At 44.7% G+C, this 139,049-nt stretch overlaps 1 protein-coding gene across 1 annotated transcript; it reads right to left on the bottom strand.

The window, feature by feature from the left end:
* Positions 1-692: 692 nt before the first annotated feature.
* LOC137405117 (pneumococcal serine-rich repeat protein-like) lies at positions 693-94,507 on the bottom strand. Its single transcript, XM_068091341.1, has 42 exons — positions 94,081-94,507; positions 92,377-92,544; positions 90,838-91,536; positions 88,483-89,037; positions 84,208-84,666; positions 83,896-84,042; positions 82,881-83,010; positions 81,297-81,542; positions 77,745-77,894; positions 77,423-77,606; positions 77,204-77,257; positions 76,704-76,725; positions 76,289-76,486; positions 74,132-74,326; positions 71,636-72,046; positions 69,637-69,766; positions 68,562-69,114; positions 51,013-51,166; positions 50,372-50,566; positions 47,615-47,782; positions 46,938-47,182; positions 45,740-45,971; positions 45,072-45,478; positions 44,472-44,828; positions 43,823-44,225; positions 43,458-43,582; positions 43,287-43,366; positions 42,456-42,594; positions 41,948-42,110; positions 40,820-41,062; positions 39,308-40,342; positions 38,540-38,662; positions 37,844-38,086; positions 35,564-36,430; positions 34,799-35,134; positions 32,399-32,638; positions 21,912-22,678; positions 19,895-20,062; positions 15,455-15,622; positions 1,579-1,705; positions 1,007-1,249; positions 693-766 (listed from the first exon to the last, which is right to left on the bottom strand). The coding sequence occupies exons 1-42, from the start codon at positions 94,505-94,507 to the stop codon at positions 693-695; spliced, it is 12,030 nt and encodes a 4,009-aa protein (XP_067947442.1).
* Positions 94,508-139,049: the final 44,542 nt, after the last annotated feature.

Here is a 139,049-nt window from a genome sequence, read left to right on the forward strand (position 1 = left end):
GACTTTCAAAAAGCTTTTGACCTTGTCAATCACAATATTCTTATTTAAAAACTTGCAAACATAAGACTAGCTGGTAAACTTTTGGACACCATCAAATCATATCTGACTGGATGGCACTAATGTGGGAAAATACACATTATCTGCCCAAATATTTTTCTTATAGCTACTGGCGTTCCGCGAGGTTAAATTCTTGCACCGACACTATTTCAAATTTATATAAATGATTTACTATAACTACCACTTCACAGCTAGCCTGTCTTGACAAACTGTTGTTTTTACAGAGTTGTTCCCCAGCGAGCGGAGCGAGCAAAACAACAGCTTGTCCCAATACGCACTGCATCTGATGCATAAGCTGCGCTGAAAGGGAGTTGTTCTCTCCTGAGTCTCCTTAACATTTGTTAAGGAAAGTGTAGACAACTTTTACTAGGATTTTGTTAGACATTTTAGGAATCTCATCAAGAAGACTTGCATGAGTCGTTTCATTTTTTGTTTAAAAATTTAATTATTGTGCATACGAAATATAACACAGCCCTCCATAACTGCAGCGTAAGATATGCCATACAGTATATCACAATTGAGATTAAAAAGTAAACAATATGTGCCACTAAATTTTAATTAAAATAATTACAAACATTGCAACACTTGTAGAAAAACTGTAAAAATGTATCAGTTATTCCTTCTTCTGCTTATTACTATACATAGTCTATCACTTTTGAAGTCATGGTCTTATTCTCCAGTACTGTAGGGTGAGTAGCGATAGAGAGTGCTGCAAAAGAATTGAAACTGTTTTAAATACATACAAATCTTACTTGTTGGTAGAAAGTACAGCTGAATGATTGGCAACTCGACACTTGAACCGACACTTTCGCCATCAAAGGCTTCGGTTAAATTCAGCTGAAGTAACAGAAGAGTGAAATATCTACTTATTTAATTTAGATCAGTTGCTATTTGTAATCACAAGTAACAATGGATAACTACAAAAGTAATTTAACTTTTTAATGCTTACCAACAAATGAATGAGAAGCTTGTTTGTTGCGCAAGCAAACTCTCCATACAACCAGGGTGAGTAGTAATAGGGTGAACACTACAGAAGTGCAGAAGAGGACTAGTTTCAGGAAATAAGGTAATCTTGTTTTCGGTGCCGTCAAATCAACCTGAGGGGCTTGTGATTCAGTAGGTTGTAGCTCAAGAGTTTGTGATACAGTAGTAGGCGGTTGGTTGCTCGCTTGACAGTCTGCTCTCCAATAACCTGCAAGGAACCCATCACATAATACAACTGATATTCACTTAGATTATCAAACATCCAACCACAAGAATAGCTCAAGTTTTAGAAATTGGTAATCTAATAATATTGCAGATGAGTCTGGAAAGTCAATTGAAGGTTGCAGAAACAGAAAATTCATAAACTAAAGCATACAAAATGATAGATATTCATGTAGTATGCTCACCATTACCAATACAACTATATCAAACAGAAAAACATAAAAAGCAAAGCTTTTAATAAGAATAGCTAGTCATGTTGAACATTTTGTAACAAATTTGCTAATTTTTCATTCGAATCATATGCAAATTACTTACTTGGACAGAAAGAGATGCACCTTTCTTCATCTAGAGATTCTACTATCACAGCATTGCAGATGCCACTACAGCTCACATACAAGAACATGCCTGGCTCGTAAACACAGCCTGGAATGCTGCCTTTCTGCTGACAAAAAGCATCAGTGTACTCACTAAGTGGTCCATTGCACAGTAAAGTTGAGGTTGACTCTGATACTATAGTGGCACTATTAATACCCAAAATACGATGAGGAGGATAACTGCTGCCGCCTTCATTGTGTGACCTTGAGCCAATGCTGCAGTAGATCCAAAGTGTTTATAGAGAAACTTCTATGGGAAATCCAAAGGCAGTTTTATTTTTTCCATAGAGTTCACATTAGCTAGCCATCTGATTGGTTCCTTTATTGAATTAATCCCTTTAGTAGGCCTATTCATAGAATTCTTCAGCATAATTTTAGACTAAAATTGATACCTGGTATATAAATATTAAACACTAGTGATATTATGCACACTAACACATTTGTACATGTGACTTTTTTCGATGTACTCTCAGGACACACATGTAGACTAAACACATTAGCCAAAACCCACAACTGTTTTTTCACAAAAAGTCGGTTTACAGATCAACAGATCAGCACATCTCATTACTAAGTTTCTAAGGCTACAGGTGATGCGTGTGTAGTAAGACTTTCACTTGATACAGTTAGGCAGGTGTAGGCAGAATTGTACAAAGCATCACATGATGCTGCATAATACTTACATATAAGCCAACATGTACAAGTGTTTTTATGTACATATGTAAGTACTTTTATAGATTTATGTATATCACTGCATGCAGTACACTTATGAGTATAATTATGCATATACATTATATGTATACATAATGTATATACATGCGTAAGTGTATATGCATCTCAGGTGATAACTTAAGAATTGATAAGTTATTACCTGAGAAGTCTGATGAGACTGATGAAATATTGGTAGTGAGTTGGCTAACAGCTAAATGCTTTTTATATTATTATCTATATACAGTATATGTTTCTCAAAGTATGTCGTCCGTGTGTCGTATGTCACATGTCTGTCTGCATTCCGGCTATAGCTATTATTGAAATAACTGCAGCTGGACAACAATGCTGACACAATGTCATAGAGTACCGTCATTAGAAGCCTAGCAGCTTACTGCAATTTTCCATTGGCAATGGCTAATAGCTTGAAAGTTACAGTTGCTTGACAAAGTTTTAAAACCTTTGCAGTTGTTTTCAATTTTCTCTTAATTTATTTCAACTACACCAAACACTTCTCCCATGATATGTAGTTTGAAAGTAAGAATAGTAAATGTCATTATATGTTAAATACAAATCAATTTTCTGTCCAGACTTTTTTATTACTCGGGCAATGCCGGGTAGCAAAGCTCGAAAACATTATATGGACTATATAGAAAACATTTTCTCATCCCAATTAATCATGCATACATAAGTACGTATATATACACTTCAAGTGATAACTTGAGAATTCTCGAGTTATTACCTGATGAGCCTGATGAGAATAGATCTACTGCAAAACCTGTATTTGAACGCCACCTTTATTCGAAGGCTACCTCTATTTGAATGCCCCTATAGAAAAAGGGCTGAAAAATAGAGCGCAAACCCATCTTTGAAGGCCGCCTATATTCAAAGGTTGACTTGCAACAAAATTCACATTACAGCTATTTAGTATCAAAAATTCACCATGTCTTACACTGTTGTGTTGTACAGTGGTGTGCATAAACTTGGAATCACATTGTTTTGTTCACTCTATATCGAATGGATCTTCCATTTGCTTTCTATTTTCCCCGCCAATTATGATGCCATGCTAGATATTATATATCAATCTGATCAGCAGAAGATGTGCTTTCAAACAATGCATTGATTGATTTAACACAATCATTTCTGAGTGATTTATATTAATCCTTGGCATCAAATCATCATTCCTGAAGAGCTCAGAAAGTTGGTAAACAGCATGCCTCGACGGTATCAGATGGTGATCAAGAACAAGGGCTGGCCAATAAAATACTAATGCTCAGCTCAAGACACCTTACCAGTCCTTCTGAAGACCAACAATAACCCAACGGCCCTTTTCAGGGCCACCAATTTGTATAAAAGAGTTTGTTTGTATCCTAGTTTATCAATTTTCACTAACAACATTCATAGCCTGCAATAAGTCTGCCTTTTGGTAGATCCACCCCCAGCGATAAAAATCTGAGAATATTTTCGAATATTTGGCATCATCTTGTTCTTCAGAATTTTCCCTTTCAAATGATATATATATTGATGGGGTTGAGGCACTTAACTCCAAAGAATTTCTTAGACAACAGCATATAAACATACATATTCGAAGATTTAACTGGTGATTCCAAGTTTATGCACACCGCTGTAAGTGCAAAATATGTGGGAATGTGATTACAAGTTCTCAAAAGATCAAAAACGAACAGTTAATCGCAGCCAAACGAGACCGCCACAGTTTGGATTCTCTTTCCAAAACGGCTCAAATGGGACGTAGTTGTTACAAGATGGTTTTTGTTTACACTTTCATACAATCTCATTCGCCAAACTATTTTTACAAATATACTTCACGCATTCAATAAAACCATGTCTATTGTTCTTACGCGTCTATAATTTTATCGTCATTGTAATGCTGGCACTTTTAGCACTGATATTTTATAACTTACCGTAAAACTTTGTTTAATCTTTCAACCTTAGCTCGAAGGAGTACATATCATTGTCTGATAATCATGACGAGCCTGTTGGTCAACTTTGATAATCAAAAAGGGCTGCAGAAATTAGTTGCGAAGTATTGGGTCACATGATCAGATTACGACTTGACGATTAGATCAAGCCGAAACAAAACTGTAAAGGAGCAAGCATCTATACTTGATACGTGGTCTTCGGTAAAACCCGAAGTGTTTGTCATACATTAGCGCTAAGATAAGTTTTATATTGAGCATATTATTGGCCTTTCAATTCACGTGAGAGCATCAGGTGACAAGACAATAACCAAATGTAATGACTACGTCAGAGAAATAAACAGATTCCAATCTACGGCGGCTTATTGTTTTTGAGCTTTGAAGAGCTTGTAATCACATTTCCACATATTTGACACCTACAACACAACAGAGTAAGACATAGTGAATCTTTTGATACCAAATAACTGTAATGTGAATTTTGTTGCAAGTCAACCTTTACGTGGCACTTTGACATTCATCGCGCTATATAGTAATCAAAGGTACTTAACTAGGTACCTTTGATCAAACTGTACTAAAAGACCAGCCGATTTCGATGGATTTGAGTTTTGTGGCCAAATATTAACTGCCCTGATCACGCATCTAACACGTGAATAAACACAACTGGATCATGCTTACTACTCGATTGAGCCTACTACATTGAGGCCTTCATGATCCTACTGCGTGGTTGCATGTTAAACTTACTCAGATCCTCAGAGCACTACGAGGATGTACCTATAAACTTTGACAGACACATCGAACAGGTACGAATCCGAAGATGCTAATCGTCAAATCGTTAAAGGGAAACAAACTGACCAATGCTCTAGACAGCTCTGAGAATAACAAGATTTATAGTTTTAGGTTGTACGGCCCGATTAAGACTGGACCGGAATGTCTCCAGCAAGCGCGAGCCAATACGGAATTACCAATGAAAATGATGTTCAACTATGTATTCGACGCAAATGAGCTCGTTCTAGCGAATGATGAGGTCTGTAGCAATAGCGATGTATCATTTGATTTTCAACTGTAAACAATCACAATCAATTCAATTCAAAACAAACAATTCAACAATCACCATTATATTTTGTAATATATGTCTAGTATCATATTTTTTGTATTATACATGTAATTGCATGTTAGATGTTATTTTATCGCTCGTTAGTCATTCAATGAGATTTAACTTTCCAAAATCTTGAGAAGCTAGTTAAAAAATTGAATAGGACCCTTTTATTGAATGTCATCTTTAATTACACGTCATCATAAAATATGGTCGGAAAAATAGAACGCCCCATGGCGTTCATAAAAAGTTTTACGACATATCTATTTGAAACAAATTCATAGTGAATTTACTAACAGCTAAATGCTTTATTGGTTTTATAATATTTTTATATTATTATAGTAGATATATATCTATATATATATACTGTACACTTGTATGAAAAACCTTCCTCACCATGGTTAATCCAAGTGGGTGTTGATGACTACTTAAGCTCGGGTCTCCTACCACAGACTTGGGAATCTGAGTATTCTCCTCAAGATCTTAGCTGTTCCCAGTAATGTGCTTTTCTGCAGCTGAATTGCATTGATCTTTGCTGGAGTTTGGGCCACATTTAATATGCAGGTATTATTGCACCCCATGCTCCAATTACTACTGGAATTACAGTTGTTTTTATATTCAAGCAATTTTCAATCTTCTACCTGGGTGGAATTATTCTCCACTTTTTCTAGAACTTTGTAGTCATTGGGTACTGGGTTTTTTATATATATTATATCGGCACTCTTGTTCTCTTTGTCCACCATTACATATCTAACAGGTGTGTCCAGACATTCTTGTAAGTCTGGATATATATTTACGTCGTACATAATTATGCATACGCGTACAATACTTAAATTTCTAAAGAAACCTTCAAGTTTTAAGGGTATATACAAAAAATGTACATGTATGTGTGTACTATGTATGCTGTTGGTACAAAATAGACCTTCATCTATGCCACATGTGCCAAACTCACGGGCCCCCCTCATTACAAGGTGGGCCACATCCGGCCCACCTTGTAATCATATTTTTTTGGCCGGCAAGATAATTTTACAGTGTTGTTATTCCTGGCCCATCGTGGTCCATCAATATAGAGCACTGATAACATAATACTATGCAGAACTACAGATCCCATAATGCAATGCTTTAGCTGCCTGGTTGCGTACTTATCGCATCAATTTAAATTGAAGTTTGTTTCAGAGTGATATTCCTGTCTGTTTTTTTCCATATTTCTGTTCCAAAACATTTAGTTTTAGTGTGTTCAATAAATGTTTATCCTGTTTGGCCCGCGATCTACAATGTCTTTTGAATTTATTCGTCTTGTACAATTGAGTGAAATCTCTGATCTATGCTATGAGCAGAGCTAGGAATGCAATCTCAATAGAGTTTTAACGCAATATCTCTATCTTTGGCAAGAATCCAATTATAGGAAGTCGCCTCACTTGTTGCCTAATATAACATACTAATTGACAATGAACCATAATACAGTCATACTTCGACGGATGAGCTTAATTCGTTCTGAGACTGAGCTCATAGGTCAATTTACTCGCATCTTGGTGCAATTTATTTATATATAGAACAATTAAATATATATTGATTGGTTTCCTTACTCTAAAAATGCTAATAAAACACTCAAAACAAGATATTGTAACAGAAAAAACATGTTGGTTAATGTTGTAGCTTACCACATGCTTTCAAAAAGCAACAAGTAAAAATAATGCAAGGAAATGTGATTAATTAAAATGTAAAATTAAATACATACAATAGCAGCTAACGCTAGCATTTGCCAGGAAAGGAGAGATGAGTTATCCTTCATTACACTAGTTGACTTTGATAAATTTGGATTTTATCAAAGTCTTAAAAAATAAACTTAGAAGCAAACCAAAAAGCAAACTTTCATTTTTAACTTTACGTAATTAAAATTTCTTCGGCGTTCATAGTTTTAAGTTTCTCGCTAGTTAGCTAATTTTCTTTGTTTCGCTTTCACGACCAGCCGGTCGTTTTAAGAGAAACCTATCTAAGGACGTTTGCTTTTGTCGCCCTTTCAACATGTTGCGATTAGGACGAACACAGGTGTCATTACAAAGAGTTAATGCTCGACCACTAACCAACTTGTCCGAATGTCTATTTTTTATAGTCTTGATAGATGGCGCCGGCCTTTTCACATAGCATCATTTGAGTTACGCTGTGACCGGCCAATTGTATGTCTTTTATCCAAAGCCTAAGCAGTCTCTCCATCAGCGGTCGTGAAGATCGCTGTGCCGTTTAGAAACTATGGTTAGTCCATTTGCAAACTAAATGTCCTGAATATAATCCTTCTGTTTAATAATTGTGGATGTATTTCTGTCATATTGCTGAGCTAGCTCGATCACGCATACACATTTTGCATATTTTTCAATAATTTTCCGTTTAATATCAATTGTAATCATTCGCTTTATCGTTGCATTATCTTTTATTTTACTGGCAAACTTTTGGTCTACGCACAGTACTTTTAATTCACATAATTCTGCACTGAAAATCACGCACAAAAAACATAGTACAAAAGTATAACCTGAACAGATGAAAATTACAGAGTGATGCTGTTGTCATAAAACACCTCTGGCATACTTGGCAACTGACTCGCCTGCTCGTATCTCAAACATGGCTCGTATGTTAGTGCTAAAACTTGCTTAAAAGCGGGCTCATATTTCAAGTTTCTCGTACGTTGAGGCACTCGTAAGTTGAAGTATTACTGTAACAAATGCTGTGGAATATTCACGAACAGGTGGAAATCCACAACCCAATCCAAGTAAACGCTGGGAATTACAGTAAACAATTGATTCTTTTATATCAATTTGCTACATGTATAATCAATTGGCTGAGTTATTATAAATTCTTTGTTGTATTGCTAGCCTTCATTGATTTTGTATTGATATAAATATCAACAAACCCATAGTTACATTAAATAGTGGCAAAATAATGGAACCTTCCAGAGTTTGTAGGAAATCATGCATTCCTATTAGTTAATGAACCACAAAATTTTTTCATAGCCAGAGTGACTATTAGACATTTCTGATTTTGATTGGATGGTTACATTGTAAAGCTCCAGAATGAACCTGTAATAATTTTACAAAGTTGATTGTTTTAATAATACCCTACGATTGAAAATGTTTGCCAGAAACATTGATCATCCTTTAAAACACGTACCGCAGTTTTGATATAGTAATTAATGATAGTAATTTGATATGGCGTTCTATTTTTCAACCCTTCCCTTAGAGTGGTGCTTTAATAGAGGTGGTTTTCAACTAAAGGGTGGCATTGTATTTTTCGGACAACTCTTCAGAATGCTGAGAAGATAAATTTAACCCTTTCATGGGTGAACCAAATGTCACCTATATTTTGTACTCTCCCTCGGGCGGTGTGACATTAACCCTTTTCAACCTACATTTTAACTAGTAAAAGATCTATTAAAAACATGCATTGAGAAGCCAAGAAATGTCTCTACCAGTTGATAGCTATTGCTTGCAACTAACCTGCAATGCTATTATAGTCTGTGTCCCGCTTTGCAATTATTAGAGCTTTTAGTTTTTTTATTTTATTCTAATTTAAAAGACATGTTTCTATTTTATATCAATATTTACTAAGGTTGCATAAAAGGCTCATTGCACTCATTGATATGTTTGCTACAGTTTGCAGCCAAAACTAGCTTTGAGTGTGCAATAGAAAAGGAGTCATGAGCGTCGATCCATTGTAAGATCAGATTACCGCAATGATGCTATCAAAAGATATGCTATAAATCTGCATATTTATAATCTTTATTGCAATAATTTATCAAATGCCAGAAAAACATAATCATAAACCACTGACATAAATGAACCATTTTTATATTATATGCAGAAACAAAATTTACTGTTGTTGAAACAAAAATATTAGCATCGTTTGCTCGACCAGTTGCCTTCCGATTGTGACTTTCAATGGATTGAACATCTTCTGGTTGTTTCATACCCTCCACAATGTCTTCTGACCTCAACTCTTTTTCCGCACTGTTGAACTAGTCAATATTACCATTCAAACAATTTTTTAGCAGAGCATGACTTTTAAGCGTTGAACCTCGAACAAATACATGTAATGATAAACTTTTAGCAGCATGCGGGCGAAGCCACCTTTTAGCCTAAAACTAGTCGTTCATCTACTATCGTAAATGTAAAATGTTTTTTATACTCTTTTGAAGTATTTTGAAATATTAAGATTAAAAAACTACTATTAGCCTAATACAGTTAATAATTATTTCCATGCTGTTTCTTTGAAAGTTTTAATGAAAAAAAACCAAAAGCTTTGGAGTTGAACAATGAGAGAATTAATTGTTGTTGATGTAAACGATTCATTATTGATACAATTTTGTAGCCATTTTTTCACTGATTACTTGCTAATATGGGCTCATAAAGATCAAATAATGTCAAATTGGCGGCCAAATGGAGGTGGCTTTCAATGAAAGACTGGCGTTCTATTTTTCAACCCTCCTCCCGTAGAAAAGGGTTAACAAATAATAGTGATTTAATAGAGGTAGCATTCAATTAGAGGTTTTATGATAGTTTCTTTAGTAGAAATATTTATAGAAGTCATCAGCAAAACTTTAGACTAAAATTGGAACCTAGTGTCTAAATATCAAGCTCTGGTAATATTATACACACTAACACACTTACACATGTGATTTTTTTTCTAATATACTTCCAGGAGTATAAACTGAAACATTGGCAAAAATCTGCAATTGCTATTTTACAAAAGTCGGTTTACAGATCAACAGATCAGCACATCTTATTACTAAGTTCCTAAGGCTACAGTTAAAGAGCCTGTCATAAGATTTAATTTGACACAACTAGTCAAGTACAAGCAAAAGTGCGCAAAGCATCACATGATGCCATACTATTCACATATTCATGTATATATACTTTTATGTACATGAATATGTACATAGAAGCACATGACATGATATTATGCAAGTACTAATATAGATATGCTAGTTGAACACCCAGCATTGCAACGGTAATGAAAAAGATTTTGCATAGAAAATTTATTTATAATCAACATATACAACATTTACCAATCTAACTTTTAAATGAAGGTACTGTGTTTATTTCTGTGTGTACTGTGTTAATTTCTGAGCAATTCATACTGCACCGGCTGCAGTGGCTACTATAGATTTTTATTTATTGCGATAGTCTTGTTGGCCATGTGAGTTTTAGAATTTGTTTCACATATGTTTTATGTATGCTGCCCTGAGCAAGCAAAATCTATCTTGATCTTTGTAAATGGTTCAGCACAAATTATCAGCCTGGTATCAGTATTAGCAGTATTTAGTTGTTTTATCTGATTTTTTATGGTGAGATATCCAACGATCTTTGCCAGAAAATTTTTTGTGAAATTATCAAATCAAAGGAGTTATTTCACTTAGGGCGTTCTCATTGCCTAAATTGAGAATTTAATAAGCTGGCACTAGGAGATCAAAACCCCTATCACGGCAAATAGAGCGCTTTAATTGCTTAATTGGACTGGATTCTCATTGTTAGTTTGCCACAAGGCCATTTGCTATGACTGGACTATCAAAGGATTACGAGTTTCAATCTGATATTAATCCACAATTAGTCAACAAAAGGATAAATGTTGCAATTCCTATTACTCATCCAGCCAACACAGGGATTAAAGCCTTGTAAAACTTACATATAAGCACAAAAAATTAATTTTGAAAAAATTGTCAGATAGGACGTGTTGCTTGCTTAGGGCAGTATGTATTTTGCTTTTATATAATAGGAGAAACAACTGGTCACATAGGTTGACTGTGTAAAGCCTGGTTCCCATTAACGACGCAAAGCACCGGCGACAGCATCACAGGCTATTAGCGGTGAAATGGGAACGTACGCGCCGGGTACCGCTGTGGAACGCCCGTAGTTGTTGGCGGCAACGCAACTGTTTACCGCTGCTCAAACTTCGCAAAAGGCCACAGGTAAAATCTTCCCGAAATGCACTGTACGAGTAAAAGTCACCCTTATAGGAATGGCATGGCGAGCAAACATTTTATTTGATTACGAAATTATGTTTACGATATTATTAATGATGTGGCTTATATGTGGACAGATACCACTGAGCCTAGCGTCGCAAGCGTGTTGCTGAGCATTTTACCGACGGAGTCTCGCAATGGATATGGGAACCAGGCATTAGACTGGCTTTAGTTGCTCTATAAACAACCCCTGGACCAGTAAAATGCTTGTTTCATAAACGGTCCCTGGACAACATCCAGGTAACCCACAATATGGACACACAATTTTTTTCTGGTATACATGTAGCTTCACGCGTAGTGCTAGCCTCAGTGTTAAGCGTAGTGCTAGCTGCAGTGTTGAGAGTGGTGCTAGCTGCAGTATTGAGCGTAGTACTAGCTGCAGTGTTTAGCGTAGTTCTAGCTGCAGTGTTGAGCGTAGTACTAGCTGCGGTGTTTAGCGTAGTTCTAGCTGCAGTGTTGAGCGTAGTACTAGCTGCGGTGTTGAGCGTAGTGCTAGCTGCAGTATTGAGTGTGGTGCTAACTGTAGTGTTGAGCATAGTGCTAGCGGCAGTGTTGAGCGTAGTTTTAGATGCAGTGTTGAGCGTAGTACTAGCTGCGGTGTTGAGAGTAGTGCTAGCTGCGGTGTTGAGCGTATAGCTAGCTGCAGTGTTGAGAGTAGTGCTAGCTGCAGTGTTGAGCGTAGTGCTAGCTGCAGTGTTGAGTGTAGTGCTAGTTGCAGTATTGCGAGTAGTGCTAGCTGCAGTGTTGAGCGTAGTGTTAGCTGCAGTCTTTAGTGTAGTGCTAGCTGTAGTGTTGAGCGTAGTGCTAGCCACAGTGTTGAGCGTAGTACTAGCTGCAGTGTTGAGCATAGTGCTAGCTGCAATGTTGAGATTAGTGCTAGCTGCAGTTTTGAGTGTAGTGCTAGCTGTAGTGTTGAGCATAGTGCTAGTTGTAGTGTTGAGCGTAGTGCTAGCTGCAGTGGTGAGCGTAATGCTAGCTGCAGTGTTGAGAGTAGTGCTAGCTGCAGTATTGAGCGTAGTGCTAGCTGCAGTGGTGAGCGTAGTGCTAGCTGCAGTGTTGAGAGTAGTGCTAGCTGCAGTATTGAGCGTAGTGCTAGCTGCAGTGTTGAGATTAGTGCTAGCTGCAGTATTGAGTGTAGTGCTAGCTGCAGTGTTGAGCGTAGTGCTGGCTGCAGTATCGAGTGTAGTGCTAGCTGTAGTGTTGAGCATAATGCTAGCTGCAGTGTTGAGCGTAGTACTAGCTGCAGTGTTGAGCGTAGTACTAGCTGCGGTGTTTAGCGTAGTTCTAGCTGCAGTGTTGAGCGTAGTACTAGCTGCGGTGTTGAGCGTAGTGCTAGCTGCAGTATTGAGTGTGGTGCTAACTGTAGTGTTGAGCATAGTGCTAGCGGCAGTGTTGAGCGTAGTTTTAGATGCAGTGTTGAGCGTAGTACTAGCTGCGGTGTTGAGAGTAGTGCTAGCTGCGGTGTTGAGCGTATAGCTAGCTGCAGTGTTGAGAGTAGTGCTAGCTGCAGTGTTGAGCGTAGTGCTAGCTGCAGTGTTGAGTGTAGTGCTAGTTGCAGTATTGCGAGTAGTGCTAGCTGCAGTGTTGAGCGTAGTGTTAGCTGCAGTCTTTAGTGTAGTGCTAGCTGTAGTGTTGAGCGTAGTGCTAGCTGCAGTGTTGAGCGTAGTACTAGCTGCAGTGTTGAGCATAGTGCTAGCTGCAATGTTGAGATTAGTGCTAGCTGCAGTTTTGAGTGTAGTGCTAGCTGTAGTGTTGAGCATAGTGCTAGTTGTAGTGTTGAGCGTAGTGCTAGCTGCAGTGGTGAGCGTAATGCTAGCTGCAGTGTTGAGAGTAGTGCTAGCTGCAGTATTGAGCGTAGTGCTAGCTGCAGTGGTGAGCGTAGTGCTAGCTGCAGTGTTGAGAGTAGTGCTAGCTGCAGTATTGAGCGTAGTGCTAGCTGCAGTGTTGAGATTAGTGCTAGCTGCAGTATTGAGTGTAGTGCTAGCTGCAGTGTTGAGCGTAGTGCTGGCTGCAGTATCGAGTGTAGTGCTAGCTGTAGTGTTGAGCATAATGCTAGCTGCAGTGTTGAGCGTAGTACTAGCTGCAGTGTTGAGCATAATGCTACCTGCAGTGTTGAGCCTAGTTCTAGCTGCAGTGTTGAGCGTCGTGCTAGCTGCAGTGTTGAGAGTAGTGCTAGCTGCAGTATTGAGCGTAGTGCTAGCTGCCGTATTGAGAGTAGTGCTAGCTGCAGTGTTGAGCGTAGTGCTAGCTGCAGTGTTGAGCGTAATTCTAGCTGCAGTGTTGAGCGTCGTGCTAGCTGCAGTGTTGAGAGTAGTGCTAACTAGAGCATTGAGTGTAGTGCTAGCTGCGGTGTTGAGTGTAGTGCTAGCTGCAGTGTTGAGAGTAGTGCTAACTAGAGTATTGAGTGTAGTGCTAGCTGCGGTGTTGAGTGTAGTGCTAGCTGCAGTGTTGAGCGCAGTGCTAGCTGCAGTGTTGAGCGTAGTGCTAGCTGCAGTGTTGAGAGTAGTGCTAGCTGCAGTGTTGAGAGTAGTGCTAACTAGAGTATTGAGTGTAGTGCTAGCTGCGGTGTTGAGTGTAGTGCTAGCTGGAGTGTTGAGCGCAGTGCTAGCTGCAGTGTTGAGCGTAGTGCTAGCTGCAGTGTTGAGCGTAGTGCTAGCTGCAGTGTTGAGCATAGTGCTTGCTGCAGTGTTGAGCTTAGTGCTAGCTGCAGTGTTGAGCATAGTGCTAGCTGCAGTGTTGAGCGTATTGCTAGCTGCAGTGGTGAGCGTAGTGCTAGCTGCAGTGTTGAGAGTAGTGCTAGCTGCAGTATTGAGCGTAGTGCTAGCTGCAGTGTTGAGAGTAGTGTTAGCTGCAGTGTTGAGCGTAGTGCTACCTGCAGTGTTGAGCCTAGTTCTAGCTGCAGTGTTGAGCGTCGTGCTAGCTGCAGTGTTGAGAGTAGTGCTAGCTGCAGTATTGAGCGTAGTGCTAGCTGCCGTATTGAGAGTAGTGCTAGCTGCAGTGTTGAGCGTAGTGCTAGCTGCAGTGTTGAGCGTAATTCTAACTGCAGTGTTGAGCGTCGTGCTAGCTGCAGTGTTGAGAGTAGTGCTAGCTGCAGTGTTGAGAGTAGTGCTAACTAGAGTATTGAGTGTAGTGCTAGCTGCGATGTTGAGTGTAGTGCTAGCTGCAGTGTTGAGCGCAGTGCTAGCTGCAGTGTTGAGAGTAGTGCTAGCTGCAGTGTTGAGAGTAGTGCTAACTAGAGTATTGAGTGTAGTGCTAGCTGCGATGTTGAGTGTAATGCTAGCTGCAGTGTTGAGCGCAGTGCTAGCTGCAGTGTTGAGCGTAGTGCTAGCTGCAGTGTTGAGCGTAGTGCTAGCTGCAGTGTTGAGCCTAGTGCTAGCTGCAGTGTTGAGCGTAGTACTAGCTGCGGGGTTGAGAGTAGTGCTAGCTGCCGTGTTGAGAGTAGTACTAGCTGCAGTGTTTAGCGTAGTGCTAGCTGCAGTGTTGAGCATAGTGCTAGCTGCAGTGTTGAGCTTAGTGCTAGCTGCAGTGTTGAGCATAGTGCTAGCTGCAGTGTTGAGCGTAGTGCTAGCTGCAGTGTTGAGCGTAGTGCTAGTTGCAATGTTAAGCCAAGTGCTAGCTGCAGTGTGGACCATAGTGCTAGCTGCAATGTTGAGCGTAGTACTAGCTGTAGTGTTGAGCATAGTGCTAGCTACAGTGTTGAGCGTAGTGCTAGCTGCAGTATCGAGTGTAGTGCTAGCTGTAGTGTTAAACGTAGTGCTAGCTGCAGTGTTGAGAGTAGTGCTAACTGCAGTGTTGAGTCTAGTGTCAGCTGCAGTGTTGAGCATAGTACTAGCTGCAGTGTTGAGAGTAGTGCTTGCTGAAGTGTTGAACGTAGTGCTAGCTGCAGTGTTGAGCGTAGTGCTTGCTGCAGTATTGAGCGGAGTGCTAGCTGCAGTGTTGAGCGTAGTGTTAGCTGCAGTGGTGAGCGAAGTGCTAGCTGCAGTGTTGAGAGTAGTGCTAGCTGCAGTATTGAGCGTAGTGCTAGCTGCAGTGTTGAGAGTAGTGCTAGCTGCAGTGTTGAGCGTAGTGCTACCTGCAGTGTTGAGCCTAGTTCTTGCTGCAGTGTTGAGCGTCGTGCTAGCTGCAGTGTTGAGAGTAGTGCTAGCTGCAGTGTTGAGCGTAATGCTAGCTGCAGTGTTGAGCGTAATTCCAGCTTCAGTGTTGAGCGTCGTGCTAGCTGCAGCGTTGAGAGTAGTGCAAGCTGCAGTGTTGAGAGTAGTGCTAGCTGGAGTATTGAGCGTAGTGCTAGCTGCGGTGTTGAGTGTAGTGCTAGCTGCAGTGTTGAGCGCAGTGCTAGCTGCAGTGTTGAGCATAGTGCTAGCTGCAGTGTTGAGCGTAGTGCTAGCTGCATTGTTGAGCCTAGTGCTAGCTGCAGTGTTGAGCGTAGTACTAGCTGCCGGGTTGAGAGTAGTGCTAGCTGCCGTGTTGAGAGTAGTACTAGCTGCAGTGTTTAGCGTAGTGCCAGCTGCAGTGTTGAGCATAGGGCTAGCTGCAGTGTTGAGCTTAGTGCTAGCTGCAGTGTTGAGCATAGTGCTAGCTGCAGTGTTGAGCGTAGTGCTAGCCGCAGTGTTGAGCGTAGTGCTAGCTGCAGTGTTGAGCGTAGTGCTAGCTGCAGTGTTAAGCCTAGTGCTAGCTGCGGTGTTGACCATAGTGCTAGCTGCAATGTTGAGCGTAGTACTAGCTGCAGTGTTGAGAGTAGTGCTAGCTGCAGTAATGAGCGTAGTGCTATCTGCAGTGTTGAGCGTAGTGCTAGCTGCAGTGTTGAGCATAGTGCTAGCTGCAGTGGTGAGCGTGGTGCAAGCTGCAGTGTTGAGCATAATGCTAGCTGCCGTGTTAAGCCTAGTGCTAACTGCAGTGTTGAGCATAGTGCTAGCTGGAATGTTGAGTGTAGTACTAGCTGCAGTGTTGAGAGTAGTGCTAGCTGCAGTATTGAGCGTAGTGCTAGCTGCAGTGATGAGCGTAGTGCTAGCTGCAATGTTGAGCCTAGTGCTGGCTGCAGTGTTGAGCGTAGTGCTTGCTGCAGTCGTGAGCGTAGTTCTAGCTGCAGTGTTGAGCGTAGTATTAGCTGCAGTATTGAGCGTAGTACTAGCTGCAGTGTTGAGAGTAGGGCTAGCTGCAGTATTGAGCGTAGTGCTAGCTGCAGTGTTGAGCGTAGTGCTAGCTGCAGTGTTAAGCGTAGTGCTAGCTGCAGTGTTGAGTATAGTGCTAGCTGCAAGGTTGAGCGTAGTACTAGCTGCAGTGTTAAGAGTAGTGCTAGCTGCAGTGTTGAGCGTAGTGCTAGCTGCAGTGTTGAGGGTAGTGCTACCTGCAGAATTGCGAGTAGTGCTAGCTGCAGTGTTGAGCGTAGTGCTAGCTGCAGTCTTTAGTGTAGTGCTAGCTGTAGTGTTGAGCATCATGCTAGCTGCAGTGTTGAGCGTAGTACTAGCTGCAGTGTTGAGCATAGTGCTAGCTGCAGTGTTGATATTAGTGCTAGCTGCAGTATTGAGTGTAGTGCTAGCTGTAGTGTTGAGCATAGTGCTAGCTGCAGTGTTGAGCGTAGTGCTGGCTGCAGTATCGAGTGTAGTGCTAGCTGTAGTGTTGAGCATAGTGCTAGCTGTAGTGTTGAGCGTAGTGCTAGCTGCAGCGTTGAGCGTAGTGCTAGGTGCAGAGGTGAGCGTAGTGATAGCTGCAGTATTGAGCGTAGTACTAGCTCCAATGTTGAGCGTAGTGCTAGCTGCAGAGTTGAGCGTAGGGGTTGCTGCAGTGTTGAGTGTAGTGCTAACTGTAGTGTTGAGCGTAGTGCAAGCTGCAGTGTTGAGCGTAGTGCTAGCTGCAGTGTTGAGCGTAGTGCTAGCTGCAGTGTTGAGCGTAGTGCTAGCTGCAGTCTTTAGTGTAGTACTAGCTGTAGTGTTGAGCGTAGTGCTAACTGTAGTGTTGAGCGTAGTGCTAGCTGCAGTGTTGAGTGTAGTGCTTGCTGTAGTGTTGAGCAAAGTGCTAGCTGCAGTGTTGAGCGTAGTGCTAGCTGCAGTATCGAGTGTAGTGCTAGCTGTAGTGTTGAGCATAGTGCTAGCTGTTGTGTTGAGCGTAGTGCTAGCTGCAGTGTTGAGCGCAGTGCTAGCTGCAGCGTTGAGCGTAGTGCTAACTGCAGTGTTGAGCGTAGTACTAGCTGCAGTGTTTAGCGTAGTTCTAGCTGCAGTGTTGAGCGTAGTACTAGCTGCGGTGTTGAACGTAGTGCTAGCTGCAGTATTGAGTGTGGTGCTAACTGTAGTGTTGAGCATAGTGCTAGCGGCAGTGTTGAGCGTAGTTTTAGATGCAGTGTTGAGCGTAGTACTAGCTGCGGTGTTGAGAGTAGTGCTAGCTGCGGTGTTGAGCGTATTGCTAGCTGCCGTGTTGAGAGTAGTGCTAGCTGCAGTGTTGAGCGTAGTGCTAGCTGCAGTGTTGTGTGTAGTGCTAGTTGCAGTATTGCGAGTAGTGCTAGCTGCAGTGTTGAGCGTAGTGTTAGCTGCAGTCTTTAGTGTAGTGCTAGCTGTAGTGTTGAGCGTAGTGCTAGCTGCAGTGTTGAGCGTAGTACTAGCTGCAGTGTTGAGCATAGTGCTAGCTGCAATGTTGAGATTAGTGCTAGCTGCAGTTTTGAGTGTAGTGCTAGCTGTAGTGTTGAGCATAGTGCTAGTTGTAGTGTTGAGCGTAGTGCTAGCTGCAGTGGTGAGCGTAATGCTAGCTGCAGTGTTGAGAGTAGTGCTAGCTGCAGTATTGAGCGTAGTGCTAGCTGCAGTGGTGAGCGTAGTGCTAGCTGCAGTGTTGAGAGTAGTGCTAGCTGCAGTATTGAGCGTAGTGCTAGCTGCAGTGTTGAGATTAGTGCTAGCTGCAGTATTGAGTGTAGTGCTAGCTGCAGTGTTGAGCGTAGTGCTGGCTGCAGTATCGAGTGTAGTGCTAGCTGTAGTGTTGAGCATAATGCTAGCTGCAGTGTTGAGCGTAGTACTAGCTGCAGTGTTGAGCATAATGCTACCTGCAGTGTTGAGCCTAGTTCTAGCTGCAGTGTTGAGCGTCGTGCTAGCTGCAGTGTTGCGAGTAGTGCTAGCTGCAGTATTGAGCGTAGTGCTAGCTGCCGTATTGAGAGTAGTGCTAGCTGCAGTCTTGAGCGTAGTGCTAGCTGCAGTGTTGAGCGTAATTCTAGCTGCAGTGTTGAGCGTCGTGCTAGCTGCAGTGTTGAGAGTAGTGCTAACTAGAGTATTGAGTGTAGTGCTAGCTGCGGTGTTGAGTGTAGTGCTACCTGCAGTGTTGAGAGTAGTGCTAACTAGAGTATTGAGTGTAGTGCTAGCTGCGGTGTTGAGTGTAGTGCTAGCTGCAGTGTTGAGCGCAGTGCTAGCTGCAGTGTTGAGCGTAGTGCTAGCTGCAGTGTTGAGAGTAGTGCTAGCTGAGGTGTTGAGAGTAGTGCTAACTAGAGTATTGAGTGTAGTGCTAGCTGCGGTGTTGAGTGTAGTGCTAGCTGCAGTGTTGAGCGCAGTGCTAGCTGCAGTGTTGAGCGTAGTGCTAGCTGAGGTGTTGAGCGTAGTGCTAGCTGCAGCGTTGAGCATAGTGCTAGCTGCAGTGTTGAGCTTAGTGCTAGCTGCAGTGTTGAGCATAGTGCTAGCTGCAGTGTTGAGCGTAGTGCTAGCTGCGGTGTTGAGCGTAGTGCTAGTTGCAGTGTTAAGCCTAGTGCTAGCTGCAGTGTGGACCATAGTGCTAGCTGCAATGTTGAGCGTAGTACTAGCCTCAGTGTTGAGAGTAGTGCTAGCTGCAGTATTGAGCGTAGTGCTAGCTGCAGTGTTGAGCGTAGTACTAGCTGCCGGGTTGAGAGTAGTGCTAGCTGCCGTGTTGAGAGTAGTACTAGCTGCAGTGTTTAGCGTAGTGCTAGCTGCAGTGTTGAGCATAGTGCTAGCTGCAGTGTTGAGCTTAGTGGTAGCTGCAGTGTTGAGCACAGTGCTAGCTGCAGTGTTGAGCGTAGTGCTAGCTGCAGTGCTGAGCGTAGTGCTAGTTGCAGTGTTAAGCCTAGCGCTAGCTGCAGTGTGGACCATAGTGCTAGCTGCAATGTTGAGCGTAGTACTAGCTGTAGTGTTGAGCATAGTGCTAGCTACAGTGTTGAGCGTAGTGCTAGCTGCAGTATCGAGTGTAGTGCTAGCTGCAGTGTTAAACGTAGTGCTAGCTGCAGTGTTGAGAGTAGTGCTAACTGCAGTGTTGAGTCTAGTGTCAGCTGCAGTGTTGAGCATAGTACTAGCTGTAGTGTTGAAAGTAGTGCTTGCTGAAGTGTTGAGCGTAGTGCTAGCTGCAGTGATGAGCGTAGTGCTTGCTGCAGTATTGAGCGTAGTGCTAGCTGCAGTGTTAAGCGTAGTGTTAGCTGCAGTGGTGAGCGAAGTGCTAGCTGCAGTGTTGAGAGTAGTGCTAGATGCAGTATTGAGCGTAGTGCTAGCTGCAGTGTTGAGAGTAGTGCTAGCTGCAGTGTTGAGCGTAGTGCTACCTGCAGTGTTGAGCCTAGTTCTTGCTGCAGTGTTGAGCGTTGTGCTAGCTGCAGTGTTGAGAGTAGTGCTAGCTGCAGTATTGAGCGTAATGCTAGCTGCAGTGTTGAGCGTAATTCCAGCTTCAGTGTTGAGCGTCGTGCTAGCTGCAGTGTTGAGAGTAGTGCAAGCTGCAGTGTTGAGAGTAGTCCTAGCTGGAGTATTGAGCGTAGTGCTAGCTGCGGTGTTGAGTGTAGTGCTAGCTGCAGTGTTGAGCGCAGTGCTAGCTGCAGTGTTGAGCGCAGTGCTAGCTGCAGTGTTGAGCGTAGTGCTAGCTGCAGTGTTGAGCCTAGTGCTAGCTGCAGTGTTGAGCGTAGTACTAGCTGCCGGGTTGAGAGTAGTGCTAGCTGCCGTGTTGAGAGTAGTAGTAGCTGCAGTGTTTAGCGTAGTGCCAGCTGCAGTGTTGAGCATAGGGCTAGCTGCAGTGTTGAGCTTAGTGCAAGCTGCAGTGTTGAGCATAGTGCTAGCTGCAGTGTTGAGCGTAGTGCTAGCCGCAGTGTTGAGCGTAGTGCTAGCTGCAGTGTTGAGCGTAGTGCTAGCTGCAGTGTTAAGCCTAGTGCTAGCTGCGGTGTTGACCATAGTGCTAGCTGCAATGTTGAGCGTAGTGCTAGCCGCAGTGTTGAGCGTAGTGCTAGCTGCAGTGTTGAGCGTAGTGCTAGCTGCAGTGTTAAGCCTAGTGCTAGCTGCGGTGTTGACCATAGTGCTAGCTGCAATGTTGAGCGTAGTATTAGCTGCAGTATTGAGCGTAGTACTAGCTGCAGTGTTGAGTGTAGTGCTAGGTGCAGTATTGAGCGTAGTGTTAGCTGCAGTGTTGAGCGTAGTGCTAGCTGCAGTGTTAAGCGGAGTGCTAGCTGCAGTGCTGAGCATAGTGCTAGCTGCAATGTTGAGCGTAGTACTAGCTGCAGTGTTGAGAGTAGTGCTAGCTGCAGTGTTGAGCGTAGTGCTAGCTGCAGTGTTGAGTGTAGTGCTAGCTGCAGTATTGCGAGTAGTGCTAGCTGCAGTGTTGAGCGTAGTGTTAGCTGCAGTCTTTAGTGTAGTGCTAGCTGTAGTGTTGAGCGTAGTGCTAGCTGCAGTGTTGAGCGTAGTACTAGCTGCAGTGTTGAGCATAGTGCTAGCTGCAATGTTGAGATTAGTGCTAGCTGCAGTATTGAGTGTAGTGCTAGCTGTAGTGTTGAGCATGGTGCTAGTTGCAGTGTTGAGCGTAGTGCTAGCTGCAGTGGTGAGCGTAGTGCTAGCTGCAGTGTTGAGAGTAGTGCTAGCTGCAGTATTGAGCGTAGTGCTAGCTGCAGTGTTGGGAGTAGTGTTAGCTGCAGTGTTGAGCGTAGTGCTACCTGCAGTGTTGAGCCTAGTTCTAGCTGCAGTGTTGAGCGTCGTGCTAGCTGCAGTGTTGAGAGTAGTGCTAGCTGCAGTATTGAGCGTAGTGCAAGCTGCCGTATTGAGAGTAGTGCTAGCTGCAGTGTTGAGCGGAGTGCTAGCTGCAATGTTGAGCGTAATTCTAACTGCAGTGTTGAGCGTCGTGCTAGCTGCAGTGTTGAGAGTAGTGCTAGCTGCAGTGTTGAGAGTAGTGCTAACTAGAGTATTGAGTGTAGTGCTAGCTGCGATGTTGAGTGTAGTGCTAGCTGCAGTGTTGAGCGCAGTGCTAGCTGCAGTGTTGAGCGTAGTGCTAGCTGCAGTGTTGAGCGTAGTGCTAGCTGCAGTGTTGAGACTAGGGCTAGCTGCAGTGTTGAGCGTAGTACTAGCTGCGGGGTTGAGAGTAGTGCTAGCTGCCGTGTTGAGAGTAGTACTAGCTGCAGTGTTTAGCGTAGTGCTAGCTGCAGTGTTGAGCATAGTGCTAGCTGCAGTAATGAGCTTAGTGCTAGCTGCAGTGTTGAGCATAGTGTTAGCTGCGGTGTTGACCGTAGTGCTAGCTGCAGTGTAGAGCGTAGTGCTAGTTGCAGTGTTAAGCCTAGTGCTAGCTGCAGTGTGGACCATAGTGCTAACTGCAATGTTGAGCGTAGTACTAGCTGTAGTGTTGAGCATAGTGCTAGCTACAGTGTTAAGCGTAGTGCTAGCTGCAGTATCGAGTGTAGTGCTAGCTGTAGTGTTAAACGTAGTGCTAGCTGCAGTGTTGAGAGTAGTGCTAACTGCAGTGTTGAGTCTAGTGTCAGCTGCAGTGTTGAGCATAGTACTAGCTGCAGTGTTGAGAGTAGTGCTTGCTGAAGTGTTGAACGTAGTGCTAGCTGCAGTGTTTAGCGTAGTGCTAGCTGCGGTGTTGACCATAGTGCTAGCTGCAATGTTGAGCGTAGTGCTAGCCGCAGTGTTGAGCGTAGTGCTAGCTGCAGTGTTGAGCGTAGTGCTAGCTGCAGTGTTAAGCCAAGTGCTAACTGCAGTGTTGAGCATAGTGCTAGCTGGAATGTTGAGTGTAGTACTAGCTGCAGTGTTGAGAGTAGTGCTAGCTGCAGTATTGAGCGTAGTGCTAGCTGCAGTGATGAGCGTAGTGCTAGCTGCAATGTTGAGCCTAGTGCTGGCTGCAGTGTTGAGCGTAGTCCTTGCTGCAGTCGTGAGCGTAGTTCTAGCTGCAGTGTTGTGCGGAGTATTAGCTGCAGTATTGAGCGTAGTACTAGCTGCAGTGTTGAGAGTAGTGCTAGCTGCAGTATTGAGCGTAGTGCTAGCTGCAGTGATGAGCGTAGTGCTAGCTGCAATGTTGAGCCTAGTGCTGGCTGCAGTGTTGAGCGTAGTGGTAGCTGCAGTCGTGAGCGTAGTTCTAGCTGCAGTGTTGAGCGTAGTATTAGCTGCAGTATTGAGCGTAGTACTAGCTGCAGTGTTGAGTGTAGTGCTAGGTGCAGTATTGAGCGTAGTGTTAGCTGCAGTGTTGAGCGTAGTGCTAGCTGCAGTGTTAAGCGGAGTGCTAGCTGCAGTGTTGAGAGTAGTGCTAGCTGCAGTGTTGAGCGTAGTGCTAGCTGCAGTGTTGAGTGTAGTGCTAGCTGCAGTATTGCGAGTAGTGCTAGCTGCAGTGTTGAGCGTAGTGTTAGCTGCAGTCTTTAGTGTAGTGCTAGCTGTAGTGTTGAGCGTAGTGCTAGCTGCAGTGTTGAGCGTAGTACTAGCTGCAGTGTTGAGCATAGTGCTAGCTGCAATGTTGAGATTAGTGCTAGCTGCAGTATTGAGTGTAGTGCTAGCTGTAGTGTTGAGCATAGTGCTAGTTGCAGTGTTGAGCGTAGTGCTAGCTGCAGTGGTGAGCGTAGTGCTAGCTGCAGTGTTGAGAAGGGTGCTAGCTGCAGTATTGAGCGTAGTGCTAGCTGCAGTGTTGGGAGTAGTGTTAGCTGCAGTGTTGAGCGTAGTGCTACCTGCAGTGTTGAGCCTAGTTCTAGCTGCAGTGTTGAGCGTCGTGCTAGCTGCAGTGTTGAGAGTAGTGCTAGCTGCAGTATTGAGCGTAGTGCAAGCTGCCGTATTGAGAGTAGTGCTAGCTGCAGTGTTGAGCGTAGTGCTAGCTGCAATGTTGAGCGTAATTCTAACTGCAGTGTTGAGCGTCGTGCTAGCTGCAGTGTTGAGAGTAGTGCTAGCTGCAGTGTTGAGAGTAGTGCTAACTAGAGTATTGAGTGTAGTGCTAGCTGCGATGTTGAGTGTAGTGCTAGCTGCAGTGTTGAGCGAAGTGCTAGCTGCAGTGTTGAGCGTAGTGCTAGCTGCAGTGTTGAGCGTAGTGCTAGCTGCAGTGTTGAGACTAGTGCTAGCTGCAGTGTTGAGCGTAGTACTAGCTGCGGGGTTGAGAGTAGTGCTAGCTGCCCTGTTGAGAGTAGTACTAGCTGCAGTGTTTAGCGTAGTGCTAGCTGCAGTGTTGAGCATAGTGCTAGCTGCAGTGTTGAGCTTAGTGCTAGCTGCAGTGTTGAGCATAGTGTTAGCTGCAGTGTTGAGCGTAGTGCTAGCTGCAGTGTAGAGCGTAGTGCTAGTTGCAGTGTTAAGCCTAGTGCTAGCTGCAGTGTGGACCATAGTGCTAACTGCAATGTTGAGCGTAGTACTAGCTGTAGTGTTGAGCATAGTGCTAGCTACAGTGTTAAGCGTAGTGCTAGCTGCAGTATCGAGTGTAGTGCTAGCTGTAGTGTTAAACGTAGTGCTAGCTGCAGTGTTGAGAGTAGTGCTAACTGCAGTGTTGAGTCTAGTGTCAGCTGCAGTGTTGAGCATAGTACTAGCTGCAGTGTTGAGAGTAGTGGTTGCTGAAGTGTTGAACGTAGTGCTAGCTGCAGTGTTGAGCGTAGTGCTTGCTGCAGTATTGAGTGTAGTGCTAGCTGCAGTGTTGAGCGTAGTGTTAGCTGCAGTGGTGAGCGAAGTGCTAGCTGCAGTGTTGAGAGTAGTGCTAGCTGCAGTATTGAGCGTAGTGCTAGCTGCAGTGTTGAGAGTAGTGCTCGCTGCAGTGTTGAGCGTAGTGCTACCTGCAGTGTTGAGCCTAGTTCTTGCTGCGGTGTTGAGCGTCGTGCTAGCTGCAGTGTTGAGAGTAGTGCTAGCTGCAGTGTTGAGCGTAATGCTAGCTGCAGTGTTGAGCGTAATTCCAGCTTCAGTGTTGAGCGTCGTGCTAGCTGCAGTGTTGAGAATAGTGCAAGCTGCAGTGTTGAGAGTAGTGCTAGCTGGAGTATTGAGCGTAGTGCTAGCTGCGGTGTTGAGTGTAGTGCTAGCTGCAGTGTTGAGCGCAGTGCTAGCTGCAGTGTTGAGCATAGTGCTAGCTGCAGTGTTGAGCGTAGTGCTAGCTGCATTGTTGAGCCTAGTGCTAGCTGCAGGGTTGAGCATAGTACTAGCTGCCGGGTTGAGAGTAGTGCTAGCTGCCGTGTTGAGAGTAGTACTAGCTGCAGTGTTTAGCGTAGTGCCAGCTGCAGTGTTGAGCATAGGGCTAGCTGCAGTGTTGAGCTTAGTGCTAGCTGCAGTGTTGAGCATAGTGCTAGCTGCAGTGTTGAGCGTAGTGCTAGCCGCAGTGTTGAGCGTAGTGCTAGCTGCAGTGTTGAGCATAGTGCTAGCTGCAGTGTTAAGCCTAGTGCTAGCTGCGGTGTTGACCATAGTGCTAGCTGCAATGTTGAGCGTAGTACTAGCTGCAGTGTTGAGAGTAGTGCTAGCTGCAGTAATGAGCGTATTGCTAGCTGCAGTGTTGAGCGTAGTTTTAGATGCAGTGTTGAGCGTAGTACTAGCTGCGGTGTTGAGAGTAGTGCTAGCTGCGGTGTTGAGCGTATTGCTAGCTGCAGTGTTGAGAGTAGTGCTAGCTGCAGTGTTGAGCGTAGTGCTAGCTGCAGTGTTGAGTGTAGTGCTAGCTGCAGTATTGCGAGTAGTGCTAGCTGCAGTGTTGAGCGTAGTGTTAGCTGCAGTCTTTAGTGTAGTGCTAGCTGTAGTGTTGAGCGTAGTGCTAGCTGCAGTGTTGAGCGTAGTACTAGCTGCAGTGTTTAGAGTAGTGCTAGCTGCAGTATTGAGCGTAGTGCTAGCTGCAGTGATGAGCGTAGTGCTAGTTGCAATGTTGAGCCTAGTGCTGGCTGCAGTGTTGAGCGTAGTGGTAGCTGCAGTCGTGAGCGTAGTTCTAGCTGCAGTGTTGAGCGTAGTATTAGCTGCAGTATTGAGCGTAGTACTAGCTGCAGTGTTGAGTGTAGTGCTAGCTGCAGTATTGAGCGTAGTGCTAGCTGCAGTGATGAGCGTAGTGCTAGCTGCAATGTTGAGCCTAGTGCTGGCTGCAGTGTTGAGCGTAGTGGTAGCTGCAGTCGTGAGCGTAGTTCTAGCTGCAGTGTTGAGCGTAGTATTAGCTGCAGTATTGAGCGTAGTACTAGCTGCAGTGTTGAGTGTAGTGCTAGGTGCAGTATTGAGCGTAGTGTTAGCTGCAGTGTTGAGCGTAGTGCTAGCTGCAGTGTTAAGCGGAGTGCTAGCTGCAGTGTTGAGAGTAGTGCTAGCTGCAGTGTTGAGCGTAGTGCTAGCTGCAGTGTTGAGTGTAGTGCTAGCTGCAGTATTGCGAGTAGTGCTAGCTGCAGTGTTGAGCGTAGTGTTAGCTGCAGTCTTTAGTGTAGTGCTAGCTGTAGTGTTGAGCGTAGTGCTAGCTGCAGTGTTGAGCGTAGTACTAGCTGCAGTGTTGAGCATAGTGCTAGCTGCAATGTTGAGATTAGTGCTAGCTGCAGTATTGAGTGTAGTGCTAGCTGTAGTGTTGAGCATAGTGCTAGTTGCAGTGTTGAGCGTAGTGCTAGCTGCAGTGGTGAGCGTAGTGCTAGCTGCAGTGTTGAGAAGGGTGCTAGCTGCAGTATTGAGCGTAGTGCTAGCTGCAGTGTTGGGAGTAGTGTTAGCTGCAGTGTTGAGCGTAGTGCTACCTGCAGTGTTGAGCCTAGTTCTAGCTGCAGTGTTGAGCGTCGTGCTAGCTGCAGTGTTGAGAGTAGTGCTAGCTGCAGTATTGAGCGTAGTGCAAGCTGCCGTATTGAGAGTAGTGCTAGCTGCAGTGTTGAGCGTAGTGCTAGCTGCAATGTTGAGCGTAATTCTAACTGCAGTGTTGAGCGTCGTGCTAGCTGCAGTGTTGAGAGTAGTGCTAGCTGCAGTGTTGAGAGTAGTGCTAACTAGAGTATTGAGTGTAGTGCTAGCTGCGATGTTGAGTGTAGTGCTAGCTGCAGTGTTGAGCGAAGTGCTAGCTGCAGTGTTGAGCGTAGTGCTAGCTGCAGTGTTGAGCGTAGTGCTAGCTGCAGTGTTGAGACTAGTGCTAGCTGCAGTGTTGAGCGTAGTACTAGCTGCGGGGTTGAGAGTAGTGCTAGCTGCCCTGTTGAGAGTAGTACTAGCTGCAGTGTTTAGCGTAGTGCTAGCTGCAGTGTTGAGCATAGTGCTAGCTGCAGTGTTGAGCTTAGTGCTAGCTGCAGTGTTGAGCATAGTGTTAGCTGCAGTGTTGAGCGTAGTGCTAGCTGCAGTGTAGAGCGTAGTGCTAGTTGCAGTGTTAAGCCTAGTGCTAGCTGCAGTGTGGACCATAGTGCTAACTGCAATGTTGAGCGTAGTACTAGCTGTAGTGTTGAGCATAGTGCTAGCTACAGTGTTAAGCGTAGTGCTAGCTGCAGTATCGAGTGTAGTGCTAGCTGTAGTGTTAAACGTAGTGCTAGCTGCAGTGTTGAGAGTAGTGCTAACTGCAGTGTTGAGTCTAGTGTCAGCTGCAGTGTTGAGCATAGTACTAGCTGCAGTGTTGAGAGTAGTGGTTGCTGAAGTGTTGAACGTAGTGCTAGCTGCAGTGTTGAGCGTAGTGCTTGCTGCAGTATTGAGTGTAGTGCTAGCTGCAGTGTTGAGCGTAGTGTTAGCTGCAGTGGTGAGCGAAGTGCTAGCTGCAGTGTTGAGAGTAGTGCTAGCTGCAGTATTGAGCGTAGTGCTAGCTGCAGTGTTGAGAGTAGTGCTCGCTGCATTGTTGAGCGTAGTGCTACCTGCAGTGTTGAGCCTAGTTCTTGCTGCAGTGTTGAGCGTCGTGCTAGCTGCAGTGTTGAGAGTAGTGCTAGCTGCAGTGTTGAGCGTAATGCTAGCTGCAGTGTTGAGCGTAATTCCAGCTTCAGTGTTGAGCGTCGTGCTAGCTGCAGTGTTGAGAATAGTGCAAGCTGCAGTGTTGAGAGTAGTGCTAGCTGGAGTATTGAGCGTAGTGCTAGCTGCGGTGTTGAGTGTAGTGCTAGCTGCAGTGTTGAGCGCAGTGCTAGCTGCAGTGTTGAGCATAGTGCTAGCTGCAGTGTTGAGCGTAGTGCTAGCTGCATTGTTGAGCCTAGTGCTAGCTGCAGGGTTGAGCATAGTACTAGCTGCCGGGTTGAGAGTAGTGCTAGCTGCCGTGTTGAGAGTAGTACTAGCTGCAGTGTTTAGCGTAGTGCCAGCTGCAGTGTTGAGCATAGGGCTAGCTGCAGTGTTGAGCTTAGTGCTAGCTGCAGTGTTGAGCATAGTGCTAGCTGCAGTGTTGAGCGTAGTGCTAGCCGCAGTGTTGAGCGTAGTGCTAGCTGCAGTGTTGAGCATAGTGCTAGCTGCAGTGTTAAGCCTAGTGCTAGCTGCGGTGTTGACCATAGTGCTAGCTGCAATGTTGAGCGTAGTACTAGCTGCAGTGTTGAGAGTAGTGCTAGCTGCAGTAATGAGCGTATTGCTAGCTGCAGTGTTGAGCGTAGTTTTAGATGCAGTGTTGAGCGTAGTACTAGCTGCGGTGTTGAGAGTAGTGCTAGCTGCGGTGTTGAGCGTATTGCTAGCTGCAGTGTTGAGAGTAGTGCTAGCTGCAGTGTTGAGCGTAGTGCTAGCTGCAGTGTTGAGTGTAGTGCTAGCTGCAGTATTGCGAGTAGTGCTAGCTGCAGTGTTGAGCGTAGTGTTAGCTGCAGTCTTTAGTGTAGTGCTAGCTGTAGTGTTGAGCGTAGTGCTAGCTGCAGTGTTGAGCGTAGTACTAGCTGCAGTGTTTAGAGTAGTGCTAGCTGCAGTATTGAGCGTAGTGCTAGCTGCAGTGATGAGCGTAGTGCTAGTTGCAATGTTGAGCCTAGTGCTGGCTGCAGTGTTGAGCGTAGTCCTTGCTGCAGTCGTGAGCGTAGTTCTAGCTGCAGTGTTGTGCGGAGTATTAGCTGCAGTATTGAGCGTAGTACTAGCTGCAGTGTTGAGAGTAGTGCTAGCTGCAGTATTGAGCGTAGTCCTAGCTGCTGTGATGAGCGTAGTGCTAGCTGCAATGTTGAGCCTAGTGCTGGCTGCAGTGTTGAGCGTAGTGCTAGCTGCAGTCGTGAGCGTAGTTCTCGCTGCAGTGTTGAGCGTAGTATTAGCTGCAGTATTGAGCGTAGTACTAGCTGCAGTGTTGAGAGTAGTGCTAGGTGCAGTATTGAGCGTAGTGCTAGCTGCAGTGTTGAGCGTAGTGCTAGCTGCAGTGTTAAGCGTAGTGCTAGCTGCAGTGCTGAGCATAGTGCTAGCTGCAATGTTGAGCGTAGTACTAGCTGCAGTGTTGAGAGTAGTGCTAGCTGCAGTGTTGAGCGTAGTGCTAGCTGCAGTGTTGAGTGTAGTGCTAGCTGCAGTATTGCGAGTAGTGCTAGCTGCAGTGTTGAGCGTAGTGTTAGCTGCAGTCTTTAGTGTAGTGCTAGCTGTAGTGTTGAGCGTAGTGCTAGCTGCAGTGTTGAGCGTAGTACTAGCTGCAGTGTTGAGCATAGTGCTAGCTGCAATGTTGAGATTAGTGCTAGCTGCAGTTTTGAGTGTAGTGCTAGCTGTAGTGTTGAGCATAGTTCTAGTTGTAGTGTTGAGCGTTGTGCTAGCTGCAGTGGTGAGCGTAGTGCTAGCTGCAGTGTTGAGAGTAGTGCTAGCTGCAGTATTGAGCGTAGTGCTAGCTGCAGTGTTGAGCGTAGTGCTAGCTGCAGTGTTGAGAGTAGTGCTAGCTGCAGTATTGAGCGTAGTGCTAGCTGCAGTGTTGAGATTAGTGCTAGCTGCAGTATTGAGTGTAGTGCTAGCTGCAGTGTTGAGCGTAGTGCTGGCTGCAGTATCGAGTGTAGTGCTAGCTGTAGTGTTGAGCATAATGCTAGCTGCAGTGTTGAGCGTAGTACTAGCTGCAGTGTTGAGCATAATGCTACCTGCAGTGTTGAGCCTAGTTCTTGCTGCAGTGTTAAGCGTCGTGCTAGCTGCAGTGTTGAGAGTAGTGCTAGCTGCAGTATTGAGCGTAGTGCTAGCTGCCGTATTGAGAGTAGTGCTAGCTGCAGTGTTGAGCGTAGTGCTCGCTGCAGTGTTGAGCGTAATTCTAGCTGCAGTGTTGAGCGTCGTGCTAGCTGCAGTGTTGAGAGTAGTGCTAACTAGAGTATTGAGTGTAGTGCTAGCTGCGGTGTTGAGTGTAGTGCTAGCTGCAGTGTTGAGAGTAGTGCTAACTAGAGTATTGAGTGTAGTGCTAGCTGCGGTGTTGAGTGTAGTGCTAGCTGCAGTGTTGAGCGCAGTGCTAGCTGCAGTGTTGAGCGTAGTGCTAGCTGCAGTGTTGAGAGTAGTGCTAGCTGCAGTGTTGAGAGTAGTGCTAACTAGAGTATTGAGTGTAGTGCTAGCTGCCGTGTTGAGTGTAGTGCTAGCTGCAGTGTTGAGCGCAGTGCTAGCTGCAGTGTTGAGCGTAGTGCTAGCTGCAGTGTTGAGCGTAGTGATAGCTGCAGTGTTGAGCACAGTGCTAGCTGCAGTGTTGAGCTTAGTGCTAGCTGCAGTGTTGAGCATAGTGCTAGCTGCAGTGTTGAGCGTAGTGCTAGCTGCAGTGTTGAGCGTAGTGCTAGTTGCAGTGTTAAGCCTAGTGCTAGCTGCAGTGTGGACCATAGTGCTAGCTGCAATGTTGAGCGTAGTACTAGCCTCAGTGTTGAGAGTAGTGCTAGCTGCAGTATTAAGCGTAGTGCTAGCTGCAGTGTTGAGCGTAGTACTAGCTGCCGGGTTGAGAGTAATGCTAGCTGCCGTGTTGAGAGTAGTACTAGCTGCAGTGTTTAGCGTAGTGCTAGCTGCAGTGTTGAGCATAGTGCTAGCTGCAGTGTTGAGCTTAGTGCTAGCTGCAGTGTTGAGCACAGTGCTAGCTGCAGTGTTGAGCGTAGTGCTAGCTGCAGTGCTGAGCGTAATGCTAGTTGAAGTGTTAAGCCTAGTGCTAGCTGCAGTGTGGACCATAGTGCTAGCTGCAATGTTGAGCGTAGTACTAGCTGTAGTGTTGAGCATAGTGCTAGCTACAGTGTTGAGCGTAGTGCTAGCTGCAGTATCGAGTGTAGTGCTAGCAGCAGTGTTAAACGTAGTGCTAGCTGCAGTGTTGAGAGTAGTGCTAGCTGCAGTGTTGAGAGAAGTGTTAGCTGCAGTGTTGAGCGTAGTGCTACCTGCAGTGTTGAGCCTAGTTCTAGCTGCAGTGTTGAGCGTCGTGCTAGCTGCAGTGTTGAGAGTAGTGCTAGCTGCAGTGTTGAGCGTAGTGCTAGCTGCAGTGTTGAGCGTAATTCTAACTGCAGTGTTGAGCGTCGTGCTAGCTGCAGTGTTGAGAGTAGTGCTAGCTGCAGTGTTGAGAGTAGTGCTAACTAGAGTATTGAGTGTAGTGCTAGCTGCGATGTTGAGTGTAGTGCTAGCTGCAGTGTTGAGCGCATTGCTAGCTGCAGTGTTGAGCGTAGTGCTAGCTGCAGTGTTGAGCGTAGTGCTAGCTGCAGTGTTGAGCGTAGTACTAGCTGCGGGGTTGAGAGTAGTGCTAGCTGCCGTGTTGAGAGTAGTACTAGCTGCAGTGTTTAGCGTAGTGCTAGCTGCAGTGTTGAGCATAGTGCTAGCTGCAGTGTTGAGCTTAGTGCTAGCTGCAGTGTTGAGCATAGTGCTAGCTGCAGTGTTGAGCGTAGTGCTAGCTGCAGTGTTGAGAGAAGTGTTAGCTGCAGTGTTGAGCTTAGTGCTACCTGCAGTGTTGAGCCTAGTTCTAGCTGCAGTGTTGAGCGTCGTGCTAGCTGCAGTGTTGAGAGTAGTGCTAGCTACAGTATTGAGCGTAGTGCTAGCTGCCGTATTGAGAGTAGTGCTAGCTGCAGTGTTGAGTGTAGTGCTAGGTGCAGTATTGAGCGTAATTCTAACTGCAGTGTTGAGCGTCGTGCTAGCTGCAGTGTTGAGAGTAGTGCTAGCTGCAGTGTTGAGAGTAGTGCTAACTAGAGTATTGAGTGTAGTGCTAGCTGCGATGTTGAGTGTCGTGCTAGCTGCAGTGTTGAGCGCATTGCTAGCTGCAGTGTTGAGCGTAGTGCTAGCTGCAGTGTTGAGCGTAGTACTAGCTGCGGGGTTGAGAGTAGTGCTTGCTGCAGTGTTTAGCGTAGTGCTAGCTGCAGTGTTGAGCATAGTGCTAGCTGCAGTGTTGAGCTTAGTGCTAGCTGCAGTGTTGAGCATAGTGCTAGCTGCAGTGTTGAGCGTAGTGCTAGCTGCAGTGTTGAGCGTAGTGCTAGTTGCAGTGTTAAGCCTAGTGCTAGCTGCAGTGTGGACCATAGTGCTAGCTGCAGTGTTGAGCTTAGTGCTAGCTGCAGTGTTGAGCATAGTGCTAGCTGCAGTGTTGAGCGTAGTGCTAGCTGCAGTGTTGAGCGTAGTGCTAGTTGCAGTGTTAAGCCTAGTGCTAGCTGCAGTGTGGACCATAGTGCTAGCTGCAATGTTGAGCGTAGTACTAGCTGTAGTGTTGAGCATAGTGCTAGCTACAGTGTTGAGCGTAGTGCTAGCTGCAGTATCGAGTGTAGTGCTAGCTGTAGTGTTAAACGTAGTGCTAGCTGCAGTGTTGAGAGTAGTGCTAACTGCAGAGTTGAGTCTAGTGTCAGCTGCAGTGTTGAGCATAGTACTAGCTGCAGTGTTGAGAGTAGTGCTTGCTGAAGTGTTGAACGTAGTGCTAGCTGCAGTGTTGAGGGTAGTGCTTGCTGCAGTATTGAGCGTAGTGCTAGCTGCAGTGTTGAGTGTAGTGTTAGCTGCAGTGGTGAGCGAAGTGCTAGCTGCAGTGTTGAGAGTAGTGCTAGCTGCAGTATTGAGCGTAGTGCTAGCTGCAGTGTTGAGAGTAGTGCTAGCTGCAGTGTTGAGCGTAGTGCTACCTGCAGTGTTGAGCCTAGTTCTTGCTGCAGTGTTGAGCGTCGTGCTAGCTGCAGTGTTGAGAGTAGTGCTAGCTGCAGTATTGAGCGTAATGCTAGCTGCAGTGTTGAGCGTAATTCCAGCTTCAGTGTTGAGCGTCGTGCTAGCTGCAGTGTTGAGAGTAGGGCAAGCTGCAGTGTTGAGAGTGGTGCTAGCTGGAGTATTGAGCGTAGTGCTAGCTGCGGTGTTGAGTGTAGTGCTAGCTGCAGTGTTGAGCGCAGTGTTAGCTGCAGTGTTGAGCATAGTGCTAGCTGCAGTGTTGAGCGTAGTGCTAGCTGCATTGTTGAGCCTAGTGCTAGCTGCAGTGTTGAGCGTAGTACTAGCTGCCGGGTTGAGAGTAGTGCTAGCTGCCGTGTTGAGAGTAGTACTAGCTGCAGTGTTTAGCGTAGTGCCAGCTGCAGTGTTGAGCATAGGGCTAGCTGCAGTGTTGAGCTTAGTGCTAGCTGCAGTGTTGAGCATAGTGCTAGCTGCAGTGTTGAGCGTTGTGCTAGCCGCAGTGTTGAGCGTAGTGCTAGCTGCAGTGTTGAGCGTAGTGCTAGCTGCAGTGTTAAGCCTCGTGCTAGCTGCGGTGTTGACCATAGTGCTAACTGAAATGTTGAGCGTAGTACTAGCTGCAGTGTTGAGAGTAGTGCTAGCTGCAGTAATGAGCGTAGTGCTAGCTGCAGTGTTGAGCGTAGTGCTAGCTGCAGTGTTGAGCATAGTGCTAGCTGCAGTGGTGAGCGTGGTGCAAGCTGCAGTGTTGAGCGTAGTGCTAGCTGCAGTGTTGAGCATAGTGCTAGCTGCCGTGTTAAGCCAAGTGCTAACTGCAGTGTTGAGCATAGTGCTAGCTGGAATGTTGAGTGTAGTACTAGCTGCAGTGTTGAGAGTAGTGCTAGCTGCAGTATTGAGCGTAGTGCTAGCTGCAGTGATGAGCGTAGTGCTAGCTGCAATGTTGAGCCTAGTGCTGGCTGCAGTGTTTAGCGTAGTGCTTGCTGCAGTCGTGAGCGTAGTTCTAGCCGCAGTGTTGAGCGTAGTATTAGCTGCAGTATTTAGCGTAGTACTAGCTGCAGTGTTGAGAGTAGGGCTAGCTGCAGTATTGAGCGTAGTGCTAGCTGCAGTGTTGAGCGTAGTGCTAGCTGCAGTGTTAAGCGTAGTGCTAGCTGCAGTGTTGAGTATAGTGCTAGCTGCAAGGTTGAGCGTAGTACTAGCTGCAGTGTTAAGAGTAGTGCTAGCTGCAGTGTTGAGCGTAGTGCTAGCTGCAGTGTTGAGGGTAGTGCTACCTGCAGAATTGCGAGTAGTGCTAGCTGCAGTGTTGAGCGTAGTGCTAGCTGCAGTCTTTAGTGTAGTGCTAGCTGTAGTGTTGAGCATAATGCTAGCTGCAGTGTTGAGCGTAGTACTAGCTGCAGTGTTGAGCATAGTGCTAGCTGCAGTGTTGAGATTAGTGCTAGCTGCAGTATTGAGTGTAGTGCTAGCTGTAGTGTTGAGCATAGTGCTAGCTGCAGTGTTGAGCGTAGTGCTGGCTGCAGTATCGAGTGTAGTGCTAGCTGTAGTGTTGAGCATAGTGCTAGCTGTAGTGTTGAGCGTAGTGCTAGCTGCAGCGTTGAGCGTAGTGCTACCTGCAGTGTTGAGCCTAGTTCTTGCTGCAGTGTTGAGCGTCGTGCTAGTTGCAGTGTTGAGAGTAGTGCTAGCTGCAGTATTGAGCGTAGTGCTAGCTGCAGTGTTGAGCGTAGTACTAGCTGCCGGGTTGAGAGTAGTGCTAGCTGCCGTGTTGAGAGTAGTACTAGCTGCAGTGTTTAGCGTAGTGCTAGCTGCAGTGTTGAGCATAGTGCTAGCTGCAGTGTTGAGCTTAGTGCTCGCTGCAGTGTTGAGCACAGTGCTAGCTGCAGTGTTGAGCGTAGTGCTAGCTGCAGTGCTGAGCGTAGTGCTAGTTGCAGTGTTAAGCCTAGTGCTAGCTGCAGTGTGGACCATAGTGCTAGCTGCAATGTTGAGCGTAGTACTAGCTGTAGTGTTGAGCATAGTGCTTGCTACAGTGTTGAGCGTAGTGCTAGCTGCAGTATCGAGTGTAGTGCTAGCTGCAGTGTTAAACGTAGTGCTAGCTGCAGTGTTGAGAGTAGTGCTAACTGCAGTGTTGAGTCTAGTGTCAGCTGCAGTGTTGAGCATAGTACTAGCTGCAGTGTTGAGAGTAGTGCTTGCTGAAGTGTTGAGCGTAGTGCTTGCTGCAGTATTGAGCGTAGTGCTAGCTGCAGTGTTGAGCGTAGTGTTAGCTGCAGTGGTGAGCGAAGTGCTAGCTGCAGTGTTGAGAGTAGTGCTAGCTGCAGTATTGAGCGTAGTGCTAGCTGCAGTGTTGAGAGTAGTGCTAGCTGCAGTGTTGAGCATAGTGCTACCTGCAGTGTTGAGCCTAGTTCTTGCTGCAGTGTTGAGCGTCGTGCTAGCTGCAGTGTTGAGAGTAGTGCTAGCTGCAGTATTCAGCGTAATGCTAGCTGCAGTGTTGAGCGTAATTCCAGCTTCAGTGTTGAGCGTCGTGCTAGCTGCAGTGTTGAGAGTAGTGCAAGCTGCAGTGTTGAGAGTAGTGCTAGCTGGAGTATTGAGCGTAGTGCTAGCTGCGGTGTTGAGTGTAGTGCTAGCTGCAGTGTTGAGCGCAGTGCTAGTTGCAGTGTTGAGCATAGTGCTAGCTGCAGTGTTGAGCGTAGTGCTAGCTGCAGTGTTGAGCCTAGTGCTAGCTGCAGTGTTGAGCGTAGTACTAGCTGCCGGGTTGAGAGTAGTGCTAGCTGCCGTGTTGAGAGTAATACTAGCTGCAGTGTTTAGCGTAGTGCCAGCTGCAGTGTTGAGCATAGGGCTAGCTGCAGTGTTGAGCTTAGTGCTAGCTGCAGTGTTGAGCATAGTGCTAGCTGCAGTGTTGAGCGTAGTGCTAGCCGCAGTGTTGAGCGTAGTGCTAGCTGCAGTGTTGAGCGTAGTGCTAGCTGCAGTGTTAAGCCTAGTGCTAGCTGCGGTGTTGACCATAGTGCTAGCTGCAATGTTGAGCGTAGTGCTAGCCGCAGTGTTGAGCGTAGTGCTAGCTGCAGTGTTGAGCGTAGAGCTAGCTGCAGTGTTAAGCCAAGTGCTAACTGCAGTGTTGAGCATAGTGCTAGCTGGAATGTTGAGTGTAGTACTAGCTGCAGTGTTGAGAGTAGTGCTAGCTGCAGTATTGAGCGTAGTGCTAGCTGCAGTGACGAGCGTAGTGCTAGCTGCAATGTTGAGCCTAGTGCTGGCTGCAGTGTTGAGCGTAGTCTTTGCTGCAGTCGTGAGCGTAGTTCTAGCTGCAGTGTTGTGCGGAGTATTAGCTGCAGTATTGAGCGTAGTACTAGCTGCAGTGTTGAGAGAAGTGCTAGCTGCAGTATTGAGCGTAGTGCTAGCTGCAGTTTTGAGTATAGTGCTAGCTGCAATGTTGAGCGTAGTACTAGCTGCAGTGTTAAGAGTAGTGCTAGCTGCAGTGTTGAGCGTAGTGCTAGCTGCAGTGTTGAGGGTAGTGCTACCTGCAGTATTGCGAGTAGTGCTAGCTGCAGTGTTGAGCGTAGTGCTAGCTGCAGTCTTTAGTGTATTGCTAGCGGTAGTGTTGAGCATAATGCTAGCTGCAGTGTTGAGCGCAGTACTAGCTGCAGTGTTGAGCATAGTGCTAGCTGCAGTGTTGAGATTAGTGCTAGCTGCAGTATTGAGTGTAGTGCTAGCTGTAGTGTTGAGCATAGTGCTAGCTGCAGTGTTGAGCAAAGTGCTGGCTGCAGTATCGAGTGTAGTGCTAGCTGTAGTGTTGAGCAAAGTGCTAGCTGTAGTGTTGAGCGTAGTGCTAGCTGCAGCGTTGAGCGTAGTGCTAGCTTCAGAGCTGAGCGTAGTGCTAGCTGCAGTATTGAGTTTAGTGCTAGCTGCAGTTTTGAGCGTAGTACTAGCTCCAATGTTGAGCGTAGTGCTAGCTGCAGAGTTGAGCGTAGGGCTTGCTGCAGTGTTGAGTGTAGTGCTAACTGTAGTGTTGAGCGTAGTGCTAGCTGCAGTGTTGAGTGTAGTGCTAACTGTAGTGTTGAGCGTAGTGCTAGCTGCAGTGTTGTGTGTAGTACTAGCTGTAGTGTTGAGCGTAGTGCTAGCTGTAGTGTTGAGCGTAGTGCTAGCTGCAGTGTTGAGTGTAGTGCTTGCTGTAGTGTTGAGCAAAGTGCTAGCTGCAGTGTTGAGCGTAGTGCTAGCTGCAGTATCGAGTGTAGTGCTAGCTGTAGTGTTGAGCACAGTGCTAGCTGTTGTGTTGAGCGTAGTGCTAGCTGCAGTGTTGAGCGTAGTGTTAGCTGCAGTGTTGAGCGTAGTGCTAGCTGCAGTGTTTAGCCTAGTTCTAGCTGCAGTGTTGAGCGTAGTACTAGCTGCCGGGTTGAGAGTAGTGCTAGCTGCCGTGTTGAGAGTAGTACTAGCTGCAGTGTTTAGCGTAGTGCCAGCTGCAGTGTTGAGCATAGGGCTAGCTGCAGTGTTGAGCTTAGTGCTAGCTGCAGTGTTGAGCATAGTGCTAGCTGCAGTGTTGAGCGTAGTGCTAGCCGCTGTGTTGAGCGTAGTGCTAGCTGCAGTGTTGAGCGTAGTGCTAGCCGCAGTGTTAAGCCTAGTGCTAGCTGCGGTGTTGACCATAGTGCTAGCTGCAATGTTGAGCGTAGTACTAGCTGCAGTGTTGAGAGTAGTGCTAGCTGCAGTAATGAGCGTAGTGCTAGCTGCAGTGTTGAGCGTAGTGCTAGCTGCAGTGTTGAGCATAGTGCTAGCTGCAGTGGTGAGCGTGGTGCAAGCTGCAGTGTTGAGTGTAGTGCTAGCTGTAGTGTTGAGCGTAGTGCTAGCTGTAGTGTTGAGCGTAGTGCTAGCTGCAGTGTTGAGTGTAGTGCTTGCTGTAGTGTTGAGCAAAGTGCTAGCTGCAGTGTTGAGCGTAGTGCTAGCTGCAGTATCGAGTGTAGTGCTAGCTGTAGTGTTGAGCATAGTGCTAGCTGTTGTGTTGAGCGTAGTGCTAGCTGCAGTGTTGGGCGTAGTGCTAGCTGCAGTGTTGAGCGTAGTGCTAGCTGCAGTGTTGAGCCTAGTGCTAGCTGCAGTGTTGAGCGTAGTACTAGCTGCCGGGTTGAGAGTAGTGCTAGCTGCCGTGTTGAGAGTTGTACTAGCTGCAGTGTTTAGCGTAGTGCCAGCTGCAGTGTTGAGCATAGGGCTAGCTGCAGTGTTGAGCTTAGTGCTAGCTGCAGTGTTGAGCATAGTGCTAGCTGCAGTGTTGAGCGTAGTGCTAGCCGCAGTGTAGAGCGTAGTGCTAGCTGCAGTGTTGAGCGTAGTGCTAGCTGCAGTGTTAAGCCTAGTGCTAGCTGCGGTGTTGACCATAGTGCTAGCTGCAATGTTGAGCGTAGTACTAGCTGCAGTGTTGAGAGTAGTGCTAGCTGCAGTAATGAGCGTAGTGCTAGCTGCAGTGTTGAGCATAGTGCTAGCTGCAGTGTTGAGCATAGTGCTAGCTGCAGTGGTGAGCGTGGTGCAAGCTGCAGTGTTGAGCGTAGTGCTAGCTGCAGTGTTGAGCGTAGTGCTAGCTGCAGTGTTGAGCGTAGTGCTAGTTGCAGTGTTTAGTGTAGTAATAGCTGAAGTGTTGAGCATTGTGCTAGCTGTAGTGTTGAGCGTAGTGCTAGCTGCAGTGTTGAGTGTAGTGCTTGCTGTAGTGTTGAGCAAAGTGCTAGCTGCAGTGTTGAGCGTAGTGCTAGCTGCAGTATCGAGTGTAGTGCTAGCTGTAGTGTTGAGCATAGTGCTAGCTGTTGTGTTGAGCGTAGTGCTAGCTGCAGTGTTGAGCGTAGTGCTAGCTGCAGTGTTGAGCGTAGTGCTAGCTGCAGTGTTGAGCGTAGCACTAGCTGCAGTGTTTAGCGTAGTTCTAGCTGCAGTGTTGAGCGTAGTACTAGCTGCGGTGTTGAGCGTAGTGCTAGCTGCAGTATTGAGTGTGGTGCTAGCTGTAGTGTTGAACATAGTGCTAGCGGCAGTGTTGAGCGTAGTTTTAGATGTAGTGTTGAGCGTAGTACTAGCTGCGGTGTTGAGAGTAGTGCTAGCTGCGGTGTTGAGCGTAGTGCTAGCTGCAGTGTTGAGCATAGTGCTCGCTGCAGTGTTGAGCGCAGTGCTAGCTGCAGTGTTGAGCGTGGGGCTAGCTGCAGTATTGAGTGTAGTGCTAGCTGTCGTGTTGAGGATAGTGCTAGCTGCAGTGTTGAGCGTAGTACTAGCTGCCGGGTTGAGAGTAGTGCTAGCTGCCGTGTTAAGAGTAGTACTAGCTGCAGTGTTTAGCGTAATGCCAGCTGCAGTGTTGAGCATAATGCTAGCTGCAGTGTTGAGCGTAGTACTAGCTGCAGTGTTGAGCATAATGCTACCTGCAGTGTTGAGCGTAGTTCTAGCTGCAGTGTTGAGCGTCGTGCTAGCTGCAGTGTTGAGAGTAGTGCTAGCTGCAGTATTGAGCGTAGTGCTAGCTGCCGTATTGAGAGTAGTGCTAGCTGCAGTGTTGAGCGTAGTGCTAGCTGCAGTGTTGAGCGTAATTCTAGCTGCAGTGTTGAGCGTCGTGCTAGCTGCAGTGTTGAGAGTAGTGCTAACTAGAGTATTGAGTGTAGTGCTAGCTGCGGTGTTGAGTGTAGTGCTAGCTGCAGTGTTGAGAGTAGTGCTAAGTAGAGTATTGAGTGTAGTGCTAGCTGCGGTGTTGAGTGTAGTGCTAGCTGCAGTGTTGAGCGCAGTGCTAGCTGCAGTGTTGAGCATAGTGCTAGCTGCAGTGTTGAGAGTAGTGCTAGCTGCAGTGTTGAGAGTAGTGCTAACTAGAGTATTGAGTGTAGTGCTAGCTGCGGTGTTGAGTGTAGTGCTAGCTGCAGTGTTGAGCGCAGTGCTAGCTGCAGTGTTGAGCGTAGTGCTAGCTGCAGTGTTGAGCGTAGTGCTAGCTGCAGTGTTGAGCATAGTGCTAGCTGCTGTGTTGAGCTTAGTGCTAGCTGCAGTGTTGAGCACAGTGCTAGCTGCAGTGTTGAGCGTAGTGCTAGCTGCAGTGCTGAGCGTAGTGCTAGTTGCAGTGTTAAGCCTAGTGCTAGCTGCAGTGTGGACCATAGTGCTAGCTGCAATGTTGAGCGTAGTACTAGCTGTAGTGTTGAGCATAGTGCTAGCTACAGTGTTGAGCGTAGTGCTAGCTGCAGTATCGAGTGTAGTGCTAGCTGCAGTGTTAAACGTAGTGCTGGCTGCAGTGTTGAGAGTAGTGCTAACTGCAGTGTTGAGTCTAGTGTCAGCTGCAGTGTTGAGCATAGTACTAGCTGCCGTGTTGAGAGTAGTGCTTGCTGAAGTGTTGAGCGTAGTGCTAGCTGCAGTGTTGAGCGTAGTGCTTGCTGCAGTATTGAGCGTAGTGCTAGCTGCAGTGTTGAGCGTAGTGTTAGCTGCAGTGGTGAGCGAAGTGCTAGCTGCAGTGTTTAGAGTAGTGCTAGCTGCAGTATTGAGCGTAGTGCTAGCTGCAGTGTTGAGAGTAGTGCTAGCTGCAGTGTTGAGCGAAGTGCTACCTGCAGTGTTGAGCCTAGTTCTTGCTGCAGTGTTGAGCGTCGTGCTAGCTGCAGTGTTGAGAGTAATGCTAGCTGCAGTATTGAGCGTAATGCTAGCTGCAGTGTTGAGCGTAATTCCAGCTTCAGTGTTGAGCGTCGTGCTAGCTGCAGTGTTGAGAGTAGTGCTAGCTGCAGTATCGAGTGTAGTGCTAGCTGTGGTGTTGAGCACAGTGCTAGCTGTTGTGTTGAGCGTAGTGCTAGCTGCAGTGTTGAGCGTAGTGCTAGCTGCAGTGTTGAGCGTAGTGCTAGCTGCAGTGTTGAGCGTAGTGCTAGCTGCAGTATCGAGTGTAGTGCTAGCTGTAGTGTTGAGCACAGTGCTAGCTGTTGTGTTGAGCGTAGTGCTAGCTGCAGTGTTGAGCGTAGTGCTAGCTGCAGTGTTGAGCGTAGTGCTAGCTGCAGTGTTGAGCCTAGTTCTAGCTGCAGTGTTGAGCGTAGTACTAGCTGCCGGGTTGAGAGTAGTGCTAGCTGCCGTGTTGAGAGTAGTACTAGCTGCAGTGTTTAGCGTAGTGCCAGCTGCAGTGTTGAGCATAGGGCTCGCTGCAGTGTTGAGCTTAGTGCTAGCTGCAGTGTTGAGCATAGTGCTAGCTGCAGTGTTGAGCGTAGTGCTAGCCGCAGTGTTGAGCGTAGTGCTAGCTGCAGTGTTGAGCGTAGTGCTAGCCGCAGTGTTAAGCCTAGTGCTAGCTGCGGTGTTGACCATAGTGCTAGCTGCAATGTTGAGCGTAGTACTAGCTGCAGTGTTGAGAGTAGTGCTAGCTGCAGTAATGAGCGTAGTGCTAGCTGCAGTGTTGAGCGTAGTGCTAGCTGCAGTGTTGAGCATAGTGCTAGCTGCAGTGGTGAGCGTGGTGCAAGCTGCAGTGTTGAGTGTAGTGCTAGCTGTAGTGTTGAGCGTAGTGCTAGCTGTAGTGTTGAGCGTAGTGCTAGCTGCAGTGTTGAGTGTAGTGCTTGTTGTAGTGTTGAGCAAAGTGCTAGCTGCAGTGTTGAGCGTAGTGCTAGCTGCAGTATCGAGTGTAGTGCTAGCTGTAGTGTTGAGCATAGCGCTAGCTGTTGTGTTGAGCGTAGTGCTAGCTGCAGTGTTGAGCGTAGTGCTAGCTGCAGTGTTGAGCGTAGTGCTAGCTGCAGTGTTGAGCCTAGTGCTAGCTGCAGTGTTGAGCGTAGTACTAGCTGCCGGGTTGAGAGTAGTGCTAGCTGCCGTGTTGAGAGTTGTACTAGCTGCAGTGTTTAGCGTAGTGCCAGCTGCAGTGTTGGGCATAGGGCTAGCTGCAGTGTTGAGCTTAGTGCTAGCTGCAGTGTTGAGCATAGTGCTAGCTGCAGTGTTGAGCGTAATGCTAGCCGCAGTGTTGAGCGTAGTGCTAGCTGCAGTGTTGAGCGTAGTGCTAGCTGCAGTGTTAAGCCTAGTGCTAGCTGCGGTGTTGACCATAGTGCTAGCTGCAATGTTGAGCGTAGTACTAGCTGCAGTGTTGAGAGTAGTGCTAGCTGCAGTAATGAGCGTAGTGCTAGCTGCAGTGTTGAGCGTAGTGCTAGCTGCAGTGTTGAGCATAGTGCTAGCTGCAGTGGTGAGCGTGGTGCAAGCTGCAGTGTTGAGCGTAGTGCTAGCTGCAGTGTTGAGCGTAGTGCTAGCTGCAGAGTTGAGCGTAGGGCTTGCTTCAGTGTTGAGTGTAGTACTAGCTGTAGTGTTGAGCGTAGTGCTAGCTGTAGTGTTGAGCGTAGTGCTAGCTGCAGTGTTGAGTGTAGTGCTTGCTGTAGTGTTGAGCAAAGTGCTAGCTGCAGTATTGAGCGTAGTGCTAGCTGCAGTATCGAGTGTAGTGCTAGCTGTAGTGTTGAGCATAGTGCTAGCTGTTGTGTTGAGCGTAGTGCTAGCTGCAGTGTTGAGCGTAGTGCTAGCTGCAGTGTTGAGCGTAGTGCTAGCTGCAGTGTTGAGCGTAGTACTAGCTGCAGTGTTTAGCGTAGTTCTAGCTGCAGTGTTGAGCGTAGTACTAGCTGCGGTGTTGAGCGTAGTGCTAGCTGCAGTATTGAGTGTGGTGCTAGCTGTAGTGTTGAACATAGTGCTAGCGGCAGTGTTGAGCGTAGTTTTAGATGCAGTGTTGAGCGTAGTACTAGCTGCGGTGTTGAGAGTAGTGCTAGCTGCGGTGTTGAGCGTAGTGCTAGCTGCAGTGTTGAGCATAGTGCTCGCTGCAGTATTGAGCGTAGTGCTAGCTGCAGTGTTGAGCTTGGTGCTAGCTGCAGTATTGAGTGTAGTGCTAGCTGTCGTGTTGAGGATAATGCTAGCTGCAGTGTTGAGCGTAGTACTAGCTGCCGGGTTGAGAGTAGTGCTAGCTGCCGTGTTGAGAGTAGTACTAGCTGCAGTGTTTAGCGTAGTGCCAGCTGCAGTGTTGAGCATAATGCTAGCTGCAGTGTTGAGCGTAGTACTAGCTGCAGTGTTGAGCATAATGCTACCTGCAGTGTTGAGCCTAGTTCTAGCTGCAGTGTTGAGCGTCGTGCTAGCTGCAGTGTTGAGAGTAGTGCTAGCTGCAGTATTGAGCGTAGTGCTAGCTGCCGTATTGAGAGTAGTGTTAGCTGCAGTGTTGAGCGTAGTGCTAGCTGCAGTGTTGAGCGTAATTCTAGCTGCAGTGTTGAGCGTCGTGCTAGCTGCAGTGTTGAGAGTAGTGCTAACTAGAGTATTGAGTGTAGTGCTAGCTGCGGTGTTGAGTGTAGTGCTAGCTGCAGTGTTGAGAGTAGTGCTAACTAGAGTATTGAGTGTAGTGCTAGTTGCTGTGTTGAGTGTAGTGCTAGCTGCAGTGTTGAGCGCAGTGCTAGCTGCAGTGTTGAGCATAGTGCTAGCTGCAGTGTTGAGAGTAGTGCTAGCTGCAGTGTTGAGAGTAGTGCTAACTAGAGTATTGAGTGTAGTGCTAGCTGCGGTGTTGAGCGTAGTGCTAGCTGCAGTGTTGAGCATAGTGCTAGCTGCAGTGTTGAGCTTAGTGCTAGCTGCAGTGTTGAGCATAGTGCTAGCTGCAGTGTTGAGCGTAGTGCTAGCTGCAGTGTTGAGCGTAGTGCTAGTTGCAGTGTTAAGCCTAGTGCTAGCTGCAGTGTGGACCATAGTGCTAGCTGCAATGTTGAGCGTAGTACTAGCCTCAGTGTTGAGAGTAGTGCTAGCTGCAGTATTGAGCGTAGTGCTAGCTGCAGTGTTGAGCGTAGTACTAGCTGCTGGGTTGAGAGTAGTGCTAGCTGCCGTGTTGAGAGTAGTACTAGCTGCAGTGTTTAGCGTAGTGCTAGCTGCAGTGTTGAGCATAGTGCTAGCTGCTGTGTTGAGCTTAGTGCTAGCTGCAGTGTTGAGCACAGTGCTAGCTGCAGTGTTGAGCGTAGTGCTAGCTGCAGTGCTGAGCGTAGTGCTAGTTGCAGTGTTAAGCCTAGTGCTAGCTGCAGTGTGGACCATAGTGCTAGCTGCAATGTTGAGCGTAGTACTAGCTGTAGTGTTGAGCATAGTGCTAGCTACAGTGTTGAGCGTAGTGCTAGCTGCAGTATCGAGTGTAGTGCTAGCTGCAGTGTTAAACGTAGTGCTAGCTGCAGTGTTGAGAGTAGTGCTAACTGCAGTGTTGAGTCTAGTGTCAGCTGCAGTGTTGAGCATAGTACTAGCTGCAGTGTTGAGAGTAGTGCTTGCTGAAGTGTTGAGCGTAGTGCTAGCTGCAGTGTTGAGCGTAGTGCTTGCTGCAGTATTGAGCGTAGTGCTAGCTGCAGTGTTGAGCGTAGTGTTAGCTGCAGTGGTGAGCGAAGTGCTAGCTGCAGTGTTGAGAGTAGTGCTAGCTGCAGTATTGAGCGTAGTGCTAGCTGCAGTGTTGAGAGTAGTGCTGGCTGCAGTGTTGAGCGTAGTGCTACCTGCAGTGTTGAGCCTAGTTCTTGCTGCAGTGTTGAGCGTCGTGCTAGCTGCAGTGTTGAGAGTAGTGCTAGCTGCAGTATTGAGCGTAATGCTAGCTGCAGTGTTGAGCGTAATTCCAGCTTCAGTGTTGAGCGTCGTGCTAGCTGCAGTGTTGAGAGTAGTGCAAGCTGCAGTGTTGAGAGTAGTGCTAGCTGGAGTATTGAGCGTAGTGCTAGCTGCGGTGTTGAGTTTAGTGCTAGCTGCAGTGTTGAGCGCAGTGCTAGCTGCAGTGTTGAGCATAGTGCTAGCTGCAGTGTTGAGCGTAGTGCTAGCTGCAGTGTTGAGCCTAGTGCTAGCTGCAGTGTTGAGCGTAGTACTAGCTGCCGGGTTGAGAGTAGTGCTAGCTGCCGTGTTGAGAGTAGTACTAGCTGCAGTGTTTAGCGTAGTGCCAGCTGCAGTGTTGAGCATAGGGCTAGCTGCAGTGTTGAGCTTAGTGCTAGCTGCAGTGTTGAGCATAGTGCTAGCTGCAGTGTTGAGCGTAGTGCTAGCCGCAGTGTTGAGCGTAGTGCTAGATGCAGTGTTGAGCGTAGTGCTAGCTGCAGTGTTAAGCCTAGTGCTAGCTGCGGTGTTGACCATAGTGCTAGCTGCAATGTTGAGCGTAGTGCTAGCCGCAGTGTTGAGCGTAGTGCTAGCTGCAGTGTTGAGCGTAGAGCTAGCTGCAGTGTTAAGCCAAGTGTTAACTGCAGTGTTGAGCATAGTGCTAGCTGGAATGTTGAGTGTAGTACGAGCTGCAGTGTTGAGAGTAGTGCTTGCTGCAGTATTGAGCGTAGTGCTAGCTGCAGTGATGAGCGTAGTGCTAGCTGCAATGTTGAGCCTAGTGCTGGCTGCAGTGTTGGGCGTAGTCCTTGCTGCAGTGGTGAGCGTAGTTCTAGCTGCAGTGTTGTGCGGAGTATTAGCTGCAGTATTGAGCGTAGTACTAGCTGCAGCGTTGAGAGTAGTGCTAGCTGCAGTATTGAGCGTAGTGCTAGCTGCAGTGTTGAGTATAGTGCTAGCTGCAATGTTGAGCGTAGTACTAGCTGCAGTGTTAAGAGTAGTGCTAGCTGCAGTGTTGAGCGTAGTGCTAGCTGCAGTGTTGAGGGTAGTGCTACCTGCAGTATTGCGAGTAGTGCTAGCTGCAGTGTTGAGCGTAGTGCTAGCTGCAGTCTTTAGTGTAGTGCTAGCTGTAGTGTTGAGCATAATGCTAGCTGCAGTGTTGAGCGTAGTACTAGCTGCAGTGTTGAGCATAGTGCTAGCTGCAGTATTGAGTGTAGTGCTAGCTGTCGTGTTGAGTATAGTGCTAGCTGCAGTTTTGAGCGTAGTACTAGCTGCAGTGTTGAGCGTAGTGCTAGCTGTAGTGTTGAGCGTAGTGCTAGCTGCAGTGTTGAGCATAGTGTTAGCTGCAGTGTGAAGCGTAGTGCTAGCTGCAGTGTTGAGCATAGTGCTAGCTGCAGTATTGAGTGTAGTGCTAGCTGCAGTGTTGAGCGTAGTGCTAGCTGCAGTGGTGAGCGTAGTGCTAGCTGCAGTGTTGAGCGTAGTGCTAGCTGCAGAGTTGAGCGTAGGGCTTGCTTCAGTGTTGAGTGTAGTACTAGCTGTAGTGTTGAGCGTAGTGCTAGCTGTAGTGTTGAGCGTAGTGCTAGCTGCAGTGTTGAGTGTAGTGCTTGCTGTAGTGTTGAGCAAAGTGCTAGCTGCAGTATTGAGCGTAGTGCTAGCTGCAGTATCGAGTGTAGTGCTAGCTGTAGTGTTGAGCATAGTGCTAGCTGTTGTGTTGAGCGTAGTGCTAGCTGCAGTGTTGAGCGTAGTGCTAGCTGCAGTGTTGAGCGTAGTGCTAGCTGCAGTGTTGAGCGTAGTACTAGCTGCAGTGTTTAGCAGAGTTCTAGCTGCAGTGTTGAGCGTAGTACTAGCTGCGGTGTTGAGCGTAGTGCTAGCTGCAGTATTGAGTGTGGTGCTAGCTGTAGTGTTGAACATAGTGCTAGCGGCAGTGTTGAGCGTAGTTTTAGATGCAGTGTTGAGCGTAGTACTAGCTGCGGTGTTGAGAGTAGTGCTAGCTGCGGTGTTGAGCGTAGTGCTAGCTGCAGTGTGGAGCATAGTGCTCGTTGCAGTATTGAGCGTAGTGCTAGCTGCAGTGTTGAGCTTGGTGCTAGCTGCAGTATTGAGTGTAGTGCTAGCTGTCGTGTTGAGGATAATGCTAGCTGCAGTGTTGAGCGTAGTACTAGCTGCCGGGTTGAGAGTAGTGCTAGCTGCCGTTTTGAGAGTAGTACTAGCTGCAGTGTTTAGCGTAGTGCCAGCTGCAGTGTTGAGCATAATGCTAGCTGCAGTGTTGAGCGTAGTACTAGCTGCAGTGTTGAGCATAATGCTACCTGCAGTGTTGAGCCTAGTTCTAGCTGCAGTGTTGAGCGTCGTGCTAGCTGCAGTGTTGAGAGTAGTGCTAGCTGCAGTATTGAGCGTAGTGCTAGCTGCCGTATTGAGAGTAGTGCTAGCTGCAGTGTTGAGCGTAGTGCTAGCTGCAGTGTTGAGCGTAATTCTAGCTGCAGTGTTGAGCGTCGTGCTAGCTGCAGTGTTGAGAGTAGTGCTAACTAGAGTATTGAGTGTAGTGCTAGCTGCGGTGTTGAGTGTAGTGCTAGCTGCAGTGTTGAGAGTAGTGCTAACTAGAGTATTGAGTGTAGTGCTAGCTGCTGTGTTGAGTGTAGTGCTAGCTGCAGTGTTGAGCGCAGTGCTAGCTGCAGTGTTGAGCATAGTGCTAGCTGCAGTGTTGAGAGTAGTGCTAGCTGCAGTGTTGAGAGTAGTGCTAACTAGAGTATTGAGTGTAGTGCTAGCTGCGGTGTTGAGCGTAGCGCTAGCTGCAGTGTTGAGCATAGTGCTAGCTGCAGTGTTGAGCTTAGTGCTAGCTGCAGTGTTGAGCATAGTGCTAGCTGCAGTGTTGAGCGTAGTGCTAGCTGCAGTGTTGAGCGTAGTGCTAGTTGCAGTGTTAAGCCTAGTGCTAGCTGCAGTGTGGACCATAGTGCTAGCTGCAATGTTGAGCGTAGTACTAGCCTCAGTGTTGAGAGTAGTGCTAGCTGCAGTATTGAGCGTAGTGCTAGCTGCAGTGTGTAGCGTAGTACTAGCTGCTGGGTTGAGAGTAGTGCTAGCTGCCGTGTTGAGAGTAGTACTAGCTGCAGTGTTTAGCGTAGTGCTAGCTGCAGTGTTGAGCATAGTGCTAGCTGCTGTGTTGAGCTTAGTGCTAGCTGCAGTGTTGAGCACAGTGCTAGCTGCAGTGTTGAGCGTAGTGCTAGCTGCAGTGCTGAGCGTAGTGCTAGTTGCAGTGTTAAGCCTAGTGCTAGCTGCAGTGTGGACCATAGTGCTAGCTGCAATGTTGAGCGTAGTACTAGCTGTAGTGTTGAGCATAGTGCTAGCTACAGTGTTGAGCGTAGTGCTAGCTGCAGTATCGAGTGTAGTGCTAGCTGCAGTGTTAAACGTAGTGCTAGCTGCAGTGTTGAGAGTAGTGCTAACTGCAGTGTTGAGTCTAGTGTCAGCTGCAGTGTTGAGCATAGTACTAGCTGCAGTGTTGAGAGTAGTGCTTGCTGAAGTGTTGAGCGTAGTGCTAGCTGCAGTGTTGAGCGTAGTGCTTGCTGCAGTATTGAGCGTAGTGCTAGCTGCAGTGTTGAGCGTAGTGTTAGCTGCAGTGGTGAGCGAAGTGCTAGCTGCAGTGTTGAGAGTAGTGCTAGCTGCAGTATTGAGCATAGTGCTAGCTGCAGTGTTGAGAGTAGTGCTGGCTGCAGTGTTGAGCGTAGTGCTACCTGCAGTGTTGAGCCTAGTTCTTGCTGCAGTGTTGAGCGTCGTGCTAGCTGCAGTGTTGAGAGTAGTGCTAGCTGCAGTATTGAGCGTAATGCTAGCTGCAGTGTTGAGCGTAATTCCAGCTTCAGTGTTGAGCGTCGTGCTAGCTGCAGTGTTGAGAGTAGTGCAAGCTGCAGTGTTGAGAGTAGTGCTAGCTGGAGTATTGAGCGTAGTGCTAGCTGCGGTGTTGAGTGTAGTGCTAGCTGCAGTGTTGAGCGCAGTGCTAGCTGCAGTGTTGAGCATAGTGCTAGCTGCAGTGTTGAGCGTAGTGCTAGCTGCAGTGTTGAGCCTAGTGCTAGCTGCAGTGTTGAGCGTAGTACTAGCTGCCGGGTTGAGAGTAGTGCTAGCTGCCGTGTTGAGAGTAGTACTAGCTGCAGTGTTTAGCGTAGTGCCAGCTGCAGTGTTGAGCATAGGGCTAGCTGCAGTGTTGAGCTTAGTGCTAGCTGCAGTGTTGAGCATAGTGCTAGCTGCAGTGTTGAGCGTAGTGCTAGCCGCAGTGTTGAGCGTAGTGCTAGCTGCAGTGTTGAGCGTAGTGCTAGCTGCAGTGTTAAGCCTAGTGCTAGCTGCGGTGTTGACCATAGTGCTAGCTGCAATGTTGAGCGTAGTGCTAGCCGCAGTGTTGAGCGTAGTGCTAGCTGCAGTGTTGAGCGTAGAGCTAGTTGCAGTGTTAAGCCAAGTGCTAACTGCAGTGTTGAGCATAGTGCTAGCTGGAATGTTGAGTGTAGTACTAGCTGCAGTGTTGAGAGTAGTGCTTGCTGCAGTATTGAGCGTAGTGCTAGCTGCAGTGATGAGCGTAGTGCTAGCTGCAATGTTGAGCCTAGTGCTGGCTGCAGTGTTGGGCGTAGTCCTTGCTGCAGTCGTGAGCGTAGTTCTAGCTGCAGTGTTGTGCGGAGTATTAGCTGCAGTATTGAGCGTAGTACTAGCTGCAGCGTTGAGAGTAGTGCTAGCTGCAGTATTGAGCGTAGTGCTAGCTGCAGTGTTGAGTATAGTGCTAGCTGCAATGTTGAGCGTAGTACTAGCTGCAGTGTTAAGAGTAGTGCTAGCTGCAGTGTTGAGCGTAGTGCTAGCTGCAGTGTTGAGGGTAGTGCTACCTGCAGTATTGCGAGTAGTGCTAGCTGCAGTGTTGAGCGTAGTGCTAGCTGCAGTCTTTAGTGTAGTGCTAGCTGTAGTGTTGAGCATAATGCTAGCTGCAGTGTTGAGCGTAGTACTAGCTGCAGTGTTGAGCATAGTGCTAGCTGCAGTATTGAGTGTAGTGCTAGCTGTCGTGTTGAGTATAGTGCTAGCTGCAGTTTTGAGCGTAGTACTAGCTGCAGTGTTGAGCGTAGTGCTAGCTGTAGTGTTGAGCGTAGTGCTAGCTGCAGTGTTGAGCATAGTGTTAGCTGCAGTGTGGAGCGTAGTGCTAGCTGCAGTGTTGAGCATAGTGCTAGCTGCAGTATTGAGTGTAGTGCTAGCTGCAGTGTTGAGCGTAGTGCTAGCTGCAGTGGTGAGCGTAGTGCTGGCTGCAGTGTTGAGCGTAGTTCTAGCTGTAGTGTTTAGCGTAGTACTAGCTTCGGTGTTGAGAGTAGTGCTAGCTACAGTGTTGAGCGTAGTGCTAGCTGCAGTGTTGAGCGTAGTACTAGCTGCGGTGTTGAGAGTAGTGCTAGCTGCGGTGTTGAGAGTAGTGCTAGCTGCAGTGTTGAGCATAACGCTAGCTGCAGTATTGAGTGTAGTGCTAGCTGTAGTGTTGAGCGTAGTGCTAGCTGTAGTGTTGAGCGTAGTGCTAGCTGCAGTGTTGAGTGTAGTGCTTGCTGTAGTGTTGAGCAAAGTGCTAGCTGCAGTGTTGAGCGTAGTGCTAGCTGCAGTATCGAGTGTAGTGCTAGCTGTAGTGTTGAGCATAGCGCTAGCTGTTGTGTTGAGCGTAGTACTAGCTGCAGTGTTGAGCATAATGCTACCTGCAGTGTTGAGCCTAGTTCTAGCTGCAGTGTTGAGCGTCGTGCTAGCTGCAGTGTTGAGAGTAGTGCTAGCTGCAGTATTGAGCGTAGTGCTAGCTGCCGTATTGAGAGTAGTGCTAGCTGCAGTGTTGAGCGTAGTGCTAGCTGCAGTGTTGAGCGTAATTCTAGCTGCAGTGTTGAGCGTCGTGCTAGCTGCAGTGTTGAGAGTAGTGCTAACTAGAGTATTGAGTGTAGTGCTAGCTGCGGTGTTGAGTGTAGTGCTAGCTGCAGTGTTGAGAGTAGTGCTAACTAGAGTATTGAGTGTAGTGCTAGCTGCTGTGTTGAGTGTAGTGCTAGCTGCAGTGTTGAGTGCAGTGCTAGCTGCAGTGTTGAGCATAGTGCTAGCTGCAGTGTTGAGAGTAGTGCTAGCTGCAGTGTTGAGAGTAGTGCTAACTAGAGTATTGAGTGTAGTGCTAGCTGCGGTGTTGAGCGTAGTGCTAGCTGCAGTGTTGAGCATAGTGCTAGCTGCAGTGTTGAGCTTAGTGCTAGCTGCAGTGTTGAGCATAGTGCTAGCTGCAGTGTTGAGCGTAGTGCTAGCTGCAGTGTTGAGCGTAGTGCTAGTTGCAGTGTTAAGCCTAGTGCTAGCTGCAGTGTGGACCATAGTGCTAGCTGCAATGTTGAGCGTAGTACTAGCCTCGGTGTTGAGAGTAGTGCTAGCTGCAGTATTGAGCGTAGTGCTAGCTGCAGTGTTGAGCGTAGTACTAGCTGCTGGGTTGAGAGTAGTGCTAGCTGCCGTGTTGAGAGTAGTACTAGCTGCAGTGTTTAGCGTAGTGCTAGCTGCAGTGTTGAGCATAGTGCTAGCTGCTGTGTTGAGCTTAGTGCTAGCTGCAGTGTTGAGCACAGTGCTAGCTGCAGTGTTGAGCGTAGTGCTAGCTGCAGTGCTGAGCGTAGTGCTAGTTGCAGTGTTAAGCCTAGTGCTAGCTGCAGTGTGGACCATAGTGCTAGCTGCAATGTTGAGCGTAGTACTAGCTGTAGTGTTGAGCATAGTGCTAGCTACAGTGTTGAGCGTAGTGCTAGCTGCAGTATCGAGTGTAGTGCTAGCTGCAGTGTTAAACGTAGTGCTAGCTGCAGTGTTGAGAGTAGTGCTAACTGCAGTGTTGAGTCTAGTGTCAGCTGCAGTGTTGAGCATAGTACAAGCTGCAGTGTTGAGAGTAGTGCTTGCTGAAGTGTTGAGCGTAGTGCTAGCTGCAGTGTTGAGCGTAGTGCTTGCTGCAGTATTGAGCGTAGTGCTAGCTGCAGTGTTGAGCGTAGTGTTAGCTGCAGTGGTGAGCGAAGTGCTAGCTGCAGTGTTGAGAGTAGTGCTAGCTGCAGTATTGAGCGTAGTGCTAGCTGCAGTGTTGAGAGTAGTGCTGGCTGCAGTGTTGAGCGTAGTGCTACCTGCAGTGTTGAGCCTAGTTCTTGCTGCAGTGTTGAGCGTCGTGCTAGCTGCAGTGTTGAGAGTAGTGCTAGCTGCAGTATTGAGCGTAATGCTAGCTGCAGTGTTGAGCGTAATTCCAGCTTCAGTGTTGAGCGTCGTGCTAGCTGCAGTGTTGAGAGTAGTGCAAGCTGCAGTGTTGAGAGTAGTGCTAGCTGGAGTATTGAGCGTAGTGCTAGCTGCGGTGTTGAGTGTAGTGCTAGCTGCAGTGTTGAGCGCAGTGCTAGCTGCAGTGTTGAGCATAGTGCTAGCTGCAGTGTTGAGCGTAGTGCTAGCTGCAGTGTTGAGCCTAGTGCTAGCTGCAGTGTTGAGCGTAGCACTAGCTGCCGGGTTGAGAGTAGTGCTAGCTGCCGTGTTGAGAGTAGTACTAGCTGCAGTGTTTAGCGTAGTGCCAGCTGCAGTGTTGAGCATAGGGCTAGCTGCAGTGTTGAGCTTAGTGCTAGCTGCAGTGTTGAGCATAGTGCTAGCTGCAGTGTTGAGCGTAGTGCTAGCCGCAGTGTTGAGCGTAGTGCTAGCTGCAGTGTTGAGCGTAGTGCTAGCTGCAGTGTTAAGCCTAGTGCTAGCTGCGGTGTTGACCATAGTGCTAGCTGCAATGTTGAGCGTAGTGCTAGCCGCAGTGTTGAGCGTAGTGCTAGCTGCAGTGTTGAGCGTAGAGCTAGCTGCAGTGTTAAGCCAAGTGCTAACTGCAGTGTTGAGCATAGTGCTAGCTGCAATGTTGAGTGTAGTACTAACTGCAGTGTTGAGAGTAGTGCTAGCTGCAGTATTGAGCATAGTGCTAGCTGCATTGATGAGCGTAGTGCTAGCTGCAATGTTGAGCCTAGTGCTGGCTGCAGTGTTGAGCGTAGTGCTAGCTGCAGTGTTGAGCGTAGTGTTAGCTGGAGTGTTGAGCATAGTTCTAGCTGCAGTGTTGAGTGTAGTGCTTGCTGTGGTGTTGAGCATAGTGCTAGCTGCAGTGGTGAGCGTATTGCTAGCTGCAGTGTTGAGCGTAGTGCTAGCTGAAGTGTTGAGTGTAGTGCTAGCTGTAATGTTGAACGTAGTGCTAGCTGCCGTGTTGAGCGTAGTGCTAGCTGCAGTGTTGAGCGTAGTGCTAACTGCAGTTGTGAGCGTAGTTCTAGCTGCAGTGTTGAGCGTAGCACTAGCTGCGGTGTTGAGAGTAGTGCTAGCTGCCGTGTTGAGAGTAGTACTAGCTGCAGTGTTTAGCGTAGTGCCAGCTGCAGTGTTGAGCATAGGGCTAGCTGCAGTGTTGAGCTTAGTGCTAGCTGCAGAGTTGAGCGTAGGGCTTGCTTCAGTGTTGAGTGTAGTACTAGCTGTAGTGTTGAGCGTAGTGCTAGCTGTAGTGTTGAGCGTAGTGCTAGCTGCAGTGTTGAGTGTAGTGCTTGCTGTAGTGTTGAGCAAAGTGCTAGCTGCAGTATTGAGCGTAGTGCTAGCTGCAGTATCGAGTGTAGTGCTAGCTGTAGTGTTGAGCGTAGTTTTAGATGCAGTGTTGAGCGTAGTACTAGCTGCGGTGTTGAGAGTAGCACTAGCTGCGGTGTTGAGAGTAGTGCTAGCTGCCGTGTTGAGAGTAGTACTAGCTGCAGTGTTTAGCGTAGTGCCAGCTGCAGTGTTGAGCATAGGGCTAGCTGCAGTATTGAGCATAGTGCTAGCTGCATTGATGAGCGTAGTGCTAGCTGCAATGTTGAGCCTAGTGCTGGCTGCAGTGTTGAGCGTAGTGCTAGCTGCAGTGTTGAGCGTAGTGTTAGCTGGAGTGTTGAGCATAGTTCTAGCTGCAGTGTTGAGTGTAGTGCTTGCTGTGGTGTTGAGCATAGTGCTAGCTGCAGTGGTGAGCGTATTGCTAGCTGCAGTGTTGAGCGTAGTGCTAGCTGCAGTGTTGAGTGTAGTGCTAGCTGTAGTGTTGAACGTAGTGCTAGCTGCCGTGTTGAGCGTAGTGCTAGCTGCAGTGTTGAGCGTAGTGCTAACTGCAGTTGTGAGCGTAGTTCTAGCTGCAGTGTTGAGCGTAGCACTAGCTGCGGTGTTGAGAGTAGTGCTAGCTGCCGTGTTGAGAGTAGTACTAGCTGCAGTGTTTAGCGTAGTGCCAGCTGCAGTGTTGAGCATAGGGCTAGCTGCAGTGTTGAGCTTAGTGCTAGCTGCAGAGTTGAGCGTAGGGCTTGCTTCAGTGTTGAGTGTAGTACTAGCTGTAGTGTTGAGCGTAGTGCTAGCTGTAGTGTTGAGCGTAGTGCTAGCTGCAGTGTTGAGTGTAGTGCTTGCTGTAGTGTTGAGCAAAGTGCTAGCTGCAGTATTGAGCTTAGTGCTAGCTGCAGTATCGAGTGTAGTGCTAGCTGTAGTGTTGAGCATAGTGCTAGCTGTTGTGTTGAGCGTAGTGCTAGCTGCAGTGTTGAGCGTAGTGCTAGCTGCAGTGTTGAGCGTAGTGCTAGCAGCAGTGTTGAGCGTAGTACTAGCTGCAGTGTTTAGCGTAGTTCTAGCTGCAGTGTTAAGCCAAGTGCTAACTGCAGTGTTGAGCATAGTGCTAGCTGCAATGTTGAGTGTAGTACTAACTGCAGTGTTGAGAGTAGTGCTAGCTGCAGTATTGAGCATAGTGCTAGCTGCATTGATGAGCGTAGTGCTAGCTGCAATGTTGAGCCTAGTGCTGGCTGCAGTGTTGAGCGTAGTGCTAGCTGCAGTGTTGAGCGTAGTGTTAGCTGGAGTGTTGAGAGTAGTGCAAGCTGCAGTGTTGAGAGTAGTGCTAGTTGGAGTATTGAGCGTAGTGCTAGCTGCGGTGTTGAGTGTAGTGCTAGCTGCAGTGTTGAGCGCAGTGCTAGCTGCAGTGTTGAGCATAGTGCTAGCTGCAGTGTTGAGCGTAGTGCTAGCTGCAGTGTTGAGCCTAGTGCTAGCTGCAGTGTTGAGCGTAGTACTAGCTGCCGGGTTGAGAGTAGTGCTAGCTGCCGTGTTGAGAGTAGTACTAGCTGCAGTGTTTAGCGTAGTGCCAGCTGCAGTGTTGAGCATAGGGCTAGCTGCAGTGTTGAGCTTAGTGCTAGCTGCAGTGTTGAGCATAGTGCTAGCTGCAGTGTTGAGCGTAGTGCTAGCCGCAGTGTTGAGCGTAGTGCTAGCTGCAGTGTTGAGCGTAGTGCTAGCTGCAGTGTTAAGCCTAGTGCTAGCTGCGGTGTTGACCATAGTGCTAGCTGCAATGTTGAGCGTAGTGCTAGCCGCAGTGTTGAGCGTAGTGCTAGCTGCAGTGTTGAGCGTAGAGCTAGTTGCAGTGTTAAGCCAAGTGCTAACTGCAGTGTTGAGCATAGTGCTAGCTGGAATGTTGAGTGTAGTACTAGCTGCAGTGTTGAGAGTAGTGCTTGCTGCAGTATTGAGCGTAGTGCTAGCTGCAGTGATGAGCGTAGTGCTAGCTGCAATGTTGAGCCTAGTGCTGGCTGCAGTGTTGGGCGTAGTCCTTGCTGCAGTCGTGAGCGTAGTTCTAGCTGCAGTGTTGTGCGGAGTATTAGCTGCAGTATTGAGCGTAGTACTAGCTGCAGCGTTGAGAGTAGTGCTAGCTGCAGTATTGAGCGTAGTGCTAGCTGCAGTGTTGAGTATAGTGCTAGCTGCAATGTTGAGCGTAGTACTAGCTGCAGTGTTAAGAGTAGTGCTAGCTGCAGTGTTGAGCGTAGTGCTAGCTGCAGTGTTGAGGGTAGTGCTACCTGCAGTATTGCGAGTAGTGCTAGCTGCAGTGTTGAGCGTAGTGCTAGCTGCAGTCTTTAGTGTAGTGCTAGCTGTAGTGTTGAGCATAATGCTAGCTGCAGTGTTGAGCGTAGTACTAGCTGCAGTGTTGAGCATAGTGCTAGCTGCAGTATTGAGTGTAGTGCTAGCTGTCGTGTTGAGTATAGTGCTAGCTGCAGTTTTGAGCGTAGTACTAGCTGCAGTGTTGAGCGTAGTGCTAGCTGTAGTGTTGAGCGTAGTGCTAGCTGCAGTGTTGAGCATAGTGTTAGCTGCAGTGTGGAGCGTAGTGCTAGCTGCAGTGTTGAGCATAGTGCTAGCTGCAGTATTGAGTGTAGTGCTAGCTGCAGTGTTGAGCGTAGTGCTAGCTGCAGTGGTGAGCGTAGTGCTGGCTGCAGTGTTGAGCGTAGTTCTAGCTGTAGTGTTTAGCGTAGTACTAGCTTCGGTGTTGAGAGTAGTGCTAGCTACAGTGTTGAGCGTAGTGCTAGCTGCAGTGTTGAGCGTAGTACTAGCTGCGGTGTTGAGAGTAGTGCTAGCTGCGGTGTTGAGAGTAGTGCTAGCTGCAGTGTTGAGCATAACGCTAGCTGCAGTATTGAGTGTAGTGCTAGCTGTAGTGTTGAGCGTAGTGCTAGCTGTAGTGTTGAGCGTAGTGCTAGCTGCAGTGTTGAGTGTAGTGCTTGCTGTAGTGTTGAGCAAAGTGCTAGCTGCAGTGTTGAGCGTAGTGCTAGCTGCAGTATCGAGTGTAGTGCTAGCTGTAGTGTTGAGCATAGCGCTAGCTGTTGTGTTGAGCGTAGTACTAGCTGCAGTGTTGAGCATAATGCTACCTGCAGTGTTGAGCCTAGTTCTAGCTGCAGTGTTGAGCGTCGTGCTAGCTGCAGTGTTGAGAGTAGTGCTAGCTGCAGTATTGAGCGTAGTGCTAGCTGCCGTATTGAGAGTAGTGCTAGCTGCAGTGTTGAGCGTAGTGCTAGCTGCAGTGTTGAGCGTAATTCTAGCTGCAGTGTTGAGCGTCGTGCTAGCTGCAGTGTTGAGAGTAGTGCTAACTAGAGTATTGAGTGTAGTGCTAGCTGCGGTGTTGAGTGTAGTGCTAGCTGCAGTGTTGAGAGTAGTGCTAACTAGAGTATTGAGTGTTGTGCTAGCTGCTGTGTTGAGTGTAGTGCTAGCTGCAGTGTTGAGTGCAGTGCTAGCTGCAGTGTTGAGCATAGTGCTAGCTGCAGTGTTGAGAGTAGTGCTAGCTGCAGTGTTGAGAGTAGTGCTAACTAGAGTATTGAGTGTAGTGCTAGCTGCGGTGTTGAGCGTAGTGCTAGCTGCAGTGTTGAGCATAGTGCTAGCTGCAGTGTTGAGCTTAGTGCTAGCTGCAGTGTTGAGCATAGTGCTAGCTGCAGTGTTGAGCGTAGTGCTAGCTGCAGTGTTGAGCGTAGTGCTAGTTGCAGTGTTAAGCCTAGTGCTAGCTGCAGTGTGGACCATAGTGCTAGCTGCAATGTTGAGCGTAGTACTAGCCTCGGTGTTGAGAGTAGTGCTAGCTGCAGTATTGAGCGTAGTGCTAGCTGCAGTGTTGAGCGTAGTACTAGCTGCTGGGTTGAGAGTAGTGCTAGCTGCTGTGTTGAGAGTAGTACTAGCTGCAGTGTTTAGCGTAGTGCTAGCTGCAGTGTTGAGCATAGTGCTAGCTGCTGTGTTGAGCTTAGTGCTAGCTGCAGTGTTGAGCACAGTGCTAGCTGCAGTGTTGAGCGTAGTGCTAGCTGCAGTGCTGAGCGTAGTGCTAGTTGCAGTGTTAAGCCTAGTGCTAGCTGCAGTGTGGACCATAGTGCTAGCTGCAATGTTGAGCGTAGTACTAGCTGTAGTGTTGAGCATAGTGCTAGCTACAGTGTTGAGCGTAGTGCTAGCTGCAGTATCGAGTGTAGTGCTAGCTGCAGTGTTAAACGTAGTGCTAGCTGCAGTGTTGAGAGTAGTGCTAACTGCAATGTTGAGTCTAGTGTCAGCTGCAGTGTTGAGCATAGTACAAGCTGCAGTGTTGAGAGTAGTGCTTGCTGAAGTGTTGAGCGTAGTGCTAGCTGCAGTGTTGAGCGTAGTGCTTGCTGCAGTATTGAGCGTAGTGCTAGCTGCAGTGTTGAGCGTAGTGTTAGCTGCAGTGGTGAGCGAAGTGCTAGCTGCAGTGTTGAGAGTAGTGCTAGCTGCAGTATTGAGCGTAGTGCTAGCTGCAGTGTTGAGAGTAGTGCTGGCTGCAGTGTTGAGCGTAGTGCTACCTGCAGTGTTGAGCCTAGTTCTTGCTGCAGTGTTGAGCGTCGTGCTAGCTGCAGTGTTGAGAGTAGTGCTAGCTGCAGTATTGAGCGTAATGCTAGCTGCAGTGTTGAGCGTAATTCCAGCTTCAGTGTTGAGCGTCGTGCTAGCTGCAGTGTTGAGAGTAGTGCAAGCTGCAGTGTTGAGAGTAGTGCTAGCTGGAGTATTGAGCGTAGTGCTAGCTGCGGTGTTGAGTGTAGTGCTAGCTGCAGTGTTGAGCGCAGTGCTAGCTGCAGTGTTGAGCATAGTGCTAGCTGCAGTGTTGAGCGTAGTGCTAGCTGCAGTGTTGAGCCTAGTGCTAGCTGCAGTGTTGAGCGTAGCACTAGCTGCCGGGTTGAGAGTAGTGCTAGCTGCCGTGTTGAGAGTAGTACTAGCTGCAGTGTTTAGCGTAGTGCCAGCTGCAGTGTTGAGCATAGGGCTAGCTGCAGTGTTGAGCTTAGTGCTAGCTGCAGTGTTGAGCATAGTGCTAGCTGCAGTGTTGAGCGTAGTGCTAGCCGCAGTGTTGAGCGTAGTGCTAGCTGCAGTGTTGAGCGTAGTGCTAGCTGCAGTGTTAAGCCTAGTGCTAGCTGCGGTGTTGACCATAGTGCTAGCTGCAATGTTGAGCGTAGTGCTAGCCGCAGTGTTGAGCGTAGTGCTAGCTGCAGTGTTGAGCGTAGAGCTAGCTGCAGTGTTAAGCCAAGTGCTAACTGCAGTGTTGAGCATAGTGCTAGCTGCAATGTTGAGTGTAGTACTAACTGCAGTGTTGAGAGTAGTGCTAGCTGCAGTATTGAGCATAGTGCTAGCTGCATTGATGAGCGTAGTGCTAGCTGCAATGTTGAGCCTAGTGCTGGCTGCAGTGTTGAGCGTAGTGCTAGCTGCAGTGTTGAGCGTAGTGTTAGCTGGAGTGTTGAGCATAGTTCTAGCTGCAGTGTTGAGTGTAGTGCTTGCTGTGGTGTTGAGCATAGTGCTAGCTGCAGTGGTGAGCGTATTGCTAGCTGCAGTGTTGAGCGTAGTGCTAGCTGAAGTGTTGAGTGTAGTGCTAGCTGTAATGTTGAACGTAGTGCTAGCTGCCGTGTTGAGCGTAGTGCTAGCTGCAGTGTTGAGCGTAGTGCTAACTGCAGTTGTGAGCGTAGTTCTAGCTGCAGTGTTGAGCGTAGCACTAGCTGCGGTGTTGAGAGTAGTGCTAGCTGCCGTGTTGAGAGTAGTACTAGCTGCAGTGTTTAGCGTAGTGCCAGCTGCAGTGTTGAGCATAGGGCTAGCTGCAGTGTTGAGCTTAGTGCTAGCTGCAGAGTTGAGCGTAGGGCTTGCTTCAGTGTTGAGTGTAGTACTAGCTGTAGTGTTGAGCGTAGTGCTAGCTGTAGTGTTGAGCGTAGTGCTAGCTGCAGTGTTGAGTGTAGTGCTTGCTGTAGTGTTGAGCAAAGTGCTAGCTGCAGTATTGAGCGTAGTGCTAGCTGCAGTATCGAGTGTAGTGCTAGCTGTAGTGTTGAGCGTAGTTTTAGATGCAGTGTTGAGCGTAGTACTAGCTGCGGTGTTGAGAGTAGCACTAGCTGCGGTGTTGAGAGTAGTGCTAGCTGCCGTGTTGAGAGTAGTACTAGCTGCAGTGTTTAGCGTAGTGCCAGCTGCAGTGTTGAGCATAGGGCTAGCTGCAGTATTGAGCATAGTGCTAGCTGCATTGATGAGCGTAGTGCTAGCTGCAATGTTGAGCCTAGTGCTGGCTGCAGTGTTGAGCGTAGTGCTAGCTGCAGTGTTGAGCGTAGTGTTAGCTGGAGTGTTGAGCATAGTTCTAGCTGCAGTGTTGAGTGTAGTGCTTGCTGTGGTGTTGAGCATAGTGCTAGCTGCAGTGGTGAGCGTATTGCTAGCTGCAGTGTTGAGCGTAGTGCTAGCTGCAGTGTTGAGTGTAGTGCTAGCTGTTGTGTTGAACGTAGTGCTAGCTGCCGTGTTGAGCGTAGTGCTAGCTGCAGTGTTGAGCGTAGTGCTAACTGCAGTTGTGAGCGTAGTTCTAGCTGCAGTGTTGAGCGTAGCACTAGCTGCGGTGTTGAGAGTAGTGCTAGCTGCCGTGTTGAGAGTAGTACTAGCTGCAGTGTTTAGCGTAGTGCCAGCTGCAGTGTTGAGCATAGGGCTAGCTGCAGTGTTGAGCTTAGTGCTAGCTGCAGAGTTGAGCGTAGGGCTTGCTTCAGTGTTGAGTGTAGTACTAGCTGTAGTGTTGAGCGTAGTGCTAGCTGTAGTGTTGAGCGTAGTGCTAGCTGCAGTGTTGAGTGTAGTGCTTGCTGTAGTGTTGAGCAAAGTGCTAGCTGCAGTATTGAGCTTAGTGCTAGCTGCAGTATCGAGTGTAGTGCTAGCTGTAGTGTTGAGCATAGTGCTAGCTGTTGTGTTGAGCGTAGTGCTAGCTGCAGTGTTGAGCGTAGTGCTAGCTGCAGTGTTGAGCGTAGTGCTAGCAGCAGTGTTGAGCGTAGTACTAGCTGCAGTGTTTAGCGTAGTTCTAGCTGCAGTGTTGAGCGTAGTACTAGCTGCGGTGTTGAGCGTAGTGCTAGCTGCAGTATTGAGTGTGGTGCTAGCTGTAGTGTTGAACATAGTGCTAGCGGCAGTGTTGAGCGTAGTTTTAGATGCAGTGTTGAGCGTAGTACTAGCTGCGGTGTTGAGAGTAGTGCTAGCTGTAGTGTTGAGCATAGTGCTAGCTGTTGTGTTGAGCGTAGTGCTAGCTGCAGTGTTGAGCGTAGTGCTAGCTGCAGTGTTGAGCGTAGTGCTAGCTGCAGTGTTGAGCGTAGAGCTAGCTGCAGTGTTAAGCCAAGTGCTAACTGCAGTGTTGAGCATAGTGCTAGCTGCAATGTTGAGTGTAGTACTAACTGCAGTGTTGAGAGTAGTGCTAGCTGCAGTATTGAGCATAGTGCTAGCTGCATTGATGAGCGTAGTGCTAGCTGCAATGTTGAGCCTAGTGCTGGCTGCAGTGTTGAGCGTAGTGCTAGCTGCAGTGTTGAGCGTAGTGTTAGCTGGAGTGTTGAGCATAGTTCTAGCTGCAGTGTTGAGTGTAGTGCTTGCTGTGGTGTTGAGCATAGTGCTAGCTGCAGTGGTGAGCGTATTGCTAGCTGCAGTGTTGAGCGTAGTGCTAGCTGCAGTGTTGAGTGTAGTGCTAGCTGTAGTGTTGAACGTAGTGCTAGCTGCCGTGTTGAGCGTAGTGCTAGCTGCAGTGTTGAGCGTAGTGCTAACTGCAGTTGTGAGCGTAGTTCTAGCTGCAGTGTTGAGCGTAGCACTAGCTGCGGTGTTGAGAGTAGTGCTAGCTGCCGTGTTGAGAGTAGTACTAGCTGCAGTGTTTAGCGTAGTGCCAGCTGCAGTGTTGAGCATAGGGCTAGCTGAGGTGTTGAGCTTAGTGCTAGCTGCAGAGTTGAGCGTAGGGCTTGCTTCAGTGTTGAGTGTAGTACTAGCTGTAGTGTTGAGCGTAGTGCTAGCTGTAGTGTTGAGCGTAGTGCTAGCTGCAGTGTTGAGTGTAGTGCTTGCTGTAGTGTTGAGCAAAGTGCTAGCTGCAGTATTGAGCATAGTGCTAGCTGCAGTATCGAGTGTAGTGCTAGCTGTAGTGTTGAGCATAGTGCTAGCTGTTGTGTTGAGCGTAGTGCTAGCTGCAGTGTTGAGCGTAGTGCTAGCTGCAGTGTTGAGCGTAGTGCTAGCTGCAGTGTTGAGCGTAGTACTAGCTGCAGTGTTTAGCGTAGTTCTAGCTGCAGTGTTGAGCGTAGCACTAGCTGCGGTGTTGAGCGTAGTGCTAGCTGCAGTATTGAGTGTGGTGCTAGCTGTAGTGTTGAACATAGTGCTAGCGGCAGTGTTGAGCGTAGTTTTAGATGCAGTGTTGAGCGTAGTACTAGCTGCGGTGTTGAGAGTAGTGCTAGCTGCGGTGTTGAGCGTAGTGCTAGCTGCAGTGTTGAGCATAGTGCTCGCTGCAGTATTGAGCGTAGTGCTAGCTGCAGTGTTGAGCTTGGTGCTAGCTGCAGTATTGAGTGTAGTGCTAGCTGTCGTGTTGAGGATAATGCTAGCTGCAGTGTTGAGCGTAGTACTAGCTGCCGGGTTGAGAGTAGTGCTAGCTGCCGTGTTGAGAGTAGTACTAGCTGCAATGTTGAGCCTAGTGCTGGCTGCAGTGTTGAGCGTAGTGCTAGCTGCAGTGTTGAGCGTAGTGTTAGCTGGAGTGTTGAGCATAGTTCTAGCTGCAGTGTTGAGTGTAGTGCTTGCTGTGGTGTTGAGCATAGTGCTAGCTGCAGTGGTGAGCGTATTGCTAGCTGCAGTGTTGAGCGTAGTGCTAGCTGCAGTGTTGAGTGTAGTGCTAGCTGTAGTGTTGAACGTAGTGCTAGCTGCCGTGTTGAGCGTAGTGCTAGCTGCAGTGTTGAGCGTAGTGCTAACTGCAGTTGTGAGCGTAGTTCTAGCTGCAGTGTTGAGAGTAGTACTAGCTGCAGTGTTGAGTGTAGTGCTAGCTGTAGTGTTGAACGTAGTGCTAGCTGCCGTGTTGAGCGTAGTGCTAGCTGCAGTGTTGAGCATAATGCTACCTGCAGTGTTGAGCCTAGTTCTAGCTGCAGTGTTGAGCGTCGTGCTAGCTGCAGTGTTGAGAGTAGTGCTAGCTGCAGTATTGAGCGTAGTGCTAGCTGCCGTATTGAGAGTAGTGCTAGCTGCAGTGTTGAGCGTAGTGCTAGCTGCAGTGTTGAGCGTAATTCTAGCTGCAGTGTTGAGCGTCGTGCTAGCTGCAGTGTTGAGAGTAGTGCTAACTAGAGTATTGAGTGTAGTGCTAGCTGCGGTGTTGAGTGTAGTGCTAGCTGCAGTGTTGAGAGTAGTGCTAACTAGAGTATTGAGTGTAGTGCTAGCTGCTGTGTTGAGTGTAGTGCTAGCTGCAGTGTTGAGCGCAGTGCTAGCTGCAGTGTTGAGCATAGTGCTAGCTGCAGTGTTGAGAGTAGTGCTAGCTGCAGTGTTGAGAGTAGTGCTAACTAGAGTATTGAGTGTAGTGCTAGCTGCGGTGTTGAGCGTAGTGCTAGCTGCAGTGTTGAGCATAGTGCTAGCTGCAGTGTTGAGCTTAGTGCTAGCTGCAGTGTTGAGCATAGTGCTAGCTGCAGTGTTGAGCGTAGTGCTAGCTGCAGTGTTGAGCGTAGTGCTAGTTGCAGTGTTAAGCCTAGTGCTAGCTGCAGTGTGGACCATAGTGCTAGCTGCAATGTTGAGCGTAGTACTAGCCTCAGTGTTGAGAGTAGTGCTAGCTGCAGTATTGAGCGTAGTGCTAGCTGCAGTGTTGAGCGTAGTACTAGCTGCTGGGTTGAGAGTAGTGCTAGCTGCCGTGTTGAGAGTAGTACTAGCTGCAGTGTTTAGCGTAGTGCTAGCTGCAGTGTTGAGCATAGTGCTAGCTGCTGTGTTGAGCTTAGTGCTAGCTGCAGTGTTGAGCACAGTGCTAGCTGCAGTGTTGAGCGTAGTGCTAGTTGCAGTGCTGAGCGTAGTGCTAGTTGCAGTGTTAAGCCTAGTGCTAGCTGCAGTTTGGACCATAGTGCTAGCTGCAATGTTGAGCGTAGTACTAGCTGTAGTGTTGAGCATAGTGCTAGCTACAGTGTTGAGCGTAGTGCTAGCTGCAGTATCGAGTGTAGTGCTAGCTGCAGTGTTAAGCCTAGTGCTAGCTGCGGTGTTGACCATAGTGCTAGCTGCAATGTTGAGCGTAGTGCTAGCCGCAGTGTTGAGCGTAGTGCTAGCTGCAGTGTTGAGCGTAGAGCTAGCTGCAGTGTTAAGCCAAGTGCTAACTGCAGTGTTGAGCATAGTGCTAGCTGCAATGTTGAGTGTAGTACTAACTGCAGTGTTGAGAGTAGTGCTAGCTGCAGTATTGAGCATAGTGCTAGCTGCATTGATGAGCGTAGTGCTAGCTGCAATGTTGAGCCTAGTGCTGGCTGCAGTGTTGAGCGTAGTGCTAGCTGCAGTGTTGAGCGTAGTGTTAGCTGGAGTGTTGAGCATAGTTCTAGCTGCAGTGTTGAGTGTAGTGCTTGCTGTGGTGTTGAGCATAGTGCTAGCTGCAGTGGTGAGCGTATTGCTAGCTGCAGTGTTGAGCGTAGTGCTAGCTGCAGTGTTGAGTGTAGTGCTAGCTGTAGTGTTGAACGTAGTGCTAGCTGCCGTGTTGAGCGTAGTGCTAGCTGCAGTGTTGAGCGTAGTGCTAACTGCAGTTGTGAGCGTAGTTCTAGCTGCAGTGTTGAGCGTAGCACTAGCTGCGGTGTTGAGAGTAGTGCTAGCTGCCGTGTTGAGAGTAGTACTAGCTGCAGTGTTTAGCGTAGTGCCAGCTGCAGTGTTGAGCATAGGGCTAGCTGCAGTGTTGAGCTTAGTGCTAGCTGCAGAGTTGAGCGTAGGGCTTGCTTCAGTGTTGAGTGTAGTACTAGCTGTAGTGTTGAGCGTAGTGCTAGCTGTAGTGTTGAGCGTAGTGCTAGCTGCAGTGTTGAGTGTAGTGCTTGCTGTAGTGTTGAGCAAAGTGCTAGCTGCAGTATTGAGCGTAGTGCTAGCTGCAGTATCGAGTGTAGTGCTAGCTGTAGTGTTGAGCATAGTGCTAGCTGTTGTGTTGAGCGTAGTGCTAGCTGCAGTGTTGAGCGTAGTGCTAGCTGCAGTGTTGAGCGTAGTGCTAGCTACAGTGTTGAGCGTAGTACTAGCTGCAGTGTTTAGCGTAGTTCTAGCTGCAGTGTTGAGCGTAGTACTAGCTGCGGTGTTGAGCGTAGTGCTAGCTGCAGTATTGAGTGTGGTGCTAGCTGTAGTGTTGAACATAGTGCTAGCGGCAGTGTTGAGCGTAGTTTTAGATGCAGTGTTGAGCGTAGTACTAGCTGCGGTGTTGAGAGTAGTGCTAGCTGCGGTGTTGAGCGTAGTGCTAGCTGCAGTGTTGAGCATAGTGCTCGCTGCAGTATTGAGCGTAGTGCTAGCTGCAGTGTTGAGCTTGGTGCTAGCTGCAGTATTGAGTGTAGTGCTAGCTGCATTGATGAGCGTAGTGCTAGCTGCAATGTTGAGCCTAGTGCTGGCTGCAGTGTTGAGCGTAGTGCTAGCTGCAGTGTTGAGCGTAGTGTTAGCTGGAGTGTTGAGCATAGTTCTAGCTGCAGTGTTGAGTGTAGTGCTTGCTGTGGTGTTGAGCATAGTGCTAGCTGCAGTGGTGAGCGTATTGCTAGCTGCAGTGTTGAGCGTAGTGCTAGCTGCAGTGTTGAGTGTAGTGCTAGCTGTAGTGTTGAACGTAGTGCTAGCTGCCGTGTTGAGCGTAGTGCTAGCTGCAGTGTTGAGCGTAGTGCTAACTGCAGTTGTGAGCGTAGTTCTAGCTGCAGTGTTGAGCGTAGCACTAGCTGCGGTGTTGAGAGTAGTGCTAGCTGCCGTGTTGAGAGTAGTACTAGCTGCAGTGTTTAGCGTAGTGCCAGCTGCAGTGTTGAGCATAGGGCTAGCTGCAGTGTTGAGTGTAGTGCTTGCTGTGGTGTTGAGCATAGTGCTAGCTGCAGTGGTGAGCGTATTGCTAGCTGCAGTGTTGAGCGTAGTGCTAGCTGCAGTGTTGAGTGTAGTGCTAGCTGTAGTGTTGAACGTAGTGCTAGCTGCCGTGTTGAGCGTAGTGCTAGCTGCAGTGTTGAGCGTAGTGCTAACTGCAGTTGTGAGCGTAGTTCTAGCTGCAGTGTTGAGCGTAGCACTAGCTGCGGTGTTGAGAGTAGTGCTAGCTGCCGTGTTGAGAGTAGTACTAGCTGCAGTGTTTAGCGTAGTGCCAGCTGCAGTGTTGAGCATAGGGCTAGCTGCAGTGTTGAGCTCAGTGCTAGCTGCAGAGTTGAGCGTAGGGCTTGCTTCAGTGTTGAGTGTAGTACTAGCTGTAGTGTTGAGCGTAGTGCTAGCTGTAGTGTTGAGCGTAGTGCTAGCTGCAGTGTTGAGTGTAGTGCTTGCTGTAGTGTTGAGCAAAGTGCTAGCTGCAGTATTGAGCGTAGTGCTAGCTGCAGTATCGAGTGTAGTGCTAGCTGTAGTGTTGAGCATAGTGCTAGCTGTTGTGTTGAGCGTAGTGCTAGCTGCAGTGTTGAGCGTAGTGCTAGCTGCAGTGTTGAGCGTAGTGCTAGCTGCAGTGTTGAGCGTAGTACTAGCTGCAGTGTTTAGCGTAGTTCTAGCTGCAGTGTTGAGCGTAGTACTAGCTGCGGTGTTGAGCGTAGTGCTAGCTGCAGTATTGAGTGTGGTGCTAGCTGTAGTGTTGAACATAGTGCTAGCGGCAGTGTTGAGCGTAGTTTTAGATGCAGTGTTGAGCGTAGTACTAGCTGCGGTGTTGAGAGTAGTGCTAGCTGCGGTGTTGAGCGTAGTGCTAGCTGCAGTGTTGAGCATAGTGCTCGCTGCAGTATTGAGCGTAGTGCTAGCTGCAGTGTTTAGCGTAGTGCCAGCTGCAGTGTTGAGCATAGGGCTAGCTGCAGTGTTGAGCTTAGTGCTAGCTGCAGAGTTGAGCGTAGGGCTTGCTTCAGTGTTGAGTGTAGTACTAGCTGTAGTGTTGAGCGTAGTGCTAGCTGTAGTGTTGAGTGTAGTGCTAGCTGCAGTGTTGAGTGTAGTGCTTGCTGTAGTGTTGAGCAAAGTGCTAGCTGCAGTATTGAGCGTAGTGCTAGCTGCAGTATCGAGTGTAGTGCTAGCTGTAGTGTTGAGCATAGTGCTAGCTGTTGTGTTGAGCGTAATGCTAGCTGCAGTGTTGAGCGTAGTGCTAGCTGCAGTGTTGAGCGTGGTGCTAGCTGCAGTGTTGAGCGTAGTACTAGCTGCAGTGTTTAGCGTAGTTCTAGCTGCAGTGTTGAGCGTAGGGCTAGCTGCAGTGTTGAGTGTAGTGCTTGCTGTGGTGTTGAGCATAGTGCTAGCTGCAGTGGTGAGCGTATTGCTAGCTGCAGTGTTGAGCGTAGTGCTAGCTGCAGTGTTGAGTGTAGTGCTAGCTGTAGTGTTGAACGTAGTGCTAGCTGCCGTGTTGAGCGTAGTGCTAGCTGCAGTGTTGAGCGTAGTGCTAACTGCAGTTGTGAGCGTAGTTGTAGCTGCAGTGTTGAGCGTAGCACTAGCTGCGGTGTTGAGAGTAGTGCTAGCTGCCGTGTTGAGAGTAGTACTAGCTGCAGTGTTTAGCGTAGTGCCAGCTGCAGTGTTGAGCATAGGGCTGGCTGCAGTGTTGAGCTTAGTGCTAGCTGCAGTGGTGAGCGTATTGCTAGCTGCAGTGTTGAGCGTAGTGCTAGCTGCAGTGTTGAGCGTAGTTTTAGATGCAGTGTTGAGCGTAGTACTAGCTGCGGTGTTGAGAGTAGTGCTAGCTGCGGTGTTGAGCGTAGTGCTAGCTGCAGTGTTGAGCATAGTGCTCGCTGCAGTATTGAGCGTAGTGCTAGCTGCAGTGGTGAGCGTATTGCTAGCTGCAGTGTTGAGCGTAGTGCTAGCTGCAGTGTTGAGCGTAGTGTTAGCTGGAGTGTTGAGCATAGTTCTAGCTGCAGTGTTGAGTGTAGTGCTTGCTGTGGTGTTGAGCATAGTGCTAGCTGCAGTGGTGAGCGTATTGCTAGCTGCAGTGTTGAGCGTAGTGCTAGCTGCAGTGTTGAGTGTAGTGCTAGCTGTAGTGTTGAACGTAGTGCTAGCTGCCGTGTTGAGCGTAGTGCTAGCTGCAGTGTTGAGTGTAGTGCTTGCTGTAGTGTTGAGCAAAGTGCTAGCTGCAGTATTGAGCGTAGTGCTAGCTGCAGTGGTGAGCGTATTGCTAGCTGCAGTGTTGAGCGTAGTGCTAGCTGCAGTGTTGAGTGTAGTGCTAGCTGTAGTGTTGAACGTAGTGCTAGCTGCCGTGTTGAGCGTAGTGCTAGCTGCAGTGTTGAGCGTAGTGCTAACTGCAGTTGTGAGCGTAGTTCTAGCTGCAGTGTTGAGCGTAGCACTAGCTGCGGTGTTGAGAGTAGTGCTAGCTGCCGTTTTGAGAGTAGTACTAGCTGCAGTGTTTAGCGTAGTGCCAGCTGCAGTGTTGAGCATAGGGCTAGCTGCAGTGTTGAGCTTAGTGCTAGCTGCAGAGTTGAGCGTAGGGCTTGCTTCAGTGTTGAGTGTAGTACTAGCTGTAGTGTTGAGCGTAGTGCTAGCTGTAGTGTTGAGCGTAGTGCTAGCTGCAGTGTTGAGTGTAGTGCTTGCTGTAGTGTTGAGCAAAGTGCTAGCTGCAGTATTGAGCGTAGTGCTAGCTGCAGTATCAAGTGTAGTGCTAGCTGTAGTGTTGAGCATAGTGCTAGCTGTTGTGTTGAGCGTAGTGCTAGCTGCAGTGTTGAGCGTAGTGCTAGCTGCAGTGTTGAGCGTAGTGCTAGCTGCAGTGTTGAGCGTAGTACTAGCTGCAGTGTTTAGCGTAGTTCTAGCTGCAGTGTTGAGCGTAGTACTAGCTGCGGTGTTGAGCGTAGTGCTAGCTGCAGTATTGAGTGTGGTGCTAGCTGTAGTGTTGAACATAGTGCTAGCGGCAGTGTTGAGCGTAGTTTTAGATGCAGTGTTGAGCGTAGTACTAGCTGCGGTGTTGAGAGTAGTGCTAGCTGCAGTGTTGAGCGTAGTGTTAGCTGGAGTGTTGAGCATAGTTCTAGCTGCAGTGTTGAGTGTAGTGCTTGCTGTGGTGTTGAGCATAGTGCTAGCTGCAGTGGTGAGCGTATTGCTAGCTGCAGTGTTGAGCGTAGTGCTAGCTGCAGTGTTGAGTGTAGTGCTAGCTGTAGTGTTGAACGTAGTGCTAGCTGCCGTGTTGAGCGTAGTGCTAGCTGCAGTGTTGAGCGTAGTGCTAACTGCAGTGTTGAGCATAGTGCTAGCTGCAATGTTGAGTGTAGTACTAACTGCAGTGTTGAGAGTAGTGCTAGCTGCAGTATTGAGCATAGTGCTAGCTGCATTGATGAGCGTAGTGCTAGCTGCATTGATGAGCGTAGTGCTAGCTGCAATGTTGAGCCTAGTGCTGGCTGCAGTGTTGAGCGTAGTGCTAGCTGCAGTGTTGAGCGTAGTGTTAGCTGGAGTGTTGAGCATAGTTCTAGCTGCAGTGTTGAGTGTAGTGCTTGCTGTGGTGTTGAGCATAGTGCTAGCTGCAGTGGTGAGCGTATTGCTAGCTGCAGTGTTGAGCGTAGTGCTAGCTGCAGTGTTGAGTGTAGTGCTAGCTGTAGTGTTGAACGTAGTGCTAGCTGCCGTGTTGAGCGTAGTGCTAGCTGCAGTGTTGAGCGTAGTGCTAACTGCAGTTGTGAGCGTAGTTCTAGCTGCAGTGTTGAGCGTAGCACTAGCGGCGGTGTTGAGAGTAGTGCTAGCTGCCGTGTTGAGAGTAGTACTAGCTGCAGTGTTTAGCGTAGTGCCAGCTGCAGTGTTGAGCATAGGGCTAGCTGCAGTGTTGAGCTTAGTGCTAGCTGCAGAGTTGAGCGTAGGGCTTGCTTCAGTGTTGAGTGTAGTACTAGCTGTAGTGTTGAGCGTAGTGCTAGCTGTAGTGTTGAGCGTAGTGCTAGCTGCAGTGTTGAGTGTAGTGCTTGCTGTAGTGTTGAGCAAAGTGCTAGCTGCAGTATTGAGCGTGGTGCTAGCTGCAGTATCGAGTGTAGTGCTAGCTGTAGTGTTGAGCATAGTGCTAGCTGTTGTGTTGAGCGTAGTGCTAGCTGCAGTGTTGAGCGTAGTGCTAGCTGCAGTGTTGAGCGTAGTGCTAGCTGCAGTGTTGAGCGTAGTACTAGCTGCAGTGTTTAGCGTAGTTCTAGCTGCAGTGTTGAGCGTAGTACTAGCTGCGGTGTTGAGCGTAGTGCTAGCTGCAGTATTGAGTGTGGTGCTAGCTGTAGTGTTGAACATAGTGCTAGCGGCAGTGTTGAGCGTAGTTTTAGATGCAGTGTTGAGCGTAGTACTAGCTGCGGTGTTGAGAGTAGTGCTAGCTGCAGTATTGAGCATAGTGCTAGCTGCATTGATGAGCGTAGTGCTAGCTGCAATGTTGAGCCTAGTGCTGGCTGCAGTGTTGAGCGTAGTGCTAGCTGCAGTGTTGAGCGTAGTGTTAGCTGGAGTGTTGAGCATAGTTCTAGCTGCAGTGTTGAGTGTAGTGCTTGCTGTGGTGTTGAGCATAGTGCTAGCTGCAGTGGTGAGCGTATTGCTAGCTGCAGTGTTGAGCGTAGTGCTAGCTGCAGTGTTGAGCGTAGTGTTAGCTGGAGTGTTGAGCATAGTTCTAGCTGCAGTGTTGAGTGTAGTGCTTGCTGTGGTGTTGAGCATAGTGCTAGCTGCAGTGGTGAGCGTATTGCTAGCTGCAGTGTTGAGCGTAGTGCTAGCTGCAGTGTTGAGTGTAGTGCTAGCTGTAGTGTTGAACGTAGTGCTAGCTGCCGTGTTGAGCGTAGTGCTAGCTGCAGTGTTGAGCGTAGTGCTAACTGCAGTTGTGAGCGTAGTTCTAGCTGCAGTGTTGAGCGTAGCACTAGCTGCGGTGTTGAGAGTAGTGCTAGCTGCCGTGTTGAGAGTAGTACTAGCTGCAGTGTTTAGCGTAGTGCCAGCTGCAGTGTTGAGCATAGGGCTAGCTGCAGTGTTGAGCTTAGTGCTAGCTGCAGAGTTGAGCGTAGGGCTTGCTTCAGTGTTGAGTGTAGTGTTAGCTGGAGTGTTGAGCATAGTTCTAGCTGCAGTGTTGAGTGTAGTGCTTGCTGTGGTGTTGAGCATAGTGCTAGCTGCAGTGGTGAGCGTATTGCTAGCTGCAGTGTTGAGCGTAGTGCTAGCTGCAGTGTTGAGTGTAGTGCTAGCTGTAGTGTTGAACGTAGTGCTAGCTGCCGTGTTGAGCGTAGTGCTAGCTGCAGTGTTGAGCGTAGTGCTAACTGCAGTTGTGAGCGTAGTTCTAGCTGCAGTGTTGAGCGTAGCACTAGCTGCGGTGTTGAGAGTAGTGCTAGCTGCCGTGTTGAGAGTAGTACTAGCTGCAGTGTTTAGCGTAGTGCCAGCTGCAGTGTTGAGCATAGGGCTAGCTGCAGTGTTGAGCTTAGTGCTAGCTGCAGAGTTGAGCGTAGGGCTTGCTTCAGTGTTGAGTGTAGTACTAGCTGTAGTGTTGAGCGTAGTGCTAGCTGTAGTGTTGAGCGTAGTGCTAGCTGCAGTGTTGAGTGTAGTGCTTGCTGTAGTGTTGAGCAAAGTGCTAGCTGTAGTATTGAGCGTAGGGCTTGCTTCAGTGTTGAGTGTAGTGTTAGCTGGAGTGTTGAGCATAGTTCTAGCTGCAGTGTTGAGTGTAGTGCTTGCTGTGGTGTTGAGCATAGTGCTAGCTGCAGTGGTGAGGGTATTGCTAGCTGCAGTGTTGAGCGTAGTGCTAGCTGCAGTGTTGAGTGTAGTGCTAGCTGTAGTGTTGAACGTAGTGCTAGCTGCCGTGTTGAGCGTAGTGCTAGCTGCAGTGTTGAGCGTAGTGCTAACTGCAGTTGTGAGCGTAGTTCTAGCTGCAGTGTTGAGCGTAGCACTAGCTGCGGTGTTGAGAGTAGTGCTAGCTGCCGTGTTGAGAGTAGTACTAGCTGCAGTGTTTAGCGTAGTGCCAGCTGCAGTGTTGAGCATAGGGCTAGCTGCAGTGTTGAGCTTAGTGCTAGCTGCAGAGTTGAGCGTAGGGCTTGCTTCAGTGTTGAGTGTAGTACTAGCTGTAGTGTTGAGCGTAGTGCTAGCTGTAGTGTTGAGCGTAGTGCTAGCTGCAGTGTTGAGTGTAGTGCTTGCTGTAGTGTTGAGCAAAGTGCTAGCTGCAGTATTGAGCGTAGTGCTAGCTGCAGTATCGAGTGTAGTGCTAGCTGGAGTGTTGAGCATAGTTCTAGCTGCAGTGTTGAGTGTAGTGCTTGCTGTGGTGTTGAGCATAGTGCTAGCTGCAGTGGTGAGCGTATTGCTAGCTGCAGTGTTGAGCGTAGTGCTAGCTGCAGTGTTGAGTGTAGTGCTAGCTGTAGTGTTGAACGTAGTGCTAGCTGCCGTGTTGAGCGTAGTGCTAGCTGCAGTGTTGAGCGTAGTGCTAACTGCAGTTGTGAGCGTAGTTCTAGCTGCAGTGTTGAGCGTAGCACTAGCTGCGGTGTTGAGAGTAGTGCTAGCTGCCGTGTTGAGAGTAGTACTAGCTGCAGTGTTTAGCGTAGTGCCAGCTGCAGTGTTGAGCATAGGGCTAGCTGCAGTGTTGAGCTTAGTGCTAGCTGCAGAGTTGAGCGTAGGGCTTGCTTCAGTGTTGAGTGTAGTGCTAGCTGCCGTGTTGAGCGTAGTGCTAGCTGCAGTGTTGAGCGTAGTGCTAACTGCAGTTGTGAGCGTAGTTCTAGCTGCAGTGTTGAGCGTAGCACTAGCTGCGGTGTTGAGAGTAGTGCTAGCTGCCGTGTTGAGAGTAGTACTAGCTGCAGTGTTTAGCGTAGTGCCAGCTGCAGTGTTGAGCATAGGGCTAGCTGCAGTGTTGAGCTTAGTGCTAGCTGCAGAGTTGAGCGTAGGGCTTGCTTCAGTGTTGAGTGTAGTACTAGCTGTAGTGTTGAGCGTAGTGCTAGCTGTAGTGTTGAGCGTAGTGCTAGCTGCAGTGTTGAGTGTAGTGCTTGCTGTAGTGTTGAGCAAAGTGCTAGCTGCAGTATTGAGCGTAGTGCTAGCTGCAGTATCGAGTGTAGTGCTAGCTGTAGCGTTGAGCATAGTGCTAGCTGTTGTGTTGAGCGTAGTGCTAGCTGCAGTGTTGAGCGTAGTGCTAGCTGCAGTGTTGAGCGTAGTGCTAGCTGCAGTGTTGAGCGTAGTACTAGCTGCAGTGTTTAGCGTAGTTCTAGCTGCAGTGTTGAGCTTAGTACTAGCTGCGGTGTTGAGCGTAGCTCTAGCTGCAGTATTGAGTGTGGTGCTAGCTGTAGTGTTGAACATAGTGCTAGCGGAAGTGTTGAGCGTAGTTTTAGATGCAGTGTTGAGCGTAGTACTAGCTGCGGTGTTGAGAGTAGTGCTAGCTGCGGTGTTGAGCGTAGTGCTAGCTGCAGTGTTGAGCATAGTGCTCGCTGCAGTATTGAGCGTAGTGCTAGCTGCAGTGGTGAGCGTATTGCTAGCTGCATTGATGAGCGTAGTGCTAGCTGCAATGTTGAGCCTAGTGCTGGCTGCAGTGTTGAGCGTAGGGCTTGCTTCAGTGTTGAGTGTAGTGTTAGCTGGAGTGTTGAGCATAGTTCTAGCTGCAGTGTTGAGTGTAGTGCTTGCTGTGGTGTTGAGCATAGTGCTAGCTGCAGTGTTGAGCGTAGTGCTAACTGCAGTTGTGAGCGTAGTTCTAGCTGCAGTGTTGAGCGTAGCACTAGCTGCGGTGTTGAGAGTAGTGCTAGCTGCCGTGTTGAGAGTAGTACTAGCTGCAGTGTTTAGCGTAGTGCCAGCTGCAGTGTTGAGCATAGGGCTAGCTGCAGTGTTGAGCTTAGTGCTAGCTGCAGAGTTGAGCGTAGGGCTTGCTTCAGTGTTGAGTGTAGTACTAGCTGTAGTGTTGAGCGTAGTGCTAGCTGTAGTGTTGAGCGTAGTGCTAGCTGCAGTGTTGAGTGTAGTGCTTGCTGTAGTGTTGAGCAAAGTGCTAGCTGCAGTATTGAGCGTAGGGCTTGCTTCAGTGTTGAGTGTAGTGTTAGCTGGAGTGTTGAGCATAGTTCTAGCTGCAGTGTTGAGTGTAGTGCTTGCTGTGGTGTTGAGCATAGTGCTAGCTGCAGTGGTGAGCGTATTGCTAGCTGCAGTGTTGAGCGTAGTGTTAGCTGCCGTGTTGAGAGTAGTATTAGCTGCAGTGTTTAGCGTAGTGCCAGCTGCAGTGTTGAGCATAGGGCTAGCTGCAGTGTTGAGCTTAGTGCTAGCTGCAGAGTTGAGCGTAGGGCTTGCTTCAGTGTTGAGTGTAGTACTAGCTGTAGTGTTGAGCGTAGTGCTAGCTGTAGTGTTGAGCGTAGTGCTAGCTGCAGTGTTGAGTGTAGTGCTTGCTGTAGTGTTGAGCAAAGTGCTAGCTGCAGTATTGAGCGTAGGGCTTGCTTCAGTGTTGAGTGTAGTGTTAGCTGGAGTGTTGAGCATAGTTCTAGCTGCAGTGTTGAGTGTAGTGCTTGCTGTGGTGTTGAGCATAGTGCTAGCTGCAGTGGTGAGCGTATTGCTAGCTGCAGTGTTGAGCGTAGTGCTAGCTGCAGTGTTGAGTGTAGTGCTAGCTGTAGTGTTGAACGTAGTGCTAGCTGCCGTGTTGAGCGTAGTGCTAGCTGCAGTGTTGAGCGTAGTGCTAACTGCAGTTGTGAGCGTAGTTCTAGCTGCAGTGTTGAGCGTAGCACTAGCTGCGGTGTTGAGAGTAGTGCTAGCTGCCGTGTTGAGAGTAGTACTAGCTGCAGTGTTTAGCGTAGTGCCAGCTGCAGTGTTGAGCATAGGGCTAGCTGCAGTGTTGAGCTTAGTGCTAGCTGCAGAGTTGAGCGTAGGGCTTGCTTCAGTGTTGAGTGTAGTACTAGCTGTAGTGTTGAGCGTAGTGCTAGCTGTAGTGTTGAGCGTAGTGCTAGCTGCAGTGTTGAGTGTAGTGCTTGCTGTAGTGTTGAGCAAAGTGCTAGCTGCAGTATTGAGCGTAGGGCTTGCTTCAGTGTTGAGTGTAGTGTTAGCTGGAGTGTTGAGCATAGTTCTAGCTGCAGTGTTGAGTGTAGTGCTTGCTGTGGTGTTGAGCATAGTGCTAGCTGCAGTGGTGAGCGTATTGCTAGCTGCAGTGTTGAGCGTAGTGCTAGCTGCAGTGTTGAGTGTAGTGCTAGCTGTAGTGTTGAACGTAGTGCTAGCTGCCGTGTTGAGCGTAGTGCTAGCTGCAGTGTTGAGCGTAGTGCTAACTGCAGTTGTGAGCGTAGTTCTAGCTGCAGTGTTGAGCGTGGCACTAGCTGCGGTGTTGAGAGTAGTGCTAGCTGCCGTGTTGAGAGTAGTACTAGCTGCAGTGTTTAGCGTAGTGCCAGCTGCAGTGTTGAGTGTAGTGCTAGCTGTAGTGTTGAACGTAGTGCTAGCTGCCGTGTTGAGCGTAGTGCTAGCTGCAGTGTTGAGCGTAGTGCTAACTGCAGTTGTGAGCGTAGTTCTAGCTGCAGTGTTGAGCGTAGCACTAGCTGCGGTGTTGAGAGTAGTGCTAGCTGCCGTGTTGAGAGTAGTACTAGCTGCAGTGTTTAGCGTAGTGCCAGCTGCAGTGTTGAGCATAGGGCTAGCTGCAGTGTTGAGCTTAGTGCTAGCTGCAGAGTTGAGCGTAGGGCTTGCTTCAGTGTTGAGTGTAGTACTAGCTGTAGTGTTGAGCGTAGTGCTAACTGCAGTTGTGAGCGTAGTTCTAGCTGCAGTGTTGAGCGTAGCACTAGCTGCGGTGTTGAGAGTAGTGCTAGCTGCCATGTTGAGAGTAGTACTAGCTGCAGTGTTTAGCGTAGTGCCAGCTGCAGTGTTGAGTGTAGTGCTAGCTGTAGTGTTGAACGTAGTGCTAGCTGCCGTGTTGAGCGTAGTGCTAGCTGCAGTGTTGAGCGTAGTGCTAACTGCAGTTGTGAGCGTAGTTCTAGCTGCAGTGTTGAGCGTAGCACTAGCTGCGGTGTTGAGAGTAGTGCTAGCTGCCGTGTTGAGAGTAGTACTAGCTGCAGTGTTTAGCGTAGTGCCAGCTGCAGTGTTGAGTGTAGTGCTAGCTGTAGTGTTGAACGTAGTGCTAGCTGCCGTGTTGAGCGTAGTGCTAGCTGCAGTGTTGAGCGTAGTGCTAACTGCAGTTGTGAGCGTAGTTCTAGCTGCAGTGTTGAGCGTAGCACTAGCTGCGGTGTTGAGAGTAGTGCTAGCTGCCGTGTTGAGAGTAGTACTAGCTGCAGTGTTTAGCGTAGTGCTAGCTGCAGTGTTGAGTGTAGTGCTAGCTGTAGTGTTGAACGTAGTGCTAGCTGCCGTGTTGAGCGTAGTGCTAGCTGCAGTGTTGAGCGTAGTGCTAACTGCAGTTGTGAGCGTAGTTCTAGCTGCAGTGTTGAGCGTAGCACTAGCTGCGGTGTTGAGAGTAGTGCTAGCTGCCGTGTTGAGAGTAGTACTAGCTGCAGTGTTTAGCGTAGTGCCAGCTGCAGTGTTGAGTGTAGTGCTAGCTGTAGTGTTGAACGTAGTGCTAGCTGCCGTGTTGAGCGTAGTGCTAGCTGCAGTGTTGAGCGTAGTGCTAACTGCAGTTGTGAGCGTAGTTCTAGCTGCAGTGTTGAGCGTAGCACTAGCTGCGGTGTTGAGAGTAGTGCTAGCTGCCGTGTTGAGAGTAGTACTAGCTGCAGTGTTTAGCGTAGTGCCAGCTGCAGTGTTGAGCATAGGGCTAGCTGCAGTGTTGAGCTTAGTGCTAGCTGCAGAGTTGAGCGTAGGGCTTGCTTCAGTGTTGAGTGTATTACTAGCTGTAGTGTTGAGCGTAGTGCTAACTGCAGTTGTGAGCGTAGTTCTAGCTGCAGTGTTGAGCGTAGCACTAGCTGCGGTGTTGAGAGTAGTGCTAGCTGCCGTGTTGAGAGTAGTACTAGCTGCAGTGTTTAGCGTAGTGCCAGCTGCAGTGTTGAGCATAGTGCTAGCTGCATTGATGAGCGTAGTGCTAGCTGCAATGTTGAGCCTAGTGCTGGCTGCAGTGTTGAGCGTAGTGCTAGCTGCAGTGTTGAGCGTAGTGTTAGCTGGAGTGTTGAGCATAGTTCTAGCTGCAGTGTTGAGTGGAGTGCTTGCTGTGGTGTTGAGCATAGTGCTAGCTGCAGTGGTGAGCGTATTGCTAGCTGCAGTGTTGAGCGTAGTGCTAGCTGCAGTGTTGAGTGTAGTGCTAGCTGTAGTGTTGAACGTAGTGCTAGCTGCCGTGTTGAGCGTAGTGCTAGCTGCAGTGTTGAGCGTAGTGCTAACTGCAGTTGTGAGCGTAGTTCTAGCTGCAGTGTTGAGCGTAGCACTAGCTGCGGTGTTGAGAGTAGTGCTAGCTGCCGTGTTGAGAGTAGTACTAGCTGCAGTGTTTAGCGTAGTGCCAGCTGCAGTGTTGAGCATAGGGCTAGCTGCAGTGTTGAGCTTAGTGCTAGCTGCAGAGTTGAGCGTAGGGCTTGCTTCAGTGTTGAGTGTAGTACTAGCTGTAGTGTTGAGCGTAGTGCTAGCTGTAGTGTTGAGCGTAGTGCTAGCTGCAGTGTTGAGTGTAGTGCTTGCTGTAGTGTTGAGCAAAGTGCTAGCTGCAGTATTGAGCGTAGGGCTTGCTTCAGTGTTGAGTGTAGTGTTAGCTGGAGTGTTGAGCGTAGTTCTAGCTGCAGTATTGAGTGTAGTGCTAGCTGTCGTGTTGAGGATCGTGCTAGCTGCAGTGTTGAGCGTAGTGCTAGCTGCAGTGTTGAGCGTAGTGATAGCTGTAGTGTTGAGCATAGTGCTAGCTGCAGTGTTGAGCATAGTGCTAGCTGCAGTGTTGAGCGTAGTACTAGCTGCAGTGTTCTGCGTAGTGCTAGCTGCTGTGTTGAGCGTAGTTCTAGCTGAGGCATTGAGTGTAGTGTTAGCTGTAGTGTTGAGCATACTGCTAGCTGTAGTGTTTGGCGTAGTGCAAACTGCAGTGTTGAGCATAGTGTTAGCTGCAGTGTTGAGCGTAGTGTTAGCTGCAGTGTTGAGCATAGTGCTAGCAGCAGTGTTGAGTGTAGTGCTAGCTGCAGTGTTGAGCGTAGTGCTAGCTGCAGTAGTGACCGAAGTGCTAGCTGTAGTGTTGAGCATAGTGCTAGCTGCAGTGTTGAGTGTAGTACTAGCTGCGGTGTTGAGAGTAGTGCTAGCTGCGGTGTTGAGAGTAGTGCTAGCTGATGTGTTGAGCATAGTGCTAGCTGCAGTATTGAGTGTAGTGCTAGCTGTAGTGTTGAGCGTAGTGCTAGCTGCAGTGTTGAGTGTAGTTCTAGCTTCAGCGTTGAGAGTAGTGCTAGCTGCAGTGTTGAGCGTAGTGCTAGCTGCATGTTGAGCCTAGTGCTAGCTGCAGTGTTGAGCATAGTGCTAGCTGCAGTGTTGAGTGTAGTGCTAGCTGCAGTGTTGAGCGTAGTGCTAGCTGCAATGTTGAGTGTAGTTCTAGCTGCAGTGTTGAGAGTAGTGCTAGCTGCAGTGTTGAGCGTAGTGCTAGCTGCAGTGTTGAGCGTAGTGATAGCTGTAGTGTTGAGCATAGTGCTAGCTGCAGTGTTGAGCATAGTGCTAGCTGCAGTGTTGAGTGTAGTGCTAGCTGCAGTGGTGAGCATAGTTCTAGCTGCAATGTTGAGCGTACTACTAGCTGCGGTGTTGAGAGTAGTGCTAGCTGCAGTGTTGACCCTAGTGCTAGCTGCAGTATTGAGCGTAGTGCTAGCTGCAGTGTTGAGCGTAGTGCTAGCTGCAGTGTTGAGCGTAGGGCTAGCTGCAGTGTTGAGCGTAGTGCTAGCTGCAGTATTGAGCGTAGTGCTAGCTGCAGTGTTGAGCATAGTGCTAGCTGCAGTGTTGAGCGTAGTGCTAGCCGCAGTGTTGAGCGTAGTGCTAGCTGCAGTGTTGAGCGTAGTGCTAGCTGCAGTGTTAAGCCTAGTGCTAGCTGCGGTGTTGACCATAGTGCTAGCTGCAATGTTGAGCGTAGTGCTAGCCGCAGTGTTGAGCGTAGTCCTAGCTGCGGTGTTGAGCGTAGAGCTAGCTGCAGTGTTAAGCCAAGTGCTAACTGCAGTGTTGAGCATAGTGCTAGCTGGAATGTTGAGTGTAGTACTAGCTGCAGTGTTGAGAGTAGTGCTTGCTGCAGTATTGAGCGTAGTGCTAGCTGCAGTGATGAGCGTAGTGCTAGCTGCAATGTTGAGCCTAGTGCTGGCTGCAGTGTTGAGCGTAGTCCTTGCTGCCGTGAGCGTAGTTCTAGCTGCAGTGTTGTGCGGAGTATTAGCTGCAGTATTGAGCGTAGTACTAGCTGCAGCGTTGAGAGTAGTGCTAGCTGCAGTATTGAGCGTAGTGCTAGCTGCAGTGTTGAGTATAGTGCTAGCTGCAATGTTGAGCGTAGTACTAGCTGCAGTGTTAAGAGTAGTGCTAGCTGCAGTGTTGAGCGTAGTGCTAGCTGCAGTGTTGAGGGTAGTGCTACCTGCAGTATTGCGAGTAGTGCTAGCTGCAGTGTTGAGCGTAGTGCTAGCTGCAGTCTTTAGTGTAGTGCTAGCTGTAGTGTTGAGCATAATGCTAGCTGCAGTGTTGAGCGTAGTACTAGCTGCAGTGTTGAGCATAGTGCTAGCTGCAGTATTGAGTGTAGTGCTAGCTGTCGTGTTGAGGATAGTGCTAGCTGCAGTTTTGAGCGTAGTACTAGCTGCAGTGTTGAGCGTAGTGCTAGCTGTAGTGTTGAGCGTAGTGCTAGCTGCAGTGTTGAGCATAGTGTTAGCTGCAGTGTGGAGCGTAGTGCTAGCTGCAGTGTTGAGCATAGTGCTAGCTGCAGTATTGAGTGTAGTGCTAGCTGCAGTGTTGAGCGTAGTGCTAGCTGCAGTGGTGAGCGTAGTGCTGGCTGCAGTGTTGAGCGTAGTTCTAGCTGTAGTGTTTAGCGTAGTACTAGCTTCGGTGTTGAGAGTAGTGCTAGCTACAGTGTTGAGCGTAGTGCTAGCTGCAGTGTTGAGCGTAGTACTAGCTGCGATGTTGAGAGTAGTGCTAGCTGCGGTGTTGAGAGTAGTGCTAGCTGCAGTGTTGAGCATAACGCTAGCTGCAGTATTGAGTGTAGTGCTAGCTGTAGTGTTGAGCGTAGTGCTAGCTGTAGTGTTGAGCGTAGTGCTAGCTGCAGTGTTGAGTGTAGTGCTTGCTGTAGTGTTGAGCAAAGTGCTAGCTGCAGTGGTGAGCGTAGTGCTAGCTGCAGTATCGAGTGTAGTGCTAGCTGTAGTGTTGAGCATAGCGCTAGCTGTTGTGTTGAGCGTAGTCCTAGCTGCAGTGTTGAGCGTAGTGCTAGCTGCAGTGTTGAGCGTAGTGCTAGCTGCAGTGTTGAGCCTAGTGCTAGCTGCAGTGTTGAGCGTAGTACTAGCTGCCGGGTTGAGAGTATTGCTAGCTGCCGTGTTGAGAGTAGTACTAGCTGCAGTGTTTAGCGTAGTACTAGCTTCGGTGTTGAGAGTAGTGCTAGCTACAGTGTTGAGCGTAGTGCTAGCTGCAGTGTTGAGCGTAGTACTAGCTGCGGTGTTGAGAGTAGTGCTAGCTGCGGTGTTGAGAGTAGTGCTAGCTGCAGTGTTGAGCATAACGCTAGCTGCAGTATTGAGTGTAGTGCTAGCTGTAGTGTTGAGCATAGTGCTAGCTGCAATGTTGAGTGTAGTTCTAGCAGCAGTGTTGAGAGTAGTGCTAGCTGCAGTGTTGAGCGTAGTGCTAGCTGCAGTGTTGAGCCTAGTGCTAGCTGCAGTGTTGAGCATAGTGCTAGCTGCAGTATTGAGCGTAGTGCTAGCTGCAGTGTTTAGCCTAGTGCTAGCTGCAGTGTTGAGCATAGTGCTAGCTGCAGTGGTGAGTGTGGTGCAAGCTGGAGTGTTGAGCGTAGTGCTAGCTGCAGTGTTGAGCGTAGTGCTAGCTGCAGTGTTGAGCGTAGTGCTAGCTGCAGTGTTAGGCCTAGTGCTAACTGCAGTGTTGAGCATAGCGCTAGCTGCAATGTTGAGTGTAGTACTAACTGCAGTGTTGAGAGTAGTGCTAGCTGCAGTATTGAGCATAGTGCTAGCTGCATTGATGAGCGTAGTGCTAGCTGCAATGTTGAGCCTAGTGCTGGCTGCAGTGTTGAGCGTAGTGCTAGCTGCAGTGTTGAGCGTAGTGTTAGCTGGAGTGTTGAGCATAGTTCTAGCTGCAGTGTTGAGTGTAGTGCTTGCTGTGGTGTTGAGCATAGTGCTAGCTGCAGTGGTGAGCGTATTGCAAGCTGCAGTGTTGAGCGTAGTGCTAGCTGCAGTGTTGAGTGTAGTGCTAGCTGTAGTGTTGAACGTAGTGCTAGCTGCCGTGTTGAGCGTAGTGCTAGCTGCAGTGTTGAGCGTAGTGCTAACTGCAGTTGTGAGCGTAGTTCTAGCTGCAGTGTTGAGCGTAGCACTAGCTGCGGTGTTGAGAGTAGTGCTAGCTGCCGTGTTGAGAGTAGTACTAGCTGCAGTGTTTAGCGTAGTGCCAGCTGCAGTGTTGAGCATAGGGCTAGCTGCAGTGTTGAGCTTAGTGCTAGCTGCAGTGTTGAGCATAGTGCTAGCTGCAGTGTTGAGCGTAGTGCTAGCCGCAGTTTTGAGTGTAGTGCTAGCTGCAGTGTTGAGCGTAGTGCTAGCTGCAGTGTTAAGCCTAGTGCTAGCTGCGGTGTTGACCATAGTGCTAGCTGTAGTGTTGAGCGTAGTACTAGCTGCAGTGTTGAGAGTAGTGCTAGCTGCAGTAATGAGCGTAGTGCTAGCTGCAGTGTTGAGCGTAGTGCTAGCTGCAGTGTTGAGCATCGTGCTAGCTGCAGTGGTGAGCGTGGTGCAAGCTGCAGTGTTGAGCGTAGTGCTAGCTGCAGTGTTGAGCGTAGTGCTAGCTGCAGAGTTGAGCGTAGGGCTTGCTGCAGTGTTGAGTGTAGTGCTAACTGTAGTGTTGAGTGTAGTGCTAGCTGCAGTGTTGAGCGTAGGGCTAGCTGCAGTGTTGAGCGTAGTGCTAGCTGCAGTGTTTAGTGTAGTACTAGCTGTAGTGTTGAGCGTAGTGCTAGCTGTAGTGTTGAGCGTAGTTCTAGCTGCAGTGTTAAGTGTAGTGCTTGCTGTAGTGTTGAGCAAAGTGCTAGCTGCAGTGTTGAGCGTAGTGCTAGCTGCAGTATCGAGTGTAGTGCTAGCTGTCGTGTTGAGCATAGTGCTAGCTGTTGTGTTGAGTGTAGTGCTAGCTGCAGTGTTGAGCGTAGTGCTAGCTGCAGTGTTGAGCGTAGTGCCAGCTGCAGTGTTGAGCGTAGTACTAGCTGCAGTGTTTAGCGTAGTTCTAGCTGCAGTGTTGAGCGTAGTACTAGCTGCGGTGTTGAGCGTAGTGCTTGCTGCAGTATTGAGTGTGGTGCTAGCTGTAGTGTTGAACATAGTGCTAGCGGCAGTGTTGAGCGTAGTTTTAGATGCAGTGTTGAGCGTAGTACTAGCTGCGGTGTTGAGAGTAGTGCTAGCTGCGGTGTTGAGCGTAGTGCTAGCTGCAGTGTTGAGCATAGTGCTCGCTGCAGTGTTGAGCGTAGTGCTAGCTGCAGTGTTGAGCGTGGTCCTAGCTGCAGTATTGAGTGTAGTGCTAGCTGTCGTGTTGAGGATAGTGCTAGCTGCAGTGTTGAGCGTAGTACTAGCTGCAGTGTTGAGCGTAGTGCTAGCTGTAGTGTTGAGCGTAGTGCTAGCTGCAGTGTTGAGCATAGCGTTAGCTGCAGTGTGGAGCGTAGTGCTAGCTGCAGTGTTGACCCTAGTGCTAGCTGCAGTGGTGAGCGTGGTGCAAGCTGCAGTGTTGAGGGTAGTGCTAGCTGCAGTGTTGAGCGTAGTGCTAGCTGCAGAGTTGAGCGTAGGGCTTGCTGCAGTGTTGAGTGTAGTGCTAACTGTAGTGTTGAGTGTAGTGCTAGCTGCAGCGTTGAGCGTAGTGCTAGCTGCAGTGTTGAGCGTAGTGCTAGCTGCAGTGTTGAGCGTAGTGCTAGCTGCAGTGTTGAGCGTAGTGCTAGCTGCAGAGTTGAGCGTAGGGCTTGCTGCAGTGTTGAGCGTGGTCCTAGCTGCAGTATTGAGTGTAGTGCTAGCTGTCGTGTTGAGGATAGTGCTAGCTGCAGTGTTGAGCGTAGTACTAGCTGCGGTGTTGAGCGTAGTGCTTGCTGCAGTATTGAGTGTGGTGCTAGCTGTAGTGTTGAACATAGTGCTAGCGGCAGTGTTGAGCGTAGTTTTAGATGCAGTGTTGAGCGTAGTACTAGCTGCGGTGTTGAGAGTAGTGCTAGCTGCGGTGTTGAGCGTAGTGCTAGCTGCAGTGTTGAGCATAGTGCTCGCTGCAGTGTTGAGCGTAGTGCTAGCTGCAGTGTTGAGCGTGGTGCTAGCTGCAGTATTGAGTGTAGTGCTAGCTGTCGTGTTGAGGATAGTGCTAGCTGCAGTGTTGAGCGTAGTACTAGCTGCAGTGTTGAGCATAGTGCTAGCTGTAGTGTTGAGCGTAGTGCTAGCTGCAGTGTTGAGCATAGTGTTAGCTGCAGTGTGGAGCGTAGTGCTAGCTGCAGTGTTGAGCATAGTGCTAGCTGCAGTATTGAGTGTAGTGCTAGCTGCAGTGTTGAGCGTAGTGCTAGCTGCAGTGGTGAGCGTAGTGCTGGCTGCAGTGTTGAGCGTAGTTCTAGCTGTAGTGTTTAGCGTAGTACTAGCTTCGGTGTTGAGAGTAGTGCTAGCTACAGTGTTGAGCGTAGTGCTAGCTGCAGTGTTGAGCGTAGCACTAGCTGCGGTGTTGAGAGTAGTGCTAGCTGCGGTGTTGAGAGTCGTGCTAGCTGCAGTGTTGAGCATAACGCTAGCTGCAGTATTGAGTGTAGTGCTAGCTGTAGTGTTGAGCATAGTGCTAGCTGCAATGTTGAGTGTAGTTCTAGCTGCAGTGTTAAGAGTAGTGCTAGCTGCAGTGTTGAGCGTAGTGCTAGCTGCAGTGTTGAGCCTAGTGCTAGCTGCAGTGTTGAGCATAGTGCTAGCTGCAGTAATGAGCGTAGTGCTAGCTGCAGTGTTTAGCCTAGTGCTAGCTGCAGTGTTGAGCATAGTGCTAGCTGCAGTGGTGAGTGTGGTGCAAGCTGGAGTGTTGAGCGTAGTGCTAGCTGCAGTGTTGAGCGTAGTGCTAGCTGCAGTGTTGAGCGTAGTGCTAGCTGCAGTGTTAGGCCTAGTGCTAACTGCAGTGTTGAGCATAGTGCTAGCTGCAATGTTGAGTGTAGTACTAACTGCAGTGTTGAGAGTAGTGCTAGCCGCAGTATTGAGCATAGTGCTAGCTGCATTGATGAGCGTAGTGCTAGCTGCAATGTTGAGCCTAGTGCTGGCTGCAGTGTTGAGCGTAGTGCTAGCTGCAGTGTTGAGCGTAGTGTTAGCTGGAGTGTTGAGCATAGTTCTAGCTGCAGTGTTGAGTGTAGTGCTTGCTGTGGTGTTGAGCATAGTGCTAGCTGCAGTGGTGAGCGTATTGCTAGCTGCAGTGTTGAGCGTAGTGCTAGCTGCAGTGTTGAGTGTAGTGCTAGCTGTAGTGTTGAACGTAGTGCTAGCTGCCGTGTTGAGCGTAGTGCTAGCTGCAGTGTTGAGCGTAGTGCTAACTGCAGTTGTGAGCGTAGTTCTAGCTGCAGTGTTGAGCGTAGCACTAGCTGCGGTGTTGAGAGTAGTGCTAGCTGCCGTGTTGAGAGTAGTACTAGCTGCAGTGTTTAGCGTAGTGCCAGCTGCAGTGTTGAGCATAGGGCTAGCTGCAGTGTTGAGCTTAGTGCTAGCTGCAGTGTTGAGCATAGTGCTAGCTGCAGTGTTGAGCGTAGTGCTAGCCGCAGTTTTGAGTGTAGTGCTAGCTGCAGTGTTGAGCGTAGTGCTAGCTGCAGTGTTAAGCCTAGTGCTAGCTGCGGTGTTGACCATAGTGCTAGCTGTAGTGTTGAGCGTAGTACTAGCTGCAGTGTTGAGAGTAGTGCTAGCTGCAGTAATGAGCGTAGTGCTAGCTGCAGTGTTGAGCGTAGTGCTAGCTGCAGTGTTGAGCATCGTGCTAGCTGCAGTGGTGAGCGTGGTGCAAGCTGCAGTGTTGAGCGTAGTGCTAGCTGCAGTGTTGAGCGTAGTGCTAGCTGCAGAGTTGAGCGTAGGGCTTGCTGCAGTGTTGAGTGTAGTGCTAACTGTAGTGTTGAGTGTAGTGCTAGCTGCAGTGTTGAGCGTAGGGCTAGCTGCAGTGTTGAGCGTAGTGCTAGCTGCAGTGTTTAGTGTAGTACTAGCTGTAGTGTTGAGCGTAGTGCTAGCTGTAGTGTTGAGCGTAGTTCTAGCTGCAGTGTTAAGTGTAGTGCTTGCTGTAGTGTTGAGCAAAGTGCTAGCTGCAGTGTTGAGCGTAGTGCTAGCTGCAGTATCGAGTGTAGTGCTAGCTGACGTGTTGAGCATAGTGCTAGCTGTTGTATTGAGCGTAGTGCTAGCTGCAGTGTTGAGCGTAGTGCTAGCTGCAGTTTTGAGCGTAGTGCTAGCTGCAGTGTTGAGCGTAGTACTAGCTGCAGTGTTTAGCGTAGTTCTAGCTGCAGTGTTGAGCGTAGTACTAGCTGCGGTGTTGAGCGTAGTGCTTGCTGCAGTATTGAGTGTGGTGCTAGCTGTAGTGTTGAACATAGTGCTAGCGGCAGTGTTGAGCGTAGTTTTAGATGCAGTGTTGAGCGTAGTACTAGCTGCGGTGTTGAGAGTAGTGCTAGCTGCGGTGTTGAGCGTAGTGCTAGCTGCAGTGTTGAGCATAGTGCTCGCTGCAGTGTTGAGCGTAGTGCTAGCTGCAGTGTTGAGCGTGGTCCTAGCTGCAGTATTGAGTGTAGTGCTAGCTGTCGTGTTGAGGATAGTGCTAGCTGCAGTGTTGAGCGTAGTACTAGCTGCAATGTTGAGCGTAGTGCTAGCTGTAGTGTTGAGCGTAGTGCTAGCTGCAGTGTTGAGCATAGCGTTAGCTGCAGTGTGGAGCGTAGTGCTAGCTGCAGTGTTGACCCTAGTGCTAGCTGCAGTGGTGAGCGTGGTGCAAGCTGCAGTGTTGAGGGTAGTGCTAGCTGCAGTGTTGAGCGTAGTGCTAGCTGCAGAGTTGAGCGTAGGGCTTGCTGCAGTGTTGAGTGTAGTGCTAACTGTAGTGTTGAGTGTAGTGCTAGCTGCAGCGTTGAGCGTAGTGCTAGCTGCAGTGTTGAGCGTAGTGCTAGCTGCAGTGTTTATTGTAGTACTAGCTGTAGTGTTGAGCGTAGTGCTAGCTGTAGTGTTGAGCGTAGTGCTAGCTGCAGTGTTGCGTGTAGTGCTTGCTGTAGTGTTGAGCAAAGTGCTAGCTGCAGTGTTGAGCGTAGTGCTAGCTGCAGTATCGAGTGTAGTGCTAGCTGTAGTGTTGAGCATAGTGCTAGCTGTTGTGTTGAGCGTAGTGCTAGCTGCAGTGTTGAGCGTAGTGCTAGCTGCAGTGTTGATGCGTAGTGCTAGCTGCAGTGTTGAGCGTAGTACTAGCTGCAGTGTTTAGCGTAGTCCTAGCTGCAGTGTTGAGCGTAGTACTAGCTGCGGTGTTGAGCGTAGTGCTTGCTGCAGTATTGAGTGTGGTGCTAGCTGTAGTGTTGAACATAGTGCTAGCGGCAGTGTTGAGCGTAGTTTTAGATGCAGTGTTGAGCGTAGTACTAGCTGCGGTGTTGAGAGTAGTGCTAGCTGCGGTGTTGAGCGTAGTGCTAGCTGCAGTGTTGAGCATAGTGCTCGCTGCAGTGTTGAGCGTAGTGCTAGCTGCAGTGTTGAGCGTGGTGCTAGCTGCAGTATTGAGTGTAGTGCTAGCTGTCGTGTTGAGGATAGTGCTAGCTGCAGTGTTGAGCGTAGTACTAGCTGCAGTGTTGAGCATAGTGCTAGCTGTAGTGTTGAGCGTAGTGCAAGCTGCAGTGTTGAGCATAGTGTTAGCTGCAGTGTGGAGCGTAGTGCTAGCTGCAGTGTTGAGCATAGTGCTAGCTGCAGTATTGAGTGTAGTGCTAGCTGCAGTGTTGAGCGTAGTGCTAGCTGCAGTGGTGAGCGTAGTGCTGGCTGCAGTGTTGAGCGTAGTTCTAGCTGTAGTGTTTAGCGTAGTACTAGCTTCGGTGTTGAGAGTAGTGCTAGCTACAGTGTTGAGCGTAGTGCTAGCTGCAGTGTTGAGCGTAGCACTAGCGGCGGTGTTGAGAGTAGTGCTAGCTGCGGTGTTGAGAGTAGTGCTAGCTGCAGTGTTGAGCATAACGCTAGCTGCAGTATTGAGTGTAGTGCTAGCTGTAGTGTTGAGCGTAGTGCTAGCTGCAATGTTGAGTGTAGTTCTAGCTGCAGTGTTGAGAGTAGTGCTAGCTGCAGTGTTGAGCGTAGTGCTAGCTGCAGTGTTGAGCCTAGTGCTAGCTGCAGTGTTGAGCATAGTGCTAGCTGCAGTATTGAGCGTAGTGCTAACTCCAGTGTTGAGCCTAGTGCTAGCTGCAGTGTTGAGCATAGTGCTAGCTGCAGTGGTGAGTGTGGTGCAAGCTGGAGTGTTGAGCGTACTGCTAGCTGCAGTGTTGAGCGTAGTGCTAGCTGCAGTGTTGAGCGTAGTGCTAGCTGCAGTGTTAAGCCTAGTGCTAACTGCAGTGTTGAGCATAGTGCTAGCTGCAATGTTGAGTGTAGTACTAACTGCAGTGTTGAGAGTAGTGCTAGCTGCAGTATTGAGCGTAGTGCTAGCTGCATTGATGAGCGTAGTGCTAGCTGCAATGTTGAGCCTAGTGCTGGCTGCAGTGTTGAGCGTAGTGCAAGCTGCAGTGTTGAGCGTAGTGTTAGCTGGAGTGTTGAGCATAGTGCTAGCTGCAGTGTTGAGTGTAGTGTTTGCTGTAGTGTTGAGCATAGTGCTAGCTGCAGTGTTGAGCGTATTGCTAGCTGCAGTGTTGAGCGTAGTGCTAGCTGCAGTGTTGAGTGTAGTGCTAGCTGTAGTGTTGAGCGTAGTGCTAGCTGCCGTGTTGAGCGTAGTGCTAGCTGCAGTGTTGAGCGTAGTGCTAACTGCAGTTGTGAGCGTAGTTCTAGCTGCAGTGTTGAGCGTAGCACTAGCTGCAGTGTTGAGCGTAGTGCTAGCTGCAGTATTGAGTGTGGTGCTAACTGTAGTGTTGAGCATAGTGCTAGCTGCAATGTTGAGCGTAGTTCTAGATGCAGTGTTGAGCGTAGTATTAGCTGCGGTGTTGAGAGCAGTGCTAGCGGCAGTGTTGAGCGTAGTGCTAGCTGCAGTGTTGAGCGTGGTGCTAGCTGCAGTATTGAGTGTAGTGCTAGCTGTCGTGTTGAGGATAGTGCTAGCTGCAGTGTTGAGCGTAGTGCTAGCTGCAGTGTTGAGCGTAGTGATAGCTGTAGTGTTGAGCATAGTGCTAGCTGCAGTGTTGAGCATAGTGCTAGCTGCAGTGTTGAGCGTAGTACTAGCTGCAGTGTTCTGCGTAGTGCTAGCTGCTGTGTTGAGCGTAGTGCTAGCTGAGGCATTGAGTGTAGTGTTAGCTGTAGTGTTGAGCATACTGCTAGCTGTAGTGTTTGGCGTAGTGCAAACTGCAGTGTTGAGCATAGTGTTAGCTGCAGTGTTGAGCGTAGTGTTAGCTGCAGTGTTGAGCATAGTGCTAGCAGCAGTGTTGAGTGTAGTGCTAGCTGCAGTGTTGAGCGTAGTGCTAGCTGCAGTAGTGACCGAAGTGCTAGCTGTAGTGTTGAGCATAGTGCTAGCTGCAGTGTTGAGTGTAGTACTAGCTGCGGTGTTGAGAGTAGTGCTAGCTGCGGTGTTGAGAGTAGTGCTAGCTGATGTGTTGAGCATAGTGCTAGCTGCAGTATTGAGTGTAGTGCTAGCTGTAGTGTTGAGCGTAGTGCTAGCTGCAGTGTTGAGTGTAGTTCTAGCTTCAGCATTGAGAGTAGTGCTAGCTGCAGTGTTGAGCGTAGTGCTAGCTGCATGTTGAGCCTAGTGCTAGCTGCAGTGTTGAGCATAGTGCTAGCTGCAGTGTTGAGTGTAGTGCTAGCTGCAGTGTTGAGCGTAGTGCTAGCTGCAATGTTGAGTGTAGTTCTAGCTGCAGTGTTGAGAGTAGTGCTAGCTGCAGTGTTGAGCGTAGTGCTAGCTGCAGTGTTGAGCGTAGTGATAGCTGTAGTGTTGAGCATAGTGCTAGCTGCAGTGTTGAGCATTGTGCTAGCTGCAGTGTTGAGTGTAGTGCTAGCTGCAGTGGTGAGCATAGTTCTAGCTGCAATGTTGAGCGTACTACTAGCTGCGGTGTTGAGAGTAGTGCTAGCTGCAGTGTTGACCCTAGTGCTAGCTGCAGTATTGAGCGTAGTGCTAGCTGCAGTTTTGAACGTAGTACTAGCTGCAATGTTGAGCGTAGTGCTAGCTGCAGTGTTGAGCGTAGTGCTAGCTACAGTGTTGAGCGTAGTGCTAGCTGCAGTGTTGAGCGTAGTGCTAGCTGCAATGTTGAGCATAGTGCTATCTGCAGTGTTGAGCGTAGTGCTAGCTGCAATGTTGAGTGTCGTGCTAGCTGTAGTGTTGAGCAATATAGTGCTAACTGCAGTGTTGAGCATAGTGCTAGCTGCAGTATTGAGCGTAGTGCTAACTCCAGTGTTGAGCCTAGTGCTAGCTGCAGTGTTGAGCATAGTGCTAGCTGCAGTGGTGAGTGTGGTGCAAGCTGGAGTGTTGAGCGTAGTGCTAGCTGGAGTGTTGAGCGTAGTGCTAGCTGCAGTGTTAAGCCTAGTGCTAACTGCAGTGTTGAGCATAGTGCTAGCTGCAATGTTGAGTGTAGTACTAACTGCAGTGTTGAGAGTAGTGCTAGCTGCAGTATTGAGCGTAGTGCTAGCTGCATTGATGAGCGTAGTGCTAGCTGCAATGTTGAGCCTAGTGCTGGCTGCAGTGTTGAGCGTAGTGCTAGCTGCAGTGTTGAGCGTAGTGTTAGCTGGAGTGTTGAGCATAGTGCTAGCTGCAGTGTTGAGTGTAGTGCTTGCTGTAGTGTTGAGCATAGTGCTAGCTGCAGTGTTGAGCGTATTGCTAGCTGCAGTGTTGAGCATAGTGCTAGCTGCAGTGTTGAGTGTAGTGCTAGCTGTAGTGTTGAGCGTAGTGCTAGCTGCCGTGTTGAGCGTAGTGCTAGCTGCAGTGTTGAGCGTAGTGCTAACTGCAGTTGTGAGCGTAGTTCTAGCTGCAGTGTTGAGCGTAGCACTAGCTGCGGTGTTGAGCGTAGTGCTAGCTGCAGTATCGAGTGTGGTGCTAACTGTAGTGTTGAGCATAGTGCTAGCTGCAATGTTGAGCGTAGTTCTAGATGCAGTGTTGAGCGTAGTATTAGCTGCGGTGTTGAGAGCAGTGCTAGCGGCAGTGTTGAGCGTAGTGCTAGCTGCAGTGTTGAGCATGGTGCTCGCTGCAGTGTTGAGCGTAGTGCTAGCTGCAGTGTTGAGCGTGGTGCTAGCTGCAGTATTGAGTGTAGTGCTAGCTGTCGTGTTGAGGATAGTGCTAGTTGCAGTGTTGAGCGTAGTACTAGCTGCAGTGTTCTGCGTAGTGCTAGCTGCTGTGTTGAGCGTAGTTCTAGCTGAGGCATTGAGTGTAGTGTTAGCTGTAGTGTTGAGCATACTGCTAGCTGTAGTGTTTGGCGTAGTGCAAACTGCAGTGTTGAGCATAGTGTTAGCTGCAGTGTTGAGCGTAGTGTTAGCTGCAGTGTTGAGCATAGTGCTAGCAGCAGTGTTGAGTGTAGTGCTAGCTGCAGTGTTGAGCGTAGTGCTAGCTGCAGTAGTGAGCGAAGTGCTAGCTGTAGTGTTGAGCATAGTGCTAGCTGCAGTGTTGAGTGTAGTACTAGCTGCGGTGTTGAGAGTAGTGCTAGCTGCGGTGTTGAGAGTAGTGCTAGCTGATGTGTTGAGCATAGTGCTAGCTGCAGTATTGAGTGTAGTGCTAGCTGTAGTGTTGAGCGTAGTGCTAGCTGCAGTGTTGAGTGTACTTCTAGCTTCAGCGTTGAGAGTAGTGCTAGCTGCAGTGTTGAGCGTAGTGCTAGCTGCAGTGTTGAGCCTAGTGCTAGCTGCAGTGTTGAGCATAGTGCTAGCTGCAGTGTTGAGTGTAGTGCTAGCTGCAGTGTTGAGCGTAGTGCTAGCTGCAATGTTGAGTGTAGTTCTAGCTGCAGTGTTGAGAGTAGTGCTAGCTGCAGTGTTGAGCGTAGTGCTAGCTGCAGTGTTGAGCGTAGTGATAGCTGTAGTGTTGAGCATAGTGCTAGCTGCAGTGTTGAGCATAGTGCTAGCTGCAGTGTTGAGTGTAGTGCTAGCTGCAGTGGTGAGCATAGTTCTAGCTGCAATGTTGAGCGTAGTACTAGCTGCGGTGTTGAGAGTAGTGCTAGCTGCAGTGTTGACCCTAGTGCTAGCTGCAGTATTGAGCGTAGTGCTAGCTGCAGTGTTGAGCGTAGTGCTAGCTGCAGTGTTGAGCGTAGGGCTAGCTGCAGTGTTGAGCGTAGTGCTAGCTGCAGTATTGAGCGTAGTGCTAGCTGCAGTTTTGAACGTAGTACTAGCTGCAATGTTAAGCGTAGTGCTAGCTGCAGTGTTGAGCGTAGTGCTAGCTACAGTGTTGAGCGTAGTGCTAGCTGCAGTGTTGAGCGTAGTGCTAGCTGCAATGTTGAGCATAGTGCTATCTGCAGTGTTGAGCGTAGTGCTAGCTGCAGTGTTGAGTGTCGTGCTAGCTGTAGTGTTGAGCAATATAGTGCTAACTGCAGTGTTGAGCATAGTGCAAGCTGCAGTGTTGAGCATAGTGTTAGCTGCAGTGGTGAGCGTAGTTCTAGCTGCAGTGTTGAGCGTAGTACTAGCTGCGGTGTTGAGAGTAGAGCTAGCTGCAGTGTTGAGCGTAGTGCTAGCCGCAGTGTTGAGCGTAGTGCTAGCTGCAGTGTTGAGTGTAATGCTAGCTGTAGTGTTGAGCGTAGTGCTAGCTCCCGTGTTGAGCGTAGTGCTAGCTGCAGTGTTGAGCGTAGTACTAGCTGCAGTGGTGAGCGTAGTTCTAGCTGCAGTGTTGAGCGCAGTACTGGCTGCGGTGTTGAGAGTAGTGCTAGCTGCAGTGTGGAGCCTAATGCTAGCTGCAGTATTGAGCGTAGTGCTAGCTGCAGTGCTGAGCGAAGTGCTAGCTGCAGTGTTGAGCGTAGTGCTAGCTGCAGTGTTGAGCGTAGTGCTAGCTGCAGTGGTGAGCGTAGTTCTAGCTGAAGTGTTAAGCGTAGTACTAGCTGCGGTGTTGAAAGTAGTGCTAGCTGCAGTGTTGAGCGTAGTGCTAGCTGCAGTGTTGAGCATAGTGCAAGCTGCAGTGTTGAGTGTAGTGCTAGCTGCAGTGTTGAGCGTAGTGCTAGCTGCAGTATTGAGTTTAGTGCTAGCTGCAGTATTAAGCGTAGTACTAGCTGCAATGTTGAGCGTAGTGCTAGCTGCAGTGTTGAGTGTAGTGCTAGCTGTAGTGTTGAGCGTAGTGCTAGCTGCCGTGTTGAGCGTAGCGCTAGCTGCAGTGTTGAGCGTAGTGCTAGCTGCAGTGGTGAGCGTAGTTCTAGCTGCAGTGTTGAGCGTAGTACTGGCTGCGGTGTTGAGAGTAGTGCTAGCTGCAGTGTTGAGCCTAATGCCCTCTGCAGTATTGAGCGTAGTGCTAGCTGCAGTGCTGAGCAAAGTGCTAGCTGCAGTGTTGAGATTGGTGCTAGGTGCAGTAATGAGTGTAGTGCTAGCTGTAGTGTTGAGCATAGTGCTAGCTGCAATGTTGAGCGTAGTACTAGCTGCAGTGTTGAGAGTAGTGCTAGCTGCAGTGTTGAGCGTAGTGCTAGCTGCAGTGTTGAGTGTAGTGCTAACTGCAGTATTGCGAGTAGTGCTAGCTGTAGTGGTGAGCATAGTGCTAGCTGCAGTGTTGAGCGTAGTACTAGCTGCACTGTTGAGCAAAGTGCTAGCTGCAGTGTTGAGATTAGTGCTAGCTGCAGTAATGAGTGCAGTGCTAGCTGTAGTGTTGAGCATAGTGCTAGCTGTAGTGTTGAGCGTAGTGCTAACTGCAGCAATGAGCGTGGTGCTTGCTGCAGTGTTGAGCGTAGTGCTAGCTGCAGTATTGAGTTTAGTGCTAGCTGCAGTAATGAGTGCAGTGCTAGCTGTAGTGTTGAGCATAGTGCTAGCTGTAGTGTTGAGCGTAGTGCTAACTGCAGCAATGAGCGTGGTGCTAGCCGCAGTGTTGAGCGTAGTGCTAGCCGCAGTGTTGAGCGTAGTGCTAGCTGCAGTGTTGAGCGTAGGGCTTGCTGCAGTGTTGAGTGTAGTACTAGCTGTAGTGTTGAGCGTAGTGCTTGCTGAAGTGTTGAGCGTAGTGCTAGCTGCAGTGTTGAGTGTAGTGCTTGCTGTAGTGTTGAGCATAGTGCTAGCTGCAGTGTTGAGCGTAGTGCTAGCTGCAGTATCGAGTGTAGTGCTAGCTGTAAAGTTGAGCATAGTGCTAGCAGTTGTGTTGAGCGTAGTGCTAGCTGCAGTGTTGAGCGTAGTGCTAGCTGCAGTGTTGAGCGTAGTGCTAGCTGCAGTGTTGAGCGTAGTACTAGCTGCAGTGTTTAGCGTAGTTCTAGCTGCAGTGTTGAGCGTAGTACTAGCTGCGGTGTTGAGCGTAGCCTTAGCTGCAGTATTGAGTGTGGTGCTAGCTGTAGTGTTGAGCATAGTGCTAGCTGCAGTGTTGAGTGTAGTTCTAGATGCAGTGTTGAGCGTAGTACTAGCTGCGGTGTTGAGAGTAGTGCTAGCTGCAGTATTGAGCGTAGTGTTAGCTGCAGTGTTAAACGTAGTGCTAGCTGCAGTTTTGAGAGTAGTGCTAACTGCAGTGTTGAGTCTAGTGTCAGCTGCAGTGTTGAGCATAGTACTAGCTGCAGTGTTGAGAGTAGTGCTTGCTGAAGTGTTGAGCGTAGTGCTAGCTGCAGTGTTGAGCGTAGTGCTTGCTGCAGTATTGAGCGTAGTGCTAGCTGCAGTGTTGAGCGTAGTGTTAGCTGCAGTGGTGAGCGAAGTGCTAGCTGCAGTGTTGAGAGTAGTGCTAGCTGCAGTATTGAGCGTAGTGCTAGCTGCAGTGTTGAGAGTAGTGCTAGCTGCAGTGTTGAGCGTAGTGCTACCTGCAGTGTTGAGCCTAGTTCTTGCTGCAGTGTTGAGCGTCGTGCTAGTTGCAGTGTTGAGAGTAGTGCTAGCTGCAGTATTGAGCGTAATGCTAGCTGCAGTGTTGAGCGTAATTCCAGCTTCAGTGTTGAGCGTCGTGCTAGCTGCAGTGTTGAGAGTAGTGCAAGCTGCAGTGTTGAGAGTAGTGCTAGCTGGAGTATTGAGCGTAGTGCTAGCTGCGGTGTTGAGTGTAGTGCTAGCTGCAGTGTTGAGCGCAGTGCTAGCTGCAGTGTTGAGCATAGTGCTAGCTGCAGTGTGAAGCGTAGTGCTAGCTGCAGTGTTGAGCGTAGTGCTAGCTGCAGTGTTGAGCGTAGTACTAGCTGCCGGGTTGAGAGTAGTGCTAGCTGCCGTGTTGAGAGTAGTACTAGCTGCAGTGTTTAGCGTAGTGCCAGCTGCAGTGTTGAGCATAGGGCTAGCTGCAGTGTTGAGCTTAGTGCTAGCTGCAGTGTTGAGCATAGTGCTAGCTGCAGTGTTGAGCGTAGTGCTAGCCGCAGTGTTGAGCGTAGTGCTAGCTGCAGTGTTGAGCGTAGTGCTAGCTGCAGTTGTGAGCGTAGTTCTAGCTGCAGTGTTGAGCATAGTGCTAGCTGCAGTGTTGAGCGTAGTGCTAGCCGCAGTGTTGATCGTAGTACTAGCTGCAATGTTGAGCGTAGTGCTAGCTGCAGTGTTGAGCGTAGTGCTAGCTACAGTGTTGAGCGTAGTGCTAGCTGCAGTGTTGAGCGTAGTGCTAGCTGCAATGTTGAGCATAGTGCTATCTGCAGTGTTGAGCGTAGTGCTAGCTGCAGTGTTGAGTGTCGTGCTAGCTGTAGTGTTGAGCAATATAGTGCTAACTGCAGTGTTGAGCATAGTGCAAGCTGCAGTGTTGAGCATAGTGTTAGCTGCAGTGGTGAGCGTAGTTCTAGCTGCAGTGTTGAGCGTAGTACTAGCTGCGGTGTTGAGAGTAGAGCTAGCTGCAGTGTTGAGCGTAGTGCTAGCCGCAGTGTTGAGCGTAGTGCTAGCTGCAGTGTTGAGTGTAATGCTAGCTGTAGTGTTGAGCGTAGTGCTAGCTCCCGTGTTGAGCGTAGTGCTAGCTGCAGTGTTGAGCGTAGTACTAGCTGCAGTGGTGAGCGTAGTTCTAGCTGCAGTGTTGAGCGCAGTACTGGCTGCGGTGTTGAGAGTAGTGCTAGCTGCAGTGTGGAGCCTAATGCTAGCTGCAGTATTGAGCGTAGTGCTAGCTGCAGTGCTGAGCGAAGTGCTAGCTGCAGTGTTGAGCGTAGTGCTAGCTGCAGTGTTGAGCGTAGTGCTAGCTGCAGTGGTGAGCGTAGTTCTAGCTGAAGTGTTAAGCGTAGTACTAGCTGCGGTGTTGAAAGTAGTGCTAGCTGCAGTGTTGAGCGTAGTGCTAGCTGCAGTGTTGAGCATAGTGCAAGCTGCAGTGTTGAGTGTAGTGCTAGCTGCAGTGTTGAGCGTAGTGCTAGCTGCAGTATTGAGTTTAGTGCTAGCTGCAGTATTAAGCGTAGTACTAGCTGCAATGTTGAGCGTAGTGCTAGCTGCAGTGTTGAGTGTAGTGCTAGCTGTAGTGTTGAGCGTAGTGCTAGCTGCCGTGTTGAGCGTAGCGCTAGCTGCAGTGTTGAGCGTAGTGCTAGCTGCAGTGGTGAGCGTAGTTCTAGCTGCAGTGTTGAGCGTAGTACTGGCTGCGGTGTTGAGAGTAGTGCTAGCTGCAGTGTTGAGCCTAATGCCCTCTGCAGTATTGAGCGTAGTGCTAGCTGCAGTGCTGAGCAAAGTGCTAGCTGCAGTGTTGAGATTGGTGCTAGGTGCAGTAATGAGTGTAGTGCTAGCTGTAGTGTTGAGCATAGTGCTAGCTGCAATGTTGAGCGTAGTACTAGCTGCAGTGTTGAGAGTAGTGCTAGCTGCAGTGTTGAGCGTAGCGCTAGCTGCAGTGTTGAGTGTAGTGCTAACTGCAGTATTGCGAGTAGTGCTAGCTGTAGTGGTGAGCATAGTGCTAGCTGCAGTGTTGAGCGTAGTACTAGCTGCACTGTTGAGCAAAGTGCTAGCTGCAGTGTTGAGATTAGTGCTAGCTGCAGTAATGAGTGCAGTGCTAGCTGTAGTGTTGAGCATAGTGCTAGCTGTAGTGTTGAGCGTAGTGCTAACTGCAGCAATGAGCGTGGTGCTTGCTGCAGTGTTGAGCGTAGTGCTAGCTGCAGTATTGAGTTTAGTGCTAGCTGCAGTATTTAGCGTAGTACTAGCTCCAATGTTGAGCGTAGTGCTAGCTGCAGTGTTGAGCGTAGGGCTTGCTGCAGTGTTGAGTGTAGTACTAGCTGTAGTGTTGAGCGTAGTGCTTGCTGAAGTGTTGAGCGTAGTGCTAGCTGCAGTGTTGAGTGTAGTGCTTGCTGTAGTGTTGAGCATAGTGCTAGCTGCAGTGTTGAGCGTAGTGCTAGCTGCAGTATCGAGTGTAGTGCTAGCTGTAAAGTTGAGCATAGTGCTAGCAGTTGTGTTGAGCGTAGTGCTAGCTGCAGTGTTGAGCGTAGTGCTAGCTGCAGTGTTGAGCGTAGTGCTAGCTGCAGTGTTGAGCGTAGTACTAGCTGCAGTGTTTAGCGTAGTTCTAGCTGCAGTGTTGAGCGTAGTACTAGCTGCGGTGTTGAGCGTAGCCCTAGCTGCAGTATTGAGTGTGGTGCTAGCTGTAGTGTTGAGCATAGTGCTAGCTGCAGTGTTGAGTGTAGTTCTAGATGCAGTGTTGAGCGTAGTACTAGCTGCGGTGTTGAGAGTAGTGCTAGCTGCAGTATTGAGCGTAGTGTTAGCTGCAGTGTTAAACGTAGTGCTAGCTGCAGTTTTGAGAGTAGTGCTAACTGCAGTGTTGAGTCTAGTGTCAGCTGCAGTGTTGAGCATAGTACTAGCTGCAGTGTTGAGAGTAGTGCTTGCTGAAGTGTTGAGCGTAGTGCTAGCTGCAGTGTTGAGCGTAGTGCTTGCTGCAGTATTGAGCGTAGTGCTAGCTGCAGTGTTGAGCGTAGTGTTAGCTGCAGTGGTGAGCGAAGTGCTAGCTGCAGTGTTGAGAGTAGTGCTAGCTGCAGTATTGAGCGTAGTGCTAGCTGCAGTGTTGAGAGTAGTGCTAGCTGCAGTGTTGAGCGTAGTGCTACCTGCAGTGTTGAGCCTAGTTCTTGCTGCAGTGTTGAGCGTCGTGCTAGTTGCAGTGTTGAGAGTAGTGCTAGCTGCAGTATTGAGCGTAATGCTAGCTGCAGTGTTGAGCGTAATTCCAGCTTCAGTGTTGAGCGTCGTGCTAGCTGCAGTGTTGAGAGTAGTGCAAGCTGCAGTGTTGAGAGTAGTGCTAGCTGGAGTATTGAGCGTAGTGCTAGCTGCGGTGTTGAGTGTAGTGCTAGCTGCAGTGTTGAGCGCAGTGCTAGCTGCAGTGTTGAGCATAGTGCTAGCTGCAGTGTGGAGCGTAGTGCTAGCTGCAGTGTTGAGCGTAGTGCTAGCTGCAGTGTTGAGCGTAGTACTAGCTGCCGGGTTGAGAGTAGTGCTAGCTGCCGTGTTGAGAGTAGTACTAGCTGCAGTGTTTAGCGTAGTGCCAGCTGCAGTGTTGAGCATAGGGCTAGCTGCAGTGTTGAGCTTAGTGCTAGCTGCAGTGTTGAGCATAGTGCTAGCTGCAGTGTTGAGCGTAGTGCTAGCCGCAGTGTTGAGCGTAGTGCTAGCTGCAGTGTTGAGCGTAGTGCTAGCTGCAGTTGTGAGCGTAGTTCTAGCTGCAGTGTTGAGCATAGTGCTAGCTGCAGTGTTGAGCGTAGTGCTAGCCGCAGTGTTGATCGTAGTACTAGCTGCGGTGTTGAGAGTAGTTCTCGCTGCAGTGTTGAGCGTAGTGCTAGCTGCAGTGTTGAGCGTAGTGCTAGCTGCAGTGTTGAGTGTAGTGCTAGCTGTAGTGTTGAGCGTAGTGCTAGCTGCCGTGTTGAGCGTAGTGCTAGCCGCAGTGTTGAGCGTAGTGCTAGCCGCAGTGTTGAGCGTAGTGCTAGCTGCAGTGTTGAGCGTAGTGCTAGCTGTAGTGTTGAGCGTAGTGCTAGCTGCAGTATTGAGCCTAGTGCTAGCTGCAGTGTTGAGCGTAGCGCTAGCTGCAGTGATGAGCAAAGTACTAGCTGGAGTGTTGAACGTAGTGCTTGCTAGTTAAAAGTTATAACTATTAACCAAATGTTACGTAAGTCTGGGTGTTTTTCTTCTGATGGAAAGGTGTGGAAACAGAGTTAACTGTTTTTTGCTGGAGTATTAGAACAACCAAATGCACTGCAAAATTTTTTACTCCTCTTGTCCTGCAAAATAATCACTAAATAATTGCATTCTTATGCAACCATCGGAAAGTAAAAATCTTTTTGTTAGTTCTAGCTTCTCTTCTAAATATAGCACAGCCATCACCATACTCATTTACTAGCTGTCATGCAAGTGCCAAGTATTACTGGTATTTTGCCAACAAACATTATGCTTTTTAGCTAAAGCTTTATACAAGCTAATATTATGTAGTACTGTCTCATTATAGCTATTAATAATGCTTGTAGCTTTTTACAAAGCTTTTCTATGACCAAACATATAAATACTTGGGTTTTCTGTTATCAAATCAGTTGTCTCTGGAGTGTGCAATAAACCATTTCTCTAATTTAATACTCTATTTAATTGCTTCTGTGCAGAAACATAACAGAAGCTAATTGGTGACAAGGATTTCTCTTTTGAACAGTTACAAAGAGTGCACCACTACAATGGCAGAAGTAGCAGACCTGATCAAGCTAATGCAGAAGCAGCAGGACGACCAGAGACAGCAGCAAGAGGAGCAGAGAAAGCAGCAAGAAGAGCATAGACAACAGCAGCATGAGGAGTTCAAGCAGCAACAAGAGGAATACAGACCTCAGCAAGATGAAAGAATGGAGGAGAATAAGAAACTGATGGAGCTACTACTACAAAACCTACAACGGAAACAAGAAACAGCTGCAACCGCTGTTCCAGCCTTCCCAGGTTTTGACCCAACAGCAGAGCTACTAACAGATTACATAGACAGATTCAACACATTCATTGCAGCAAATTCTATTTATCAAGACAAGATTGCTGGCACTTTTCTCACCAACCAACAGCCTACACTCTACAAGCAGCTTAGTAATATGGCAGCTCAGCTTTCAACACCCAAGCAGATCAACGACCTCAACATGGATGAAATACTGGAATTTCTCAAAGACCAGTATGACCCTAAGCGCTTCATTGTTAGAGAGCGTTACAAGTATTGGAGTGACATGCAGAGGAAACCTGGAGAAACTATTCAAGAGTTAGCTGCCAGAATTCGTCAAGATGCAACTACATGTGCCTTCATAGACATTACAGATCCATTAGATGAGGCTCTCAGAACAAGATTTATCTGCTCTGTAAACAATGAAGCAGTTCTCAAATCTCTCTTCAAGGTCAAGGACAATGAACTCAACTTCAACAAAGCTATACAGGTAGCACAGGAAACAGAAGAAGCAGCTAAAGTTGCCAAAGAGACAGTTTATGGAAACTCGTCTAAAGTCAACAAGGTTGCTCAACAGAAATCAAGATACAAACCAATCCAGAAAAACAACTCTACACCTGACAAGCAGAAGGAAGGAAAGCTATGCTACAGATGTGACCGAACTAACCATACAGCGGATGACTGCAGATTCAAAGCAACCACCTGCAACTTTTGTTCTAAACAAGGTCACATAGAAAGAGCATGCAAGAAAAAGAAATCATCTGCAGCAGAAAAACCAGTAAAGATGATAGAATGCACATCAACCAAGATGGTGAAACTTGCTGAAAACATCAAACTGGAGGGAGACAACTTCACACTTGAACTGGACACTGGAGCATGTGACAACTTCATCTGTAAATCAATATGGGAGAAGCTAGGAAAGCCAAACCTAAAACCTACTACAGTTAACTACAAATCAGCCTCAGGACATCTCATAGAGACGCTTGGCAGATGTGAGCTAACTGCCCAATTGGATGCACAGAAAGAAGTCAGACTACCATTTGTGATTAGTGCTGTACAAGATCTCAACCTACTAGGAAGAACTGCTATACAGCAACTAGGCATCTCTATTGATGACAAGCTACAACAGAACCTTGTATCAACAATCACAGAGAACCAGCCAGATGGGAGGTTACAAATCAAGTGTAAGGAGATGTGCAAAGAATTTCCAGAAATATTCAAAGACGAGCTAGGATGTCTCAAGAACTTTGAACTAGAGATAAACTTCAAACTTTCAACAAAGCCAGTCTTCTGCCGACCCAGACCAGTTCCTATTGCCTTGACAGAAGAGCTCAACCAAGCATACGAAGCAGGTGTAGCTAAAGGCATATGGGAACCAACTCAATTCAACCAGTATGGAACACCAGTTGTACCTGTACGCAAATCTACAACAGGTCAAGCTGCAGGGAAGATCAGAGTATGTGGAGACTACTCCAAGACTATCAATAATCAGCTAGAAACACATAGGAAACCTATCCCACTACCAGAAGATCTAATCAGAAAACTAGGTGGAGGCTATTGCTACACAAAGATTGATTTAGCAGATGCCTACAATCAAATATTGTTGGCACCAGAAAGTCAACGACGACTAGCACTATCAACACACCGAGGAGTACTACTACAGAAGAGGTTGCCCTTTGGCATAAGCTCAGCACCAGGGTATTTTCAAGAAATCATGGAGCAACTGACACAAGACCTCCCAGGAGTAGCAGTGTACCTAGATGATATACTAGTGAGTGGAGCCAATGCAGAGAGCCATCTACAAAACTTACGTCGACTTCTTCAAAGATTAGAAGAAAGAGGGCTCAGATGTAGAAAAGACAAGTGCTGTTTTGCTCAACCTACAGTAGAGTATCTGGGACACAAACTCACTTCAAAGGGAATCACTAAAGGAAAGAAGGCAGATGCAGTACAACAAATGCCAGTCCCAACAGACTTAACTCAGCTAAGATCTTTCTTAGGAGCTACACAATTCTACAGCAAGTTCATACCCAATCTGTCACAACTCACAGGACCATTGCACAAACTGACACGCAAAGGAGAGACCTGGAAGTGGGGCACTGAACAAGAAAAGAGCTTCAGCAAACTGAAAGATATGCTATCAACTGATAGTGTCTTAGCACACTTCAACCCAGATCTTGACATTGGAATCTCATGTGATGCTTCAGAAACTGGACTGGGAGCTGTACTATTTCATCGTTATCCTGATGGAAGTGAGAGACCAATAGCCAATGTTTCAAAAACACTGACCAGCACACAGAGGAAATATGGACAAATACAAAAAGAAGCTCTCTCAATCATATTTGCTCTAAAGAAGTATCACCAGTACCTGTATGGTCGACGGTTTATCTTGGTAACTGACCACAGACCTCTTCTCACACTTCTAGGACCTACCAAAGGAGTTCCAGCTCTAGCAGCCAACAGACTAGCAAGATGGGCACTGGTACTAAATCAGTATGACTACACCATAGAATACAGATCTACCCAGCATCATCAAAATGCAGATGTCCTCTCAAGACTGCCAGTTGGACCTGATAAAGAGTTTGATGCAAGAGAAGATGAGGATGATGTTGATACAGTATGCACTATTCACACTATTGGACAACAGCTCAACTCTACAGACTACAATGTTCTAGCAAAGGAGACAAAGAAAGACCCAACACTAGCCACAGTAATGCGCTACACAGCAGAAGGATGGCCTGGTAACAAAGAGATGAAGGAGACTCAGCTGTCACTCTTCCACAAGATCTCAGATTCACTTTCTATCACTGAAGGTTGTCTTCTATATGGCAACAGAGTAGTCATTCCTGTCAAGTTACAACAGGAAGTATTAAAGATCCTTCACCTTGGACACTTTGGAATGGAAAGAATGAAGAAGCTAGCTCGAACTGCTGTCTATTGGCCTTGCATTGACTCTGATATAGAGGAGACAAGCCGACAGTGCACTGCCTGTGCTGAACACCAGAAGCTTCCACAGAAGTATCCTATACATCCCTGGATGCTACCTGAGAAGCCATGGAGTCGACTTCACTTAGATCATGCAGTGAACTTCATGGGCAGCCAATGGCTAGTGATGATAGATGCCTACTCAAAGTATCCATGCATACACAGGACGTCATCTACTTCTACCAGAGCTACCACAGACATCTTAGAGGAGATATTCGCACACTTTGGATACCCTCACACCATAGTCACTGACAATGCTACCAGCTTCACCTCAGGAGAGTTTCAGCAGTGGTGTCAAGAGAGAAGCATTGTTCACCTCACTGGAGCACCCTACCATCCAGCTACAAATGGCGCAGCTGAAAGACTAGTACAATCCTTCAAACAAGCCATGAAGAAATCGTCACTCTCACCTAAATCTGCACTACAACAGTTCCTGATGCACTATAGAAGGACACCACTTCCTACAGGATACTCTCCCAGTCAGCTGCTGAATGGAAGACAGATGAGATGCAAGATTGACACCCTATTGCCATCACCCGCACACATAGCACAGTTTCATCAATCCAGAGAAGTCAACCGATCGGCAGAAAAGACAGTTAGCAAGATACACAGCTACAATCTTGGAGCACCATGCTATGCCTTGTATCATGGACCTAGACGCAACAGACAACCTAGATGGGTTCCAGCCATTGTTACTAAGATATATGGAACTCGAAGTCTCAATGTCAAAGTGGTACCAAAGGGACCTACTTGGAGAAGACATGTTGAACAACTCAGACCAAGATACTCAACAGAAGAAGATCAAGACCCTGGAGATAAACCTGATATAACAGAGGAGACAAAACTGCAACTACCAGCCCCTACAACTGTAACAGAGCAACCTCCGTCTAGAAGAAGACCACGCAACCCTCGTCTACCTGATGGAGATGAGTATAGCAGAGACAAACCCCGAAGGTCTAAAAGAACCAGAAAGAACCTTTAGCTTAGTGAGGAGGTGTCATGCAAGTGCCAAGTATTACTGGTACTTTGCCAACAAACATTATGCTTTTTAGCTAAAGCTTTATACAAGCTAATATTATATAGTACTGTCTCATTATAGCTATTAATAATGCTTGTAGCTTTTTACAAAGCTTTTCTATGACCAAACATATAAATACTTGGGTTTTCTGTTATCAAATCAGTTGTCTCTGGAGTGTGCAATAAACCATTTCTCTAATTTAATACTCTATTTAATTGCTTCTGTGCAGAAACATAACACTAGCCTATGTCCACCTGCCATGGTGATGAAAAACTTCATGAAATGGGCAACACTTCGTCTACTCCGGGGTTGACACCTCTTTGTGCGAAGCAACTTTTCAAATATTAGTGCCAGCAATGAACTTTAAGAAAAATTTTTGGAAAAAACTATTATTTGTATGCATATCTCAAAAAAATCCGCAAGATTTCTTGCTCTTCATATCTAGGTACCTCTCACAACCACACTTGAAAACAATTGGAGTAAAATTTACCTTCGAATCATTTCCAGTGCTTGTAGTTGCTTCGCTCTCAATGTCTTCCTGCTTAAAACTATGGCCTGGACTAGGCAAAGTGAACAAAGCAACAAAGTGAACATAAACCTATTTTCTGATGCTGATTGCATGACACCTAAGACCCAACATTTATATTCATGGCAGACTGCGATCAGTGTACCATTTACCAGTGTGTATGCGGTTGAAATCAGTTTGTACACCTAGCTATCTGACATGTTAGCCCATAGCATAGGGCAACATTGATAATTTTGCAATATTTTGTGAATAGATCAATATACATTTTTACTGGCACTTTACATATGAAATATTCAACTTTATGTTTACAAATTTTCAGGGCAGGAAATGCATAGTGTATAAGCTTTGCATCTAAAATTTTAAACCAATATCTTGTGTACTTTAGTAGTTATGTCAAATTACATGTAGCAACAAAGCTGTCTCTGCCATTCTTTCAATGTAAACAATGATGACTCACTTGCCTGACCAGCTGCGAGTGAACAAAGCGTTGACGTTACGTCGTGAAGAATGTGGCTATTTAAGTGGGACACAATGCTGAGCCGTGATGCATTGGATTGCCCAGTCTAGTATAGTTAATAGGTCTATGGCCTCATAATAGAACTAATCATAGATAAATATGTGCGATAACAGCCTTTGTTTGACTCTGTAAAATGACTAACACTCTCAATTGGATCGAAATTGTTCAAGTTCAGTGGCAGGTCTGAAAGTTAAATTTATGTATGTGTGTTGCTTACCGACTCAAAATGGAAATATAGTCTTTTGGCTATATGGGCAGACTTCATTAAGAAATTCAGCTTTTTCTACTAGCTTTTAGTACATTTATCTGCTACTCCATTGTTTATTTACTTACACATTAATCCACTATTCATAAGTACCGCTTACACCATAGTCAACTATTCATAAGTACTACTTACACAGCAGTCTACTATTCATAAGTACCGCTTATACAGTAATCCACTATTCATAAGTACTACTTACACAGTAGTCCACTATTCATAAGTACTACTTACACAATAGTCCACTATTCATAAGTACTACTTACACAGTAGTCAACTATTCATAAGTACTACTTACACAGTAGTCCACTATTCATAAGTACCGCTTACACCATAGTCAACTATTCATAAGTACTACTTACACAGCAGTCTACTATTCATAAGTACCGCTTATACAGTAGTCCACTATTCATAAGTACTACTTACACAGTAGTCCACTATTCATAAGTACTACTTACACAATAGTCCACTATTCATAAGTACTACTTACACAGTAGTCCACTATTCATAAGTACTACTTACACAGTAGTCCACTATTCATAAGTACTACTTACACAGTAGTCCACTATTCATAAGTACTACTTACACAGTAGTCCACTATTCATAAGTACTACTTACACAGTAGTCCACTATTCATAAGTACAGCTTACACAGTAGTCCACTATTCAGAAGCACTGCTTACACAGTGGTCCACTATTCAGAAGTACTGCTTACACAGTAGTCTACTATTCATAAGTACCACTTACACAGTAGTCCACTATTCATAAGTACTACTTACACAGTAGTCCACTATTCATAAGTACTGCTTACACCATAGTCCACTATTCATAAGTACTACTTACACAGCAGTCTACTATTCATAAGTACCGCTTATACAGTAGTCCACTATTCATAAGTACTACTTACACAGTAGTCCACTATTCATAAGTACTACTTACATAATAGTCCACTATTCATAAGTACTACTTACACAGTAGTCCACTATTCATAAGTACTACTTACACAGTAGTCCACTATTCATAAGTACTACTTACACAGTAGTCCACTATTCAAAAGTACTACTTACACAGTAGTCCACTATTCAGAAGTACTGCTTACACGGTAGTCCACTATTCAGAAGTACTGCTTACACAGTAGTCCACTATTCATAAATACTGCTTACACAGCAGTCCACTATTAATAAGTATTACTTACACAGTAGTCTACTATTCATAAGTACTGCTTACACAGTAGTCCACTATTAATAAGTACTACTTACACAGTAGTCTACTATTCATAAGTACTACTTACACAGTAGTCCACTATTCATAAGTACTACTTACACAGTAGTCCACTATTCAAAAGTACTACTTACACAGTAGTCCACTATTCATAAGTACTGCTTACACAGTAGTCCACTATTCATAAGTACTGCTTACACAGTAGTCCACTATTCATAAATACTGCTTACACAGCAGTCCACTATTAATAAGTATTACTTACACAGTAGTCTACTATTCATAAGTACTGCTTACACAGTAGTCCACTATTAATAAGTACTACTTACACAGTAGTCTACTATTCATAAGTACTGCTTACACAGTAGTCCACTATTAATAAGTACTACTTACACAGTAGTCTACTATTCATAAGTACTGCTTACACAGTAGTCCACTATTAATAAGTACTACTTACACAGTAGTCCACTATTCATAAGTACTGCTTACACAGTAGTCCACTATTCATAAGTACTGCTTACACAGTAGTCCACTATTAATAAGTACTACTTACACAGTAGTCCACTATTCATAAGTACTGCTTACACAGTAGTCCACTAGTCATAAGTACTACTTACACAGTGGTCCACTATTTATAAGTACTGCTTACACAATAGTCCACTATTCATAAGTACTGCTTACACAGTAGTCCACTAGTCATAAGTACTGCTTACACAGTAGTCCACTATTCATATGTACTGCTTATACAGTAGTCCACTATTCATAAGTACTACTTACACAGTAGTCCACTATTCATAAGTACTGCTTATACAGTAGTTTACTATTCATATGTACTGCTTACACAGTAGTCCACTATTCATAAGTACTGCTTACACAGTAGTCCACTATTCATAAGTACTACTTACACAATAGTCCACTATTCATAAGTACTGCTTACACAGTAGTCCACTATTCACAAGTACTACTTACGCAGTAGACCACTATTCATAAGTACTGCTTACACAGTAGTCCACTAGTCATAAGTACTGCTTACACAGTAGTCCACTATTCATAAGTACTAGTTACACAGTAGTCCATCATACATAAGTACTGCTTACACAGTAGTCCACTATTCATAAGTACTACTTACACAGTAGTCCATTATTCATAAGTACTGCTTACACAGTAGTCCACTATTCAGAAGTACTGCTTACACAGTAGTCCACTATTCATAAATACTGCTTACACAGCAGTCCACTATTAATAAGTATTACTTACACAGTAGTCTACTATTCATAAGTACTGCTTACACAGTAGTCCACTATTAATAAGTACTACTTACACAGTAGTCTACTATTCATAAGTACTGCTTACACAGTAGTCCACTATTAATAAGTACTACTTACACAGTAGTCTACTATTCATAAGTACTGCTTACACAGTAGTCCACTATTCATAAGTACTACTTACACAGTAGTCCACTATTCATAAGTACTGCTTACACAGTAGTCCACTATTCATAAGTACTGCTTACACAGTAGTCCACTATTTATAAGTACTGCTTACACAGTAGTCCACTATTCATAAGTACTACTTACACAGTAGTCCACTATTCATAAGTACTACTTACACAGTAGTCCACTATTCATAAGTACAGCTTACACAGTAGTCCACTATTCAGAAGCACTGCTTACACAGTGGTCCACTATTCAGAAGTAATGCTTACACAGTAGTCTACTATTCATAAGTACCACTTACACAGTAGTCCACTATTCATAAGTACTACTTACACAGTAGTCCACTATTCATAAGTACTGCTTACACCATAGTCCACTATTCATAAGTACTACTTACACAGCAGTCTACTATTCATAAGTACCGCTTATACAGTAGTCCACTATTCATAAGTACTACTTACACAGTAGTCCACTATTCATAAGTACTACTTACATAATAGTCCACTATTCATAAGTACTACTTACACAGTAGTCCACTATTCATAAGTACTACTTACACAGTAGTCCACTATTCATAAGTACTACTTACACAGTAGTCCACTATTCAAAAGTACTACTTACACAGTAGTCCACTATTCAGAAGTACTGCTTACACGGTAGTCCACTATTCAGAAGTACTGCTTACACAGTAGTCCACTATTCATAAATACTGCTTACACAGCAGTCCACTATTAATAAGTATTACTTACACAGTAGTCTACTATTCATAAGTACTGCTTACACAGTAGTCCACTATTAATAAGTACTACTTACACAGTAGTCTACTATTCATAAGTACTACTTACACAGTAGTCCACTATTCATAAGTACTACTTACACAGTAGTCCACTATTCAAAAGTACTACTTACACAGTAGTCCACTATTCATAAGTACTGCTTACACAGTAGTCCACTATTCATAAGTACTGCTTACACAGTAGTCCACTATTCATAAATACTGCTTACACAGCAGTCCACTATTAATAAGTATTACTTACACAGTAGTCTACTATTCATAAGTACTGCTTACACAGTAGTCCACTATTAATAAGTACTACTTACACAGTAGTCTACTATTCATAAGTACTGCTTACACAGTAGTCCACTATTAATAAGTACTACTTACACAGTAGTCTACTATTCATAAGTACTGCTTACACAGTAGTCCACTATTAATAAGTACTACTTACACAGTAGTCCACTATTCATAAGTACTGCTTACACAGTAGTCCACTATTCATAAGTACTGCTTACACAGTAGTCCACTATTAATAAGTACTACTTACACAGTAGTCCACTATTCATAAGTACTGCTTACACAGTAGTCCACTAGTCATAAGTACTACTTACACAGTGGTCCACTATTTATAAGTACTGCTTACACAATAGTCCACTATTCATAAGTACTGCTTACACAGTAGTCCACTAGTCATAAGTACTGCTTACACAGTAGTCCACTATTCATATGTACTGCTTATACAGTAGTCCACTATTCATAAGTACTACTTACACAGTAGTCCACTATTCATAAGTACTGCTTATACAGTAGTTTACTATTCATATGTACTGCTTACACAGTAGTCCACTATTCATAAGTACTGCTTACACAGTAGTCCACTATTCATAAGTACTACTTACACAATAGTCCACTATTCATAAGTACTGCTTACACAGTAGTCCACTATTCACAAGTACTACTTACGCAGTAGACCACTATTCATAAGTACTGCTTACACAGTAGTCCACTAGTCATAAGTACTGCTTACACAGTAGTCCACTATTCATAAGTACTAGGTACACAGTAGTCCATCATACATAAGTACTGCTTACACAGTAGTCCACTATTCATAAGTACTACTTACACAGTAGTCCATTATTCATAAGTACTGCTTACACAGTAGTCCACTATTCAGAAGTACTGCTTACACAGTAGTCCACTATTCATAAATACTGCTTACACAGCAGTCCACTATTAATAAGTATTACTTACACAGTAGTCTACTATTCATAAGTACTGCTTACACAGTAGTCCACTATTAATAAGTACTACTTACACAGTAGTCTACTATTCATAAGTACTGCTTACACAGTAGTCCACTATTAATAAGTACTACTTACACAGTAGTCTACTATTCATAAGTACTGCTTACACAGTAGTCCATTATTCATAAGTACTACTTACACAGTAGTCCACTATTCATAAGTACTGCTTACACAGTAGTCCACTATTCATAAGTACTGCTTACACAGTAGTCCACTATTTATAAGTACTGCTTACACAGTAGTCCACTATTCATAAGTACTACTTACACAGTAGTCCACTATTCATAAGTACTGCTTACACAGTAGTCCACTATTCATAAGTACTGCTTACACAGTAGTCCACTATTAATAAGTACTACTTACACAGTAGTCCACTATTCATAAGTACTGCTTACACAGTAGTCCACTATTCATAAGTACTGCTTACACAGTAGTCCACTATTAATAAGTACTACTTACACAGTAGTCCACTATTCATAAGTACTGCTTACACAGTAGTCCACTAGTCATAAGTACTACTTACACAGTGGTCCACTATTCATAAGTACTGCTTACACAATAGTCCACTATTCATAAGTACTGCTTACACAGTAGTCCACTAGTCATAAGTACTGCTTACACAGTAGTCCACTATTCATATGTACTGCTTATACAGTAGTCCACTATTCATAAGTACTACTTACACAGTAGTCCACTATTCATAAGTACTGCTTATACAGTAGTTTACTATTCATATGTACTGCTTACACAGTAGTCCGCTATTCATAAGTACTGCTTACACAGTAGTCCACTATTCATAAGTACTACTTACACAATAGTCCACTATTCATAAGTACTGCTTACACAGTAGTCCACTATTCACAAGTACTACTTACGCAGTAGACCACTATTCATAAGTACTGCTTACACAGTAGTCCACTAGTCATAAGTACTGCTTACACAGTAGTCCACTATTCATAAGTACTAGTTACACAGTAGTCCATCATACATAAGTACTGCTTACACAGTAGTCCACTATTCATAAGTACTACTTACACAGTAGTCCACTATTCATAAGTACTGCTTACACAGTAGTCCACTATTCATAAGTACTGCTTACACAGTAGTCCACTATTCATAAATACTGCTTACACAGCAGTCCACTATTAATAAGTATTACTTACACAGTAGTCTACTATTCATAAGTACTGCTTACACAGTAGTCCACTATTAATAAGTACTACTTACACAGTAGTCCACTATTCATAAGTACTGCTTACACAGTAGTCCACTATTCATAAGTACTGCTTACACAGTAGTCCACTATTTATAAGTACTGCTTACACAGTAGTCCACTATTCATAAGTACTACTTACACAGTAGTCCACTATTCATAAGTACTGCTTACACAGTAGTCCACTATTCATAAGTACTGCTTACACAGTAGTCCACTATTAATAAGTACTACTTACACAGTAGTCCACTATTCATAAGTACTGCTTACACAGTAGTCCACTATTCATAAGTACTGCTTACACAGTAGTCCACTATCCATAAGTACTGCTTACACAGTAGTCCACTATTCATAAGTACTACTTACACAGTAGTCCACTATTCATAAGTACTACTTACACAGTAGTCCACTATTCATAAGTACTACTTACACAGTAGACCACTATTCATAAGTACTACTTACACAATAGTCCACTATTCATAAGTACTACTTACACCGTAGTCCACTATTTATAAGCACTGCTTAACAACACCTCAACGATAATTTTCATAAAAAACTAATCAAAAGTCACTAGTCATCACGAGTGACTTTCACATCATTATTAATGTTTCGGAAATGACAAACTGGACAAACAACCTTTTAGTGATTTTACTGACAAGGTCAAGCTTTGTGGTTTAATCTACAACGTATTGTAAACATAATGCATTGTAGACCTGTGTTTTTGTGTGTAGCTATAGTAGGTATCTTTGCTATAGTTATTGTGACCATATCAAGGTTATAAGAACTATAATACAATAGCATAATAACAACAATCTCTTTGTAGATGTTAGTGGAATCAATTGAGCTAATGCTAAGGTAAAACACAGTTTCTATAGTTACTGTAACACATCAAGGTTATCCCAGTTGTACATATTCCTAAACAACACATCTGTCGCAATCCTAAATCTAAGCCATAATGTGAAGAAAGTGAAGGTGAATTTTAAGTCTTCCTATAAACTTGACTGCAACTGCAAAACATCGTCACACCATTCTTGCATTGTTTTAGTGAATTTTAATACAAATCTTATAGTTCCACATTAAAGCTTTCAAAGCTTGTCAATATGTTAGTTTTATATTGAAAAAGATGGAAATAAAGAACTATTTGAATATAAAATATAGAAAAGGAGCGCTCTAGCATTACTACCTATGCTATCCTGACTCTATACATGTTTTCTTGCGGCTGAATTTAAAATAAATAATATAAAATATTAGTGCACGAATATGACACAACTAGCTAGTTTTTTGCTGTGTCATATTGTTGAAATCTAGTGCATCATTGAAGAACACTAAAGGACAGCAATACTTGTGCTAGAATGTTTGACCTACAATTAACACACTGAACTGAGAGACTCATAAAAAGCTTATGCTGGCAGGTAAACTTGAGATGTTGAATGGCTCTTATCTAGATGAGTAAATTTGAGCTGCACAATCCACTCGGCTAACAAGAGTAAAGTGATCTGTACTCTCATATAATATCAATAGTAGGCATTGACAATGTCTCTTCTTTCTGCTAAGTAGATATTTGATATTGATGTATACCTGACATGTCTTGACACAAATTTAAAAAAGGTCTTTGTCAGCTTTTTGCTTTCTTAATAAAAGGAAAATCAGGTTCTAGGGAAAAAACAGAGAAATTAAAATAATAATTTTTAGGTAAACATTATGATAGCAAACAGTCAACTTTAACTATAGATGTGATAACAATTCTAGCAATAGAAAACTGTCTAAAGTGTAATGCATATTATTATAAAACCTGAAACACCAAATTGAGTTAAACATATAATATCAGCAGTTTGCACTTTTGTGATGAATATAATTATTTGTCTGACAAAAACAAACTGAGTTTTTGTAGTCTTCTGTTCACAACAGTTTGCTATGTTTATAATACAACACCCAGTATCTAAGATATAGGTTTTCATAAACAAAGGACTTATATTTTTTGAATGTTTCAAGAAGGACAACACATATATTTTCAAAAAGGTGGTTTAGCACTTGTGTACTCTATCAGTAGTTAGCTCCTTTACAGTTGGAGTGGTCCAGCAAAAAGGTGGTTTAGCACTTGTGTACTCTATCAGTAGTTAGCTCCTCCACAGTTGGAGTGGTCCAGCAAAAAGGTGGTTTAACACTTGTGTACTCTATTAGTAGTTAGCTCATCTACAGTTGGAATGGTCCAGCAATACTGTACATATGTTTGTTTCGTTATTATAATCAATATAGTAGCTAAACAACTATCAATAGCCTACTTATAGAACAATGGACCCGCAATCAGTTGTCCCCTTTTCATGGCTCATGGAAAGCTAGTTGAGAAATGAGTCAATGCATTGGTATAATTATAGATTGTGAATTTGAGTACATTTGAATTGAGTTAAAGATAAACTTGTACAAAATTTTGGTTAATTTTATGAGAAAAACTTAGTATTTTTCTATCAATTTTGATGTTTAAGTTGATCTGATTGTCAGGGTGTTTCAAGATTAAAATTAAAAACCTTAATCGCAATTAAAACACTCACATCAACCAAAATTGTGAGTATGACATATACCCAAACTTAGTAATAGTAATACAGTAATAATAGAAAACCAACGCGCAATTTTGTTTGCATTTCAAAACGTCATAGCTAACAATATCAAGAAGTATTAAGAAGAATATCCAAACTTATAATTAAATATCGTAATCTCATACGAATCGTTAGAAAAAATATCAACGTCATATCCTTTACTTACATGGAGTTGGACATCAGTTAGAATACCAAAGTACTCAAATGTGTCTGAAATGTCAGTTAATTTGAAATTGGCAAAAATGAAACGATTTCAATACTCCTACGTTAATCACCGGAACCTTCGACAATGCTATAGACTGGTGAAAAGGGCATGCTATATTTTCATGAAATGCGCACGACGTAATCGTTCTATTCTTTGTCTCTCGGCATTTCGATTTCCGGTCTTAACTTTTATAAAAGTGAGGCTTAACACGTTTTAATAACGATTTCCGTCCAAATAAATCTGTATATTTGTGTATAATCCGATCAGATGGGTAAGTTTTAAGATAATAACGACGGTTTACAAAGGCTTGGTAACATATTTAAATAGGTTTGCGACGGTTAAATTTTTTGATTAAATTTTGATACAAGGGTATCGTCTCATTGTTGATGAATAATTTTCGGGGGTTGTGTACACATGTGCATTTATCATAAATCTCCCAACTAATCGCTTCGCTCTGTTTGGTCGTGGGATAACAATTAATTGTTGATAATGTAGCTTAAAATATTCATCATTTGTGCTGCAGTTTTTGAATTCTTTGTGGCACGAAACATCATCTGCTCTATAGAGTGAAGACAGGTAGTGCTCCAGTCTATATCAACTGCTTTTCACACTTGCCTGAAACAGATGAACATAAGGCAACACATGTCAGTTTTTGTAACAATTATAACTATGAACGTTAAATTAGGTTGATCTGTGTAGTTGTACATTAATCATTTCACTGCTGTAAAAGCTATTATTGTGCTACTACAAGAAAGCTAAATTATATTTAGAAACAAAAAATAATATTATACTACCTAAACTATACAAAGATGTTTTACTATTTTTTTCCTCAAATTCTCAGAATATTGTTACGTAGGCTACTCACCTTCTGTATCTTAAACTAATCGACTGTATATCAAACCAAACGACTGTATCTTAAATTTATCGATGTACCTTAAGACGACTAACTGTATCTTAAACTAAGAAACTATATTTTATATTAGCAAACCATACCTCATACTAAGAAGCTGTACCCTATGCTAACAAACTGCAACTTACACTAACCAACTTTACCTTATACTAACAAACCGTATCCTATACAAACAAACTGTTCCCTTTTTTTAATTCAATAATTGGTTCCTCATCTGCTGCCTACCTTCAAAGTTTGCCAGACTTCTAAGAGGTTTAGTTGTAGTACTATCAGTCTCAAGATGATTCTCCGAAGAGATTTGTGAGTTGCTCAAGAGTTTAGCCATCACCTCATTCTCAGTGTTATTAAAACTTTCTTCACTAGTGGTTGATAAACCTGTTCAACACCACAATATAAAAACATATAACCTAAAGGTAGCTGTAAAACATTTGAAAGTAACTAGAGAACGCCTTTTATCTCATGTCATCAATTTGCAACTCCGAAAAATTAGATTTGTTCTTAAAACATCGTTGAGAGCAAATAAATTAGTTGTATGTAGACATGCTCTGTCTATAAGACAGCTTATGTTTACGTAGCACTGTCCAATGTTGTTTGTAGACAGTTGCTAAGTACAGAATAAATGAATAGTATGTAATAAGGCTAACACAATGACGCTATACAATTAGTAGGCCTATTGATTATTTTCTTTCAGGGTAAAACTAATGCTTTCTAGTTTTACTATCAGCAAGAGAACTCTTATTTTCCTTTCAGCTAATAATAAAAATATTTTAGTGAAATACAAAAACTATGGTAACCGTCATGTATAAAAACGGGGGGTTGTTTTTTTAAAAGACAGAAAGTTCATTTAGTTTATTAGTAGTATTTTTTTACAACTGAGTATCTAGTTACATATAGTAAAACTATATATCATATATTAATATACCGTATATGTAGCTTGTAAAGATAAAACTGTGATGATTATTTTGCCACTAAGTCTAAGAATCTGATAAAAAAGACAAATATAAAAAATATAGCTTCAGTTTGATTGCTTTTGACACTGCACAGTCTGGTAACTTCAAATAAAGCTAGCTTAATTTTTACATAAAATACAGTTTTTCAACATGCAAATCAGTTAGATGAATAAAAACTTTAAAAATTTCTATATAAAGTTTAAGCACAAGAGTTTACAGAAAAACAGAAATCTGGTAACATATTTTCCTTTAAAAACGCCAGCTTCCAGAATAGCTAAGTATTTAAAAGATTAATTTTATATTTTTTAATATTTTTGAAATATTGACATTTTACTTAGTATCTGTCTTTTGAGACCTTTAGTGCCAGCATGTCAAACAGATTATCAATTGTTTAGGCTATTAGATGATGTTAAACAATCTTCAGGCTTGCTGTGAGTATTCTTACCATATGGATGATTGAAATTCTTTTCATCTTCTCCAATTGTCTGTTCTATATCTCGTTTTTGATGACAGACATTCTTGATAGTTCCTTTGCATTTAGAAATGAATAACCAAATAGCCCCAGCTCCCAGGGCAAGAGCTACCAGAACAGCAACCAACAAATAAAAATCGATTAACAATGGTTTTGGCTCATTTTCAGCAGGTTTGTTCTTTGTAACCTCTTTTAGTTGCTTTTCTGTGGATTTTGGTGTAGATGTGGATGCAGCGGTAAAAGCTGGGTTAGTAGTCATGACAGTTTGTTGTGAGGAAGTCAGTGGTTCGCAGTTGTCATCAAGATAACCTAAATGTAAATACATTCATAAACCGTAGTATCACATAAGATCACAAAATAAAGTTTAATTTATACGGAATAGAAAATATATAATTTGATCATCTTATGACAGATGGTGCAACCTACAAACATGCTGGAAAGACTCCTCATAAAATGGCTGAGTACCAAGTGATGATGCAATCACTATTACAGTACCTAGTAAATACATTGGTAGATGCTATAAATCTTTTAATAAAGCTGATCAAATATCAATAGTAGCTAAGAAAAATATCCTTGTCTAAACGCACAATCTAAATTCATGTTTATGACATAGGAAATTTATAGCCTGTGATCTACATTTCAGTACAATATCTTAAAAAATGAACTTAAGTTTTATAAAATGGTCTGTACCATATAAACGATAAGATAAACTCACACTACGACTATAAGACGATTGATACTAGCCAGCCAATAGGATGAACTCACACTAAGGCAATAAAACGATTAGTACCAGCTAGCCAATAAGATGAACTCAAACTAAAACAATAAAATGATTGGTTCAATCCAACCAATAAGATAAACTCACGCTGAAACTACAAAGCAATTGGTACCAGCCAACCAATAGGATGAACTCATACTAAGTCTATAAAGCGATTGGTACCAGCCAACCAACCGAATGAACTCACACTGAAACTATAAAATGATCAGTACCATCCACTACTAAGAGTATCAAAAAGTACACTTGTTGGAAGATCCTATCAATGTTACTACAAACTGAATACATATTACTCTGTTTTATCATTTTTAACTAACCTGGGCAGTACGAATCACACCTGGACTGGTCTATAGAGTAGTGGATGACATCATTGCAGATATCTGCACAAGATCTGTATTGAGCGAAAATCCTAAAGTAGTAGCAGCCTTGACCTTGACTTCCTAGCTTATCACAGTCATCAAAAGTTACCTGAGAAAGCTTGCCTGTACACACCCATCTTTCCTCTTCTCCACTGATCAGGGAAATCAGTATGCTGATTGTTATCAGAATGCTGTAAAACAAGAGAGAAACAACTTACAGGTAGGCTGATCTGATGAAATGCCTACCGAAAACAAGTCAGTTGTCATAAGTCTATTACTGTGGGCAAAGGAATTGACAAATGAAGGTAATTCCTTATTTGAACTCTATGAGGGGTTTTAGCAGCCTTAAATGCTTAACTTAACCTCAACTGTGAAAGACAAACAAGCAAAGTGAGATCTTATCATATTTTTTAACAAAAACAGAGATACAAACATTAGCAAGTACAATTCATATGTTCTAAATTATAGCCTGGTAACAGATTATTAAAGTACCTTTGGATCGTCATCTTGATATGCCTCAGTGAATAATCAATACCAGCAGAATCTCATTGCTTATTGTAAGAGCTGATTCAACACACTAACTCAGTCATTTTCTATGCTGCATCAGTTTGCATTTTGTGTTGATTGTCGTTAACCACTATTGACTTTGCATAATATAGCATTAGTGAGGCATTGTCAACTAGCTTTTCAGAGTCTCATTCAGGTTGAAGTTTTTATTTTTCTATGAAGTCTGCGCAGTTGACTGGAGTCCCGCTTTTTCTCGAGGTTCTTTAAAGACTACTGATGGGCACAGCGATACAGTTGAAATTATTTTGTTGACAAGCTAGCGCCTTAGTTGCATGTCTGTTTAATCATCTTGAACCTGTTTTTTGGTCGCCTGTGCATACAAAGAGTATTACACGCTCTTTTAATTTTGTTGTCCAAGGCTACCATCTTTCCTTAAATCTCGTTATCTCTTGAAAACTTTTGGTTAATATGGCTGCAGGTCCTAGTATTTTAATGGTCAAGTTATATACCATCATAAAGTGGCTGATTCAAAGATAATTAGTTTATTCTCTACAAATTAGTCAGCAATTACAAAAATATAAATCAAAGGTTTAAGCACAGGCTAAAAATTATGCAAAAGTTTTACATATTCATAAATTATCAATAACTGAAATATAGCGGAGCTTCTACTTACAAAATTAGTTCATCCTGAAAGCCATTTTATAAAGAAAACTTTGTAAGTAGAAACAGATTTTATCATACGAATGCCATAATCCATTCCAAGCCGCCACAAAACTCGGGCACAATATTGGTAAAAATCATAAATAATGGTTAAAACCTGTAACAAATAGATGATAGAATTATGTTACTGAAAAAAAATAAACAGCAGTGAAATACTGCATAAAAACTACAAATGGTAAGTTTGTTTACGCTTGGGATTGTCCATTCCATTGGCATTCCAGACAAGGCTAAGGAAGATTGCTGGTATTGGGAAGACAGTTGTCAAAGGAGGTAGGTGCTGTATTCCAATTCTGGTTTTGTTTAGCTCAAAAAGAAGGCTTTAAAAACCCTTCTAAAAATTGATTTACATCATCTCAAACTGAATACTGCCCGGCATCATAAAGAAAACACAGAACTTGAATTGATAGAAACTGAAGTTGTCCCACTTTGTATGCGACATATAACAACTCCAAATTAAACAATGAATGAACACAAAACATTTAGTTTACTGACTTTTGCTAGCAAACCTAACTGAGAAAGACACATCGGACCTCTTACTTATGAGAAACCAACTAGTCAAGACACACAACAAACAAGCCAAAATACTAGAGCCTTTCGTATCTAAAAACATATTTCATAAGTTGAAGCCATATTTCTACAAAAAATCACAATTTAAAGTTTTTTAATGTAATGCCTTTTGTATGGTAAGGTTTCACTGTATTTTATTAAAGAAAAAATTGGCCACTTTCTGATATTGGAGCATTTGTTCCCATTGATGCAATTGCTCCAGGAAGTAATTCATTCTTATTTAATTGCGTTTAAACTTCGTTCAATATTTGGAGAAATTCATCTAATTATGTCTATTTGAAGCCAATTGTGGCTAAATTTTATGCAGTTTGGGTTGCAATTTTGCCTTTTGTCTTGCTGGATTAAGCATAAGGGTTTCCATATCTATGTAACAAACTTGGCAATATGTTCTGTAATTCTATACCTAATTTAATACTTCTCAAGTTTCAAAACTTTATGTTATAACAAGTTTTCATAATTTTATAATAATATGTTATACATATAATATATTATATGATGTATATATAAGATATATTATGCATCTATTATATAATATATAAAATTATAATACAATATTGTTATAGTATTATATTATATTTTACATAATATATACATAAATATATATTTTATAAAAGATATACATAATATAAACTTTTATAATAGTAATTAGACATACTGTATATATAAATTCTTTTGTTTGGTAATCTTGAATGCAATATCATCATTTGGCTTCAAAAAGGTTTTAATCTTGTATCCCAAGCTTCAAAGTCACTAACCAGAAAAGCAAGAATGGGTAAATTTTTGTGCTGCCACGCAAGCTAACCATCAAAAAAGCTTACTATCTATATGAAGCGTGTTGATCACTCATATATGTAACCATAACCATACCACAAGTAGACATATCTATACTACAGAAGCTTTGTTTGAAAAGCTCACAAAATCATGATTAAGTAAGTGACAGTGCAGCACAAAGCAAGGTGTTAGCCAAATCGGTACTGTAACAGGTTGCGGCTTCAAATGCCAAACACAAAGACATTGTTCAGTGATTTTTCGTCGTCACAGAAATGGATGGCAAATTTGATACCAAAGAAGTGGATGTACCACACTGGCGCTGCTTTGTTTTGCTTTGTTGTGGAGCCAACCGACTGTCATCTGGCCCAATTCTGATGATATGACGGAAATGTTGGCAAAAGGCTTCAACATTCAGACATTCTGGATAAGCCAGGTGGAAAAGATGACACAGAGTTGTCTATAAGGTAAGACATATAATCCCACTATTTCCTTATTGTCCTGGATCGTAATCCAACCCAAAACAGAGCCATGCCACTGATTCATGAATTGTAAGTTATTAGGCTAAATATTGAATGCTATTTTTATGGCTTTTACAGACAAATTGAATCAAACTTGATATGAAGATTAGTTTAAGCATGAATAATGAGTGACGTATGTTGTGAACACCATATATACTTTTTGTGTCTTTCTTCCTGCATCTGAGGTTGTTTAAGCATTTGCCCAGATTGAGAGCTTGGGCTTCCATGATACATGTATATAGTTGTTTACACCTCTTTAGAAAATCATCATATGACTGGATCAACTTTATCTTCAAGTTGGTAACCAAAACAACCTCTTTCTTCACATTCATTATTTTAATACAAATATCCATTCCGGTGGCATTGGGTTGCGTTAAAAACCTGAATCTTGCTCAGTTTGAACTTCTGCTAGCCAAAAGCATGGCTCAACCAGCGACCTTCACAAACTTATGAGTGATGTTTGGGAACATTGCTGATTACTCCGCAAAGAGTGACAGGGGTCTTAGGTTTTTAGGACTACACTTCCTGTACTGAAAATAGACCAAGATTGTCTTCAATAATCACTGTCAGTCACAGACTTGGAAACAAATTTGCTGTCAGTGTATTGTCGCATTTCATAGCTGTTTAGATAAATTACCTGTCAGTTTATGAATGCTGGGCAAGATGCTTCAAACCGAAACTAGTGAAGTGTCATTTGATGGTGTAAATTTATGGACAAATAATAAGGCAGTTAGTAATCCTACTTACACAATCATCGTCACCTCGTCAATTTCACCCACAGTAATAAATGTTCATCTCATCTGTCACTTTTCAATTATCCCTGTCATCAGGTTGTCAAAATTGTCATAAAACATGGTAGGACCCCTTTAGAAGAGATTCATGACATTGTTAGAATTACAGAAGAGACTGAATCTAGTTCCATAAAGTTAACCTTCTTCATATTAATTTAACATGAATGGCAATAACCAATGGAAGCTGCATTAGCATGTTAAAGACTTCTTTGGTGTCTCAAAAACGCCTTATCACTATCCATAACCTACAACGCTAGCAAGAATGATTGAATGACTGCAGCACTAACATGATCACTTTAGTGATCAAATTAGTGCTGATGTCACCAATGTCACTTTTGGTGTCAGGAATGACATCCAATCCATCTTTAAATTTCTCTCCAACTTGGTATGTCTCCAGTGATCAAGGTTTCCTCGCTACCACAGGACTCATAGATGTGCAACATGCTTCTTAAAAACCTGCACAGCCTCAGCAGCCTCAACCGCCTCTGCAGCCTCTGCTACCTCTGCGACCTCTGCGACCTCTGCAGACATCATACTCAATTTGCGAGGGGTTGTTTCACAGTCATGATTGCATCATGAAAGGTGGCTTGAAGACTTCAATAAAGAAATGTGTGGCAAAAGCTGAAAGATTCTGCTTCTGGTTAACAACTGCCCTGTTCATGTGGTCATCGAAAACCTCACCTCATCATAAGCTGCAGATTTGTTGGCTCCGACATTTGACCTTGACATCATCAAGTTCTTTTTGACAACTTCTTGACGTCTCTCCACAGACTGCTGAAAACTTTAACTCCTACCCCAGTTCTAACCCTGAACCTAACCCAACTCAACTACTTTATCATGGTGAGATATTGAGCCATCTTAAGCCTCTAACATTCGCTTTGATTTCCTTTTACCTAACACCACCTCTCTTTCGTTCAACCTATGAATATGGGGTAATATTCTGCTTCAAGAACCATTCCAAAAGTCAACTGTGTGATAGGCTTCTCATTGATGTAGACTTCACCCAAGCTACCCTCAATCCCATCTATATATCTACTTTCTTGTCGAAAACCTCAATGTGGCAGACACCATGACCATAACCAATGTAGCTTAGAGAACTATTACACCAACTGCCATCATCAGATGCTTCAGGAGAATTGATTCGTAAAACTTGGTAATCTCACCATCTTTGTCCTATCTGCGGCTTAAACTCCAAAACCACTGTAACCTCAGTTTGCTGCAAAGCTAATAATTTTTTCCCTCTAACATCTGAGACCGTGACATCATTGAATTTATCTGACCACAGCCTGACATCCTTTCACAGCCTGCTGAAGGCTCCAATCCAACCCTGAGCCTAACCCAACTCAACTACTTTATCATACTGAGATAATGAACTATCTTAACTGTCTGGTCAAATGACTGCCCAATAAACTAATCTAGTCCAGAAGCTTCTGGATGAGAAAGCAGACATTGTTACACAGTGCCTTCTCTAGCAATTACCAATTAGTTTTAACCTTCTTGAATTCACATCTCACGACAAAAAATGCTCTTACTCACTTTTTTCTGCAATAGTGGAAGTTTTTTACAAAAAATAATTTTTCTCTTGACGTACATTAGATTGGTTGAAATCTAGTTTTAAAGGAGGATGCATTTCTAACTGTCTTTTCAGTTATGCATTTTTTTGATGATCCAATACAGTGAATTATTTGTCTGAATATTCCATACTAGCAAATACGACACTCAATAAGGAAAACTTCTTGCTGTCTAAAAGCTAACCAAAATTCATTTTACATGTATGCATGCGTGAACACAATGCTAGTAATGATGGTTAAGCGCTTTCTCTCTTAATACATGTAATTTAAATCACCAGCTGTTTGACTATACGTGTACATGTACATGCTCATAATACAGCTTGGTGTACACTCTACATTAAATGCGGCACAATATACAGCATAGCATATACACTATTGTTTGTATGTACTTATATACATAAGGCATTTCAGACAGTGTTGTGAGGTCAGCTTATGGAACATTTGTTAATGGGTCCTTCTGTCTTATTGATACCAAAAGCTCTTGTCCCAAGAGTGGTCTGATTATGCAAACTGCTTTGTACTACTGTGTATGATGCATGTGGTTGGTTTTGGATTTACAGGCTTTTATCTTTTGAAATCATAAGTTATGCTATCTATGTAAAGGTAAGGGAAGGCAATTTCAAACAATTCAAACATTTTCGTTTCTTTGACTTCACCGATGTTCTTTTATAAGATAGGTTGCGAATAAAAGCTCTGACCACATAATTATAAATTCTTAACACGATTAGTAAAAGTTATATTGCTGGTCTTGAGTTTTCAGATATACTAAGTTCTGCTAGTTGTGTGTAGGTGTGTGGGTGTGTGGGTGTGTGGGTGTGTGGGTGTGTGGGTGTGTGGGTGTGTGGGTGTGTGGGTGTGTGGGTGTGTGGGTGTGTGGGTGTGTGGGTGCGTGGGTATGTGGGTGCGTGGGTGCGTGGGTGTGTGGGTGCGTGGGTGCGTGAGTGCGTGGGTGCATGGGTGCGTGGGTGTGTGAGTGTGTGGGTGTGTGGGTTTGTAGGTGTGTGGGTGTGTGGGTGTGTGAGTGTGTGGGTGTGTGGGTTTGTAGGTGTGTGGGTGTGTGGGTGTGTGGATGTGAAAGTAACAATAAGTGCAAACAAAGAAACACTGACTGTCCGATGGCTTGAGGCTAACAGCAGAACAGCCTCACTGACTATTTGTAGAAGAACAGACACAGTTATGGCACCACACATGAGCAAACACCGGCAGCACCACCATCACCGGCAGCCAATAAGCGCTCAGCTGCCGCAGCTCCAAGTGCAGCACAAGTCGGAACTTGAAAAGCATTTTTAAATTACTAGTAAACTTGCCAGTCTCATGCACTGTGAGAGATCATCATGAGTAATCAGTACATGGATAATGATCCCATCAATCGGTAAGGTGCCAGATTGGTGTAGTGTGAGTGTGCTGGCCTTTGAATCTGGTGCCTCTGGTTTGATTCCTCTCAATTGATTCCCATGTTTTCTTAACGCTCTAGACGTGGCTCTGGTTCGACGGATGGATACTGCTTTTATTATAGTAAATACAGTTTTTAACGAAGAAAAGCTAATAATTACCGATGCTCTTGGTTTTATTTTCAAAGTAATCCCTACAGCTTTTTTATGTAATAACTTTTTTTTTTATCTCTGTTGAGCTAGTATGACCCTAACACTCTATTTCACAAACGAGGTGAATATAGAAAAATGTATAATATAGGTAAATCATTGTTTTGTTGTCAAAGTATCTTCTCCCATGGCACATCATCAAAAGTACACAGCATAAGCCAAATTTACTGATTATTTTCATAATATGACAATGAAATGGTATGTCTTCGTCAACCATTATTCCAAAATACTAAACTTTTACAGAAATTACCATTTTCTTAATTAAAAACTAAACCAAGTGAGTCTGCAAATGTTTCTGAGGGTTTTAAAATTTACAAGTAATCTTTTTTAGCTATTTAGAATAAAATTGTTTGCCAAACATCATTTTTCAATTTTCTTTAATTTAATTAGTAAAACGTGAAAATCAGTAGTAAAAACAATTGTATCATTTGCAGAAAAAGGATGCAGTTTAGCGATGGAGCACAGTTCATTAGATCTTGAATAATTATAATGGGCTGATATAATATACAGTGGGCCAATAATAGAACCTTGTGGAGCAACAAATTTTACATGTTTAAGGAATGAAAATGTGTTATTATTCTTCACAAACTCCAAACAATCGATAAAATAATTTGTGATTAAAATGCAAGCATGATTAGAAAAATTGTAAAATTTCAGTTTGTTAAATTGAAAGATGTTATCAACCGTATTGAAAGCTTTTTCATATGTGAATAAAGCCTTTCGGTAGTGTAAAGGAATTTGTCGGCCTTTAATAGGCACAATCTAGACTATTTCATAAAGAAATAAAATGTGCGTGATTTCGTTCCAGTTTTTATTATACATGTGGAAGGAAATTACATTAGCCGAGGAGCGTATGGCTTATATACTTCAATACTATACTATATACTATAATACTATATACTGTACTATACTATATACTATAATTCGACAGTACCCTACCAAGACAACCTACTTCTAAACTACTTGGCTTCATCATCAACGACTCTTTATCATGGCTAGACCACATCTCATTCATTTCAAATAAAATATCATCTAACCTACGTTTATTTTATAACATTCGTCATCTTATGAACTTTGATACTGCCAGACTATATTACTATAATTTTATCCATTCCTATCTTATATATGGCCTACATGTGTTTTACCCTGCAACACCTGTAAAGCATACCAACACACTATTTACTTTACAAAAAAAAGCTTTACGACTTATATGCAAAGACCTAAACATACCCCATAAAAACCATCACTTACCACCTACCAACTTAATAACAAGCACTACCGGTGTTCTTCCCTTACCTAAGCTATCACATTACTATACCTGCCTCACTGCTCATTCAATACTCCACGATAACTGCCCTAAATATCTCAGCTATAGCTTTCAAACCGTAAACCATGGTCACAAAACCAGAAACAGATTTAAATTACCTAGTTAAAACCTCAACAAACTCAACAGTAACCTACTAAATTCATTTTATTACCTCTGCACTCATTTAAGAACTCTTCTTCTGCAATCTTCTAAAACAAAACTCAAACTACACCTACTATCCTCTTACCAATAATACTATTCACCATATAGCCTTAAACATTTTAACATTTTTATATTACACGTTGTTTTCATAACTAGAAAATTGTTGTCATAGATATGCATACTATTTTAACAGAGCTATTATTTGTCTACTTTTTGTTTGAACAATACTCATATCAATCCTCAAGGTTGCGTTTTACATATTTTATGCATTCAGTCCCAATATTATTATATTAGTTAGACTATTCACTAGTTTTTTAGTTAGACTATAGTTTCTTTGCGTTCCTTTTTATGTTTTTGTTGTACACCGCTTTTTAGTTAGTTAACTTGTAGTGGTACCTTGTGGAAAACATAGTGTAAAATATGACTATTGGTTACCACAATAAAGATTGCTCATATATATATACAATAAGCTCACCCGTTCCGGCTAACAGAACCGAGCAAAAGCCGTATAACATTAGTAACAAGCAGAATCACTAATTTGTTGGCATGGTTATAATACAGCAATAAATAGCGATATAATATATGGACAAATTAAAAACGATATAATAAAAAGAACAACACAGCATGTAAGATATAACATATAAAAATATCTACACAAATTACAATGTCATGGCCTGGCGTCCACCACAGTTGCTGTATTTAGTTTTGAAGTCAGAAGTACAGTCCTAGATACATGCTGGCAGTGTCTGCGTTTCCTCTAGTCACTATGGCTTGATACACTATGTTTAAATCAGCCACACCACTGGTGTAAGATTTTGAACATGATCAATGAAAATGATCATGCTAAGATCCTCCAAGGTTTTTTTATCCAAAATTGATAAAGGCTATTGTTGGACCCAAACAATCAACATCCTAATCTCAAATGACTACAACTTATTTCGAAGGAAAAAGTAGAGATTGAAAAAAATGCAAATGACTGAGAGAAGAAATAGAGAGATAAGAACATCAGTTGTAAAAGTTATCATGGGAGTATTGGGTGTGGTAACCTCTACTCATCAGATGTGGTTTAGCCAACTGTCAGTGATACCTGGTGATAATCAGGAGTAGAAAAGTGCACTTCTGTAATGTGAGTAGGAAACTATTAGGCCTTACTATGAAACTTGAGTCACAGTGAACAGTCTACCTCAAAGAGCTTGTTAGATGTTTTCTAAACAATGCCAGAGAGGAAGTTCAGTTTGCTTCAAACAAGAGTTGATGCTGCAGAAAGAATGTGTTTCTGCTGTTTGACTCAATCTAGAAAACATTAATTTTGTTGTTTATTTATGATTACTTCTACATATTTTTTCAATAAAAACAATATTAGTTAATGGTACTCTTATTAAACTTCTTTTATTGCTAAAATATATTTTTATTTGTTACATCTGTATGCGTTGATGTTGACTTAGGCAAAAAGAAAATTTTCTTCAAGGTTTTTGAGCTTTTTGGTTTGAAACCAATAATGAGTTCAACCAACGTTTGTTAGCTTTTTTTGTTGTTTTTATTTATGGTTTATATGAAGTTGTTTTAATTAAATAATCTTAATTGTAGTAAAACCTCTATTTACGATTGCTGCAACATATAAAATTCCAAAACACGATATAAAATTCCAATAGATTGCTGACTTTAATAATTTCTATTCTGCGACTTTGACAGTTTTCAAACACCGTGGTTGTGTACATGGAAAATGAAATGCTAAGAAAAATAAAGACATAAAAATTAAAATACTAAAAAGATTTAAGATCAATTTGTTTAAGCATCACTTCTTTCAAGTTGAATTAAGTTGAATTAAGTTGAATCAAGTTGAATTAAGTTACAACAAGTATCTCTAGCATCTCCTCTACCTCTGAACCTTAGAATAGCTGCAATGCTTCCATTCCAATACTTTTAATGTAACTTAATGATAGAAACCTTGTTTACTGATTGTTATCTGATTAATTTATTTTTTATTTATAATTATGTTGTATACTTTGTACGTTTTTAAAATTTTATTTAATGCATCCATTTTAATGTTATATTTAATTGCATTAAAATATAGAATAAATTGAAATTTGCATTTTTTATAGAAATGTTAGCTGAATGCGTGGCATTGCACTAGTAATGAAATAATTACCCACTGAACTTGAGGAACTTCAACTAGTAACTTGAGCTAGTCTAAATTCTTAGTATAATTAAAGCCGTGCCTGAAGCTAGCTCAACAATCGTTGCAGGGATTGGTTTCTAATACATACAACAGCTAATAAGCTAAGCTAGTAGTAACCAATAGTATTTTCCAAAGCGCTTTAAGGGTGTGTATTTTAACAGATTAACCATGCACATAATTAATCTATTGTAGCTGGAGTAGTCTGTGTAGCTTAGTGGGTAGAATGATAAGAAAAGAAGAACAATTCTTAGAATTCAATAGCTGTGGCAGATGCTCTGATGTTATTTATGTATACTATATTGATCTAGGATTAATTGTGGATTTCACGCTATGATAGTTTGACTTTGTACCTTTAACTACTTAAAGACAACTAACTGACATTATAGCTGACAACTCTTAATATGAGTTATATTAATTATGCAAAGAGTTATAAAATGTTACAATCGAAATTTTAGTTTTTAATTTTTATGTTGCAATGTACAGTAACAAAATCTACATAGACTTGGAGTTGTCCTCTCTCATAACAATTGATATAAACCGGTGAGTTTTACGCAGATTTCTCACCAAACAACAAGAGTCACCTTGGCAATGTGAAGTTTTTGATCTCAGATACTCCTTATTAACAAAAATGTCACAGAGCTGTAAAAGCTGTTGACCTTGCTGGAAGGGGATAATGATGGGAATGATGCTGGGTTTTTTCCGGGATTTTCTTTCAGTTATGTCAGCCATTACATTGAAGCTCTAGCACAGTTTGTGATTAAGAGCTGCATTTCACTAGTTGTGTGCGTGATACTCTCATGACATGGCAGTGTTCTTTCTAATATTTGCGATAATGATTGCGGGTTCTCTTGGAGCCAAAGTACTCAAGTGTGGAGGAGATTACTCCCAAGTGACCGATGGCGACTGCGCGATCACTGCAGACCTTAGAATGTGCTACTATCTTGGTGTATTGTCTCAATATAAAAGTTGTGCACCAACCTGCAATGATGTAGTTGTTGGCTCCAGAGACCATGAGAGATGTGACGCCTATTGTGCTGGTAAGTGCAGAAAACTCTTAATTTTGAGCTCTTTTCATTTTTGCTAAACTTCAATTACTAATATTATTATAGAACTAGAAGTACAGTTTTACAACTGTGCAGTTATAAAAATCATTAGTGTAATTTGACTCTATAGCATTCAACTCATAATTTCAGAGCCATAAAATTATTTAAAAATCATAAATATAGACTTCATGTTTACTACAAAAAATCTAATGAAAAATCTGCCCAAATAAAACAAGCCTAAGTTACAAACACAACTAATACCATAGAATCCAACTCATAATGCTTTTACCGTTTAATTTAAGGTCGCTGCACGATATCCTTGCTACGAAACCCAACTGCGACTTCTGGCTCACTCAATACTCTCATGCACTTCTTGCTTGTTTACACAACAACCTTAAAATGTACTAAAATACCGCAATACTTAATGCTCTAGATAAAGCTGTTTTTTTAAGCTTATGCATTAAAAGTGTCTAACTGCATGCAAACTAAAACTGTACCTACTTGAAGTCATTAATATTCCAAAAAACTGTGCCCACGAGCCCAACCTTTGTGAGTAAGATTATCTTGCCAACCTGACTTCTCTTGTCTCATTATTTAAAGTAAGAAAATCAATTTTTTTATTGCAATTACTCCTTTCTGAATATTAGCTAATCATTTACTGAGAATATTGACTAAAAGATTTAAAATTTGGAATTATTATTGAATGCGAGAATAATATTTAAATAAATGTAATGAAAAATGGCAGAATTACCTTTTGTTTCAATCTTTGGAGCACATGTTTTTATATTACTAGTTTACTTTGAGTTTATGGTAAAACATTACATATTTGCTATAATACGAGCAGTGTTTAATATATTTGCTATAATATGAGTGTTCGTTCTTCCATCCGTCCGCCGTTCGTCCACCCGTCTGTCTGGGCCAACCATTGCAGGTTGAGATGAAAATTTCATCATATGAGATTCAAACTCATGATATTTGGTTTAACAGCCACACACTATCATCTGCACTACTCGTTTGCATTTCATTGTTTTAGAATACTTGTGTACATATACTTATTCTCTGCACTTTATCGGAACACTCGAGGATCTCTCATAGCAGACTGAGATGTTAGGTTACTAACAACAATAGTATGTACTTAGGCTAGTTTTAGCTAGAATATGTGCCATGTCTGGATAGCACCAGGATTAGAGATTTCAACAAAAAATTGTTTTGTATAGGTTTCAAACTTCTATCATTCAGATTACCGGCTGTCGATCAATTTAATGCAACCTACAAAAATAACTTACCATATTAATAATTTACAGCATTCAACAAAATAGTCCAATAATAGGCATAAGGGAGACAATATGCAATTTAAACGACATACATGGGTATATATAAATTACATATAAATTGTAGTGATTTTGTATCTCTTGCTTGTATTGCTAGCTCTTGCCTGTAGTTTCATTTAGTTTTTGCGTTGTATGCCATCTGCTGGCTCACACTTAAAAACAATAAAAGGTGTTCACATACACGCCATTAATTCAGGGTATTGTAGTCATAAAGGAGTTCTTGTCAGGTCATAGAGATGGGCAGTAGGTGCCTGCTTGACCAGCCGTTGCTGGGCTCTTGCTTCCTCCGTTCTTCCGGATAGCCCAGGTTTTTATTGGTGCTCTGGCATGGGATTTTTCTGGTCGGGTCAGTAGAAGGATGACAGCACCTGTGTCCCATTTTGCTGCCGACGATACTTTCAGCCTGCTCAATCAGTTAGCAATTTGCAATGCATCAGACCAGATGCAATTCTCTTTAGAAATTTATGCTTTATCATTTTATTGTCAATACATATGCTACTTAAAGTATGCTTAAGTATTCTTAAGTATGCTTAAGTATGCTTAAAGTATGCTACATAAAGTTGCCTTAAAGTTTAACCGTTTGTTCAAAGCGAAGTGCTAAGGAAGCAAAATGTATGTTATATTTTTGTATATTATATTTGATGCTCTAATGTGGAATTATTTACTCTGTAATTGCTGTTATGCAATTGTCACAATTGCATTTATGTCTCACTTATACATGCAGTTTTCATTTGCTATTATAGCTCATGTGAGCATTTCACTCAGTGCTACTTGTTCTATTGCAGACTTCACGGTGTGTTTTGACCATTATGTTTTGAGAATAAAGAGCATTACACTTCCTTAATCAGTAATTTCACATCAGTGAATCTAACCCAATCTACAATTTAGCCAACTGAATTGCTGTATAAATATCTATATATTATATATAACTAACACAATTGGCATTTCCTGGACACCGTGAGCAATCCTAATGAGTAATAACTATGCACATAATTAATTCATGAGGTGTCAAAGAGGTTGAGGGATATAGTGGTTACACCGCTGGTATGTAATCAAATTTTTTCTATTGCTCTTAGTGTAATTTCGGACAGACAGATAAACAAACATTGTCCTTATTATAGTAAAGATTGTATACATAATTTATATGTTATATACAAATACATATATACATGTCCTTAAATTACATATACATGTATATATACAATATATTCTATTTACAACTAGGCTTTTACTATATTATAAGCTAATACAGTAAAGTAATACGAACATAAAAAGCTAATAATAGAATACAACATATTCTTTATATATCCATACATATATGTAAGAATATATAGATAATATATAGGTAGACAAGGGGTAGTTTGTTAGGTCACAAGTATATTTAAACATGAACTCACACAAAATATTTGTAGATTTATCAGAGAGTATTGGTATTTTTCTATCATTTGCAAAGGTTTTTGATGTTTGAGGTGATCTGATTGTCAAAATGTTTCTAGATTAATGTTGATAAAAGTAGATCACTATTAAGATCATGATTAAAAATCACTCAGAATAAGCGAAAGTAGAATTGTGATGTCTACAGTTGCAAAGAGTCTGAGAGAATAAAGATGCGTAAAGCCTCAACTCGAAAGCAATTGCTAATATGAACTTTCGTAACGATAACAACTAGTGATGTCATATTGCATGTATTTTTCTTCTGAGTGCTTAAATTGCAATCAAGTTTTAATGATTTTAATCTAGAAACATCATAGCAATTGGATCACCAATTGAACATCAACAACAATGGCAATTGATAGAAAAATACCAATTATTTTTGGTGAAATCTACAAAAACATTGAGTAAGTTAATCTTTAACAGAAATAGTCTTATTAAAGGTTACGTGAAGAACTCATGCCAGGAACTGATGGAGACTTCCTTAATTCCTGTGGAAACTACTAGCTTCAGTTTCAAGGCACTGCCAATCAGTGCTGGAACCGATCACTTACTCCAAACTACTATAGCATATTCTCAGTCGCTGGAGACCAAAGCGAAGAATGACGATGGCCTCAAGGTGAAGTCAATCCTATATCGGAGGGTCATAGTGATAAGCTTTCTGATCATCATTATATTATTATGTCTTGTCTGGCGCCTGAGACAGAAACCTGAAGGAAAACTAAACATACCTCCAGCAGGTTAGAACTCTCTGCATTCGCAGTGGCATGGCGCATTTGATACCTTTGCTAAGCTTGTATGAGTATAATGGGACAGCTGATTAATTCATACTGTATATGTTTAAATGTTCAATATATACAAGTAAATACAATAAGTATATAAAATGTATAATGTATATTATATACATATATATGACATTACCAAGTAAATATGATAAGTGTATATACAATATAAATGTATATCACTATATATATGATAAACATATACGTGCATACATTATGTTAAGGTTATAATATGTAATATATTATATCAATATATATGTACATGTATAATAAACATGCATATAAAAATATATACGTGTCACTTCAAAATAATTAAGTTTAAAAAGGGAACTCCAAGCTCTGTGAGTTGGGTTTATTAAAACTAAAGGTTTTTTGATTAAAAGTTTTTGCAGCAGCTGCACTATTGTTTCATGCTTGGACCTCGTGAGGCTGGGTCTCTGCTTGAATTGCGATCAAAGCTTGACAGGCGCAAAACCAAAACTGTAGGAAATTTGTGTCTAAAAGTGGATAGTTTGATATATGGTTACGTCGAAGAAGCGTAACCATATATCGTAACATATAGCGAAACCATAGAGAGAGAGAGAAAGAGAGAGAGAAAGAGAAAGAGAGAGAGAGAGGGAGAGAGGGAGAGAGGGAGAGAGGGAGAGAGGGAGAGAGGGAGAGAGGGAGAGAGGGAGAGAGGGAGAGAGGGAGAGAGGGAGAGAGGGAGAGAGGGAGAGAGGGAGAGAGGGAGAGAGGGAGAGAGGGAGAGAGAGAGGGAGGGAGAGGGAGGGAGAGAGAGGGAGAGAGAGGGAGAGGTGACCTACAGCGGCTGTGAAACAACTGCAGATATGAAAATGCGCTACTATCTTGATATACTGTTTCAATATAAAAACTGTTCATCAGTTCGCAGGGGTGTAGTTATTGTTTCTAGAAATGATGGATGATGCCATGTTGAATATTCAGGTAAGTACTGATGAGTTTGATTAGCTATTCAGTTAGTTTTTGGGCACCAAAATGATTTTAAACATTAATATTACTTTAAAAATTAGCTGACTTTAGAGTGTGATATTAAAAACTTTAGTTTGCTGTAATCAACTTAGTTTTAATCACAACTGTGCAGTGCATCACATTGCTACACGTACTAACTTATGTAAACATATACTGTTATATTCTGATAATGCTTTGGACATAAAACAACTTCAGTTTAGTAACACAGACAGAAACTATGTTACTAAAGGTCTAGAGGTTTAGTAAATCTTGACAACTGTAGTATGAGTTATTAACATGTATGTTTATATACACTATAGATAGCTTATATATTAACAGTTGATGGTAACTCATTTTACATAGAAAAGCATAGGACTTCAGATCTAGCAAACACAATCATATTTCACTCACAGCAAACTCGGCTTGCAACTTTCCCATCTTTCTCTATGTAACCCAACTATGCCAGTTAAAAAGTGCAATTGCTGTATAATATTTTAATTAATGATTTAAGATGAGGTCTTAATAAATAAACTCACAAATGGTTCGTAATCTGATACTTTGATGAGAAAGAGAGTTGGAGTTTTTTGGTAATCTACAGACTATGGACGAATGTAGCACAAGAACAACTATGGTTGGGTGCACTTCCTAACATCACCATTGGCCCTTATGTAACCCAAACTACTGGCCTACTGATTATAAGTCAGCACCTGACTGACCTCTGACCCGCTGTCTAAACACCTTTTTGATATTTTTAGCTGTTACCTTTTCAAAAGAAAGTTTTGACACTTAAAAACATCTCTTTCATTCTCAACTTTTGCTTTCTAATATTCATCGTTGGTCATATTTTAGATAAGTACGGTGTTCAAGAAGAGGATGTCATTGAGGAGAATGACTTATGCAAAACTGTACAACCTTCTGATGCAGGTAGTTAACTATTCAGTTTGCTATATTATATGTAGCTAGCATATTTGCGGTAATAGACAAATATTTAACATATTCATACTCATATGCATACAATGTAGGTATAATTATATTGTATAGCTATAATAGTATTGAGAAGTAAGGAGAATTGAAAAAAGCTCAAAATAACTCATGGAATATGCTTTTTATAACCAGTATTGAAACCAACTGGAGAGAGCAGAAGTATTTTTCATCAACTGATAACAAACAAGATTATATTTTGAAGTTGCTGGAATGTTTTTTGATAAAAAACTGATAGCGAATTTCCAATATTACAGAGTAACATAATGAAGGTCACATTTTCTTTCAATATTTAGTATATTTTAGTAATGATGGAAATTAGTGAAAAAAGTACCAAAATAGGCAAGTTTTAATTTTAGATTTTGAGATTTATATTAAATTTTAAAGTGTTAAAAGATTAAAGGTCAAGGTGGTACTGTTGATTGAAACATACTATCTATTGTACAGTTAACAGATAAACTTACTAAAGTAGCTCTAACTAGCTGACTATGAAAAGTACAAAAAGTATTTATTACAGACGAACACATTCCTTCTCCTGGAGCTCCTGACTGTATGGTCTGAGATGGTTCAATGAAGACAACAGACTAGGCTTTACCACAGAAAAAATGACAAGACTTTACACAGCTTTTTAATATTTTTGTTACAAGTATCATTTGTTAATCACACTTTTGATATCTTGATTATGAGCTTTTAATTATTGTCTAATTGTTATTATTAATAAAAAATGAGAATTAGGTTAAAGTAGTATTTGCTAGCTACACTATTCCTAATTATATATGACAAGTACTCTGGCAGTTCAGGGTGCTGTGAGAAATCATCAGGAGTGCCATCAAAGCACAGAGAACAGCTACATGTATCTGCACAACACATATCACACTTTATTATATTAAATGGAGTTATCATACCTTTAAATAAAATACAACTCCAATTTTTAGGTTGTTGCACTGTGTATTTTTAAGTTAATATGCTAGCACAAAATGTTAGGAAACAAAAAGGTTACTATTTTACAGTATATAGTAAAAACAACAACAAAAATATTTAAGCAAATAATTTGAGTATTTGCTATTACACTTTTAACATAAACACTTTGTCAGAGCAGCTGAAGACAACTCCTTAGGGATTATATTATTACCGATAAGTTGAACCAAGGTATGCTATTTCTAGAATTGTGTTATAAATCGTATTTTTCTAGAAAAAGCAGTTTTTTAAAAATAACTTCTAAACCATGTTCAATGATTGGCAGTGAGACAGTAGCGACAAGTTGATTACACAAAATAGGGTTATCTTCCTTTATGTAAAGAGTGCATAGCTCTCAAACATTAAAGCTTTAATTAGAGATAATAAAAAATTATATTAATTTTTATTTTAGTATCAGAAGTAGCCGTGGTTTGGTGGTTATTGTGGGAACATACAATTAGTAAGTCAGGTATTTGTATCACAGAAAGTATTAGGAAGAGGACACACCTTCAATTGCTCCTGTGTCAAGTCTCATGTGCAAATGGTCACAATAAATTCTGTACCGGGATATAGCATATGCAGTGGCAACCTCTAAATGAGAAAAGCCAAAGAGAGAAGATTTTGACCTGCTCACTATCAATGAAAAATTTCCATATATTATTATGTAATTTTGTTTTCTTCCTTAATATTAACATTTTACTCAATCAGTTTATTAATGATGAGTCATGAGAAAGCTGACTAGCACGCCAAGTAAAAATTCATTGTTAAAGTTTATCAAACAATAAAAGAAATAAAGAATTATATTTACTTCAGTTTTTGTTTAATCATTAGACTAAAGCTTATTAAGAACAAGTTATAGCTGTAGGTTGACAGCAGTCATCATATCTTTATCACCTTGATTACTGATATTATCTTACTCCTGGTAACAAAACACAGAAAGGGACAAGTTTGTTAGACTTAATTGTTGGATTAGGTAGAGACAAATACAAGACTATCTTCTACTGCCAACATTCAAAATAATCCTTCCTCAGAGATAGTTTGGCAAGGTCAAGATTTATGAAACTTATTGCTGACTCAATTTTAAAATAAGATTTTACAAATTTATTAATAATTTAACTCATATATAAAAAAAATTCAAAAATAAACCAGAAAACATGAGTTTAGTAAAGCTTCATGTTCAGTAGTACAAACATCAGACTGAAAACTATAAAATAGAGTCTGCTAAACTGTACCCGTCTCTTAACCACAGTAAGTCCTAATGCTATGGTAAAATACTCTCAACTGAGGTTTCATATATCTATTTCTGCTGCATCAGGCACAAGTAGAGGTGGAACGAGACAGGTTTTTTAAGTTGGAGACGAGACTCGAGACACTGTCTTGTAAAAATTCGAGACTCGAGACACGAGACAGTAAAATAATGAGCATTTGGTGATGATTTCACTACACAAGTACTAGCTACTTGGTATATATAAAATTAATAAAACTCCTTTTAAATTGAATTTTCACCTGGTGTAAACGATTTAAATACAACATTTTAATAGTGATATGCATGTAGTTTTTGTAAACAAAAGTGACACAAACAGCTCTAAAATACCGAAGTTATATATTCTAAGAATTTTGAGCTTGATTGATCATAACTATTATAAACATATTGCTTTGTACATGTATATTTTTACCATCTATTGAATAGTTCTTACTTTTTAATGTAATGTGTAATGAAACCGATAGCCGTCGCTCTCCAAAGAAATACCGCAACTAAAAGAACACACGATAACACTTTCATTCTTATTGTTTCATTAATGTTAAGTTTTGTTTGTGTATTAGCTGTAGTATGTGAATTATATTTAAATTGTACTCATGAAATTATATTAATTACTGTATACATGCACATGTATATTCTTATATTGAGCTAACAAAACGTCATTGTTAACCGAACACGGACTATGGTCGACACGGCCTTTCGTTCGTTTCTCCGTGTCCGGGCAAGTTTGACCCGCGATTGGTAGTATATACGTAAAAGAGGCCCGAATTTTATGAAGGACAGTTGGTGTTTAGACACAATACGATAAAATACAGACATTTTACCCGCAAAAGTCTTATTTATTAAATTGGATTATCCGAAGAGTAATTAGATACGACCCGGTATCTGTTTTAAGGACACAGAACCGAACTAAAAAAATAACAGGGCCGTTGTCCGGACTACATGATTAGACTCAGTGGCCAACATAATCAGTAGCAACAGGTAGTAACGGACCGGGTATAACTTTAAAGGCAGTTGCCCGCAATCCATTACAATATATGGAGTTGTTGCTACCGCAAGAAGCCACGTTTTAACAACCGTGCGCAGGCGCTTTAGTTCTATTTCCTGTCTCGAGTTTGGCAATAGTTAAGTCGAGATGAGACCGAGACGAGACCGATACGAGACGAGACAGGTCGATACTCGAGACGTCTCGTGTCTCGTTCCACCTCTAGTCACAAGTAAGCCTAAATGTAAGCTATCGGTGAGAGAGAGGTAGAATGCCACTCGTATCACTAAAGCTTTATGGCTCTTTGATTAAAGTAATCTTATTTCAGCTAATAGGCACACTTGAATATACAGTCAAACATGGATAACTCGTCCACGGATAGCTCGAACACATGGTTAATTCGAACGGTTTCTTTGGTCCGTTCCCACGTAATGATAAATTGCTATAGATAACTCGAACTCAACACTGTTAATTCGAACTGTTTTTTTGCCCAACGGCTACCGAAACGGTTGTTATCGCTTTAGAAAATCACTTTATTCAAAGCCATAGAGGTAAACCTCATCTTTTCGTAATTCATAAGCGTTGTTATTACCACCATCGGCAAAATATTTTTGTCAACGACTTTTCTAAAGGTTTGGTCAAATTGGATTTATACTGCTATACGATGAATAGCACGGGCTTGCCGGGTCACGCGCGCAAGGATTTTCGCCATGCACATACAAAACAAAAACAGTATGTAGTTTTGTATGGGCGTGGCGAAAATCTTTGAGTACGTGACCCGGCTAGCCCGTGACGAATAGTTTTCCGACGTTGATTCCGTGTTGAATCAACGTCGGAATGTTAATGTTTAAAACGTCTTAAAATATGTTGTAATTAAATGTATACGTTGTCTTAGCTAAAAAAAAACTATTCATCGTTTGACCTAAACGCAGAATACGTGTGTACATTCAATAAGTATCCATTCAAAAAGCGTGAGTGATATACAATGTACCGTAAAACCTCGTAAAACTTTTAATTGAACTGCCTCGGAGTGTTGCTCTTAACGAATCCCAGGTAAAGTAAGGTAATCTTTCCATAAACTTCAAGAAAAATCGGCAAAATTGATCGTGGGTAAAACGCTCAAAAGAAAAAGATGTCTTTTCTTTTGAGCATTTCAACAACGATCAAGTTTTGCCAATGTCAATCTAAAAAGCGTCCTTGCAATAACATCACCTCAAACAACGAACCAATCTCAAGTGATAGAAAAATATCTATACTTTTTGATAAAAACGTTTTAAACTTTACATTAGAAGCATTTAATTTGAAACAAGCCATTTGTGCTTTTGATTTATATTATAGTTTGCATATGTACATGTATCTACTAATAAATAAGTAAATACATGGACTTGTGACAGTGCTCTGATAACTTGAACGCTCTGATAATTCGAACACTTTTGCTCGGTCCCGTGAAGTTCGAGTTATCCATGTTTGACTGTATTTAGACTTTTCAAGGGTAGTATTTAGAATAAACCACAAAATATGCCAATCTGTATGAAAGTAGTTTAATGGTGCTAGTTTGTTGGTTATTATTGTTGCAATACTTAACCAAACTAAAACTGAATGGTTCACAAGAAGCACCTGCTTTTGCACTTAAAAATCTACCAATCAAACCAAAGAGCTGGTCAAGATGGGACCTACAAGTGATTGACAGGCTGCCTCATACAGAATAACTTGTCCCTTCACTTGTTTTTTTAACTCTTAGTAATGAACACTTTGAACATTGTTAATAACCTTTAATCAATTATCCGTGAAATTTCTGACATGCTAGCAATAAATTTCATCTTTAAATCTTACACTGGATGTACTTTATTTATCTAAATACAGCCCAATGATGAAAGTGAAGCCATATTGTTCACTATATATACTCTGTCAAATTGTTGATGTTGTTCTAATATTTCATTTGAAACCTTACTTGTATTTTAATAGATATGGTATTTGTAGTTTGGAAAGGTGTGATCGGCTATCGCTGGAGTTGTCCTACCGATAGCGATAACTATCAAATTATCAATGAGCAGACAGAGTTCACCAATATTTACCGCGTGACTTGGCAGCTGGTAAAACTATTGTATTATTGAGAAGATAACTCCAAATTCACAAGACTTTCTAATCCCATATTTTTGTACAACTACCTGGAGATGGACTAAAGTGACACGTGCTAGTAGATAGACCAAAATTCACATCAAGGTCCAAGAGTTATAGATACTGTTATGCACTATGCAGCAAAGTAATAATTTTAGTTATCATTGGTGCACTCAAGGTAAGCCAAGCTTACATTGAATGCACCAAATTCCAAAGCAGTGAGAAAGCTCATGGTATGATCCTAAAGACTCAAACAAACACCTACGTTTAGTCACACACAGCATATTATTTTGTTCTACTTTGATCTGCTGAGGCAACAATCGACAATGACAACCATATCATACCGCTTGATTTTTTGTATGTTAGACAATATGTTAAGGAAGGAAAAGAACTATTCTTAGTGCTGGATAGCGATTCGAGTGCATTCGGTTTTTCGATAGTTATTCTCTCTCGGTTCATCGATTCAGAAGGAGAAGACAACTGCGTATGAACCGAATTTTACATCACGATTCGATTCAGTGTTTGCGCATGCCCGCGCAGCAGCTTCCTAAACAAAGTTTCGTGAGAGCATCGATCGGTCAGGAAATGTGTTTAGAGTTTTTTTTTCATCCAAATTGTAGCAATAGTCTTGACTCTTGCCAAATTAACTCATGTGATGTTTTGTAGTTAAGAGACTCATATTTGTAATATCTTATTATGGTATTAATCTTCATTGATTGTATTTGACCTGAGCGTGTTGTAATTTCTTTTATTTATATTTATTCAATTGTTTTTAAATTAATTAATTTGATGTTGGTTCATTAAATTTTAAAAAGGATAACATTTTTCAAATCGTATTGGTTAATTAATATTAATATAATTAAAAATGACATCATTACTTGAACTTTTTATGCAAATATTAATTACAATGTATTAGTTAATAAATATACAAATCTCGGTTTGATGCGGTTCATAATGCCCATATGAGTAAACCGAAGTAACAAATGAAGATTCAGTTTTATTCAGTTTTCAGGAGAAAACAACTCTGAAATTGAATGCATAGTGCAGGTAGACATCGAACAGCTCTAACTATTCCTATCTCCCAGGACCAGGACACATGACTGCCTCCAATCAAGAAGGATAAAATCCCCAATACAAAAAATAGTCTGACCAGTCATACTCATACATAGTTCTGGAGTGTTAAATATAAACTATACATGATATCCTCTTTTTATACATTTATTTGAAGTCAAACCACAAAATAGTGTACTGTGATTGTGACGTGTGCTTGTCTAAACTCTGAAGTGATACACATTATTTTAATAAACATATTAAATATAACTCTTTAGCCCTCCTTTTACTTTTTACAACATGCAATCTAAAACTAAATCTAAACAATAAAACCACAGGTCCATCTATAACTTATCTTATCACTAAATTTACATTAGCATGTCGGTGTTCTGGTTTAAATTATATGCGAGACATGTTAAAATGTCTACATTGCTGGGCTTCAAGCGATTTCTTTTTTTTGTTGCGATGTTCCCTGCTAGACTAAAGAGCCTTTCTGAGGCAACAGATGTGGGATTTATGGCCAAGTACTTCTTAGCAACTCGTTGCAGCATGGGAAACTGTGCTCCCTTAGA

Source organism: Watersipora subatra, chromosome 9, assembly GCF_963576615.1.
Source record: "Watersipora subatra chromosome 9, tzWatSuba1.1, whole genome shotgun sequence".
Taxonomy (NCBI): Eukaryota; Metazoa; Bryozoa; class Gymnolaemata; order Cheilostomatida; family Watersiporidae; genus Watersipora; species Watersipora subatra.

What these genes read in the sequence shown, in the direction of transcription:
- LOC137405117 (XM_068091341.1), bottom strand. Translation starts at nt 94,507, where the DNA reads ATGCTCAACACTACAGCTAGCACTGCACTCATTACTGCAGCTAGCACT. An exon ending in AACTAGGCTCAACACTGCAG is followed by an intron (nt 91,537 to 92,376) that starts GTAGCACTACGC and finishes TCAACACTGCAG; the next exon opens with CAAGCCCTACGCTCAACACT. An exon ending in GCACTATGCTCAACACTGCA is followed by an intron (nt 44,829 to 45,071) that starts GCTAGTACTACG and finishes AACACTGCAGCT; the next exon opens with AGCACTACGCTCAATACTGC.